This window comes from Nelumbo lutea, chromosome 1, assembly GCF_056320005.1.
Source record: "Nelumbo lutea isolate HS-2025 chromosome 1, American lotus-T2T, whole genome shotgun sequence".
Classification (NCBI taxonomy): Eukaryota; Viridiplantae; Streptophyta; class Magnoliopsida; order Proteales; family Nelumbonaceae; genus Nelumbo; species Nelumbo lutea.
The window spans coordinates 152,914,697-153,041,677 of record NC_142684.1 but is presented as its reverse complement, the minus strand read 5'-3'; the positions used below and the strand labels follow the sequence as shown (position 1 = coordinate 153,041,677).

At 42.6% G+C, this 126,981-nt stretch overlaps 5 protein-coding genes and 1 pseudogene across 11 annotated transcripts; 1 reads left to right on the top strand and 5 right to left on the bottom strand.

Annotated features, from left to right (window-relative positions):
- Positions 1 to 5,973: 5,973 nt before the first annotated feature.
- LOC148878463 (uncharacterized) lies at positions 5,974 to 7,041 on the bottom strand. The gene has a single exon (XM_088972559.1). It carries the CDS (start codon positions 7,039 to 7,041, stop codon positions 5,974 to 5,976), a length of 1,068 nt encoding a protein of 355 aa, XP_088828685.1.
- A 39,091-nt stretch (positions 7,042 to 46,132) lies between these two features.
- Positions 46,133 to 50,182, top strand: LOC148878462 (pentatricopeptide repeat-containing protein At1g74630 pseudogene; annotated as a pseudogene). Its single transcript, XR_016102242.1, has one exon. The product of XR_016102242.1 is annotated as a pentatricopeptide repeat-containing protein At1g74630 pseudogene (transcript).
- A 618-nt stretch (positions 50,183 to 50,800) lies between these two features.
- Positions 50,801 to 52,033, bottom strand: LOC148878461 (chlorophyll a-b binding protein 151, chloroplastic). Its single transcript, XM_088955038.1, has 2 exons — positions 51,802 to 52,033; positions 50,801 to 51,597 (listed from the first exon to the last, which is right to left on the bottom strand). The coding sequence occupies exons 1-2, from the start codon at positions 51,942 to 51,944 to the stop codon at positions 50,946 to 50,948; spliced, it is 795 nt and encodes a 264-aa protein (XP_088811164.1). The 5' UTR covers positions 51,945 to 52,033; the 3' UTR covers positions 50,801 to 50,945.
- An 11,416-nt stretch (positions 52,034 to 63,449) lies between these two features.
- LOC148878459 (uncharacterized) lies at positions 63,450 to 87,955 on the bottom strand. 5 transcript variants are annotated; one of them, XR_016102225.1, is made up of 6 exons: positions 87,573 to 87,955; positions 87,381 to 87,457; positions 81,554 to 81,746; positions 81,040 to 81,188; positions 74,178 to 76,018; positions 73,038 to 74,014 (listed from the first exon to the last, which is right to left on the bottom strand). XR_016102225.1 is itself a non-coding variant. In XM_088955004.1 (5 exons), the coding sequence occupies exons 2-4, from the start codon at positions 87,432 to 87,434 to the stop codon at positions 81,058 to 81,060; spliced, it is 378 nt and encodes a 125-aa protein (XP_088811130.1). In that variant the 5' UTR covers positions 87,435 to 87,457; positions 87,573 to 87,955; the 3' UTR covers positions 63,450 to 63,900; positions 81,040 to 81,057. The 5 variants fall into 5 exon arrangements, 4 of the variants coding, with proteins under 4 accessions (XP_088811130.1, XP_088811132.1, XP_088811124.1 ...); XM_088955004.1 differs by lacking the exons at positions 73,038 to 74,014; positions 74,178 to 76,018 and adding an exon at positions 63,450 to 63,900; XM_088955006.1 differs by lacking the exons at positions 73,038 to 74,014; positions 74,178 to 76,018 and adding an exon at positions 68,643 to 68,929.
- On the bottom strand, positions 69,413 to 70,180 carry LOC148878460 (uncharacterized). The gene has a single exon (XM_088972540.1). It carries the CDS (start codon positions 70,178 to 70,180, stop codon positions 69,413 to 69,415), a length of 768 nt encoding a protein of 255 aa, XP_088828666.1.
- A 21,286-nt stretch (positions 87,956 to 109,241) lies between the features above and the next one.
- LOC148878458 (uncharacterized) lies at positions 109,242 to 111,307 on the bottom strand. Of its 2 annotated transcripts, none has more exons than XM_088954975.1 (2): positions 111,186 to 111,307; positions 109,242 to 110,803 (listed from the first exon to the last, which is right to left on the bottom strand). In XM_088954975.1, exon 2 carries the CDS (start codon positions 110,628 to 110,630, stop codon positions 109,830 to 109,832), a length of 801 nt encoding a protein of 266 aa, XP_088811101.1. In that variant the 5' UTR covers positions 110,631 to 110,803; positions 111,186 to 111,307; the 3' UTR covers positions 109,242 to 109,829. The 2 variants fall into 2 exon arrangements, with proteins under 2 accessions (XP_088811101.1, XP_088811092.1); XM_088954966.1 differs by having other exon boundaries at positions 109,242 to 111,101; positions 111,186 to 111,286.
- Positions 111,308 to 126,981: the final 15,674 nt, after the last annotated feature.

The following is a 126,981-nucleotide window of genomic DNA, read 5'->3' as shown; positions in this document are numbered from 1 at the left end:
AAGAATTATAATTTATAAATTATAGTTAAACATGGGGTTTTTAATGAAATTATAATTAACTACAATATATTTCTTCATAAAACCATTAGAATATATTAACTTAATGTGTATACACCTCGTTGAGGTGTTATTGATGCATTTTTATGATTTATTAAAGTATTTATAGTGTTTTCAAGCGCATCTATGCATATCTTAGTTTTTCTCCGATACACATGTGTATCCTGATACATCTCTTAAAATTGCCTTTTCCGATACTTTGAACCTTGCCCATGGTAAATTTGGTTTCTTTGAGAGTAAAATTTACAAAACATAATGGAACAAGTTTGTCATTTTAACATTGCTTTTTATGGGTAAAATTGTTATTATATAACTTACATTGGAATTAAAAGAACATGGATAAGTGAACTTACCCATTTAAGTGTTTCCCATGAAACAAGAAGCATTTACCTGGGTAAGTGCTAATCTCAGTAGTGGCCTTTTGAAAAATAAATGGACCTAAAAGATATTGCCCTCAAGCATTGCTAATGGGTTATTGAGTTAGGTAATGTTTCCTTTTTTTTTTTTTTTGGTTTGATAATTAGTTGGGTTTAACGCTATTGTAAATGAATCAAAAGATCAAAATATTCAAGACTTCAAGTTAAACCAAGTTCTTCAACCAAATGGTTAATGGAGATTTGAATTAGCTCTTTCAATTCTCGATCATGTCAAATAGATGGCAATATAACAGTGATTACATAAAATGGAGAGAGGGGCAGGTGGAAATTTTTCAATCTAATATGCTTGGGAGCCAATTAGTGATATTGGAGATTGGTCTAAGCATAAAAAATTTCATAATGTATCAGGCGATGTATATCGTGTGGGTCACTAATAAACAAGACCCTTGGTGTTTTAGGGCTTCCCCTATTTAAGGGGGTACACAATCCTTATACCAACCCCTTGAATAGGTTAATTTGAAAATACATGAAACCCTTGGTGTTGCAGGGTTTGCCCTATTTAAGCGAGTAGATAGTCCTTCTATTGATCCCTTGAGTATAGATATAGATATAAAGCCCGAGGGCCAATTCATTCAAAGAAACTATCAGTTCCATCTGAAATGCAAATATTTTTCAAAAAATTTGGAACTGAAGACCAAGTTTTGGGTGAAGAGCAAGACATCGCAAACATTGCCAGTTTGTGGGTTGCCCTGTTACCTGATCTGGGAGTGAATGTAACTGAACAGTTAGGAAGGTGGTTAAGCATATTCTTGTAGGAAGAGATGAACACAAGAAGGCTCCAAGGAGGTTTTGGGCTGACCTCCAACAAAGAATTAATTAGAATTTTTGCATCACCAAAAACAATAGAATGAAGATCTAGTTGCAAAGCTAGTTTGATGCCTTCAAAGAGTGCTAAGGCTTTAGTGGTTGATGTCGAATTGGCCACAATAGGAATAGCCCAAGCCACCACAACTTCTCCTTTATCATCCCGAACAATCAGACCAATACCCCGACTTAGAATTTGATTTGGCCCCATCAAAATTAAGTTTTAGGAATCCCTAACGTGGCTTTACCCAATGGTTTTGAACAGATCGGGAAGATGCAATTTGAGGATTTGCATCAGAATTCTGCAAAATAGGTAGACTCTGGCTTAGGAAGAGTGAGTTTTCTTTGTTGATAATCATTTCAGGGCTATCTCCAAATCATGTTATTTGCTGAATCTTCACTGACATTCAAGTGGCTCCAAACAGAAATCCAGTCTGAAAAGGTTTGTTGAGATAGTTAGATATATGGAGTCTCAGACTAGATCCAAACCACACCACTGACGCAAAAGGGCAGTACAGGAATATGTGATCCACTGTTTCATTACAAAAAGGACAAAGCGCTTCAATGTGTTTGAAAATTTTTCTCAGCCGAGTTCTAGTGGGGAGCATATTATGAATGGTGCGCCAAATGAATATATGAAATTTTGGTGGAATACCCTTCAGTTTGCAGAAGTCTCGCCATGTGAACTTATTAGAAATAATATGTGCTCGAGAACAAGAGGCCCAGGAAGATGCTAATAGAAGGTATCCAGAAGCCGTAGTATACCGACCATGGGGAGTGAATTTCCATATGAATTTGTCCTACAAATCTGAGGCTGAGATTGGAAGATGAATTGCACATATTTCCTGTGTTGTGTGGGTATCAAATAAATTATTAATTACCTCCCTTCGCCATGTCATAGTATCTTGGTTAATGAGTTCCGCAACTCTTATCTTACTCGTGGGAGATTCTGAGTTCTAGCATTGTGGTTTGAATGGTAACCATGGGTCATTCATTGCATCAACAGCCCAACCATCGTCAATAACCCATTGACAACCCTTTTCTAGGAATTCCTTGCATTTAAGAATGCCATCAAATATAGGAGTTATTGGATTTTTGCTTGGCACACCAAAAGGAAGTACTTCTTAGATATTTGACATGAAGGACTCGAGCACAAAGTGAATCAGTTGAAGTGAGGAATCTCCATCCTAGTTTAATAATCATAGCTTGATTTTTAAGCACAGCATCTCGGATTCCCAAACCCCCAAGATCCTTAGGTGAAAGAAAAATATCCCAGGATTTAGATGAAGACTGGATTTGTCAGAATCTGTTCACCAAAAATTCCTACACACATTGTTCAAGGCTGTACAAATGGTTTTTGGAAGGAGATAATTTCGCATTATTTACTGTGGCATGGATTGAAGGCCGGATTTGATAAGAACAGTTCTGCCCATGTGTGACAATGTTTGCTTCTTCCACCCGAATAGTCTTGATTTAAGTCTATCAACCAGATATTGCCATTCTTGAGTCTTCGACTGGCCTAAGAATAGAGGACCACCCATGTATCTCTCTATTGGATTCATGAATTTGACTCCAAAAAGGTGTGTTATTTTGATTTTGACTCAGCACTGGGTATTGGAGCTGAAAAAAATTGATGACTTTTGAAAATTAATTTCTTAACTTGACCAATTACAGAATAGATGCAAGACTGATATGCTCAAGTTATCTAACAAGAGGGAGAAGGATCTAGAATAAGGAGAAGAGAGAGAGAGAGAGAGTTTGTTTGTAGAAAAGCCAATCCCAACTCCATTCATTCAGGCTATATTTATAGCCTTATGGTGCTACAAACTGGGAGTAGAAATAGGAACTACTGCCCCTTAGTCTTAGGAGCTTATCAACAAAAAAACATAATGCACTTATCTAGGAAACAGAATGCACTTATCTAGGAACAGAAATTGAAGACTTATCTAATGCACTTATCTAGGAAACAGAATGCACTTATCTAGGAGCAGAATTGAAGACTTATCTATTCTAACAGAATTAAAACTGAATGGATAAGGCTTATCCCAACTAAGAGCTAACATGACCGGGTCTTCCGCTGCTATCCACTTTGACCGGGTCTTCGGCTACTGCATGCATGCACGTATCATTCTCCTCCCCCCCTGAAGGACCCTTGTCCGCAAGGAAGTCGGGATAAGCTTTTCTGAAGCGCCATTCATTCTCCCAGGTTGCATTCTCAGCTGGCGCCCCAATCCATTTGACCAAGACTTTGGATTTTGGGCGGTATTTGCCCTTGTGAATAATACGGCGATCCAGGATTGCTTCCGGTTGGGGTAGGATGGTCGAAGTATCCGAGATTGGAGGAAGCTGAGTGGAAGTAGGGGTGATGGGTCCCAAGTGCTTCCGCAGCAAACTGACATGAAACACATTGTGGATTTGAGAGCCGGGGGGCAAGGCTAAGCGGTAGGCTACTAGACCAATCTTCTCAATGATTGGGTACGGCCCAAAATAACGTGGGGCAAGCTTCATGGAACGCCGAAACGCCACCGAGGTCTGCCGGTAAGGCTGTAGCTTCACATACACGAAGTCACCTGCTACGAACGAGACTTCTCGTCGGTGCTGGTCCGCTTGACATTTCATCCGGTTCCGGGCTACCTGGAGGTTATGTTGTAGCTCGCGTAGGATGATGTCCCGGTCATGCAAGTATTCGTCAACTGCCCCTACTCGAGCTGTACCCGGTACATAGGTCAGGAGACTAGGGGTGGGATTCCGTAGACTGCTTCGAAGGGTGTCATTTTGGTGGAAGAGTGAGTGGAGGTGTTGTAGCTGTATTCTGCCCAAGGAACCCACTCTACCCATTTTCGCGGCTGGTCACCTACAAAGCACCGTAGATATTGCTCCAACGTCCGGTTAACAACTTCGGTTTGCCCATCGGTTTGGGGGTGGTAACTGGAGCTCATACACAATTTCGTCCCATGCATCTGAAAAAGTGTCTGCCAGAATGAGCTGATGAATACCTTGTCACGGTCGCTAACAATGGATGTTGGTACTCCGTGTAGGCGGACAACGTTGGCAACAAATGCCTTCGCGACTGTGGTGGCAGTGAATGGGTGTTTTAAGGGAATGAAGTGGGCATATTTTGTCAACCGATCCACAATTACCATGATAACCGTGTACCCATTGGAGGAAGGCAATCCTTCGATGAAGTCCATGGAGATGTCTGTCCACATTTGAGTAGGAATTGGTAATGGCTGAAGCAATCCCGTTGGTCTCATGCAATCTGTTTTGAAGCGCTGACATACGTCACATTGTTGCAAGAACTCCTTCACCGTCCGACGCATGTGGGGCCAAAGGAAGCTGTGCTTGATGCGAGAGAGGGTCTTATGAAACCCAAAGTGTCCCCCTACAGGGGATGAGTGGCAGTCCGCCACCACCTTTGAAATCAAGGTGGAGGTGGGGCTCAAATAAATCTTGTCCCCCTTGAACCATACCCCATCCCGTTGAAGCAACTTGTGGGAGGGTCGCTTTTTCATCAATTCCCCATAAAAGGTGTCTTGTTTGACCTCTTCTTGTAGCGTCGGCCACCGGTCTGCGTGTGGTATAGAGATGGAAAGAAACTGAAATTCAGCCATACGTGACAAGGAATCCGCACCTTGGTTCTCAGCCCCTTTTTTATACTCGATCTCATAGTCGTAGCCCAGTATCTTTGGCAGCCACCGCGTTTGTGCCGGTGTGGTTATCCTCTGCTCGAGTAAATATTTAAGACTTTTTTGGTCGGTGCGGACTGTGAATGGTTTCCCAAGCAGATATGGGCGCCATTTCTTAACGGCTTTGACAATAGCTAACATCTCCTTCTCATAGGTGGATAATGCCAAGGCTGAACCTTTCAATGCTTCACTGAAGTAGGCCACCGGTCGGTTTTGCTGGAAGAGGATGGCGCCAATCCCGATTCCACTCGCATCGCATTCAATCACAAACCGTTGGGAGAAATCTGGTAGACGTAGGATTGGCGGTGAAGTGAGTGCCTTCTTCAATTGCTGAAAGGCCAGCTCTGCTGCCTCGTTCCATTGAAATCCCCCTTTGGTCAACAGTTGGGTTAAGGGCGCTGCAATGCTTCCGAAGTCGCGGATGAACTTCCGGTAATATTCTGCTAACCCGAGGAAGCCACGGACCCCCTTTGCTGATGTCGGTGTAGGCCATGCGAGAACAACTTGTATTTTGGCTGGATCAACGGACACGCCTTGTTCTGAAATCACATGACCCAAGTACTCGATCTGCGAAACCCCAAATTGACATTTTGACATTTTTGCAAGTAATTTGTTAGAGGATAATACAGTTAGAACAACTCTCAAATGAGATAGGTGGTCTTCCCATGATTAATGTCGTCGAAGAAGATCAAAATAAATTTCCGGAGGTATGTGCGGAAGAGGTCGTTCATGAGGCTTTGAAAAATTGCAGGTGCATTCGTCAAGCCGAACGACATCACTAAGAACTCGTAATGCCCTTCATGTGTTCGGAAATCCGTTTTAGGAACGTCTTCTTCTTGCACTCGAATCTGATGGTATCCCGACCGTAGATCTAGTTTGGAGTAAAATTTGGTGCCATAGAGCTCATCTAATAATTCATCAATCACGGGAATGGGATACTTGTTTTTAATAGTGATTTCGTTCAGTGCTCGGTAATCCACGCAAAACCGCTAAGCTCCATCAGCCTTCTTCACTAGCAAAACCAGCGATGAGAATGGGCTATTGCTTGGTCTTATCAGCCCTGTCTGCAAAAGCTCCTTCACCATCTTCTCTATTTCGGTCTTTTGGTAATACGGGTATCGATATGGCCTCACACTCACCGGTCCTTTGTCGGGAAGCAGTGCAATCCGGTGGTCATGTGGTCGTTTAGGAGGCAGGCTTGTGGGCGGCTCAAACACATGGGAAAATTCGGTGAGAAGGTGGTCCATCTTGGGTGGAAGAAAACCTGGTTGGCCGCTGCTATGTGAAGGAACTATTTGAAAAAAAAATCCCGTACCTTGTAACCCATTGCATTCCTTGTTGGTTAAGGCTTCGATGCTGGCTCGTCCCAATCCTTGGAAGGTGCAAGAGAGTCCCTCCTTTTTGAACGTCAAGGTTAGTTGTTTGTAATCCATCTCGACGGGTCCAAGCGTCTCTAGCCACTGTACTCCCAACACCAACTGGCATGCTGCGACGGGAAGAACATAATAGTCAGCAGTAACGGGGTGTCCTTGAATGGCGAGGGTGAGAGATCGGCACTGCCCCATACACTCGATCTTTTCACGGTTGGCCACCATAACTTGAAATTTCTTGTCTCGATTCACTGGCAACCCGAGCTTGGAGACGATGGCTTGGTCAATGAAGTTGTGGGTGCTGCCGCCATCAATTAATACGGTCACGTTCTTGTTTTTTAGTTTTCCAAGAACACGTATGGTTTGCGGGTGCTCAGCTCCTGCAATAGCGTGGAAGGAGATTTCAGGGATGGCTTCTTGGTTTTCTTCCTCTGATTCGACAGTCTCCGCGTCCGCCGGTTCCGAATCCTCAATCATGAACAGTTGTGGACGTGCACAACGGTGGCCGGAGGTGAACTTCTCATCACAGTAGTAACACAGCCCCTTCTCACGACGTTCTCGCGCCTCCTGGTTGGTGAGTCGCCGGAATGTTGAGGAAGGAGCACTGGAAACCTGGTTCGCGCGCGAGCTTGGTGGAGGCCCAAGTACACCGACCATGGGGTTGGGCGACGCCTTCTGGGTTGTCATGGCTGGTGGGGATCGAATCGGTTGGCTAGCTCTCCGCTGTAAGTGATTTCATTCCTCAATTAACCGGGCCACTCCAATCGCCTCTATCAAAGTTCGAGGCTACTTGATCTTCACATCTAAACGAACGTCATCACGAAGTCCTGCAATGAAACAGCCAATGAGAAAGCTCTCGGGCAGGCCGTCAACTTGGTGAGAGAGCCTCTCGAAGGCTTCTTGATAAGCCGTCACAGTGGTGGTTTGCTTTAGGCGGGTTAATGCCTCTGATGGGTACTTGTAGTCGGTGGGGCCGAACCGTTGTAACACTGCTTTGGAGGGTTCTTCCCATGTGAGCGGTCCGCGATGCTTGGTCAACCACCTGTGCCACTGTAAGGTGATGCCTTCCAAATGGAAGGAAGCTAGCTGCACCTGTTGGTCCGGAACAATATTTTGAAATTCAAAATACTGCTCCGCCTTGTAAATCCAACCGCTCGGATCATCCCCATTAAATTTTGGGAATGACAGCTTGACGTGTTGATGAGGGTGGTCATGGGTGGAGGTTGAACGGGAAGTATGGGGCTGTGAGGATTCTTCATGGGCGAAGGGGTTGGTCTCGGGAGTGGTATTGGGAGTGGTTCGTGAGGCTCGAAGGGCTTGGAGTTCAGTTAACACTGCTTGCAAGACAGTGTTCATTTGGTTGAAGCTCGACTCATGTCGTGCTAAGGTTTCATTGACCTCATTGCGGAACTTCGCATTCGTCTTTCCACGGGTGTCCATGGTCGAACCGGCTCTGATACCAATGATACGCTCAAGTTATCTAACAAGAGGGAGAAGGATCTAGAATAAGGAGAAGAGAGAGAGAGAGAGTTTGTTTGTAGAAAAGCCAATGCCAACTCCATTCATTCAGGCTATATTTATAGCCTTATGGTGCTACAAACTGGGAGTAGAAATAGGAACTACTGCCCCTTAATCTTAGGAGCTTATCAACAAAAAAACAGAATGCACTTATCTAGGAAACATAATGCACTTATCTAGGAACAGAAATTGAAGACTTATCTAATGCACTTATCTAGGAAACATAATGCACTTATGTAGGAGCAGAATTGAAGACTTATCTATTCTAACAGAATTAAAACTGAATGGATAAGGCTTATCCCAACTAAGAGCTAACATGACCGGGTCTTCTGCTGCTATCCACTTTGACCGGGTCTTCGGCTGCTGCATGCATGCACGTATCAAAGACTTGTAGAATGTGAGATACTTTTTTGTTGTTACATCTGCCAAAAATAATTAAGTCATCTGCAAACATAAGGTGCGAGAGTCGAACACCAGAGTTTCCAAATTTGAAACCATGAATCAACCCTTGCTGCATCTTCTTTTCCAACAAGCAAGAAAGAATCTCAGTTCAAATTATGGATAAATAGGGTGATAAAGGACACCCCTATCTCAAACCTCTCGTAGAGGGGAATGAATCACCCGGCTTTCCATTATAAAGAACTAAAAAGTTTGCAGTAGATAAGCAATAGTGAATCAAATTGCAAAATTCATTAGAGAAACCATAGTGATGGAGAACATTCAACAAGAAAGACCATTCCATCTTGTCATAGGCCTTTGAGAGGTCGAGTTTAAGTAAGAAATATCCATTATGATCCTTTAGTTTCCTCATTGAGTGAATTACTTCTTGAGTGATAATAGTATTGCCTGCTATATTTCTTCCCGGTGTGAAAGCACTCTGAACTGAAGAAATCAGATTTGGGAGGATGGTCTTCAAACGATTGGTTAAGATTTTTGTAATGATTTTATAAAGAACGTTACTTAAACCAATTGATCGAAGATCCTTAGGAGTTTCAATTGAATCTGTCTTGGGAATCAAACATAAATAAGTAGAGTTACCTCAGCAATTGCTTCTGGGTTTCTGAACACTTGTTGAACCCAATGAGTGATATCAGCTCCAATGAAGTGTCAGCCCTTTTACAGAACAACCGCATGGATCCCATCTGGGCCTGGAGCCTTCCAGATGGGATCCATGTGGCTGTTACAAAGTCTGATAGATTGACACACCACATCAACATATCTTAATTATATTAATACTTTGAACTTGGATCGGTCAAAACTTATTTGAGAAAAACAAATCTTCCAACTAATATCTCAATCTTTATGTGGAGATTCATGCATGGGGCAATTTCCCTTATGATTTGTAGACAATATAGTTAGAAAGTTTACTCATCTTTTTGCTTACATTGCTATGAAGAATAAGATTTGGATGTACTTTACATATTTTTGGCATTCTTTTAATCATTCTCAACATATTATTTAGAATATCAAATCATGATGAAACTCAATTTCAAAAGACTCAATTGTATCATCTAATCGCAATCACTCTGGCCATTATTTTATGGGTTCCTTGGAATGAAATGTGTAAATGAATTCTTGAAGCTAAGGCTATGTTTGGAAATGATGCAAATAAGTGTGAATGTAAATATGTAGAATGTAAAACGGTTTATATAAACTGCAAAATTTGATTAGTTTTGCATTGACAAATTTACCTTCTTACCAAACAGATTTTTAGTTGTAATGGGCGCAAAACTAATTTATCCTAAACCGGGATTTACACTCCATTTGCATTGTTTCCAAACGCATTGTTGCATAATTAAGAGGTGGCTTTTGGATAATAGTGTATTGAAAAGAAACCCCACTCTTGGTGATGATACTACTTTGATCCTTCAAATCCTTAATATTCTTATAAAGCCAAAAAACAATAAGAGAGTTAGAGACTTCATACTTTTCTATTTAAATTAAAGGTGGATGATGCTTGTAGGGGTAGCCAAGGCCTTAATAGAGGTGGGGGTGTTGTCATGAATCATGTTAAACTTCAATAAGAGTTTAAATGTTGAAATTTTAGTTAGCAATAATTCTCCTCCTTAGAAGCTCATTTATAATTTTCAAGATATTAAGAAATTAATGAGGAATATTCAGGTGAACCTTTTATTCTGAATCCAGTAAGGCACAATCCATGCATCAATTGTTCATCTCATGCTCATGCAGTACAATGGATTCGATAGAGTCTGGTACAGAGGACCAAGCGCAAGCCTGTGGGCAGCTCTATCACAAAGACGTTAAACATTAAAGAAGGAGATCAAGGAGAAAGACAAAGAGAGGGCCTTACAATTCGAGATCATAGTGAAGGCTTTCCAGGGTGGATCACAGAGCAATAATTCAATGAGAGAATAATTTGCATATATATAGCATCACTCTCCAGGGTGATATTATCCATTGATAAGGAATTAACAAATTTTAGGGCTTCCAAAATAGCCATAGCCTCCGTCTCTTTAGGGGATGAGCAACGAATAATTATAACCCATCCAACAATGAGGCCACCCCAATGATCTCTAATAATCACACATATAGCCAGTTTTCCCAAGGTCCAAACTCCATTTGGATTGATCTTCATATGGTGCTTACAGAGGTACTATTAAGTTCAATGCAGAGATAGATTTATCAATCACCAAAAATTTTCCCACGTCTACAAGATGGGCTTTAATAGCAAGCAAGACAGATTGGTGCGAGAAGGTTGCATTCTCCATGTAGACTTTGTTTTGCATTTTCCATATATACTAATAAAGAGAAGAGTCACTAGTCCTTGCACAAGTAAGGGGATATTATTCGAGTTCTTGAACTCTCGATCCGAATTCCAAACAAACCCATTCCGACAAGAGAGCCAAATGGGGAACATGAGGGTCCAATTTCATGCCCACACAAGAGAGCCAAATGGGCTTAACCGTCGATCAGTTGAAGAAGAGATAATCCAAGGATTCAATATATCATTGAGGCATAACTTTTTGCAAGGTAATGACCACGAGGTTGGATTCTCAAGAAGTCTGTGGTTAAGCCATCATGGTTCATTGAAAATGTGAGTTTCCCACCCATTTAAAATGAATGAGCATTTGACCTACAATTCAGCAAACTCAACCGTACCACAGGGGAATCACTTGGTTTCACATACTTGGCCTTCAACAGCTGCGCCTATATTGCTTCATCTTCATGTAAGAATCTCCATGCCAGTTTTATAGTTAGAGATTTGTTTAGGCCTAAACCCCCTTTATCCAATGGTCCGTGGACGGAGCTCCAAGCTCTAAGATACAAGGGTTTTTTGTTTTGGGTTAGACCCCACCAAAAATCTCTATAGATAGAGCTCAGCTCCTATTGTGTCCAGCCATGTGGTAGAGAGGTATTGAGGAAAGTGTAGACTTTATAAAGAATACACACTAGATTTGTTAGACAGTTTTGTATGCCCTTAGTTTTAATCAAGATGATGTATTTTATGAGTTTATTGTAAATGAATAAAAGTGCATATTTGATTCATATTCCCTTGGTATGTTTTTGTGCAATACTCTTAAACTTGACACTTATTGAGACTCGTATTAGTTTAGAATGTTCACAGCCAGTGGGTCGGTTTGGGGAGACCTATTCTGACAAGGCTGGCATTGTGGTACCACCAAGTAGGTTGGCATGGCCTGTCTCAGTTGCCAGGGTGAGACCCTAGGCACATACAGTGTATGATTAATTGAATATTTGAATTTGACCAGATTTTCAGTATTTTCCTAGACCTTGGAGATTGATGGGCAAAACTGAAAAGTTATACCCAACCCCTAGACTCGATTATGATACTGCACTAGGTGTCAGATTGGGCTGTCTTTGATATACCATTCAGTGAGATCCTTAGCGGGGGTCAAAACCTGGGTATGTTGGGATAGTCTGAGAATTCATTTGAGTGGGTGATCATAGTGATAGGATCGGCCCCTTTGTCGGACAAAGGTAATGATCGAGGATGCACTCTTACTGATGGAAACCAAGACTGCCGACAACCGATTTCAATCGTTGAGATTTGTTTTGCAAAATATATTTTATATGAGATATAAAAGTATATATATTATGGTTTCTAAAATGTTTGCAAGAAGATTTTAATTCCCGGGATCCATACAAGCAGAGAGTGCAACACTGTTCCTTGCAGTCGAGGGAAAGGTCCTCTCTTGTCGGGCAGTGTATGATCGTTATGGGCTGAGAGGTTAAGTGTAAGACCATTGAAGATAATACATGATGGGCTAATCGTGCATCTGCCCACAGTCCTTGAGTGTTACAAGGTGGCTTGGCCTAGGGACCACTTAGGGTAAGCGTTGGGCCTATAGAGACCATGAGATGGTTTTCAGAGGGTGCATTGTCCATAACAGTGTATTCGGCCAGACCTTGTAACAAAGGCTGGGCCGAACCCATGTGACTGATGTGTAGATCAATGTTAGGGTCCCACGCCATACAAGGAAGCCCAGCTGGGTAGCAGTTTGAAAGGCTAAATGAATACATAACCTTAAATGGGCCTTAATCCCATTTCGAACAGGGCTAATTTGATTAGTCACTTAAAAGGGCGAATTCTAAGATGGATCAGCTGATAGGATTGGGCCCAGATCCTATCCACTTAGAGAGTCCAAGATCTAAATAAGATTTAGATCTGGAAGCCTCCTAATTAGATTAGGAGATGGCTGATCTGATTTGCAGATAGGATAAGGATTATCCCTTATCACTTAAAGGGACTTCTTATCCAAATATGATTTGGATTAACAACTCCTAATGGGATTTGGAGCTGATCCCTTTAAGCCTATAAAAGGAGGAGGGGGCGGCAGCCTTTAAAAATGCAATCCACATTCTTGTATTCAGAGCTGAAATCACAAGAAGAGAGAATCTACACCCTGCAAATACTCTCTTGCCGCCTCCTTCCTGCAGCCGCCGCCTCCAGCAGTTCGATTTCCAGTTCTTGGGAGAAATCAAGATTCGATCTTGATAAAAGATTGGTTGGAGCTGTATTCACAAGCCATCCAGTTGATTCTTGCGAATGGTCAAGTTCTTTTGGAAGAACACTGCTGATTATGCTCCACCTTGCACTGTGCCATCTTTAGTGGGAGCAGATTTTGGATCCTTCCTTGGACGTGAACACCTCCATTGGGAGATACTGCTTCTCCATATCAGGTATAATCCCTCCCTACTCCTTTTGGTTCAGATTTGGTTCAGTTTATGGTTCAAGAATGATCGAAAATATAATTTTCTAAATAGGGAATCCATATGATGGATATCCCATCCCTTCAAGATTTCCATCTCTTCAGTTCGGATCTCACTCCATCAACAATAAATCTCTAAGTGGGCCTCCCTTATAGATTTCATATTGATGCATTTCTGAAACTCCTAAGATCTAAAGAATTCAGCATCTCACTGTAGTAGGAGTGTGTTTAGTAAAGAAGATAGTTGATTTCTCATAATTAATAAGCTGGCCAGACCACAATCAAAGTCTTTCTAAAAGATCTTTCAAATGTTGTACTTCATCATTAAGGTATGCAACACCAAAAATAAGGAGATCATCCACGAATAAAAGATGATTGAGCTTGATACTTGGGTTTCTGATTTTAAAGCCTTGAATAGCACCAATAGAAAGAGATTCAGTGAGCAGTCTATATAGATGATAAATAGGTGTGGGGAAATAGGACACCCCTGTTGGATTCCTCTACAGGTACAAAGGGTTTACTTAGACAACTCTCATACTACTTGATGTCATGCAAGCCTGAATCAAAGAGCCAAAGTCCAATGAAAAGCCAAGGAGAGCCGCACAATGAAATAAGAAATTCCAATCAACTTGTTCGTAAACTTTTGATAAATCAATTTTTAGCACAAAGTGGCCCCAACCTTTCTTACAATTATTCTAGTAATCATAGTGTGTGAAGGCATTCTGATATGGTGATTGGTGAGATAATTTTTTTCCCAAAATGGGCCTTAGCTTATATGCAATTATTTTAGCAACTAATTTATAGGTAATACTTGAGAGCCCAATTGGCCGGAAGTATGAGGCACACTGCAACTTGTCCTTTTTTGGGAATGAGGACGATATGGGTAGCATTCACTATAGAGATGAGAGAGGGATTGATGAATAGGATCTGAATAAAATAACATGGATCTTTGTCCAAAATATCTCAACCATTTTGATAAAAGACGGCATGGAGACGTGGGACACCCATAGCTTCTAGTCAGTTTGGATGAGGTAGGCATAACAATGTAAGTATGTAAAATGATCACTTAGAAATTTTTTTGACACCTGTCCCTTAAAATACCTCCAACATATCATTAAAAAAGATTAATACCCACTTTTGATAGTTGTCAAAATATTTATCAAGTATTCATTTAACATGTTTACTTTATTGTGCCTACTAGGTCCGGACCTACTTCTAGTGGGGTCTGGATGTAGTAGGCACGTTAGGTAAGTACAATGAGTGAACACGTAATAGCTGTGTGACACATGTCCCAGTTAATGCGCATTTCATTCAAACGTTTTTGCTCTGTTAAATAGAAATTATTCATTATTTTAATATTTTTGTCAAAATAATTAAAAATAAAAACAATGAAAAAAGAAAACCTAAACGTGTTGAGAGTTGGAATTCATTTAGGTTTTTTTTATTGTTTTTTATTTTTAATTATTTTGACAAAAATAATAAAATAATAGACAATTTCTGTCTATCGGAGTAGAAACGTTTGGATGAAAAGCACATTAACTGGGACATGTGTCGCACTGTTATTACATACTCACTCATTGTGCTTATCTAACATGCCTAATACATCTGGACCCCTTCTAGTGGGGTTGTATTAAACAATGCATCCTTAATTTTAACATCACTTGGGGAGTACAAAGGTCCACATTCTGTTTAGTTGAGATAAAGGAAGTAAGCAAGTAATCCATACCAATACCAGATTAAGAAGAGCTTATAGTAGTGAAGAGATTAAATATAGTAAGAAATAATGGTATGTTCAGTTACCTCCAAGTATGAGTTCCAAACACTAGTGTGGTCTTTGAGCCAATAAATACCATTCTTCCTTCGACCATTAGTGGCTAACATGTGAAAGTGTTGGGTATTCTTGTTGCCATGTTGGAGCCAATTACATTTGAAGTGTTGCTTCCAATACAACTCTTCTTTGTCATACCATTGCTCCAGTTGCACTTGTAATTTACAGTCCTTTCTAATTTTTGAGTCAGTCATATCATTATTTTCAATTTCTGCAATATGGGTTTTAATCCTTGATTTTTGTTCTGAATTACAATTTTGATTGATATATACCATTTATCATGGTTTTCAAAACCAGACGGGACTGGATGGTCAGATCGGAAAAATTAGGAACTGGTCAGGTGACTGGTTCTGTTTTTCCCCAAAATCGGACTTTTGCCAAAAATATTGATTTTGGTGATTGAACTATTCAACGGTTTTGACCGTTTTTTATTTTTTTGTCAGAATGGGCCAATCATTCAATTCGAACAGTCGGATCGCTCGACCCAAGAACCAACCCCCTGATTGGTTCGTTGTCTGGATCCGTTTTAAAAACCTTGCCATTTATTGAGATGGAGCTTGCCACACCTACATTTGCCAAGAAAAAATCCATGGTCTGAGGCCCACAACTATTGGAGAGTGTTTGGATAATCATCACTCCCAATGCCTGGTAGGTGTTTAACAACTGCTTTAGGAAACCAACTAAACCAAAAAGGTTGAACCAGCATTCTGTCGAGTCTTTCCCTGACCAAGAGATGAGCATAGCGTCTGTTAGTCCAAGTATAAGCAGGCCCCTAGAAACCAATACCCATTAGGCCACAACCATTTATGAAATCAAGGAATCCTCTTGTCTGGCTAAGTGTAATAGTGGGACCACCATACTTTTCTTTGCCATAGATAATTGAATTAAGATCACCACTAAAGGGCCCAAGGTATGGTAGTTAGCAATTAGGTCCCACGAATGGCTTCTATCTTCTCTATTTGGAAAACCATAAGTACTTAATAAGTCCCAAACCCCTTGTTCTATAGCATCATAAATACGCACAATGATAATGTTTGCATTAGCAGTGAGGATGTTTAAATTTACATTTGAATGCCAAAGTAAAGCTAGCTAGGCCACCATAGAGTCCTCTTTGCTTCAACACAACAGTAATCATCCCAACCCATAGAAGAAATTAAAAATTCACCTTGCTTTAGATTCATCTGCTTTTGTCTCAAATAAGAAAACAATATCCGACTTCGTGCTGTAGAGGAGCTTTAAGAGATGTCGAACTGCTTTGGGGCTCCTCAGCCCTTAGCAGTTCCAAGCAAGGATTTTCATGGCATGGTGGGGGCCTGCTTAGGGACCCATGAATCATTTGAAGCACTAATGATGATACTATCAGGTTGAGACAAAGCTTTGGGGTTACACATATTCGACCAAATGTCTGAATGTTTGAGTTTTTTCACTATACCAGCCTTAATATTATCCTCTTCCAATGCTCTCTTCTTCTCATCAACTTGCATTGGGCAAGGCGTGAAACTTTTAGATTGTCCATGTAGTTTGTGAGATTCCTCCACCATCGGAGATAAAGGTGGTGATACAAGAGAGCCAGAGATAAATATTGCATTAGAGGATGAAGAACTAAGATTAAAAGTTAAGTTTATTGATGAGGGCGGATTTGGCCCTCTAATGATATTGTGACACATGGCACCTCGGAACAAATAGGTGACACTCAGAACCATTTAGGCAACAATTTGCCTTAGTCAAGTTGATGGTGTTCCACCTGGCGGCCTAACATAGGCACAGACTGGCGGTCTGGCCCAAGCACGAACTAACGGCATGGCCCAAGCACGACCTGATGGCCTGGCCTAGGAGCGACCTGGCGGCTTGGCCCAGGCGCGACCTGGCGGCCTGGCATAGGTGCCGACCTGGCAACTTGCGAGACGTGCTCGCCGACAAATTTGGCATGCATATCCTAACACTCCCACGATCATTGGAATTTGGCCCACGTGCCGAATGATTCGGAGGGTGGTCAACGTGCATGGCAGTTGCCTCAGGGAATCTCGGACCACTTAGATGACTTCTTGAAAATTTTGGATGCGGTGCGTGAAGCCCAAGCCAAACAATGCCTATATAAAGGCACCAACCCCAATGTCATGAGGGGGGCAAGTAAGTATATTCTAGCTCTAGACCTATTCATGGGCTGGGTGGCCCGACAGGCCGGCCCGGCCCCCGGAAGGGCTTGAACATGCATATGGGCCCACAGGCTTAACCTTGGGCCAAAAAGCCCGACCCACAATAAATTCGAGCCGGGCTCGGGATTTGCCAAAATAGCCCGGCCCGAGCCCGGCCTAGCCTGACCTATAACTAAACCTAAAAACCCTAGTTGAAGACCCCCTCTATTTTTTCACCTCTTTGCCTCTTTCCTTTCTTTTTCCAGCCGAACCATTCTTCTCCACATCCTCCACATTTCTCATCCTCACACTCTCAGGTAGCCACACAACCGACAAGGTGGCGAACGTTCACCGGCGCAACAACTCCGGCGGTGAGTCCTCTCTCCTCTCCTTCTCTCTCTCTCTCTCTATCTCTTTCTCTCTCTCTTTTTTTCTCTCTCTGACTCTCTCGTTCCTCTTCTCAAATCTCACTTCTCTTTCAAATCTTAGACACCAGCAACGATGAGGTTGTGAGTTCTCTCTTTCTCTCTTTCTTTCTCTCTTTCTTTCTCTCTTTCTTTCTCTCTCTCTCTCTCTCTCTCTCTCTCTCTCTCTTTCTTAGACGCGAATTGATCACTATTAAACTTAAAATCGCAAGTCAAAGCTCACAAACCACAGTTGCCGCGAACTCAGTTCCGGCAAACACAATTGAGCTTCGGGGTCGGGGTCGGGCTTTAGGCTTTTTATTAGGGCCGGGCTCGGGCCCAAGTTGTAGGCCCGTTGGTCGGGCCGCACTCGGGATCATGCCTAACAAATTTTCATTAATGAAGAGTAAAAGCCCAGTTAGGCCCGACCCATGAATAGGTCTATCTGGTTCTCATAGTTTGTGATTTTTAGCTCCCAGTCTACTATGAGAGTATTGACTTAAGCATCGGAGCGACTTCACCGAGTTAGCCACCCCGAGTCCTCGGGCATTGATTCCTTGTAGGTTTCTAAAGAACTACAAAGCTCAACAATCAATCCAGCTCGCCACCAGGCAGCTCGACCCTCTAGTCAGCTCAGTAGTCTGGTGAGCTCGGCACCTAATAGGCAACTTGACACTCTGGTAAGCTCGTCACCTAACCTGCCTAGCTCGACCCAGTCAGCTCGGCCCAGTCAGTTCGGCACCTAACCTGCCCAACTCGGCCCAGTTAACTCGGCACTTAATCTGCCCCCAACTCGGCTTGGTCAGCTCAACATCCAAGACCTCATCCAGCAAAAGTTCGCTTCGGCCTCTGAGTCATCGGCCACTTGGAAGCAGACCAAATGACGAGGTACTTAGCACAAAAAATTGATACAACACCAAAAATTGATCCATCAATTGGCACCGTCTGTCGGAAATGCTACAAAAAGCTAAGTTCTCATCCTCCGAAAGGCTAAGTCCTCTTCTTCCAGAAAGCTAAGTTCTCACCTTTTAGAAAATAAAAGCTCTCACTTTCTAGTTTTCATTTTTTATGAACTCAAAGACTACGCACGAAGTTGATGGCCAACAAACTAAGCAGCTCTACCAACTTTATTTCAACTCAGATAAAGTGTCATCAATCCTCTTCGCGATGTACCCTTTACAAAGATGAGCTCTTTGTGGCTTCCGTAGGAGTAGGCGGCCAACAGACTGCATGGACACCCCTGCCGGTCGAGCCTTCCAAGGCTCCCGCATGAGCTGGTGACCTAAAGTCAGTAGTGTTGTCCCCGTAGGTCGAGCTCCTAGTAGCTTCTTGTAGGATTGGGTAACCGATGTCACTAACGAGGCTGATGCAACGCAGCTATAGCTCCAAGGTTCCGAGCTGATAAAAGACCTCGGCACCACATAAGACCCAATCGCCTCTTCGGCATGGGCAAAATCAAAGATCAAAGAGAGTGGACTACGAGTCGCTCCTAGAGACTAAGGGCTAAAGTGTTGAACTGGAAAAGACTTCAGCACCACATAAGACCCAGTCGCCTCTTCGGCATGGGCAAAATCAAGGGTAAGGAGAGTGGACTGCGAGTCGCTCTAGAGCCTAAGGAATTGAATCGACGCTTATGAGCTCATCGAATTAGTCATTTTAGGCCAAAAGGAGTAATCTACTCCCTTCGCCGAGTTACTTTCAGCTCAGGAGTGGGGGGCAAATGATGAGGGAAGATTTGGCCCTCTAATGATATTGTGACACATTGTCACGGGGGTAATTCTACAGCAGAAGAAACCCGTGCGGCGTCCTGGCCAAGGCAGGCCAGGACAAGCCTTTGTGCGCTTAGAGGCTAGGAGTTGCCCGATGGGATGGCTCCACCAAAGTCAGTAGCACTGGATCATGACCTCAAGTCCAATGGCCGGGGCACTCTTCTGGCTTAGACCGGTCCATGGGAGGCGCCGCTTACATGCTAAAGGGGGACAACCATCATGGAAGGCGACCATGCGCCGATGAGGTGACTTGGCACCGATGTGTAGGGTCTCCTGTATGCCGATGATGACAGGCACCTGTGTGCCATGATGATAGGCAACCGCTTGGGCCGGAACCCACCCGTGCGCTAGGGGCAACGGGATAGCTCAATCAGCTTGGGCAAGGGGCTGGCGAGGTGTAGGGACGTGCTTGAGCCAGGCCCGCGTGCCAAGCCTCCCTTGAGTGTCGGCAGCGCAGTGCCGGTCCAACACTGTCCCCATGAGCTAGTGTGCGCCCATGAGGAACCCTGGTAGCCATGCTAGCCGTTAACCAGGGCCGCCCCGCAAGGGGATGATAGTCTAGGAGTGCCAAGGTTAGGCACCCAAGGAGGTCGTCCACCCTTCCTCAAAGAGTACGTTAAGCTTTCAGTGGTCTGCCTGAAGATGACATCAATTCTCCCAAAAGTCTTACAGGCGAAAATGACGGGCATGTCCCTAACGTAAGCCTGCCAAGCGTAGGCAAGGCTAAGCCTGCTTTGAACCGTAACAACATGGCACCTCGGAACAAATAGGTGACACCCAGAACCACTTGGTCAACAAATTGCCTTAGCCAAGTTGATGGTGTCCCACCTGGCAGCTTGACCTAGGTGCGACCTGGTGGGTTGGCATAGGCACCGACCTGGCGACCTGTGAGACGTGCTCGCCGACAATGCATATCCTAACACTCCCATGATCCTTGGAAGTTGGCCCAAGTGCCGAACGATCCGGAGGGTGGTTAACATGCATGGTGAGTGCCAAGGTTAGGCACCCAAGGAGGTCGTCCACCCTTCCTCAAAGAGTACGTTAAGCTTTCGGTGGTCTGCCTGAAGATGACATCAATTCTCCCAAAAGTCTTACAGGCGAAAATGACGGGCATGTCCCTAACGTAAGCCTGCCAAGCGTAGGCAAGGCTAAGCCTGCTTTGAACCGTAACAACATGGCACCTCGGAACAAATAGGTGACACCCAGAACCACTTGGTCAACAACTTGCCTTAGCCAAGTTGATGGTGTCCCACCTGGCAGCTTGGCCTAGGTGCGACCTGGTGGGTTGGCATAGGCACCGACCTGGCGACCTGTGAGACGTGCTCGCCGACAATGCATATCCTAACACTCCCATGATCCTTGGAAGTTGGCCCAAGTGCCGAACGATCCGGAGGGTGGTTAACATGCATGGTGGTTGCCTTAGGGAATCTCAAACCACTTAGATGACTTCTTAGAAATCTCAGATGTGGTGCGTGAAGCCCACGCCAAACAATGCGTATATAAAGGCACCAACCCCAATGACATGAGGGGGGCAAGTAAGCATATTCTAGCTCTCATACTTTGTAATTTTTAGCTCGCACCAACCCCTATGAGAGTACTGACTTAAGCATTGGAGTGACCTCACCGGGTTAGCCACCCCGAGTCCTCTAACATTGATTCATTGTAGGTCTCTAAAGAACTACGAAGCTCAACAATCAATCAAGCTCGCCACCAGGTAGCTCGGCCCTCTAGTCAGCTCGACACTCTGGTTAGCTCGTCGCCTAACCTGCCTAGCTCGGCCCAGCCAGCTCGTCACCTAACCTGCCCAGCTCGACCCAGTTAACTCGGCAACTAATTTGCCCCTAGCTCGGCCTAGTCAGATTGGCATCCAGGTCTTCATCCAGCGAAAGTTCACTCCAGCCTCTGAGTCATCGGCCACTTGGAAGTAGACCAAATGACAAGATACTTAACACAAAAAATTGATACATCACCAAAAATTTATTCATCATTTATGATAAAAGAGGGTTTGAACTTGCCTGATTTGATGGATTCACAACAGAGGGTATCAGACCTGCCGTCTCGTTGAGGGGAGTTGTTTGTCTCTGGTTCTAGCTCTCGAAAAGTCAGAACAACAACTATTTCCTTAGATAGGGTCACAAGATCCTTGCATATATAGCTCTTTGCAACTCTATTGTCACGTCAGAGTTGCGGGGTTCGAGCATGTTGATGTGATCCACGTCCGTTAGTGTAAAAGTTGTGCATGGAAAGTTTAGAGACATGTTAGCATTAAAAGCGCATTTAGGATTGGGAGTTACTAAAACTGTATCCAAGTTACACAACTGAGAAGAGGGTGGTAGCTTCACTCACACTCAGAGAAGAAAATCATTGTGCTGATCCCCTAGTTAATTTTAATTGTTTTGAATGAGAAGACCTTATTTCTCGAAATATCAGAAGACTTCTTTCAGCTACGTTGGCCCTCGTAGTGACTAAGAGTATTTTGACGTGGAGTTCCCCATTCCCATCTTTGACTTTGACCATCCTTGACTTTAAAACAAATCCCTACCCTCGATAACAGGTATTCTCAATCCTTGATCCTTGAATTTTTTTAATTAAAATAAGGGAGAATGATGATTCAGCCCAGGGCCAGAATTTTTAGGCCCAATTTGGGGTAGGTGTTAGTTCTAAATTGATGCAATTAATAGACATATAGAGTGAGGGTATTTGACATTTTGAATGCTTATAGTTCTGCAGTGGGATTCAGAAATCTGCAATGGGCCTGTCCGTATTTCTCCGTTAAAAAATAATTTTTGAAAAATAGATTTACTTAAAATAAAGAAAAATTTTAAAATATGAATAATATAATATATAATATAGGGTAAAAGACTTAAACCTCTCCTGAATTTTCTTGTAAATACTGAAACATCCCCTCTTTTTTTTTTTTTTAAATTTGGACTAAGACCTCCCCCGTGAGAGTTATATCTAACAGAACCATTAAAAAGTCTTTTTTATCCTTACTACTTCTTCATATTTTCAAAACAGGGGAATCCCTCTTGCAATATATTTTTTTGGTTGTCTTGTCTTGATCCACCCAAGAACTTTTTCCATCCAATATCTCAAAGAGTTTGGAATAAAAAGAAGATTAAAATAAAGGATTCATATAGAATAAAAAGAAGATTTATTGAGCTATAAAACCAATCAATATAATCAAGTATGGGATTTTCCCTGGGAAGGTTTGAAAATAGAACAAAATTTCTAGGGGCATTGCTTAGTGTTGATCGAGAAGAAACCATTTGCAACTGGAAATAGAGAGGAGTTAAAAAACAGAAATTTAAATTAGAAAGTTAACAGGGATATGACTTATTTAAGGAATTAATATACACATCTTTGCAGCGTTAGGGGGAGCTCTTTTTTTCTAGTGTTTAACACTTGCTCAAATAGCACAAATAATTATTCAAATCAAAACGGAAAACCTGAAGTGATTCAAAAACCTACCTATTCTCTCACCTAACACAACAAACTTTCCATATATTGGACACTCCTTTTCATGCTTTTAACTTAAAATCATTTGTTAAATCAAACCCCAATCCTAACAACTTTAAGGCCCTGACCTCACTCGTCTCCTCCATCACTATCCCTATTCAGAAAATAAACCCAGATGCAAGAATTGAATTCAATGTTGCAAAGAACAACTTTAAGCTTGATGCCCTTATTATTTGTGATGAAAGCTGATGGAGGGTGATTTGACCTAACCTCCTAATCAGGGAACACGTGGATGTGATTCGACGTAAATGATAGCTCACCATGACAGCTTGGTCACAACTCGGTGTAATGAGCTCGCTGAAAACCCAACATGAATAGCTTGCTACAAGACAGCTCATTGTAGAATGGATTGCTGCAAGGCAGCCGCTTTTGGAGCTCGCTACAAAGGGGCTCACTACAAAGGAGCTCACTACAAAGGAGCTCACTACGAAGGAGCTCGCTATTGAGTAACCCGGAGTCTTCGGCAAACTTCTTATCCGACAAGACCGTGCCTGTCAGACTGCTCCCACGTCTCTTGTCTGGCGGTGCAACACCTGCCAGTCCAGAGGACTACGCCCACATCTCACGTTAGGCGGGGTCGTGCATGCCAGCTCTACACAACATCTCTCAATTGACAGGACCGTACTCTACAATGGTTACCTACACCAATTGAATCGGCCTAGCGAATAATGGCTATAGTAGAGAACCAGAGGCGGTTACACCCAGTGTGACAGAGCATCAGTATATAAGGGCTCCGACCCCCAAGGAAAAGGGTAACTAAAAATCACACATCTTCACTCTTAGCATTTATTACTTTGCAATTCTCTTAGTTTTCCACCGAGTTCTAACTTAAGCACGGAGTGTTCCCACCAGGCGAGCTCCCCGGGAATCCTTCATCTTATTCTCCTTCTCAGGTGTTGTCCGTTGCCAGCTAGGAGCGAGGCCCCTGCCAGGTAGGAGTGACCAGATCGTGCTACATCATTTGGCACTGTCTGTGGGAATCACTTCAGAAAAGCCTCTCATCAAGCAACTTTAGTAAGACTTCAATGGCTTCCTCCAACAACGCCGGACGAAGTGCTGACCAAAACACCTCCGGGGAATGACCTCAGCTCCCTACCGTTTGCATTGGCCAATTCACTATACCCCTCTCCGCAGACGGAGTCCCTACCCTGAGCGCGCCTCAGGTCATGGCGCCAGTAAATGCTCCACTCCCTTCACCGGTAGAGGTGACCTTTGCAGAACCATCAGTTCTCCCGGTGGTCGGACAGAACTAGCTAGAAAACTTGGTACACTACGTGCGAGCTATGCAAGCTAAGATGCAGCAGGTCCATCAGTTTCAGTTGTAATAGCAGCAAATGCTCCACCACGTTTACCAACAGCAGTTCCCACCGCTGCCTCAGCATCAACAACAAGTTCCACCTCGACACCCCGCTGCACAGCAGACCCAGCCCCGCCATCGCAGCGAGTGTCTCCCCCGTCGAGGAGAGACCTCCCAAACTCAAAACCCTCTCAGAAGCCGAGTCTCATCCCATGGCAGGAGGGAAAGATGAGTTACTCCCCCCACCTCGCAGCCTGTAGTCAAGTCGGGGGCCTCTCAGCTAATCAGACCTGCATCGCCTCCGCCCTTGTAGTTCGAGATTCCGCTCGCCAAAAATCAGTTCGAGGTCCTTGTCGCGGACTGTAAACAAGGCCCTTCACAGCCATCAGCAGCAATCCGAGCCCCTTCCTGGGCCCATCAAGCTCGGCAACACAGAAGCAAGCAGTACTAATGCCGAGCCAACGAAGCAGCAGAGACACCGCCGAGCTCACTGAACTGCCACCCACAACTTGCCCGAGCTCAAGGGTAAGGAAGAGGTAAGCTTAGGCGAATTAAAATCCACTCCACTCCTCTCAGTGCCATCCCCCCTGTCTCCAGAACTTCTAGTTGTCCCTATGCCTAAGGACTTCAAGGTCCCCCCCTTGGACAAGTATGACGGATCGTTCGATCTAAATGACCACATCGACGCCTTTGAGTCGCAGATGCACTTGGCAAAGGCCAGTAAGTCTTGCATGTGCATGGCCTTCTCAACAACCTTCAAATGAGTAGCCCGCACGTGGTACAAGAACCTCGCACCCGGATCAATAAGAAGTTGGGTGCAGTTCGTGCAAGTCTTTACCTCCCATTTCGTCACCAGCAAGCGGTGCCTGAGAACCTAGGAGAGCCTCCTCGACATAGTTCAGAGGGAAAGAGAGTTCATCCGAAGTTACATCAAGTGGTTCAATGATGCTTGTTTGCAGATACCCGACTTGGACCCCGCAGTGCGGCTCACAACAGCCAAGAGAGGCATCACGCACAAAGAGTTCAAGTAGCACATCATGGTCAATTGGCCCAAGACTATAACCTAGTTCTTCAAACTCACAGACCAGTTCATAGGAATGGAGGAAGAGACCAACCAGAAAAGTGAAAGTGTGCCCGAGAAAAGAAAAAGGGAAGGTGAGTCCTCGATCCAAGGGGACAACAAGAAGAAAAAAGACTCAGCTCGGGGGGCAAGACCATGTCAGCCTTCCCGAGCTCCTCTAGCAGAAAGGACTGACTACACACCCCTGAACGCGAAGCGGTCTGAGATCCTCATGGCGATCAAAGATGCTCCGTATGTGAAGTGGCCACCCTAGCTGAAAGGGGACCCCAATGTAAGAAATAAGAATTTGTATTGTAGTTTTCATAAAAATCACGATCACAGTACCGAAAATTGTAAGAACCTCCGCAACGAGATAGAGGAGCTCATTCGTCACAGATACTTAAGAAATTTTTTACAAAATAATAATAATAATAAAGCAGCTCGGCAAGGGGAGCAGGGTAGAGATGCCCCCGAGCCCAACAACAGGCAAGTAGAGCAGTCGCAGCGGCAGCCCTCTGAAGAGAGGCCAGCTCGAGGAACCATTCATGTGATGTCGGAGGACCGATCGTCGCGGGCTGCACCTCAGCTGTAGCTCGGACATCAGCCCGTGAGGTCGGAAGGTTAGAGCAGAACCTCCCGAAGCGTCCAAGGACAAAAGACCCAATCTTCTTCACTGAGGACGGTGCGCGCAGGGTCCACTACCCTCACGATGATGCGCTCATCGTAAAGATAAGGATTAATGACTTTGAAGTCAAGCGTGTCCTCGTCAACTTTGGCAGTTCGGCAGACATTCTTTTCAAGGCAGCATTCGACAAGGTTCAGCTCCAAGAGAGCGACCTCAAGCCCACAAGTACTCCCTTGATAGGCTTCAGTGGAGAGGAAGTCAGGCCCCTAGGGAGAATCACGGTACCTGTGGAAGTCGGCACCTGGCCTAGCATAGTGAGGCTAAACCATGACTTCTTGGTGGTCGCAACTCCCTCCCTGTACAACGCCATAATAGGTCAGCCCATCACCTATGCTCTTCGTGCGGTGGTCTCCAACTATTATTTGGCAATGAAGTTCTCCATGGACTTTGGAGTTGGGGTAGCGTGAGGCGATCAACTCGAGTCTCGTAAATGCTACATCGCCGCCCTCAAAGGGAAAGCCAAGGTGGCCGATAACCTCGAGCTGGAGCGACCTACGGAGTAATGCGAAGAGCGAGTTGCACCTACAGAAGAAACTGTTCCCGTGCCCACCTCGGCAGAGGACCCAGACCGGCGCTTCAGTCCAGGAGCCCCTACGATCTCAACTGGTAAGTTTTTTACTTCAAAATTTAGATGTTTCTGCATGGTCCGTGGAAGATATGCTTGGCATAGACCCTAGCATCATAACTCACTGGCTAAATATTGATCCTGTAGTTAGGCCTGTTAGACAGAAGAAATGCAACTTAGCCCTGGAGCGCTGGAGAGCAGTTGACGAGGAAGTTAAGAAGCTCCTTGCGGCCGACTTCATCAGAGAGGTCCATTACCCGAGCTGGGTAATCAACCCAGTCTTGGTAAAGAAGGACAATGATAAATGGTGCATATGCGTCGATTACACCAACCTGAACCGAGCTTGCCCGAAGGATTGCTTCCCACTCCCCAAGATTGATCGCCTGGTGGACGCGACCTCAGGGCATGAGTTGCTTAGTTTCTTGGACACCTACTCAGGCTATAACCAGATAAGAATGGACCCATCTGACGAAGAAAAAATAGCTTTTATTACTGAGGTAGGCCTGTACTGTTACAAGGTCATGCCCTTCGGACTGAAGAATGCTGGGTCTACCTTCCAATAACTTGTACATAAGTTGTTTGAGCCGTTGATCGACAAGAAAGTAGAATGCTATGTAGACGACATGGTCATCAAAACTTAGTTTTCAAATGATTTAATAAAAGATTTGCATTTTGTTTTCAAAATTTTGCACAAGTTTAACATGAAACTAAACCCAAACAAGTGTGCCTTCGGTGTCACCTCGGGTAAATCCTTAGGGTACACTGTCAACCGACGTGGCATTGATGCCAACCCAGAAAAAATTAAGGCTATCATAGATATGAGACCACCCTGAAAATTGAAGGAGTTCAAAGGCTGAATGGCCATATAGCCGCTCTGAGCCGCTTCATGTCCAAATCGGTAGATCGCTGCCTGCCTTTCTTTAAGGCAATTAAAAGCAAAGGCTTTGAATGGACCAAAGAGTGTCAGCTCACGTTCAATGAACTCAAAAGGTACCTCTCCAGTATCCCAGTCTTAACCCGACCCGAGGAGGGTGATGTTTTGGAGTTGTACCTCTCTGCAAGTGACGAGGTGGTTAGCTCGGTACTAATAAGAGAAGTAGATCGGGTCCAATGACCTGTCTACTATGTTAGCAAAGTGTTGCAGGGTGCAGAGATGAGGTATTCAGAGATCGAAAAGTTGGTGTATGCTAGTCATCGCAGCTCAGAAGCTCCGTCCGTACTTCCAAGCTCATACTATCATCGTCCTCACCAACAAGCCTCTGAGGCAAGTCTTGCTCAAGCCCGAGGTCTCTGGTAGGCTGACAAAGTGGGCCATCGAGCTCAGCGAATATGACCTCTAGTACAAGTTGCGAATTGCTATCAAGCCCCAAGCCTTAGCTGACTTTGTCGCGGAATGCACTTTCAGCACCGAAGTCCCCAGGCCAGTCAAGCCCGAGGTAGCAACCTGTGTGGCTTCTCTCCTAGTTAGATCGAACCCGAGCTGGGATGAGGAGCCCTGGATCCTTCACATGGATGGCTCGTCCAACAAGCAGGGCAGCGGATCGATCCGATCCTGTCGGGGGGGCAAAGGAGGCCGCTCCTGTCGTACAAGCAGAGTCGATCTGGATCGATCCACTCGCAAGCTTCCTGCTGTGCGGGACCCTCCCTGTAGATTGTAGTGCTACTAGAAGGGTAGAGCGTCGGGCAGCCAAATACGTCATGATAGACGAACGGTTGTACCGAAGATCTTACATGCTTCCCTATCTATGCTACTTGCGACCCTTCGAGGCCGAGTTCGTGCTCCACGACACTCATGAGGGCCTGTGCGGCGGACACTTAGGGGGCAGGGCTCTCGTGCAAAAAGCGCTACGACATGAATATTGCTGGCCAACGATGAAGGCAGATGTGATTGATCTCGTCAGAAGATGTGACAAGTGCCAGAAGCACGCCAACATCCACCACCAGCCAACCGCTAACCTGAAGTATCTCACTAGTCCGTGGCCTTCCGCACAGTGGGGGATTGATATACTCAGACCATTTCCACCAGCAACAGGGCAGATAAGGTTCTTAGTGGTGGAAGTTGATTATTTCACTAAGTGGGTAGAAGCTGAACTTCTAACAACGATAAAATTCTAGAACTTCTTCTGGAAAAATATAGTGTGTTGTTTCGGACTACCCCGAGTACTAATCTCTTACAATGGTAAGTAGTTCGAGGATATAAAATTCTAGAATTGGTGCAAAGATATGGGAATTCAACAAAACTTCACCTCGGTGGCACACCCTCAAGCAAACTGTCAAGTGGAGGTCACGAACAGAGCCATTCTCCGTGGACTGAAGGCATGCCTCGACCGAGCTAAGGGGCTAGGGGTAGACGAGCTACCCAGTGTACTATGGGCTTATGGGACCACGGTGAAGACCGCAACAGGCGAGACCCCCTTCAACCTCACTTATGGCACGAAGGCAGTCATCCCAACCGAGATCGAGGTCTCACGCTACGTCTAGAAGTGTATGACGACAAAACAAATGAAGACGAGCTACGCACCAACCTCGACCTACTTGACAAGGTATGGGACCTCGCATACATTAGGACCGCGACCTACCAGCAGAGAGTAGCTCGGTACTATAACGCCAGGGTCAAGAAGCGGAACCTCCGTGTCGGAGACCTGGTTCTTCGTAAAGTCGTGGTACCTGAGCCCGGTGTTGGTAAGCTCAGGCCAAATTGGGAAGGACCCTACCGAGTAAAGCAGGTGCTCGGGGAAGGAACGTATGAGCTCGAAACCCTAGAAGGGAAACATGTACCTCGGGCATGGAATGTTGTCAACTTAAGGCAATACTACCTGTAATCACTGAGCGGAGTGGACCTTAGTCGCTCCCAAAGCTTAAGGGCCAAAGCGCTGAGCTAACAAAAGGCCTAGGCACTATAAGACCCAATCGCCTCTTCGGCATGGGCGGACTCTAGGAGAGTGGACTATAAGTCACTCCCCCAGCCTAAGGACTAAAATGCTGAGCTAACGAATACATCAACACCATATAAGACCTAACCGCTTCATCGGCATTGGCTAAGTATTAATACTAAAGGTGTAGGCAGCTTGGGTGTGAATCCTGTAATGCATAGCCCGCCCCGACATACAAGTTGGACCTGTTAGGGACAACCGACTTCAACTTCAGTAACCCCGACATACAAGTTGGACCTCTAGAAAGGCGCAGGCAGCTCAGTGTACATCATAAAATCATCCCTACTAAGTACGAGGAGACAGCTCGGGGTGACGATAGTCGAGAAACCCCACTTCGGGTACTTAGCTCTAACAGTTCGACTGAAATAGTCACTTCGACAAAAGAGTAAATCACACAACACTTAGCAAAAAAAGAGAGGAACATTTCATTACTAGTTCTTATATATAAAAAAAAAAGATTGGGCCTAACAACCCAGGAGAGTACATCAGGGCAAAGAAAAAGGAGAACCGGACTCAGCCGCTCGGAAACAACCACTTCAAAGATTCATTCACTCAGAAGAAAAAAGAGCAATAATCTTCAGGGTCCCACCACCTCTACGTCCTCGTCGCTCTCCTCCAAGGAGTCGGGCTCCTCCTCCTCCGCAACGTCCGCCATCTCCGGGGTCAGGTCCTTCATTGTCACGCCTTCAAGGTTATGGCCGGAGAACTTCTTCTGGGCCAACCATCGACAAAGCTTGAACCCCGAGTGGTATGACTTCGAGCCGTACTCGACCTGGAGGTCGTGGAACTGCTAGGACTCTTTAAAGTCCTCCACCGCCTTAGCCCGCTCTTCCTCCACCGCAGCGTCGAAGTTTCGGGTCCACTCGTGGAGCGTAGACTCCTAGCTCTGGACCTGCTAATGAAGAAGCTCCCGCTTTGCCACCACCCTCAAAGACTCCTCCCTGTGACGGGCGCTCTCCTCAAACAATCGGGAGATCTGCGCTTCCTGGCCCCTAACGAGCAGCTCCTGGGCCTCATTCCCCTTCTGGGCCTGGAGAACCTCATCCCGGGCCTGCTCGAGCTCGTGCTAGAGCCTTTGCACTATCAACCTCTGTTTCACGCTTGGTCGGGGCGTGACCTCTTCGCCCTATGCTTCTGGTTTCTCAACAACAAGCGATGTGCATCCACACCAGACAAGTTGGCTGCAAGAATCACAAGGCATTAGTCCAGCTTGCAAAAAAAAAAAAAAAGGAGAAGGCGACCTAAAGGTAACCTATCGAGGCTCAGACCGGCCTACGTGAGCTTGTCCTCAGCCAGGTAATCCGAACAGAGAAAGCTGACCCCCGCCTAGGACTGCAGCGTTTCCCAAACCTTCGGGTCCAAGTCAACACCAGGATCCTGAACAGTGGCCCTCTAGTGGGTCGGAAAGGGCCAACCCTCGGGGTTACGAACTACAAAATAACCCTGCTTCTAGGTTGGGATCCTGTTAGGAAGCCCGTGGAGGAGATTGAAACTAGGATGAGGAAAAAAGTAATAAGAGCGCCTTTCTCGAGGGGCCCCGGGGGAGGCATTCTTGATTGACAGTATAGTGGCAAAGATATCAAGAGAAAGAGGAAGACAGTACTCAAAGAATAGAGAAATTGTCCCGACCAAATTTTGGATTGAGTTCAGGGGGAGTTGGTTTATGGTGACATTGAAATGGGTAAGAACCTCCATAAAGGGTGTAGAGGTAGTCGGTGACCAGCCATGAGCTGCTCCTCAAAAATCACAACCTCGTCGTGATCGTGTTCCCAGGGATAGTTGTCGGATGGGAGGCTGTAAATAAGATCCCTGGGGAGGTTGTAATGAAAGACTAGGGCCCGAAGTCTCTCCATAGACATGGAGGAAGGGCCGAAGCTATCCGGCTCCTAACCCCAGGAAGTGGAAGCCAAGTTACTGGAGGCTTCACAAGCCTCCAAAGACCGCCCTTCAGGCAAACCCCAAGCTCCCCCCTGAGCTTGAGGGGACCTCGCCTTGGTTATTGTCCCACGGGTACCCAGACATTGTTGGACAAGATAGAGGACTCACTAGGAAAAGTGAACTGAAAAAGCAACACGAACGAGGAGAGCTCAAGCAAACGAGACGAAGGCACAACCTCAAAACCGAAAGCATGGCAAGTTGGCATAAAAAAATGAGGCTTGGGGGCCCTCCTATTTATAGCCGTTGGGCCCGAAAACAAATGGTCTCAATGAAAGCGAATCCAATAGCTCATAATCAAACTAGTTGCACATCCTCCGAGACTGAAATAAAGCCGGCTGCACGACTTCCGAAACTGAAGGCAGCTTGGTGCATTTTAGGGCATTTGAAAAATCTAGAAACTGCCTAATGTCTGCACATATACTTCATACGGTTGGTCAACCTAGTTTGAATTACGGGTCAAATCCACCTGTCATTTCGTGAACTCCCCATGCTAGAGCAAGACCCTTAGCTCGAGGTGTGGGGGGCAATTGATGGAGGGTGATTTGACCCGACCTCCTAACCAGGGGACATGTGGATGTGACTCGACATAAATGATAGCTCAGCATGACAGCTTGGCCACAACTCGGCGTAATGAGCTCGCTGAAAACCCAGCATGAACAACTCGCTACAAGACAACTCGCTGCAAAATGGCTTGTCGCAAGGCAGCCGCTATTGGAGCTCGCTACGAAGGAGCTCGCTATTGAGTAACCTAGAATCTTCGGGAAACTTCTTATCCGGCAAGACTGTGCCTGTTAGACTGCTCCCACGTCTATTGTCCGGTGGTGCAACACCTGCCAGTCCAGAGGACTGCGCCCATGTCTCACGTCAGGCGGCACCGTGCATGCCAGCACTGCACAACGTCTCTCAATTGACAGGACCGTACTCTGTGGCCGTTACCTGAACTAATCAAATCAGCCTGGTGAATAATGGCTATAGTAGAGAATTAGAGGCAGTTACACCCGATGTGACAGAGCATCGGTATATAAGGGCTCCAACCCTTGAGGAAAAGGGTAACTGAAAATCACGCATCTTCATTCTTAGAATTTATTACTTCGCAATTCTCTCAATTTTCCGTCGAGTTCTAACTTAAGTGCCGGAGTGTTCCCATCAGGCAAGCTCCTCGGGAATCGTTCGTCTTCTTCTCCTTCTCAGGTGTTGTCCGTTGCTAGGTAGGAGTGACCAGATCGCGCTACATCAAAAGCAGAGAAAAGACCCAATTCATTGTAGAAGTCTTGGAGATAAACATGTGCTTGCTTTGGTGTTAAACATCATAGAAAATCAAGAGAGAGAGAAGAATGATTTGAATTGCTAAAAGGGATCGTAAAGGGAAAAATTGGGTTTTTCAAAAAATTAACCCACATATGCGGTCACATTTTTACAGAGTTGGATGAAATTACAAAGACCCCCCTTGTTCTATAGGGTCAATGATAAAGTCTCCCTTGTACTTTTTCTTGCGAGAAAGACCCCTGAATTTTAACCATTAGGCAAAGACCCCCTTACGTTAACATTCTGTCAGTTAACTTCAAAAAAACTTTTGAGTTTTGGGCTTGGAGATTCGCGATCTTCGAAAATTCTTTCGTTTCTTCTTTGGCTTCTTCTCGTCCATCGTGTTCATCTCTATTTACTTCCCCGCCGGAAAAGCTACCGACAAATTCCCGACTTCCTTGGGATCGCATTCACCTTCGGAACTCTTATCAACTGTTGAAACATCATCGGAAGCAGCCGAAGAATTACAGTTGACGAGAAGCAGAAGGTGAGGACGAAGAAGATAGGAGGTTGTCATGGAAGAGATAATACAAAAGCGAGGGTTATCTAAGTAGCAAGGATGATTTCCAGCAACTTCGAAGACCACAGGCCGGAGCTGGAGAAAACAAGCCAAGATTGTAAGCTCAGGTGCAAAGCCGCAACTGAGATTCAGAGGAAAATGGAAGCCGAAATATAGATGAAAGAATCAATAGGATGCAGATCAAAATGGAATGGAGAATGGATGTTGGATTTCTACGAAGGGATAGAGGACATCTCACCGGTGGTGAGGTCAAAATGGGGGAGGAACCAATTATTACCATACAAATACAGAGGCTCTGTTCTCGAGCCATGGAAACGTCTCTACCGACAGAGATCAGTGAGGGTTTCTGCAAGACCAAAGACGAAGTGAAGAATATAGAAACAAATATAAAAATTATTGTTTCATTCTCGAGATCCTGATTGTCATGCAACAAAGAGAAGTCGGCCATTAAAGTAGTTGATGCAACGCGATCCGGGTACTCCTAGCTGGCAGACTTCTGGCTCCTAACTGGCGATGGACGGTACCTAAGAAGAGGAAGGTGAAGGATTCCCGGGGAGCGCGCCCGATGTACTCTGATGCTTAAGTTAGAACTCTGAGAGCCATAGGAAATGCAAAGAGAGCTGAGAGTGCAGATAGCGCAAGATCAGTTCAATTACCTTCACCCTTTGGAAATCGGGGTCCTTAAATACTGGTTGTTCTATCAGATCGGGCATAACCACCACTGGCCCTCTGTCATAGCCGTTATTCGCCAGGGCTGTGCAGGTAACCGTTGCAGGGTACTGGCCCAATCGGATGAGAGACGTGACTTGGGAAGGACAGACACGTCGCTGCTTGTCGAGAGACGTGGGCGTAGCCCGCTGGGCTAGCAGGTACTACACCGTCAGTCGGAGACGTGGGTGTAGTCTGACGGGTACGGTCTTGTCAGATAAGAAGCTTCCTAAGGACGCCGCATCGCTTGATAGCGAGCTACCTTGTAGTGAGCTGCTAGGGCATCCCAAGGTGATTCCGCCTGAGGCCTTCGAGGCGGCCTTACCAAAGGGTTGGAGCGAGCTAATTGTCCAAGCTCGCGAGCTAAAATAGCTTGGAGTGTTCCTTGTCTAGCACACTAGTAAGCTCGAGCTCGCTTTGTAGCGAGCTATTCTACAGTGAGCCGTTTATGTAGCAAGCTGACCCGTGAGGGTTTCAGTGAGCTCGTTACATCGGGTTATAACCAGGTTGTCATGCTGAGCTGTTGCTTATGCTGAGTCATGCCCATGTGTCACCTGCTTAGGAGGTCGGGTCAATTCACCCTCCATCAATTGCCCCCCACTCCTCGGGTTAAGGGTCTCACTCTTTGCACAGGGAGTTCATGAAGTGAGAGGAGGATTTAACCCGTGGTTCAAACTGGGTTGACTGACCGCATTAAATACACTCGCAAATGTCAGGTGATTTTTGGGCACCAAAAGGCGCACCAAGCGGCTGCCAATTTCGGAAGATGTGCAGTTGGCACCACTTCAGCCCTAGTAGACGTGTAGCCGGCATTACTTTAGCCCTGGAAGACGTGCAGCCAAATCGATTGCGAGTCATCGGATTTTCCTTAATCTGAACCGTGGGCTCTCGGGCACTATGGCTATAAATAGGAGGGTCCTAGGCCTTGTTTCCCTTATGCCAACTTGCTTTGCCTTCGGATTTGAGGTCGCGCCCTTGCCTAGTTGCTCGAGCTCCCCTCCGTTCACACCGTTCTTCCAGTTGTTTTTTCTTGGTGAGTCCTCTGCCTTGTCGGAAATGTCTGGGTACCCACATAACAATGCCTTTCACCAGGGTAGTGACCAAGATGAATTCCCTTCAAACTCGAGGGGAGCTTGGGGGCTCCCTAAGGGTCAACTTATGGAAGCTCGGGATGCTCTTGGGAATCAGGCTTCGACTTCTCAAGGGCGGGAACCAGACAATTTCGGCCCATCCTCTATGACGATGGAAAGGCTTCAAGCCTTAGTTTCATACTAACCTCCCCCAGGATCTCATCTTTAGTATTCCTTCTGGCAACTATCCCTGGGAGCATGGTCATGACGAGATCGTGATCTTTGAGGAGTAGCTGGTGGCTGGCCTCTGGCTCTCTCTTCACCCTCTAATAGTGGAGGTTCTTTCCCACTTTAATGTTACTATAGACCATCTTCACCCCAACTCAATCCGAAACATGGTTGGAATTATCTCTTTGTTTTTTGAGCATTGTCTTCCCCTTTCTTTAGACGTTTTTTCTAGCATTTTGTCCATTAAGAATGCCTCTCCCGGAGCTCCTCCAAACAGGCGCTCCTATTACTTCTCCCACCACCCTGGCTTTAAGCTCCTCCACGACCTACCTAATAGGATTCCAGCTTGGAAGCCGGGCTACTTCGTAGTTCGCAACCCCAAGGGGTGGCCCTTCCCGACCCACTGGAGGGCAGCTATTCAGGACCCAGGTGTTAACTTGGACCTGAACATTCGGGAAATGGTGCAGTCCTGGGAGGGGGTCGGTTTTCTCTGTTTGGACTACTTGGCCGAAGGCAAGCTCGCGCAGGCCAGCCTAAGCCCTGGTAGGTCACCTTTAGGTTCCCCTACTTTCTCTTCAGTGTTATTTATTTTTTTTTTTTGCGAGCTGGACTAACACCTTATGACTTTTGGAGTTAACATGTCTGGCGTAGATGCACAAAGCCTGTTGTCCAGTAACCAAAAGCGTAGGGCAAAGAGGTCGTGCCCTAACTGAGCATCCACTTCTAGGAGCGCCGAGTTTGAGGCTGCAGACCCAACCTTTGTTCCACCACCACTAGAGGTATCTCCTGTACCGGTCAAGGGAGTAGCCACCGAAGGTGGCACAGAAGAATGCGAGGTCCCGCCCCAAGGGCAGTACCCTCCGTTTGTGCAGTCCCGCCCCATCGTCTTCCCGTTCCCTACCGAGGGTAAGGAGAAAAGCATCACCAACTTCATCGTGGCCATGCGAAGGAGCCGACAGGCAGTCACCCACGAGGAGGCCGCTGACTGGGGAGGGATGGACCCTAGGTAGCTCGCCAGGGTGACCTCGGCTCATTGCATGGTGGTATGTGGTTGCTTCCCCCTTTTTTCTTTTCTTTTCCTTCCATTTTTTTTACCTTGGCCTTTTGCTGGCAGGTGAACTCTGCCATCCACGCCATGGCCCTCCAGACTAACATTCACTCCAAGGATGCCCTCACTCAGAGGTCGAATGTGCAAAAGCTCTGGGGCGAGCTCGACCAGGCCTGAGATGAAATCGTCTAGACTCAGAAGGGGAGCGAGGTTTAGGAGCTGCTCGACTGGGACCAGGAAGCACAGATCGCCCAACTGTCTGAGGAGAGCGCTCGCTACCAGGAGGAGTCATCGAGGGTGATAGCGGAGAGGGAGCTCCTTCGCCAACAGGTCTAGAACTTGGAGTCCACACTCCGGGATCGAACTCGGAACTTTGATGCGGCAGTGGAGGTAGAGCGAGCTAAGGTGATGTGGGTCTTCAAAGACTCCCAGGAGTACCACGACCTCCAGGTGGAGTACAGCTCGAGCTACTACCATTCGGGATTCAAACTCTACCGATGGCTGGTCCGCAAGAAATTCTCTGGACTCAATCTTGAAGGCATAACGATGAAGGGTCTGGCCCCAGAGACGACGGACATGGCGGAGGAGGTGGAGCCTGACTCTCCGGAGGACGACGGGGATGTGGAGGTGGCGAAACCTTGAGGTCGGTTGCTGCTCTTTTTTCTTCTGATTCTGGAATGGTTATTCCCGGGTGTCTGGACCCAGTTCTATGTATTTCTTTATTTTTTGATGCACTGTCTCGGGTTGTTAGGCCCTGCTTTTGTTTTTTGTTTGTTTGTTTTTGTTGTGTTTTTTAGAATTGAAAATGAAGTATTCCCATTTGTATTTCTAAGTGCTATGCTCTTTGCTTTCTGCCGAAGTGACTTTATCACTCGAGTTGTTAGAGCTACATACCCGAAGTAGGGTCTTTTGGTAATTGTTACCCCAAACTGTTCCCCAGTACTTGGGGTAGTTTTATAATGTTAGAGTTAAATCCCCTTAATGGGTTCAACTTGTATACCAAAGCGAGCCACGCATCAGAGGGTTCACTCGAGCTGCCCGCGCCTTCGGTATTAATACTTAGCCTATGTTGATGAAGTGATTAGGTCTTATACGGTGCCATGGACTTCTTTAGCTCGGCGTTTTAGCCCTTAGGCTAGGGGAGTAACTTATAGTCCACTCTCTCCTAGAGTTCGCCCATGCCATAGAGGCGATTGGGTCTTATGGTGCCGAGATCGTTGTTAGCTTGGCATTTTGGCCCTTAGGCTCTAGGAGTGACTCATGGTCTACTCAGTAATTTAAGGTAATATTGCCTTAAGTTGAAAATATTCCATGCCCGAGGTACTTGTTTCCCTTCTAGGGTTTCGAGCTTGTATGTTCCTTCCCCGAGCTCCCACTTTACTCGGTAGGGTCGTTCCCAATTTGGCCCGAGCTTACCAACACTAGCTCAGGCACCATAACTTTACAAAGAAACAGGTGGCCGACGTGGAGGTTCCGCTTCTTAACCCTATCGTTATAGTACCGAGCTACTCTCTTGTGGTAGGCCGCGGTTCTAATATATGCGAGGTCCCGAACTTCGTCAAGTAGGTCGAGGTTGGTGCATCGCTCGTCTTCATTTGCCTTGTCATCATACACTTCTAAACGTAGCGAGGGAACCTCGACCTCGGTTGTAGGTAGGGTTGAAGGGGGTCTCACCTATAGCGGTCTTCATTGTGGTATGTAAGCCCATAGAATACTGGGTAGCTCATCTGCCCATAGTCCTTTAGCTCAGTTTAGGCGTGCCTTCAGTCCGCGGAGGATAGCTCTGTTCGTGACTTCTGCTTGGCCGTTTGCTTGAGGGTGTGCCACTGAGGTAAAGTTCTATTGAATTCTCATGTCTTGGCACTAGTTCTAGAATTTAATGTCCTCGAACTGCTTACCATTGTCAGAGATCAGTACACGAGGTAACCCTAAGCAGCACACTATATTTTTCTAGAAGAAGTTCTACATGTTCCGAGCTGTGATTGTTATGAGGGGTTCAGCTTCTACCCACTTAGTGAAATAATCAACTATCACCACTAAGAACTTTCTCTGTCTTGTCGCTGGCGGGAATGGTCCGAGTATATCAATCCCCCATTGTGCAAAAGGCCACGGGCTGGTGATGTACTTCAAGTCGGTGGCAGGTTGGTGGTGGATATTGGCATGCTTCTGGCACTTGTCATACTTTCTAACAAGCTCGATCGCATCTGCTTTCATTGTTGGCCAGTAGTATCCCTGTCGTAGCGCTTTCTGAGCGAGAGCCCTACCCCCCAAGTGTCCACTGCACAAGCCCTCATGAGTTTCGTGGAGAATGAGCTCGGCCTCAGAAGGTCGCAAGCAGCGCAGGTAGGGGAGCGTGTACGACCTCCAGTACAACCGTCAGTCTATTATGACATATTTGGCCGCCTGACGCTTCACCCTTCTGGTAGCATTATGGTCTGTAGAGAGGGTCCCATGCAGTAGGAAGCTCGCGAGTGGATTGATCCAGCTCGACTCTGCTTGCATGACAGGAGCGGCCTCCTCTTCCCCCTCGAGAATGCTGGGCCGAGGCAGGTTCTCTATGTACATGATGTGAATAAAAATTATCATATTCTTATCTAGAAATATTCAATCTTTGTACACTTAATTAACACATAATTGGACTCATTACGCTGGTATTTTGATTCAGGGCAAGGAAAGAAGTCGTTAGAAGGAAGACAAGGCTAATCGGGTGGTTTTTCACAGTTTCGGCACCGCTCAGTAATCTAGGCCTAACTCTATATCCTGGCTCCAATTGGGCTGATTCAAGATGCAACGGAAAGATAAGAGCGAAATCTACAACTTTCTTATTTTGGGTTTTGACAGATTCAGCCTGTAACTAAGTCAAAATCAGGCCCAAAGTCAAAGTAGATTCATAGTAAAGTCCAACTCACAGCTGAAGCCCAATTCACAGAAAAACCTTGTAGCAACCCAACTTATTAAAGCAGCCCACTCGAATTCAAGAATCTAGAGTCCTCTTAGATTTGAATTCTAAATGCAATTTTAGAAAGTTAAAGAAGATAGAGATCATTAGATAAGAGATAAGATAAGATAGGATAGGATCAGTGAAAAACTAACCTGGATTATCCATTCTTGAGGTAACTCCAAGTAGTTCTAACAGCCCTCCCCAAAAACTATGTAAAGGGTGGGCGTACCAGCACCTAGCATGAATGGATTACTAAAGTTCCCTCTGAAGTAATCAAGAAGACCATCAAGAAAGCTCCAAGAAGGAGATCAGCATCAAGAAAGCTTCAAGAAGGAGGTGGCGGCAAGAAGAAGAGAAGATCTCAGCTCCAAGGGTGACATTATGAGTTCTTTCTTTCCTCTTGTTTGTTTTGTTTCTTTTATCATGAATTGATTTATTTATAGCTAGGGCTGTGGAAAGCCTAACCATGACAATGAATGTTGTTTTATTATGATTTATCCAAGATTGTGATTTCCATATAGTCTATGAGTTATTATGCTTAATGTGATTAGGAGTGGCCATCTCTTAATTGATTGGGTTTATGTGAATGAATCAGGAGAGGAATTCATATGATGGACTGAATAATTCATGGTGTGAATTGAATGATATATAGGGATATATACACATGATTCATCTGAATGTATACGTTTTTCTTTGAACTTAATGCATTTCTAACTTGAGAACTCTAGTCGAGGGATCAAAGGGTTAATTGATAGAAGTAGATTTGATATATCTTGGGAAAGAATATTAAATAAAATTGGAAAAACTTCAGCTTATGGAAATGACAAATTATCTTGGTTAATCTCATCCATTAATATCCACTGGAATGGTTAGGTGGACCAATGGTCCTAGCGATTTCAATTAATCATTGCATATTCAGTTATTGGTTACCCTTGCTTTTATTTTCTTTTTCTATTTTTAATTTTTAGTAGTTCTTATTGTTGGATCTGAATTTCGGTTGTCCAAATAATTAAGGAAGGCTGTAGTTCTACTACTTATTTTGTTAAATCCTCGTGGGAACAATATTTTTTATACTAATTGATAACTAGTGCACTTGCAAGGGTTATAATTTTAGCTATCAATACACGGTTCTCATGGTATTATCAATGGTGTTGGCTAACCAGGACAGGGCATCGGTGTTGACCTCAACGTTCTCTGATCTCGGAATTTGCTTGATGAAGTGTGACTGAAAGTTGAGCAGAGCCTCTCTTACTTTGGCTAAGTAGGCGATAATGGTTGGTTCATGAGCTTCGTATTCGCCTGTGACTTGATTGACCACGAGCTGGGAATCACTGTAGATGACGATATGCTTGGCTTTCACTTCCTTGGCTAAAGCTAGCCCAGCTATTAACGCCTCATACTCCACTTCATTGTTGGATGCCGCGAATGCATACTCTAGTTTTGTACCGCTTGGGCCGTATAGAACGATTCCGGCTCCGCTGACCTACTGGTTTGACGAGCCATCTACATGAAGGATCCAGGGCTCCTCATCCCAGTTCGTGCTCGGCCTAACTAGGAGAGATGCCACACTGGTTGCTACTTCACGGTGCTCAAGCTCAACCGGCCTGGGAACTTCAGGCTCGCTTGAGCTGGGGTCCTCGTGTTCGACTGGCCGGGGGACTTCGAAGCTAAAAGTGCATTCCACGACGAAGTCTGCTAAGGCTTGGGCCTTGATAGCAGTTCGCGGCTTGTATTGGAGGTCGTACTCGCTGAGCTCAATGGCTCACTTCGTCATCCTACCGGAGACCTCGAGCTTGAGCAGAACTTGCCTTAGAGGTTTGTTGGTAAGGACGATAACAGTGTGAGCTTGGAAGTACAGACGAAGCTTCCAGGCTGCAATAACTAGTGTATAGGCCAACTTTTCTATCTTTGGATACCTCGTCTCTGCTCCCTGCAACACTTTACTAACATTGTAGATAGGTCGTTGGACCTAATCTACCTCTTTTATCAGTACTGAGCTGACCACCTCGTCACTTGCCGAGAGGTACAACTCTAAAACATCGCCCTCCTCGAGCCGGGTTAAGACCAGTATACTAGCGAGGTACTTTTTGAGCTCGTCGAACGTGAGTTGGCACTCTTTGATCCATTCAAAACCTTTACTTTTAATTGCCTTAAAGAAAGGCAGGCAGCGATCTGCCGACTTGGACATGAAGCGGCTCAGAGCAGCTATTCGGCCATTCAACCTCTGAACTTCCTTCAGTTTCCGGGGTGGTCCCATATCTGGGATGACCTTAATTTTATCTAGGTTGGCCTCAATGCCACGCCGGTTGACAACATACCCTAGGAACTTACCCGAGGTGACACCAAAGACACACTTGCTCGGATTTAACTTCATATTAAACTTATACAAAATTTCAAAAACAGAATGCAAATCTTGTATTAATTCATGCGAAAATTGGGTTTTGACGACCATGTCGTCAACATAACATTCTATTTTCTACCAATAAATGGCTTAAACAATTTATTTACAAGTCTCTGAAAGGTTGCCCCAACATTTTTTAATCCAAAGGGCATGACCTTGTAACAGTACAGGCCAAGCTTGGTTATGAAGGCGATCTTTTCTTCGTCAGTTGGGACCATCTTGATCTGGTTGTAGCCCGAATAGGCGTCTAGGAAACTCAGCAACTCATGCCCTGAGGTCGCGTCCACCAGACGGTCGATCTTGGGGAATGGGAGGCAGTCATTTGGGCAAACTCGGTTCAGGTCGGTATAATTGACGCACATGCGCTATTTACCATTGGCCTTTTTTAACAGAACGGGGTTGGCCACCCAGCTCAGGTAATGGACTTCTCTTATAAAGTCGGCTGCAAAGAGCTTCCCGACCTCCTCGCCGACTGCCCTCCATCACTTTGGGGCTAAGTTGCATTTCTTCTGTCTAACAGGACTAATAGTTGGGATCGCAGAGGCTCCTCAATGGAAGCACTGATCTGAAGTGTCCAAGCTAGGTCCTCTGTTGATGCCGAGATGGAGAGAATCTCTTTCGTAGGTGCAGCTCTCTCCTCGCGTTGCTCCATAGGTCGCTCCAGCTCGAGGTCATCGGCCACCTTGGCTTTCCCTTTGAGGGCGGCGACATAGCATTTACGAGACTCAAGCTAGTTACCTCGCGCTATCCCAATTCCGAAGTCCGTGAGGAACTTCGTTGCCAAATAGTAAGTGGAGACCACCGCACGTAGGGCATGGGTGATTGGCCGTCCTACTATGGTGTTGTATGGGGAGGGGGTTGTGACCACTAAGAAGTTGTGGTTGAGCCTCACTATGCTAGGCCAGGTGCTGACTTCCACAGGTACTGTAATCCTTCTTAGGGGTCTAACAGCCTCACTATGCTAGGCCAGGTGTCGACTTCCACAGGTACTGTAATCCTTCCTAGGGGTTTGACTTCCTCTCCATTGAAGCCTACCAGGGGAGTTTTTGTGGGCTTCAGGTCACTTTCTTGGAGCTGGAGTTTGTCAAATGTTGCTTTGAAAAGGATATCTGCCGAGCTGCCTGAGTCGACGAGGACACGCCTGACTTCAAAGTCGTTAATCTTTACCTTTATAACGAGCGCATCATCATGGGGATAGTGGACCCTGCATGCATCATCCTCTATGAAGAAGATCAAGTCCTCCGTCCTTGGCCGCTTCGGGGGATTCTGCTCTTCCTTGGTGGCCTCGCGAGTTGATGCCCAAGCTACAGCTGAGGTACAACCCGCAATGACCGAACCTCCGACAATCATGTGGATAGTCCCCCAAATTGGTCTCTCTTCAGGGGGCTACCTCTGCGGTTGTTTTGCTTGCCTGCTAGATTCGAGAGCATCTCTACTCTGCTCCCCTTGCCGACCTGCTTTATTATTATTATTATTTTGTACAAAATTTCTTAAGTATCCGCGACGGATGAGCTCCTCTATCTCGTCGCGGAGATTTTTACAATTTTCGGTACTATGACCGTGGTCTTTATGGAAATTACAATACAAATTCTTATTTCTTACACTAGGATCTGCCTTCAGCCGAGGTGGCCACTTCACATACGGGGCGTCCTTGATTGCCATAAGGATCTCGGTCTGCTTCACGTTCAGGGGGTGTAGTCCGTTCTTTCAGCTGGCGGAGCTCGGAAAGGCTGACTCAGCCTTGCCCCCCGAGCTGGGTCTTTCTTCTTCTTACCATCCCCTTGAATCAAGGATTCACCTTCCCTTTTTCTATTCTCGGGTGCACTTACGTTTTTTTTTTTCTGGTTGATCTCGTCCTCCATCCCCATAAACTGATCCGCGAGCTTGAGGAACTTGGTCACAGTCTTGGGCTGATTAACAACCACGTGCCACTTGAATTCTTTGTGGGTAATGCCTCGCTTGGCCGCGGTGAGCCAAACTACGGGGTCCAGGTCAGGTATTTGCAAATAAGCGTCATTGAACCACTTGATATAACTCCGAATGGACTCCCCTTCCTTCTAGACTATGCCAAGGAGGCTCTCCTGAGTTCTCGGGCACCTCTTGCTAGTGACGAAATGAGAAGTGAAGACTTGCAAGAACTGCGCCCAACTTTTTATTGATCCGGGCGTGAATTCTGGTACCATGTGCGGGCCACTCCTTTGAAGGTGGTGGAGAAAGCCACGCACATGCAGGATTCACTGGCCCTTGCCAGATGCATTTGGGACTGGAAGGCATCAACATGGTCATTCGGATCGAATGATCCGTCATACTTATCCAGGGGAGGAAGCTTGAAGTCTTTTGGCATAGGAACATCAAGAAGTTCTGAAGACAGGGGGGGGGGAACTGAAAGGAGAGGAGTAGCTTTTACTTCACCTGAGCTTACCTCCTCCTTACCCTTGAGCTCGGGCAAGTCGCGAGTGTTAGTTCGGTGAGCTCGTTGGCGACTCTGCTGTTGCTTCGCCGGCTCGAAGTTGGTGCTGCTTGCTTCAGTGTTACTAAGCTCGATGAGCCCAAAGAGGGGCTGGGACTACTGATGATAGCTATGAACCGAAGGGCCTTGCTTGTAATCCGCGGCTAGGACCTCAAATTGATTTTCGGCGAGCGAGAGCTCGAATTGAGAGTGCTGAGGCGATGCGGGCCTGATTGGCTGGGAGGCCCCCAACCTGCCTATAGGCTGCAAAGTGAGGGTGACTGGTCTCTCCTTCCTACGTGGGACGGGGCTTGGCTCTTGGAAGGATTCTGGTTTTGAGAGGTCTCTCCCCGGCGAGGACGTTCGCTCCGACGGGGGGCTTTGCTTGCTGCGTGACCGGATGCTGAGGGGGAAGCGGCTGCTAGGCCTGAGGCAGTGGAAGAAACTGCTGTTGATACTGGTACTGAGAAACTTGATGTAGCACTTGCTGCTGATAGAGTTGAAATTGCTGGAACTGTTGCATTTGAGCTTATATAGCTCACATGCACTGCACCAGGTCTTCAAGCTGGTTTTGGTTGGTCACTGGGGGAACAATAGAAGGTTCAATGAAGGTTGTTTCAATTGTGGAAGGGAGCAGAACGTTCACAGGTGCCATTGCCTGAGGCACATTTAGGCTGGGAACTCCGTCCACAGAGAGGGGGATGGTGAACTGTCCAATGCAGACAGTGGGGAGCTGAGGTCGCTCCCTAGAAGCGTTCTAGTCGGCACCTCGTCTAGCATTGCTAGAGGAATTCATGAATGTTGAGTTCTTAGAGAAAGTTGCAGAGATTAGAGGATGGTTTTTTGAAGCGTTCCCACATACGACACCAGATGATGTAGCGCGATCCGGGCACTCCTAGTTGACAGACGCCTGGCTCCTACCTGGCGACGGATGGTACCTGAGAAGAGGAAGGTGAAGGAGTCCCGGGGAGCTCGCCCGGTGGGAATACTCCGATGCTTAAGTTAGAACTCTGAGAGCTGTAGGAAATGCAAAGAGAGCTGAGAGTGCAGATAGCGCTAGATCAGTTCAATTACCTTCGCCCCTTGGAAATTGTGGTCCTTAAATACTAGTTGTTCTGTCAAATCGGGTGTAACCGCCACTGGCCCTCTGTCACAACTGTTATTCGCCAGGGTTGTGCTTGTAACCGTTGTAGGATACTGGCCCAATCGGATGAGAGACGTGACCTGGGAAGGATAGACACGTTGTTGCCTGTCGAGAGACGTGGGCGCAGCCCGCTGTGTTGGCAGGTAATGCGTCGTCAATCAGGAGACGTGGTTGTAGTTTGACGGGTATGGTCTTGTCAGATAAGAAGCTTCCTGAGGACGCCGCATCGCTTGATAGCGAGCTACCTTGTAACGAGCTGCTGGGGTGTCTCGAGGTGACCGCCTGATGCCTTCGAGGCAGCCTTACCAAAGGGTTGTAGCGAGCTAATTGTCCAAGCTCGCAAGCTGAAATAGCTTGGAGTGTTCCTCGTCTAGCACACTAGTGAGCTCGAGTTCGCTTTGTAACGAGCTGACTCGCGAGGGTTTCAGTGATCTCGTTACATCGGGTTGTAATCAGGCTGTCATGCTGAGCTGTTGCTTGTGTTAAGTCATGTCCATATGTCGCCTGCTTAGGAGGTCAGGTCAATTAGTAAACGGAGGAAAGCACGATGATCGTCTTCTTCGTCTATTAAGAGTGGGCGTTAGAAATAAGGAAATGCGGAAGGTGACATAAAAGGGAGTTATGCGGAGATTTGGTGCACAGGCAGCCAAAACCCGGATTGGCTAGACTGTGTGTTTCAAAACCGTTGTTTTTAAATGATTCTACAAGCCTTGCGCCATCACCAATAGCTTCCCCGACAGCGCTACATGCACTAAAGCCTTTGTTGTCCGTCAGAGTCTCGGATTCTATACCCTCCGGAGGAGGACCTAATCTGAGGTTTAAATCGATATAAAACCCTTGCTTGGTTGAGAACAAAGCCTTAGTCATTCCCGTGGAACTATTGGCCTCGTGCTCTAATCCATCGTAGAATTGAGGGTTCAATTACAGGGGAGTTACGTTGAGATTTTATAGATTAAATAGGTTTTAAGAGAAAAAGGAAAAAAAAAAAAGAATATAAAAAAAGTTTAGTGGAGTACTTTGATAATTTAACGTTTTTTATCATCTGATTTAAGGGTTAAGGGGGGGTTTTGTCTAACGGCTAAAGTTTAAAAATGTCTTTGTCGCAAAAAATGTACAAAGGGGACTTTATCACTGGGGTTTTTGTAATTTACCCTTATTTTTTTTAAGAAGAGTTTTGATGAATTATGGGAGGTTTTTATCTCATGATGCCATGATATCACTTAGGACGGGAGGTTTTAGTCTAATTTGAAGAAAAAGGAATATTTTTAATATTTATGAAAAAATTCAGGGGAGGCTTAAGTCATCAATGAAGATTCATCAACCCATACACTGATAGTTGAGATCTGTAGCTTCTCTTTCCGTCTTTCGTAATATGAGTATCACTGTGGTCTGTCCCGTCTTTCGCCAACTCCTTATTCGTTAAAATTCCAAGCTTTTGAATTGAACGCTTCGCAGCGCAGCACTCGACTCTTTTGGTCTTGTCTTGGTTACTCGAATTGGATTTTAAAATGCAGATGCGTTGCCATGCGATTCTCAACGATGCTGCTTTCAACTTGCAACTCCTGCTCCCGCCCGGCCAAAACCGTAGAGCAGAAGGCCATGTCTTTTCTCCAACACTGTAACAAACTCCACCATCTCTACCAACTTCATGCTTTCATCATCAAAACCTCTCTGGATTGTAACAAGTTCATCATCGCCAAGTTCTTGCGTCGGTTCTTTTCGTCTTCTTCCACCTCCTCTGAAGCCTTACCTTACACCCGTTTGCTTTTTGACAGTATCCCTTACCCTGATACCTTCATTTGGAATACCATGATCCGAGCTTACTTAGATGCCCACAACCCCAGGGAATCCATCTCCCTTTTCTTCCAAATGCAACTTCAACTGCGCATACCAGTAGACAGTTTCAGCCTTTCTCTTGTTGTCCAGGCATGTGGTAGATCCCATGATACTTGGAATGGTTTCAGGGTCCATACCCAAATTCTGAAACTTGGCTTCTCTTCTGATTTGTTTGTTCAAACGGCTCTTATCGAAATGTATTCGAAATTTGGTGATATGGTTATTGCACGGAAGATATTGGATGAAATGAACGAACCAGATTTAGTTTCTTATAATGTTCTGTTGTCAGAGTATGTGAAGGCTGGGGAAATTGAATTAGCACGTGAGTTGTTTGATAATATGCCGAATAAAGACTTGGTTTCTTGGAATACCATGATTCATGGGTATGCAGCACATGGTAGTGTGGCATCGGCAAGAAAGTTGTTCGATGCATGTATCCAACGGGATTTGGTTTCTTGGAGTTCAATGATTTCGGCCTATGCTAAAAGCAGGCAATCCAATGAGGCATTGAGGCTATTTCACGACATGCAACTGGCAAAGGTAATGCCTGATGGAATCACCATGGTTAGTGTCTTGTCTGCCTGTGGTGACATAGGAGCCTTGGGCATGGGCAAGATGGTTCATGAGTACATAGAGAGAAGTGGTATTAAGATTGACGTCAAACTTGGAACTTCTTTAGTGGACATGTATGCAAAGTGTGGGGACATTGACAACTCACTCAAAGTCTTTAGTAAGATGGATGTTAAGGATGTTCTCACTTGGAGTTCCATGATCATGGGACTTGCGAACCATGGGCTCGGAGAGGTTGCATTGGATTATTTCTTGAAGATGACAGAGGAAGGAATTAATCCAAATGACATTACATTTGTTGGTGTGTTAACTGCATGCAGTCATGTTGGGCTCATCAGCAAGGGATGGGCATTCTTCACATCCATGAATGATGTTTACGGTGTCACTCCAAAGCTTGAACACTATGGATGCATGGTGGATATTTTGGGTAGGGCAGGGCATCTTCAAGATGCGAGGGAGCTCATTAAGAGCATGCCCTTTGCACCAGACGCCATTGTTTGGAGGACTCTACTCAGTGCTTGTTGGGTCCACAAAAATGTGGAACTAGCGGAAGAAGCTATACTTAATCTTATGGAATTGGAATCTGATGATGATGGGAACTATGTTCTCCTATCAAATATATATGCCCAAGCCAAGATGTGGAGCAATGTGGTGAATGTCAGGAGGATGATGAGAAGCAGGAGTATCATTAAGGTTCCAGGGAGTAGTTCGATTGAAGTCGACAATACAGTTCATGAATTCATTGCAGGCGACAAATCACACCCTAAGTCAAAGGAGATTTATGAAATGTTGGCTGAGATGCATGATCAATTAGTTCACGTTGGATACAAACCGTTGATATCAACAGTTTTACAAGATTTGAATGACCAAGCAAAAGAGGAGGTATTATCTCATCATAGTGAGAAGCTAGCAATTGCTTTTGGGCTTCTCAACATTGTTCCAGGGTCCCCTATTCGTATTGTAAAGAACCTATGAGTATGTGAGGATTGCCATCTTGGAATTAAGCTTGCCTCTGCAATCTATGACCGAAAGATAATTGTTAGGGACAGAAACCGATTTCACCATTTTGTTGAAGGTTCATGCTCTTGTGGTGACTTTTGGTGAAAGAATTACTAGGATTCACTCATTCAGTGATTGGAGACAAGGGTCTATGCCCTGCTCAGCACCATCATCTGATGGTGGTTGGTTAGTGAAGATAAAGATAGGTACTAGTTATTGCTTCTATACAGCACCAAATTGTTATTCCTTACAGCCTAAAAGGAGAATATGCCAAGTACCTAGAACCTATCTTTCCACAAGATACATTTCATCAATCAAAGCAGGCACCTTCAAGCCCTCGTGTCATCTTGAATTTGGTTCTGTGTCAGATTCAAACATCAGAATTTCTACTTTTTAAGATAGTTTTCAATCAAATCAAAGAAGACCAAATGCAAAAGGGAGAACAACCACCATGATTGATGGTGCATAATCCTTTTTTCTTCAATTGCTTCATGATTGAGAAGTTGCATAGTAATTTCATATTACACTGAGTTAGCAATGGTGGCTGCAGAACTGGGTCATGTGGAAATGAGGAAGGAGATAGAATCTATATATGAAGAGCTTTTGGTACCTTGTATTTTAAGTACTGAAAACCACGGGTGGTAGTTACTTGATTTCATGGTGTTTTTTATTGATGGTTATGCAAAATACATGGATTGAGCTCATAGAAGTATTCTTCAATAAAGTGACAGTATTGGATTACCTCATCTTGGATTGTTTTGATTAATGGGATTGGAATGTAAGACAGCAATCTTCTGAAGTGTATGCCACATAGAAATTTGATCCCCTGAAATGGTATGGTTGACCAGGAGTCTGCATTTACTGCTAACATGGTCAAAGCAAAACCTTGTGACCCAACCAAAAAAAAAAAACTTTCAGTACCATAGTGTTTTGAAAATTGAGCAGATTTGAGCTCATTGATAAGGACATGAAATATGGGGGTCTAAAAACTCCAATTGGTTGATAAGTACAAGACAAAAATATTGTCATGTTGAATTTAAGGATCTCAAGGTTTGAACAGGGTGCTTGTGAGGCCACTGGCCATGCCACGGAGAGCCTGCAGTTCTACTGCTTTGGTCCTGCGCCTTTTTCTGGAAGGACACCAAGTGAACATCTCAACTACTGAGTATCTAGGCATAATGCCTGCATCTCATGTGCCCCATTTGGATGATGTAGATAGAGGAAATGGTTACTTCCTTGTCTCTTCTGATGCAAGTGTTTCCTTTAGCCACAAACATCTAACATTTTCAGATATTTGAATTCTGCTTCTATCAGGCAGTGCATGATGCTATCAATTTCTACAAGGAGAACAACTTTGTAGTGGAGACATTTAAGACTCTTGATTTTTGTGTATTAAAGGGAAAATGCACCTTATATGTGGGTTCACTTCATTGCTTGAACTCCAAGGGATGTACATGGTGAGATTATAATGGAGATCCATGTAACTTGAACTCCAGGCAGCGGGTTTGTAGTTGGTGCTTTGGTGGCAAAGTGTTCATCAGAGTTAGAATATCTTTCACAGGTCCAATGTTTTAGTTGCCTCAATCTATATTGGAGTCTGGGACTTGTCGTCACGTGTTTTGCATTTGATGTTTGGATAATTGGCCGGTGGAGAATATAACCACACAAGCCATCTAATCATGTAAAGTTTAAGATTCTTTCAAACATGGGTGACGACCATGTTTGGAACAGTGCTGCATTGTATGCCGTTTTCTCAGATAATGTTTTGAGATAGTTGTCGATTGCTGCCACATAGGCATTTTACAATGCCACATCAGCATACTGTTGCTAGCGACAGTAAAATAAACGAGAAAACACCTTTCCTGATTTCCAAGGCATGGTCTGAGAAAACGTAAACATAAAACCAAACATCAGGTGTGGTCTGAAAAAGACAGATTTCAGATGTAGCACTGATGTAGCATCGTTTTTGAAGAAAATAGCATTGTTCCAAACACTGGCATGGTATGGCCATATGAGTGGTTTTTCTTTGCATTAGTTACTCCTCCCTAGGGCTTTGGATCTATTATCCACAAATTGTTTCCACATCGATACCCACATAACATGCCGTGTGTATCGGGAATATCTTCCTATAAATGAATGATGAGGGAGATATTCCCAATGTACAGCTATAACTTCTCATGGGTAGGGATGTGGGAACAACAAATGTATTGTCACGTTTAACAAGATGTACCGCCCGATTGCCACCACGTTAACAAATTACGTTTTTTGCCGCACCGTGCAGGGTATACAACATAATTTTGCCTTCTTGTTTTAGGAAACCACATTTTTAACTTTTGTTTGAGAACCAGTTGCAAGTAGTAAATGTCTAAATATAACATTGGGCGTTTCTACCGGTAAAGCTCGTACATTTATTGATAAAAATAAAAAAGTAGACAATATATATCAATACAAGAAGCTCACTGATTCCGAATTCCTGATTTTAATTTCACAACTTACAATTTCGAATAAGGCCGTGATCTCCGTGAAGTTTCACTTTCCGGGGACGAAGTTTGTAGCATAAGCCCATGCATTGTTGGCTGCCGGATCTGCAAGGTGATCGAAGAGGTTTTCAATTGGGCCCTTTCCGGTGACAATAGCCTGTACGAAGAAGCCGAACATAGAGAACATCGCCAGTCGCCCATTCTTGATCTCCTTCACCTTCAACTCCGCGAAGGCCTCAGGGTCATCAGCCAACCCAAGTGGGTCGAAGGCCCCACCTGGGTAAATTTTGTCCAGGCCTTCCCCAAGTGGGCCCCCACCAACTCTGTATCCTTCGACAAAGCCCATGAGGACAACCTGGACAGCCCATATTGCGAGGATGCTCTGGGCGTGGATGAGGTTGGGATTGCCAAGGTAGTCAAGCCCGCCCTCAGAGAAGATCTGTGCCCCGGCTTTGAACCAGACTGCCTCACCGAACTTGACTCCATTCTTTGCCAGGATTTCAGGGAAGACGCATCCGAGTGCGCCCAGCATGGCCCATCGGGCGTGGATGACCTCCAGCTCACGGTTCTTGGCGAATGTCTCTGGGTCAGCTGACAAGCCCGCAGTATCCCACCCGTAGTCGCCGGGGAACTCACCAGTCAGGTACGATGGAGTCTGCTCCGAGAATGGACCCAAGTACTTTGGACGGTCCGGGCCGTACCTATATGGTTCAGTGCCAGTTTGATGTGTGTCAGAATCCGGTAAAGAATCAATTAACTAAACATGTATGAATGAAAGAAGAGGTTATATATAATATTAATATGTTTGTTATTACCAAACAAGGATCTCAGCGACAAAAGTTTACCGATGTGTTGAATTAGGAAGGGAAATTACAAAGATTAAAGGACATCAGTAATATATATACCAGATGCTTTGAGGAGCACTCTTTACTGTGCGACGCATAGAGATGCGACCACCGGAGACACCGACCTTCCGGACAAGCTCATTCTGCTGCTTCAAAGCTGTTTGTCCGGCGAAGGCTGACTGTTGAATCGCAGAGGTTGCCATGACTAGCCGAAGATTCTCGGTTCTTGTTGCTTCCCTGCTGCTTCTCCTTCTCTGTGTTCAGTTTGGTTTGGTGTTCTGAAACTGAGCCTGAGGTAGCGAGAGAGGAAGTGAGTGGGGAGTCTTAAAACAATAGAGAGGGAGATGTTATGGATGAGGATATATACACGTCAGCGCCATTCTATTGGTTCCCGTCTTGGAATTCTAGATATCCATCTTGATTCTTCACGGCAAGACCAATTAAAAGGCCATCGTTAAGCCATGTGGACATTGGAGATCTTGATTGGGACCCACAGTGTTTGGCATCTTTGTCCTTGATCTTCGGTTTTATTTACTCAAATATCCCATACCCATTGGATTATTTGGATGAGGGTCCAACCCAATCAATAACCACCACATACATCCCATTCTTGATAAACCCTTCATTAGACTACCATTCTAAAATCGGGTCCGGATGAGCACCTAATAACTGTGTGACACATGTTTTAGTTAATGTGTCTTTCATTCAAACGTTTTTGTTCTCTTAGATAGAGATTATCTATTATTTTATTATTTTTATTAAAATAATTAAAAATAAAAATAATAAAAAATGAAAACTTAAATGTATTGGGAGTTGGGACTCATTTTTATTTTCTTTTTTCGTTGTTTTTTATTTTTAATTATTTTGACAAAGATAATAAAATAATGGATAATTTCAGTCTAACAGAGCAAAAACATTTGGATGAAAGGCACATTAACTGGGACATGTGTCACACAACTATTATGTGCTCACTCATTGTACTTATCTAACGTGCCTACTACATCTGGACCCTTTAAAATCACCTTTCAGATTTCACATTGGCACCCCACAACACATCAACTGTGTATTATGTATTAGGAATATCTCCCAATGACTAGCAACAAAGATATTCTTAATGCACGTTGAGATGTGCATGTGAGGTGCCTGTGGAAGATGAGAGGCAATAGCTGTTCAGTGGGTTGTGATTTGTGGAACCAATGAAAACATTATTACACACTAGCTTTGTCATGAGAAGATAGATGGAGCTCACAACCATTCAACAATTCACCCATTTTATTCAACAGGTTATATATGGTTTGAAAACCCATTGGGTCAATTTTATGGGTTGGACGATGTATGCCCAATTACATTTACGAGGTCTCAAATCTTGATCTCCCCTTTGGCCAACACCTGTAGAATCACAAAAGTTCCAACCATCCCCAGGAATTAATGATTATGATCGATGATGGATTCCTCCATACACATTCCTCCTCTCTAGCTTTCTTGTGTTGAATAAATTCGAAACCTGACAAAGAACGTAATTGTTGAAGATCATGGAGGTCTTCTTAACCTTCTGATTTATGTCAAAGATGGCATGTCCCTTGAACTGTACTAAAAGAAAAACTGCAATCTAGTACAGAGCTTGTGTTGGGTAATGGGGTCACTGAAACTTGGAGGAGAAGCTTTGAGGCATGTCTGGAGATATTGTCTTTAGAACGTTATTTGCCCCCACTCAATTTTCATTGAGTTTGTTGTTGAGTTATAGGCAAATCCGTTCCCAGGATACAATAGAGCCTTGGGCGAGAATCTACAACTAGTAAAGTTGAAGAGTCTTCGAAGAAACCTTCTGTGAGAATGTAGCAGACTAGAGAGAGAGAGAGAGAGAGAGAGAGAGAGAAATTGAATTTTGTTGTGTGTGAAATGCTCAAGTGATGCTCCTTAAATAGTTTCTGAAGAGTTATGAAAAAAAGGAAGGTGTTAGTTCAGAGAAAAGCACCTTGAATAGTCACAATTTCAAACATTGTAACTGTTTAAAAGGTAGTTACTGTTAACTTTGAATTGTGCCTCTTGATCACACCCGGTCGAATCATGATCGTTGATGAGCATCACACCAAAAAGCCAAAGCCACCCTTCGTGAGCCACACGGGTGCGCACGAAGTGCGAGCAAAGTGCACCTCTAAAGTGCCTCATTGCGCCGCACACACGTGCGCACATGGTAACAAGCCTCCATACTCTCTTCTTCTATTTTTAAGGAGTAAATCAGCTCCTCTTAAAAAAAAAACCCAAAACAAAACTTGTAATTTTCAAATGTGGGACAAGTTCAAAACTGGATTTTGTAAGAGAAAAGCTATTTTCCAAAACAAGTGTGCAGGTGCAATTTCTCATGTAATTGACTAATCAAACCCATTGGATTTTAATCTCTAATCCAACAGCTTGAACCATGCATGATCTTTCTCCACATGACCTTGGTAATCAACGGATTGGTCCCACCATTAACTAGTGGCCTCCATGATAGATTTCGTGTCACCTATTCTATGGCTAGACTCAAGGCACTCGGAGTGTCCACAATTAGGTTCACCCATAATAGTTGAATTGGGGTAATGGGTGCTTCGCCGGAGGCGACTGCAGTGATGAAGTTCATTGCCAATGCAGCGATGTTCTGTGTTAGGTATAGCTGGACAAATTTTTGAACACTGTTGTAACCACTCCTCCCCACCTTACAGTGGTAGAAATGGACGTGAGATTTCTATCCATATGGTAATATCAGAGCTTTCCTTCATCATTTCTGAACACATTTTCCCCATTGAGAGCCCAATATTTGCTCCCATTGAGCAATGGAAGTGTGGTGGGAAAAATCAAAAGGACCAAAAACTATATATACAAGAGAAAAGGAATATAGAATGAAGAGAAGAGAAGAAGATGAAAATTCAACGTACAATAGTTCTTAGCTTCTTGAGCTTGTTACAAAATGTTTCATATTACAAGATATAAAAATGAGTTTTACTTTTATGGTCTAGAACTTTTAGCTCTCAACTCACAAGGCATCCCACTTAATACAGAATACAAAATATAAAAAAAATTACAAAATTATCATTCTTACTTTTCAACACCTCCTTTTAATTTGTAATTTTCATTAGAGATCTAAAATGCTGAATTTTTTAGAAGCTAGGGGCTTGGTGAAGACATCAACAAGTTGATCTTTAGTCTTGATGAACTTCAATTCAATCTCTCCTTTATTAGTTGACTCTGATAAAGTGGTGTCTCAACTCAATATGCTTTGTTCTTTCATGAAAAAACTAGATATTTGGTCATTGCAATAACTAAAGTATTGTCACAATTGAATGTAGTTGGGGACATCTTGCACAAATTGAAGGTCTTTCAAAAGCCTTCTAAGCCAAATTGCTTCACAAGTAGGGATGGCCACAAACCGAGCTTCTCACGAGCTATTCGAGCTCGACTCATGAAAAGCTCAGCTTGGTTTGGTTTAAACAAAGCTTCAAGCCAAGCTCGAGCCTGATATATAGGCTCATTTGCTAATCAATCTGAGCTCGAGTCTAATGAAGCTTGGCTTGTGAGGCTCACGAGCCTAGTATAATAAATAAATGATTTTTTATTATATACATACATACATACATATAAATTTATAATTATTATTTTTGTATGTAAAATAAAAACATTATTTATATGTATAATAATAATAATTGTTTTTTATAATTTTTATTTTTTTTCTATGTAAAATAAAAAATATTTTCATATGTATACTTTTTATTTTTTAGAAAAAAAACTTGGCTTGTAGTTGAGCTCGAGCCGAGCCAAGTTCGAACTTGAGAACTTTGAATTGAGCCGAGCATGGAATCAAATTTCTAGCTCGAATCGAGCTCAAGCCTAACACAGTTTCAGCAAGCCAAGTTCGAATAGCCAAGTATTCAGCTAGGCTCGAATCCACCCCTATTCACAAGATGCACTAGTGGCTGAAATGCATTATGCTTCAACTAGAGAAAGTGTCACAATATTTTTTTTTTTGGATGACCAAGAGATCATTTTACTTTCCAAAGAGAAAACATATCTAGTTGTGCTTTTTCAGTCATCTATAGAACTAGCTCAATCACTATATGAAAATCCAACTAGCTTGTAGTCATTTTCACTTTCATATTTCAGCCCAAAGTTCTTAATTCTTTTCACATATCTAAGTATTCTCTTTGTTGCCCCATTTACTTGGCTTTCACCCTTCTTCTTTTGAAGCTTCTTCAAACTTTTGTGATTCTAATGCAAGAAATGCAATATCACAAGAATCAAAGATTTCTTGAAGTGAATGTACATTTCTTGGTGGAGTATCCGAATCTACACCACTTGGACTTACTTTCCATGGAACTTGGTTACTTGAACTTTAGGGAATCATTCTTGGATTGAAACTTGTTGAGCTTGATCTTCTTGAGTTTGTTGGTCGTGCATTTGATGTAGTTGTATCATGATCATGGTCATTGGGCATCACTTCTTTTTCATCTTCTATAACATATTTTGTTGTTTGTAGGGAATTTTCTCCAAAGTTCCATGCCCCCTCTTCATCAAATATTACATCACTTGAAATTACCAACTCATTTGTAGTTGGATTCATTAATTTTTAACCTTTGGATTCATCACTATAACAAAGGAAGATACATTTCTCACCTTTGCCATCAAACTTTTCTCTCTTCTTTGAAGAAATGTGGGCATAAGCAATGAAACCAAACACTTTAAATGAGCTAACAACAGGCTTCTTTTTGTGCCATGCTTCCAAAGGTGTTTTATTTTGCACCACTTTGGTGGGAGAGCAATTTAATATGTGGACAATAGTATGAACTATTTCAGCTCAGAAATTTTTGGGAAGATTTTTATCTTGCATCATGCTTCATGCCATTTCTACATTGGTTCTATTTCTTCTTTCAACTACCCCATTTTGTTGTGGGGTATGTCTTATTGTCAACTCTCTTTGATGCCTTGTTCTTCACAAAATTTCCCAAATTCTCCCCATGAAAACTCTTTTCCTCTATTAGTCCTCAAAACTTTTAATTTGTGATCAATTTGCTTCTAAATTAAAGCTTTGAATTGAATAAAAGTAGGCAATGCTTGTGATTTTGCATTTAAGAAGTATACCCCGCATCATTCTAGTAAAACCGTCGACAAAGAGAAGATAGTACCTCTTGTTGTTGAATGAAGGTGTCCTCATGGGATCACAAATATCAGCATGAACCAACTCCAATGGTGCCTTTGAATGCTATGATCTCTCTGAAAATGGTACCCTATGATGAGGTGGTAAATTTAAAATATGGATCTCAGTCTAGTCGGCGAGACCTTGGTGGGAGGCCTCCCTTTGTGTCGAGGTCTCAATCTTGGTCCTAAGGTGGCCGTCTCGATCCTGATGAGGTGTGTACGGGTCGGCCATGGCGAGGTGGTGATGAAGAACCCTCAGGGCATGTGAGGTGTATCTGACGTGGTTCCGAGTAGGTCTCTGTCATTTTGGCTAAGGCAAGTCATTGCCTATGTGGTGTTGGGGTGTCATGTGATGATTTTGGGATCACCACATTGCACATTGTCACTAGAGGACCAAATCTACCATCATTAATTGCCCCCACTCCCAAGTTGAGCTTAGCTTGGTGAAGGGAGTAGTTCGCTGCACGTCTTTGGCCTAAAGTGACAGTTTAGCTTTTTTTTTTCTTTTTTTTTGTGCCGACCTAATTTTCTCACCTGAGCTAGAAGAGTCTAAGGGTTAAATGTGGCATTAGGCAGAACATTGCCATCTTGACCATTGGGTGCAGGAGAAAACTCATCAACACGAGGAGAGGCATAACGAGCACTAGCGAGCACTCCGAGGACATCCACCGAGCTAGGGATGTAGGCCTCGAGGAGTTCCATCATTTTCCCGAGTACCTCAAGAGCAGAGTTCATCGTGTTTGCCCTCAAGTGGGCTTCAAACTGTGCCATGCTTCCTTAGGTCGCTCCACTCATAAACTTCTATGTAGGGTCCCTCATGCCAGTCCTCGAGTGGGAGGCTGACAAGGTCGATGCGGAACCCAAAACTGAAGTGGAGGATAGCGGAGAGGGCAATGAGAATGATGCCAATGAGGGTGGTATCGACAAGGACGAGGACGATAGTGCATGTTTGATTGAGATGAGGTGTACTTAGCGTGGGTCAATCATCTGTTGCCATCGTGTTTTGAATAGGTCAGCTTAAAGGAGCCTTAATGCTAAGCACGGTTTGGCTTCCCATTTATAGATTTTTTTTTCGAAGTGTGTGTATCACAAGTCAGTTCATCTAGGTCACCAAAGTAAGTCTCAATCAGATCACCAAAATTTTAACAGGCAAGTTTTCTCTTAGCACCTTGACCTACAGACATCTTGCAACCTCTACAGGGTTGACCAGTGTATTGGTCGTCAACTCCTACAAGAACCATTGAGGGCTCAACTTGCGGGGGCAGCCTTACAGTTTGTTGGTTGTCAACTCTCATAGGAAGTATGGAGGGTTCGACATGCGGGGGGCGCTACACAGTCAGGGTTGGGAGATTTTGTTCGGGTGAGATCTCTAGTGTAGGCTGGGGTAAAGAGCGATCTCTTTGAAAGACAGAGAAGGGTCTTGTGAAAGGGGAAGCGAGGATCTTCTTGGGTTGAGGATGCAGGGAAGATGGGGAGAACTTGAAGTGTGTTCTGGGGTGCTGGGTGACAGGTTGCTCAGGATTGGATGACCTCTGATACAAGGAGGATCCTTATTTATGGAGGGGATCCCAAGATCCTAAAAGGTAGGAGATAAAGATATTCGCTCCATACCGAGGAAGGGAATATTTGATTTACTGCCAATTATTGGATGCACTACTAGGGTATCGCCACGTGTTTCATGAGGATCTTCTCATGGATTGGCTTTCCTTATCCTCGAGATCCCTCATTACTCACATGTGCTACTACCTTTTCGCGTGTCATAACTAATCTTATGTGGCAACGGTGACATCACCGTTTGGCAGTTGGTAATTTGCTGATTCCACGTGGCGGCCCACAGGGTTCTTTGCTATCATGGGTTTGTGTGTGTCCGGCCACACACGATCCTCACCATGGGCTCGGCCTGTTGTCTCTTTTAACCCATCGTCAAGGGTGGGCTCGCAGGCTATGAATTCATCGTGGATTGTAATGGGTGTAGCTTCATTGCACATTGTAGTGGGTATAACTTTATCGCAAGCTCAGGTGAGCTTGGGTCCTTTGAACGGGTCCCTGTGGGGTTTCTTTAGGTTTGGGCACTGACTGGGCTCGGTGGACCGCGATTATCGTGGTTTTGCTTCGTGTATTGCTAGTCCATCATAGAGGTGACAATGTGTCGCAAGTTCATTGCGACATGGGGGTCGATTGCAAGCTGCTTGCATATGTTTTTGTGGTGTTATTCTTGATGTCTGAGTGTTCTTTGAGGATCTGAATGAGCGACATATACCTACAGCTAGAACTTGTTCAGGCTGGATCATTCTGATTCTAGCCCTCTAAAGGGGTTCCTTTGATCCAAGCGTTGTCGTTGTTGCTTGACGGTGCCATTAGGTTTAGATGGTTGAGAACTTAGATTTTGTATAGTGTGTTCCCACAGACGACACCAATTGATGGTGCATGATCTGACACTCATTGCTGGTGGATGGCTCGGATGCTGGACTAAGTAGGTTGCCTAGTTAAGCTGCAAGAAAAGAGAGATCAGTGTTTGAGTTACTTTACTCAGGGTGGGCACTCTGATGCTTAAGTCAACAATAAGTTCTTGGAGAGCTATAAAGAGAGAGCTATAAAGAGAGAGCTAGTATGCTGGAGAGATAAATCATGTGTACCTTTTTTAGGAAGGGAACGCCTTTATATAGGCAATCTATCGTGAGACTTACGAAGCATGCCCGAGATCTCTGGCCCATCTGGTTCAGAGGTGGTTTCACGCTTGGAAGTGGACCCCGCATAAGTGGGTAGTGCTTATCCAGTTGCACCCGTAGCGGGCGGGGTGATAACTGGCTCTTCCAACGTGGCATCGTGATCCCTAGGAAGTTAGAGACAATAGCTTGCTTAAGGAGGAGGTCACCTGATGCGTTAGGCAGGTTGCCAATTGGGTCCCAGTTAGGTCAGAAGGGTCTTGGGGGAGGTCGCCCCTAATTCAGAGGTCCCTAGCTCAATCATGATGAGGTCGCCACCTGGGTCTTCATTAGGTTCGTAGAGATAGGTTGCCTCTTTTGCTGACCTAGTCCTATCAAGATGTTACGCTATCAGGTTGGTGGAGGTAGGTTGCCAGCTAAGTCTCCGTCAGGTCAACGGAGGTAGGTTGCTAGTTGGGTATCTGCCAGGTTGGTGGAGGTAGGTTGCAACCTGGGTCTCTATCAGGTTAACGGAGGTAGGTCACCACTTGAGTCTCTGTTAGGTTGGTGGAGATAGGTTACCTCTTTTGCCATCCTATTCCTGTCGAGATCTTACGTTGTCAGGTCAGCGGTGGTAGGTTGCTAATTGGGTCTCTGTCAAGTTGGTGGAAGTGTAGGTTGGTTGACCACCACGTCATGCAAGTTGCTTCTTGGACCTTAGTCTGCTCAGTGAGACCTCGATGGGAGGTCTCCCTTCGTGCCGAGGTCTCAAGCTTGGTCCTAAGGTGGTCGTCTTGATCCTGATGAGGTGTCTACAGGTCGACCATGGCAAGGTGGTGACAAAGCGCCCTCAAAGGCATGTGAGGCACATCTGATGTGGTTCCGAGTAGGTCTCTGTCATTTTGGCTAAGTTAAGTCATCACCAAGTCAAATCTAATCCAAATGGATCGAATTGGGTCCAATCCAATCCAAATTGAATCAAACACCAAAGTAATATGAGAAATCTAGAAAACATATAAAAAAACTACAACACCTATTGCAATTCAATCTAGTCCAATTAAAATGCAAACGAATTGGATTGAGTCCAATCAAATCCAAACTGAATGAATAAAAGTGCTTTTTTAAAGTGCTTTTATAAAAGTACTTTTAATAAAAGTGCTCTCATAAAAGTGCTTTTTTGAAAGTACTTTCACAAAAGTTCTTTCATAAAAGTGCTTTTATAAAGGTACTTCAATAAAAGTACTTCCATAAGTTTTTTTTGTAAAAGTATTTTTTATAGAAGTACTTCAGTAAAAGTGCTTTTATAAAAGTACTTTCTTAAAAGTTCTTTTATGTCATTTCGTAAAAGTACTTTTATAAAAATGCTTTCATAAAAGTGCTTTTGTAAAAATACTTCACTTTCACAAAAGTACTTTTCATAAAATTATTTGTATGAAGTGCTTTTGTAATAGTTGTTTTATAAAAGTGCCTTCATAAAAGTGTTTTCAGTTTTGATCGGTTTCAAATTGAACAAGGTTTGGCAGAGTTTCCTCAAATAATGAAAATGAGCAAGATGGGGCATGATAATTTTTCATGCTACAGGCTACTCAATTTTTGTACTATGGGAATGATTTTTCATTCTAAAAAGATTGTGACCCTTGGCAAGAATTTTATAACCAAACACTCTAATGTTATTCATTCTTGCCTAGAATGAGCAAGAATTGAAAGAATGAGGCCTAGAGTAGTGAACCAAACATGGCCAAAATGAAGTAAAAGAGAGATAAAAAGAAGTCAAGTCAGAAATAACACACATGGATTATGTGATTCAGCTTTTAACCTATTTCCATGAATAAAGGAGGATCAAGAATCCATTATAGAAAATGATGGAGATTATAGAGTTGAGCAAACCCTCTCTTTAAAAAACTAGGGGTGGATTCAAACCGAGTTGAGATGAATATCTAGAGGTTTAAATAGGTCAGATCATTATCCAATCCAAATCTGATCCTATTTTTGTTGGATTTAGATAACTCTCAGTCGTACTTTTGGATTGGATTGGATCATCAGATCACCCCTTATCCAGTCCAATCTAACCTATATATATATATATATATATATATATATATATATATATATATATATATATATATATTATGTATATAGTTATAAATATATTTACTTATAAAAAAGACATGTATATATCAATAGATTTATTTATAAATATGTTTATATTGTATTTTTGTAATTTTTTTAAATAATTCATTAGTTTTTTCATAATTCGAATAAGATTGGATCATATTCGGATATTCAACATCCTTAATGGGTTCAAATTTGAATCACTATTTGTATGATCTGATTAAATCTTTAGATTGGATCAAATATCGGATTCGAATATACTTTGATTTGAACCTGATCTGATCTGTTTGCATCCTATGAATAGCTATTCGAGCTCGGCTCGCCAATAAACCATCAAGCACAAGCTTAAGATAGAGGCTTGAGCTCGAATTCGACTTGAGTCAAAAGCTTGTAAGTTCAAGCTCCGCTATAAGCCAACCATTATATAAAAATAAAAAATATACATATAAAAAAGTTTTTTATTTGACATATAAAAAATAAGAATTATAAAAATTAGTTATTATATATATAAATAAAAATATCATATACATAATATTTTTTAGTATGTATAATATTTTGATATTTATTGTGTATGTATGTATGTATGTATGTATGTATGTATACATATATACATATATATATATGTAAAAGCTCGATTAGGCTCGAGCTTGGCTTGAATCGTAATTGAACCTATATATTAAGCTTGAGCTTAGCTCGAAGCTCGGTTTAGATCGAGCCAAATCGAGCTTTTCATGAGCCGAGCTCAAAGAGCTCATAAAAAGCTCGTCATTCTCAAAAACAATCTCTACTTCTCTTCAAAGGCAAAGACTAAAGAGAAAACACCCAATCAACATAGCATATCGTAATTGGGCTGGACCCATAAACCGAAAATGGGTTGGTCCAAGCTCTGTGATTTTTTTTTTCAATTTGATTCAAAAACACGCCATGAAACAGATTACAATAAAAAATTCAAGGCACAAACACAATAAATAATTTATTATCTACAACAAGAGAAAATGTGTGTTTAAAAAAGTAAAAGTCATACAAGGGAGATTAGCATAATATAGGGCAAGAAAATTTGTGTTTTACTGTTTTCGTAAAAAAATGGGTAAATTACAAAGACCTCCATGTACTATAGGGTTTGTGACAATGACCCCCCTGTACATTGTTTTGCGACAAAGACCCCCTGTACTATGACCATGAGACAAAGACCCCCCATTGACCATCAAGTCAGATGACGGAATGCATTAAATTATCAAAATACCCCACTAAACTTTTTCTATTTTCTTTTTTTGCCCTTTTTCTCTTAAAACCTATTTAACCTATTGTTTTCCCTTTCTTCTCATTCTTTCTCTGTCCCAACTCTCCAAAATGAAAGGACGGAGGAATTGATCTCCATATCTTGCTTGATCTCCACTATCTTCAACTCTCATTCATAAACAATTTTGCTTTGCCAATTAGAGAATTGATCTTCACTATCTTCAACTCTGCTCTTTGACTCAAAACGTAACGAGCAGGACAATATCCAATAAAACATTCACTATTTTCTCTCTCTGCATTTTCAAGGTTAGGAAGCCAACTATGAACTTGTGTTAATATGGCATCCGCTCTTTCTTCCTAGGTTTGCATTACCAGCTAGTTGGCTTCCTCTCCTCTCGTTTGAGCTGCACTCAATAGTTGTTGTGTATGATCTCTCCTCGAAATTAAGATTTTTGTGAGTTCATTAAGGTTCTTGATGTTCCTTCTATAATGAGAAATATAACCAATCTGCAGCCCGACAGACATTAGTATGCACTTTACCACTTCCGTAAGGGGAGTTACCAAGATTTCCAACAAACTCATTTTGGGTTTTGGATTTCGAATAGCAGAAACAATATAATTTAAAAAAAAAAAAAAAAAGCAAGAATACAAAGAGTTGATTTTTTTTTTTTGCCTTTTCATGAACCAAATAACAACAAAAATTTATCTCAAACTAAAGCACCAAAGCTTGTCTATGTATTGGAAATGATGGTCACAGGGTACTTATCTTAATGAATTCGCTCTCTAGTTGCAGAACGATGTATTTATCGGTAGGAAGTAATGTTCCACTTTCACCACCTGCAGATCCTTTGGTCTGACCAAACTGTTGATCTGTATTCAACAATGGGTGTGTTGAAGCTTTGAAGTTTGAAGGATGGATGTGTTAACCCATTAACCGCCACCAACTTTGCTACAGTCGTACCATACATCACTCCGATGCTGCTTAAGCTCTCCCCTGCGTGCACAAAGGGTAGTATTAAAAGGTCAGGGAAGATGAATAGTGTTTTTCTCGTTTAGTTGTTACAAGGGTAGTACGGGAATTAAAAAATATTGTAACGGCTTTTTTGGATGAAAGACTAACGGAAGAGGATCTTTGTCTCATTGTCATAATATAAGAGGATCTTTGTCACAAAACAAAGTACAGGGGTCTTTATAATTTATCCTAAAAGAAATATCGATGAGATCCTAATTAATTGAGTTATCACTGCCGGAATCTGTTACATGACGAGTCAATCTGCAACGCAACATTAGCTTCCCTGAAGGCATGGGAATATTGCCTATTCAGAAGATCTTTATTTCTGCTATCTTCAACCTTTCTTTGTTAATTGAAATCGACTAAATGAGCTTTGTCGTGTGTTTTCTTGTCCTCCTTTACTATTAACCTTCTGAAATCTGATTAAGGCGTTTGGTAAAAGTCAGCCAGATCTCTTTGAAGTTCCTCCTCTCCTAGTATCTGTTTTTTTTCCACGGGGAAGTCTTAGAAGTTGTTTTAGCACCAATTGTTACAACTGATAAATCCATTATTTGCTCTCTGTGTGATGTTTGCAACAATCTTTACATCATTTATTGCAATACTGTCCATTTTCAAAAGGAAACAAGGGTTTTAATGGTTCGATGCCTGGGTCAATGAATTATTGATCAATTCAACGGTTTTTGGACAGAGACCGGATTGAGAGTAAAATGTAACTAATTGCCTGGATGGTTCCTAAGACAAACAGTACGACCATTTGGATCAATAATGGTTTTAAAACATTACTTGGTACTAACTTCACTAGCTTTGCATTATTGTTCAATTTTACCAAATTGGTGCTTGTGTTATATATACACCAAAGCAGAAATTAACAGCATAAAAAAAGGGAGAATGACAGTTCAGCCTAGGGTGAGAAGCTCAAAATACAATTGGGGTAGGTGCCAGATCGAAACAGGCGGATATTTGTGTCAAAATACAATTGGGTGAGAAGCTCAAAATACAATTGGGGTAGGTGACCCATATTTGTGTCAAAATTGCATTGGCCCACTTAACTCGAAAATAACCTATTTTTTACCTGAAATTTCAAGTATTAAATCATGTATACATATTTGAACCAACCAATAAAAAATGTATCCATATTTGAATGAATACTATCATTATTATAATATCTAATAATGACATTAAATAGTTTTTATGAATTTATTTAAATAATAAGTGATTGAATTTTTATTTTACTATTTAGATCTATTTATTGTATAATTTTAAATAGAATAAAAATGTTTATTTTACTATTTAGATCTATTTATTGTATTATTATTTAAATAATAATAGATCTATTTAGATCTATTGTATATTTTTTATGTATGTTGATGAACTGACCACCCATTTAAGGACAATTTTGTAATTTGCTCAATTTTAATGAGATTAATAAAAGATAAGAGGGATAGAAGAGATCGCCGAACTCTCTTCTCCATCTTTCTTGTTGTCTTCTTCTTCCCTTTTCTTTTCTTTTTACTATAATCTGAGATTATTTTATAATTTTTTATTCAACTGAATCACATCTAAGTTAATCATATTAACTAGCGAAGTAATCCATGCTAAGCACGAGAGTGAACAGAAAATCCACACCAATCCCAGATGCTCGATTTTCTTCACTTCCAAAGAAAATCCATAGGACACGATTGGCAAAAATCAAAACAATCAAACATATTGGTAATATATAACCAAAAAGATAAAAAAAAAAAAAAGACAACTGCACATATTCTGCACATTTATTTCTATACATTTTCCTGCACAACCTATTAAAGTGAGATAGTGTCATACGGTTAAAGGATTGAACAATTTAACCAGCATAGAACTACTTGTATTTCTTTGTTTATGAGAAACTCGAGTTTGAAGGGAAAGATTTTCTTTCTATATCTTCTGTCAGTCGATCATTACAAGATATATATATATATACAGAGGTAGAGTTAGCTCCCTCTTGCGATTAGGATACAAACTCCTAAATGAATAATGAAAACCAAAGCAAGAACAACTAAGATACATACAACAGATAGGAGTCATACAGCAAGAGATAAGGCAAAGAGATAAGACTACGCTAAGAATGCACGGGCTTAATACCCTCCTCAAGTTGGAGCATGTAAACGGGAAATGCCCAACTTGGCAAGAAGATGCTCGAATGGTTGCCTGCCCAGGGCCTTTGTAAACATATCAGCAAGTTGCTCGGAAGTCCTGACGTAGAAAGGCCGTATATTCCCATTCTGAATTTCATTGCAGACAAAGTGACAATCTACTTCAATGTGTTTAGTCCTCTCATGGAAGACTGGATTCACAGCGATATGCAAGGCTGCTTGACTATCACAGTGTAATCGCATAGGATTAGGATGACCAACTCCTAACAAATGCAACAACCCTTTTAACCATTTAAATTCACATGTAGCTGTTGCCATAGACCTGTATTCCACCTCAGCTGATGATCTGGATACTGTAAGTTGCTTCTTTGTCTTCCATGAGATAGGTGCTTGTCCCAATAATACAAAGTATCCTGTAAGAGAGTGTCGTGTCAGTGGACACCCAACCCAGTCAGAATCACGGTAAGCATACAATCGAAGATCACTATCAGCCGAAAGAAAAATTCCCTGTCCCAGGTTACCTTTCAAATATCGCACCACACGTAAAGCCGCCTCCCAGTGTTCTTCACGGGGGTTCTGCATAAATTGAGCAAGCACATGTACATAGTAGGACAATTCAGGACGGGTAATGGTTAAGTAAATTAAATGACCCACAAGCCTCCTGTAACTCTTTGGTTTCATCATCAGAGGACCATCTGCTAGAGCTAGTTTATGATTTTGTTCCAGGGGAAGTCCAACTGGCTTAGATCCTAGCAATCTAGTTTCTGATATGATATTCAAAGCATACTTCCGCTGACAAAGGATAATACCTTTTTGGCTTCTGGCGACCTCCACTCCTAAAAAAGTACTTCAAAGCTCCCAAGTCTTTCATGTGGAAGCATTAGCTCAGATACTTCTTGAATCTCCATATGGCATTGCCATTATTTCCAGAGATGACAAGATCGTCCACACACCAAGATATTCAATTGTTCATGCTTTCATCGAAGTGTAAACAAGGAGTAATCAGATTGTGACTGGGTAAAGCCATACTGTTTCAAAGCTGTTGTTAGTTTAGCAAACCAGCAACGAGGGGCCTGCTTCAAACCATAAAGCGACTTGTGCAGCTTGCACACCTTCCGAGGTAGTCTCGAAGCAAATCCAGAGGGCATCTTCATATACACTTCTTGCAGATCTCCGTGAAGGAACGTGTTCTGCACATTCATCTGATGAATGTACGGACTGTAACCATCTTTGCCAGAGGCGCACATGTTTCATTGTAGTCTATCCCTTCAACCTATTTGTTTCCGAATATCACCAAACACGCTTTGTACCGCTCTATTGTGCCATCTGAGTGATACTTTATCTTGTAGACCCATTTATTTCTGAGAGCCTTTTTCCCTGGGGGCAAGTCCACCACTGTCCAGGTTCTGTTGTTTTCTAAGGCTCCAATTTCATTTTTCATTGCCTCTCTCCAACGAGAGTCCTTGACAGTCTATGAATAGCTCTGGGGCTCATGATTTGCTGTGATAGCTGCTAAGAAAGAGCCGTGTCGCAAAGAGAATTTATCACAACTCACATAATGTGTTATAGGATAGGGAGTACCTGAGGAGTGAGATTGGCGAGATGAACTGGCAAAAGGGCTCTGACTGTGGTTGGAACACCATGTGGTGTGTATGACATAATCCTTGAGACGGGTGGAAGGATGCTTCACTCTATGGCCTCGTCCAAGTTGCTCATTCCTTGCATTCGTTTCTTCCATAGAACCCCCCTTTACTTCATTCTCCCCTTCATTATTTTCACACCTGTCGCCTTGGTCTGACTCTCTTATGATCTCACGAGTACCATTTTCCCTTCCTCTCTTCGCCATACTCTTCAGTCTCCTCCTGGTTATAAGCAAGATTACCATCATCGGGTTTGCGTTCAACTTTTTTTCTTCAATAACATAAGGAAACTCAGTTTCTGAAAACACCACATCCCTAGAAACAAAGTATTCATTATTTTCTAAGTCATAAACTCTCCATCCCTTCTTGCCAAAGGGGTATCCCACAAAGACAGTGTCTGGCTCTACTGGCAAACTTGTCCCTGGTCCGATTCAGGCTTTGTGCATAACACAAACACCCAAATGTACGTATATGTTTGTAGCTTGGTTTCTGCCCATACAACATCTCATACGGTGATTTACCCAAAAGGAGAGTGGAGGGGGTCCTGTTGATCAGATAACCAGTTGTCATAATACATTCTCCCCAAAACTCAATAGGGAGATTGGCCTAAAATCTAAGAGCTCTGGCAACATTTAGTATATGTCTATGCTTTCTCTCGACACATCCATTCTGTTGCGGTGTTTCAACACATGAGGTCTGATGTATTACACGTTGCTCAGAGAAATATTCCTTCAAGCAAGTAAATTCAGTACCATTGTCACTTCTAACTATCTTCACCAATTTTTCATATTGGCGTTTAACCATAGTGAAGAAGTTCCGTAGTGTTTTGCCTACTTCACTTTTGTCATTAAGTAAGAATATCCAAACGGTTCTTGAAAAGTCATCAACAACGGTCAAAAAATACGTGGCACCACAAGACGCCGGTACCGAGTACAGACCCCATAAATCACAATGAATCAAATCAAAAGTCCCTTTAGCATTGTTTTCACTAGAATCAAACGTACATCTTGTCTGTTTGGCTTTTAAACAAACACCACATATCATATTTTCACTATCACATCTAATGTTCAAATCAGGAAGAGGTTTAATTACTTTCTCAGAAGGATGACCCATTCTCTTGTGCCATAACTCGTATGAAGCTTCAACCTTTGCTTTGTGAACCTTGCTTGAGCACGCACTTTTGAAGCAGTAGAGCCCTCCGCGTAGTTCACCCGCACCAATCACCATCCTCGAAGTGCGGTCCTGTATAACACAAAACTTATTAGTGAATTGGATATTACAATTTGACTCTTCTAATCATTGCGACACAGATATCAGGTTATAATTCAAACAAGGAATATAAAGCACATCAGTAAGCTTCATGTGCTCATTCAAAATGACGATCCCTTTCTTTATATCCATGACATGCTTTCCATCGGACAGTCCAACCTGACAACTGGTCACGGTCTCGGTATTACACAAGTGGTTCAGGTTTCCTGTCATATGGTGCGAAGCTCCTGTATCAATTATCCAATTCATACCTGTCAACTTCTCGTTTGTGCTGGGTTTGCAAGAATTCAACAGATTAAGAAAAGTGGACCATTGTTCATTAGTCAATCCACCAAATGCAGTGTGATCTCCCTCTGTCGCGTGGGTCGGTTCAGAAGTTTGCCCTACCGCTTGTGCAGCATTTGCTCTCTGTCCACCTCCACGTCCATGACTAGATTTACCTTGTGTTCCTCGGCCTCAAGCTTTCCCACTCCCAGTAGATCTCGGCCGGTCTCCCCACCAGTCCAGGTAGCCGATAAGTTGGAAGCAACTCTCAGCCTCATGTCTTGTTTGTCTGCAGTTTGTGCACACTCCAGATTTCTCTTTTGTATCATGTCCCTTTCTTTTTGTGCCACCTTGTGCTTGCACAGCAAAGCTCATCGCCTCTTTTCTTTCTTCTTTGTCGCGGGTCATGGTTCTCAACTGCTCCTCTTGTATCACAATGGCATAGGCTTTGTTCAAGTTCGGCAGCGAATCGATGCCCAGAATATTGGAACATACTGTTTCATATACTAAGTCATCCAAGCCCATCAGAAACTGATGGACTCTTTCTTCTTCTCGTCTCTTGTCCAGTTTTGCAGCGATGTTGCAGTTGCAGCCCGCACAGTCACATGTCGGAATTTGCTCATAATTAGCAAGTTCTTCCCAGATTTGCTTCAGTTTGCCATAATATGTCACGATTGGGAGACCGGCCGGTTTGCTAGTCGCAAGATCTGCCTTGAGTTGCTGAATTCTTGGCCCATTGCCCATTGAAAACCGTTCTTTGATGTCATCCCACAGGTCCTTCACAGCCTCCATGTACGTGATTGTAGAGCGTAGGCTTGGTTCTATCGTGTTGAGGATCCATGAAACCAGCATTGAGTTTACAGTCCACCAGTCTTCCAACTCCGATGAATCGTCCACAGGCTGAAATATAGTTCCATCGAGAAATCCGGTTTTCTTCTTGGCTCGGAGTGCCATTCGCATTGCTTGAGCCCATTCCTCGTAGTTATCTCCTTTCAATTGGACGGGTAATTATATTACCCAGATTGTCGTTGGCAGCCAGGTAGTACGGTGAGACTACCTTTCTGCTTCCACCCTCACCTTCATTCTGCTTCTCTCTTCCATCCGCCATGATCGATCGGCCAAAGCAAGATGTCTCCATTTCCTTCTTGATTTCAGCGAAGAACAACTACCGACTTTGACTGACTGTCGTAAAGAGAACCCTACAGAATCCTCAGAGATCTGCTTCATGAGCATGATCCGAAAAAAAAACCAAATATCGCAGCCACCAGCTTTGACAATCGAAAGCAAATAGAGTTCTGCAAACTCTTCAATGATCTGCTCCACAAACAGAGGTCAAAGAAGATCAAACAAGCAATGATCCGAAATAATCAAATATTGCAGCCACCAGCTTTGACAATCGAAAGCAAATAGAGTTCTGCAAACTCTTCAGCAATCTGCTCCACGAACAGAGGTCAGAGAAGATCGAATATTGCAGGCTCAGAATGCAGTGTGAAAGTCAAACGAACCGGGATCTGATACCATGAGAAACTCGTGTTTGAAGGGAACGATTTTTTTTCTATATCTTTTGTCAGCCGATCATTACAAGATATATATATACAAAGGTAGAGTTAGCTCCCTCTTGTGATTAGGATACAAACTCCTAAATGAATAATGAAAACCAAAGCAAGAACAACTAAGATACATACACCAAATAGGACTCATACATCAAGAGATAAGGCAAAGAGATAAGACTACGCTAAGAATGCACGGGCTTAATAGTTTCCCAAAATTCTTAAAATTTAAAATTCATTCAAACAAAAACAAAAAAAGAGGGAGTCATTGACAAGTTCCAAGCGACGCTTTATGGAATGTGAGTGTGTAGAAAATTATCACTGACAACAGAATAAAAATGGTAATCTGAAACCTGGGTGCTAGAGTTTTTGTTGAAAGACCACGAAAGCTTAATGCCATTGAACTCATCCGTAACTTCTTTGTAATCTTTTTTATTGCAAGGATGACATGATTTATATCACACGAATGGAATAATTATAGAAATGTAAGAATGGACGGATAAAAGAGAGAAAAACAGGGGCAGAGTGGTGTTGGGAGAGAGAGAGAGAGAGAGATGGGTCTCCTCTCTTTCTTCATTGTTGATGATCAAACCAGAGAGAAAGGAAGGGATGAGAAGTTTCCTTTTCAATCACCACCATCACCGTAGCTAGCAAACAATCTTCTCTCTCTGTTTCAATGCTCTTTTCTCCTGCTTTGCTTTCCATTTTTTCTTTCTTCTCCCCTTTATTAGCTTGATCATGCTTTCAAGATCAAAATTATAGTTATTTATCATAAGCTCCTGAATTATTAGGGGAAACCTTCTAAGAAAACACAAATTTATCTTCATTTCTCTTTTTATTTTATAACTTTTATTTTAATGTGTTTTGAAGAGAACCTTTAAACATGCATCTTTTTAGTGTTAAACTATTAATCGTGTGGTAGTATTTCATGCTTCGCACCTATAAATCTTTCAATCTGTATGATGTTGACGTATCTCACTTTGATACGTCATGCAGGGAAATGTGTAGGATGACATGTGCAGGATATTAACACAAAAAGAGCAAAAACTGATTAAGGGAAATGCTTTTATTGAAGCATTGTCAAAAATACATTAGACTGCTAAAATTTATAGATTTAAACATAACAACTTTTCCTAAAAACAATCAACTACTTAGCATAAAAATCTATCCCGCAGAGTAACTACTCTTTTATTTGACAGCTCATATTGGCTTAGTTTATGCCAAAGAAATAGCAACAAAAATTTAACTAAGTAAGATGCACTAATTTGTAACACTCCCCCTTAGTGCATGCTTACGATCAACAACTCTAAGTGCAACTCTAAGTTTTTAAATTTTACTTGTGCTAAAGCCTTTGTAAATATATCTGCTACTTGATTGTAAGTAGGAATTCATTGCAACTCAATTTCTTGATTCAACACTTTTTTCACGAACAAAGTGATGATGGACTTCAATATGCTTTATTCACCCATGAAAAATGGATTTGAAGCAAGTCTAATAGCACTCTCATTGTCACAATAAATCTGCACAGCATAATGAACCTTAGAAAAAATATCTTCCATCAAACACTTCAACCAAATGCATTCTTGTGCAGCCATTGTTGTAGCCATATATTCATCTTCAGTACTAGATAAAGAAACAATTGGTTGTTTCTTACTACACCATGAAACAACAGCTGAACCAAGACTAAAACAGTACCCTGAAGTTGAACGACGATCGACTACATCACCTACCCAATCTGCATCAGTGAATCCTCTTAAGACAAAATCACTTCCTTTCTTGTACATAAGACCATAAGCAGGCGAGCCCTTTACATATCGCAAAATCCTTTTGGCAACATCTAAATGATGAGTTCTTGGATTTTGCATAAATTGAGAAATAACACCTACAAAATATGCAATTTCTGGTCTTGTGATAGTTAAGTAAATTAAACTACCAACAAGTTGTCGAAACCGTCTAGCATCCTTCAATAGTTCTCCTTCCTCTTTCTTGAGCTTAAGATATGGCTCCATGGGAGTAGTCATTTCTCTTGACTCCCCCATTCCAAAACGCTCCAAGAGACTCTTTGCATATCGTCTTTGAGATATAAAATATCCCTAATCTGATTTCTCCACTTCTAGCCCAAGAAAACATCTAATCTCACCCAAAATTTTCATTTCAAATTGAGTTGACAAATTGTTCATCAATTGAGAAATTTCAGCTTCATCATCTTCGATGATTATCATGTCATCCACGTATAGTAAAACCAGCAAATGCATCTTTGATTCTAATTTTACAAATAAACTAGAATCTGAATTAGCAACTTTAAATCCACAAAAGATGAAGTATTGAGCAATTTTACCATACCAAGCACGTGGTGTTTGTTTAAGGTCATACAATGCCTTTTTCAACTGGCAAACATGTTGAAAAAATTGCTTGGAGACAAATCCTTTGGGTTGTTCCATGAACACCTCACGGTCTAATTCATCGTAAAGAAATGTGCTCTTTACATCAAGTTGCCATAACCTCCAGTTTCTAAAAGCAGCAAGTGAAACAATTGACCTCACGGTCACCATTTTTGCCACGGGACTGAAAGTCTCCTCATAATCCAACCCATACCTTTGAGAAAAGCCACGAGCAACTAGACAAGCTTTGAATTTGTCAATTGTGCCATCTGATTTCTTCTTCAACTGATAAACCCATTTGTACTAGACAAGCTTTGAATTTGTCAATTGTGCCATCTGATTTCTTCTTCAACTGATAAACCCATTTGTAGGTGACCGGAGTGCAATTTTCTGGCTTAGGCACAAGTTCCCATGTCTCATTTTTCTTTAAGGCTTCAATTTCTTCTTGCATTGCCGCTTCCCATGCTGGACAACCATTTGCTTCTTCATAACATGCTGGTTCTTCTTCTATTAATGCTCTTGTAAACAAGCAAGTTGTCACAGTACAATTATTGAACTGCACATAATCTTTGAGGTAGACTGGTTGTCTTTTCTCACTTGTTGATCTTCTAGTTGCTTGCTCACCATTGTTTGAACTTGAAGAAGCTGGAGACTCATCACTTCTTTGTTGACCAGGATCACCGTTATCAGATGTTTGTGTGTTAGTTTCAGGAAACAGTTCCATATTATCTTGATCATGATCAGAATCTATATTTTGAACAATTAATTTTTGAGCTAGATACCAAGATGACACCTCATCAAATACGACATCTCTAGATGTGACAGATTTCTTCGTCTTTGGATCCATGCACCTCCATCCTTTCCTGCATGAGTCATAGCAAAAAAAAATACAGTTCTTTGCTTTTGGATCAAGTTTGGTTTGGTTAGTTTTAGGAATATGAACATAACAAATAGAACCAAACACCAAAAAGTAGTTCACATTTGGTTTCACATTATACATTATCTCAAATGGAGCCTTTTCTTTACCTGGCCAAGGAGGTAGCCTATTCATCACATGGCATGCACATTGAACTGCTTCTTCCCAAAGCTCTATAGGAAGATTTTTCTCATGTAGCCATGAAAGACTAATTGAATTAGACCGTGAGGCGTGTTCGGACACGTCATCCGTCGTTGAGTACCATTGCTATCACAATATTGAAAGAAATCAGCTGACATGAATTCACCTCCATTATCGCTCCTCAAACATTTGATTTTCTGTCCAAATTCCTTTTCTACAACCTTATTGAATTCAATGAACTTAGATAATGCTTCACTATTCTCTTTTAAGAAATATATCCAGGTATACCTGGAATGATCATCTACCAACACCATGACGAAATGATAACCGTTGTAACTTGGTGTTCTTGTTGGCTCCATCAGATCAATATGAACTAATTCGAACAAAGTGGATCTACGATTTGATGAGCTTTTGAAAGGAAGTCGATGTGATTTGCCATATTAGCAGCCTTGACAAATCACATTTTCTTGTATATTTTGAAGATCTGGTATGCCATAAATTTGTAACATTTGATAGCCTACATGTCCCAACCAAGCATGCCAGATTGCTGCACTGTTAGCTTGGCTTGTCTTCTTCACATATGCCTCCCCCACCGACATGACAAATAAAGAGCCTTTCTTTTCACCAGAGAGAACAACATTAGCCCCAATATTTTTCACATTATCAAGTACTTTCACATCGTTTGGGCCAAACAAAACATATTTTCCAGAATCAGTTATTTGAGAAACTGAAACTAAGTTCTTCCTCAAACCTAATACATGATAGACATCATTCAACTGAATACTTGCGTTATTGGCACCAATCTTCACAACACCTTCTTGTACCACCGGATAGATTGAATTGTCAACTGTAACAATGACTCGTTCTCCATTATGTTGATGCAACTCTGAGAATAGTGAATCATTTCCGGCCACATGATGTGGGCAACCAGAATCAATGATCCATTCATCTTTGATGTAGCTGACTGTAGTTTGATTTGGTGATGATTTGTGAGCAATGTTATTTCTTCCTTCAATCACCTCAGTAGTGAAGCATTACTCCCAGTTGAGTTGGTCATCTTCATCTTCCTCACAAGTAATATTTGCTTTGGAGAGCTTCACACAATAATTTCTCTTAATATGCCCAAGTTTCCCACACTTGTAACACTTAAAAGATTTATTACCTTGTGGGCTATTTCCATTACCATTCTTCTCATTCGTGCTGCCTTTAGAAAACTTTTCTTTGGAAAAGAGAACATCATCACGTTATGAATTGAGATTCTTAACCATTTGCTTAGCTAAGGCCTCCTAGTTAGAGAGCAAGCTCTCTAATTCTTCAACTGATGGCTGTTTTTTCCATCCCTGAATGGATGTAATGAAGGGTATGTATTCCGTCTTCAAGCCACGAATGAGAAACCGTCGTAGATGAGCATCACTAATTTTTTCTTTGGGATCTAGCTCAGAAATTTTAGCAGAAATATTCTTGACGCGAAGGAAATATTCTGAGATTGACATACCTTCTTGCTTCAACATTGGCAACTCATTTTCTAAGAACTGTAGTCTTGTTGTATTCTTCTTAGAGAACAGTCTCTCAAGAGTATCCCAAACTTCCTTTGGTGAACTAACATTACGAACATGATCAATGAACTCCTTGCTGATTGATGTTCTCAGAGCAAATAATGCCTTTCCACATTTGATCTTCCATTTCCTTCATGACTTAGCATTTTCAGGAGTGTCAGCTGGAATTTCATCAACACCAGAAACTAGTTCCCAAAGATCTTGACCTTGAAGAAAAGCCTCCATGCACATTCTCCAATACTTGTAGTTTGTGCCTACAAGTTTCTCCACACCATATTGTGTGTTAGAACTACTTCTCTCATTGATTTCCATTTTGAGTTTCAATCTTCTCCAACAAGATGAACTTGATAGACAATAAGAGTGAAATAAACAAGAACCTCAACCTTGCTATGATACCATAACACAAAAAGAGCATAAATTGATTAAGGGAAATACTTTTATTGAAACACTGTCAAAAATACATTAGACTGCTGAAATTTATAGATTTAAACATAACAACTTTTCCTAAAAACAATAAACAAATTAGCATAAAAACCTATCACCGCAGAGTAACTACTCTTTTATTTGACAGCTCATACTGATTTAGTCTATGCCGAAGAAATAGCAACAAAAATTTAACTAAGTAAGATGCACTAATTTGTAACAGATATCCAGACTATAAATTCTAACCCTGGGTTGAACCATCATCTTTTTTATGCATTACATGGACACCTCCTCTTAGACCTGTTCATGGGTTGGGCTGGGCTGGGCTTGGGCCAGGCTTTTACTCTTTATTAACATGATTTTTTCAAGTCCGAGCTTGAGAAATGCATGACTTATATAGATATAGACTACAAAGTAAAAGAGGCTGAAATGCATGATTTGTACAAAGTTGAGAAATGCAGGACTCACCGTTGGAGAGAGGGGCGACTGAGTTCATTGGTGGTGCGGCTGGCGCCGGTGCCTGAGTTCACCGGTGCTTGAGTTCGTTGGTTCTTGAGAATATGCGACAGTGCAAGTGAGAATGAGAATTGTGCGCGCGCGCGCGCGCGGAGAGAGAGAGAGGACCGGTGCTTGAGCTCGCCTGTCACCTTTGAAACTGAGAACGGTGGTTGCCTGTCTGGGTTTGTGCCGATTCTTGAGAGTGAGAGTAAGGAGAGAAGATAGAAGATGAAAATAGGGAATAGGAAAGGGTTAGTTGGCTAGGGTTTAGAATAAATTACAAAATGTCGAGCCAAGATTTTGTGACAAATCCCGAGCCTGGCCTGTAAAATAATCGAGCTCGGGCTTTTAGGCCTGAGGTCAAGCCTATGGGCTAAAATCCATGCGTAAGCCCGTCCGGGGGTCAGGCTGGTCCGTCGGGCTACCTGGCCCATGAACAGATATCTCCTCTCCCCAAAGATCTCCAAAATATGTCATATCCATGGTTTTCAAAACCAGACTAGACCGGATGGTCGAACCAAAAAAATCAAGAACCGGTCACCTGACCAATTCTGTTTTCCCTAAAAACCAGATTTTCCCCCAAAACCGTTGGTTTTGATCAGCGAACTGCTGAACCAGGTGGTTAACCGTTCGAACAATTTTGATCGCTTTTATTTTTTTGAAATTTTAAATTTTTTTTGTTAGAACAGGCCGAGCATTCAGTTCGAACGATCAAACCGTTCAACCCGATAACTATAACCCTGACCGATTCAGTCACCAGATCGGTTTTAATAACCATGGTCATATCAATGGTTGGCACAGCCGGCCCAACTCTGGTACAGAAAACATCATTTGATGCGCTAAAAGGCTTTCTGATCAATGGCCAAAAGTCCTGTTTTATTTTAGGGCCTTTCCGTTAACTTTGGTGGATGTGACTCATATGAAGTACTCATCGGACGGATGTCCTGCGTAGGTAACGACGGTGTTTCCCACCGGATCAAGGAGAGGATTGTAAATAAAAGGAACTTTGAGAGGTCAATTTTGGGTAGGAACACTACACCAGGAGCTGATGTAGAACTGGACAAACAGAGAGCAAACAAGTAAGGCGAAGAGAATGCATTGCTAATCTACGCCGGGAGGGAAAAGTTCGACCGGCCCAATGCGGCTAACCCGGTGAGCGGTGACGCCCTCTGCGAGACCTTTGAGCAGAGATGTTGGAGAGCAGGAAAAACACAAAATCCCCTATCAGTGCGAGTCGGCCGGGGTTGTGTCCGTCCGTAGTAGGCAACGCGAACGAGTTGATGAGAGCTTCGACTATGGTGGTTTTCCGAGTAACTGGGGTTTCAGGTAAGAGTGAACAAGAGTTGTTAGCGCAGCCGGGCCCCAGTGCATGGAAGCAATTGGAGCAATCGAGGGAGTTACAAGGGATGGGTTGATAAGTTTGGGACTTGTGGTTCTTCTCGCAATCTATCCAACTGAAAGAGGCACTGAGGTCGAGGAGCAATTTAACGGGTTTGAGGGGGGTGTCAATCAGGGTAGCGGAGAAGAATTCTAGTGAAGTTATTCTCTCAAAGGACAGAATTTCAAGCAGAACCGTAGGGAAGTTTGCGGGAGATTTTTGATGATCAAGAGAAACGAAAACATAGTCCGTGGACATAGTTTGGGAGTAGGAATGGCAACCGGGTGGGGCGGGGACAGGGATTCTCTCTCCATCTCCGTCCCCGCGAGAATCTAGATTTCCTCTTATTCCGGTGATTTTTTATAACGTTAATTATTTTGTTTTTGTTTTTTATTTTATTTAAAAAATAAAAATAAAAATAAAATAATTAAAATTTATAATCTTATTAAAAAAGATTTAAACATATTCAATCATATTTTTAAAAATATTAATATATAGATATATGTATACATATATACATATATAATATATATATATATATATATATATATATATATATATATATATATATATATATATACATATGTATTAGTGGAGATCCCACCGGCAGGGATTGGGGTCCCGTGAGACGGGGAGTGCTTTCTCTGTCTCCACCCCATCTCCGCTAAAGGAGTTTAAAATTTCTCCATCTCCGTCCCCATGGGGGAAATCATTTCTATCCCCACCCCATTCAAGGAGGATACTCACATGAATTGGGGAAACGTGGAAAATTTCCATTCCTATTTAGAAGATTTTTGCAAGAAAGCTTGGGAGTCGTGGTCCAAAATGGTAATGCTGTTGATAAATTTCTGTATTTCATTTGTTCTGAATGTTAGAAGCAAACTTAAAGTGATCAGTGGAGAGTTCAACTTCTATCAGGGCAACGCATGTTCTTACAAATCTATAGCCTTGCATTGGAAATATCTCCCTATTCATGTACTTTATTACATGGGGGAGATATTCTCGATGCAAGGTTGCAATAAGCTGTTGGGACTGGTGCAAGTACAGGCTTGCCCTGATTGAAGCCGAAATCAGATTGTCGTTTGTGATATATTCACATGACTGGTGAACAATGAAAAAGGACATCATACCTTCACAGGATTGAGAGGTAAATGAAAGATACAGAAAAAAAAAGTAAACATGTGAATATAAAATCAGACCCTTGTTCGTAATATATTCACACGACTCAGAGAAATTTACATGCAGATGCCATTTTCTGGACACAAAGCAAGCCACGTTGCCCAAAACGAACACCCATCCCGCCGCTTTAATATATAGATAGATTCGGATCATGCAAGCTGTGTTGTATTACTCAAGGTTTTAAAAACTGACATGGAAATGAAACCGTTCTAGCTATCGATTTACGGGTCAACGGTTCAACCGTCCAGGTCGAACAATTCAGACGGTTTGCATATTAAGGCAAATATTTATATGAGATTTTCTCTAATATGCAAACCTCATATAAGAAAGAAGAGATGTCGGTTGAGAAAGCCAGAAAGCAGGAGAAAGGAGAATTGTTGTCGACTGAGAAAGAATAAAAGAAAGAAGGAAAAAAGGAGGGAAGGAGAGGAGGAAGATGATTGGATGCTCACCGGCGACGGCAAAGCGGCGGCAATAGATGCAGATCTGAGATCTAAGTTGTTGGATCTCAAATGTAAGATCGATTTCTCTAAAACACCTATAGAAGAAAGTCTTCTTCTTCTTCTTCTCTTTATGCTATATCCCAGATCTGAGTTCGTGTCTCAGCTAAAGTTTTACCTTTGGAACAGCTCAAGTTGTTTTTTAACAGGGAGGTGAGTGGAAGCCATATGTGAATTTGATGATGCAGTATCTTTCTCTAAATACGCTTCGATCAAAAAATCTCAACAAGTCCACACCATATGCTGACACGTCAAACATGTTGGGCTTAATTACCGGCTTGAGCAGTTCAATTTTTTGGGCAAGCAACCAGTTCATCTCTCTCTCTATCTCCATTCTTGCCACTGTGAAATCCTAGGTTTCCATCGATGACTCCCCATCAACCCCATCAGCCTATATTTCTCCACCACCATCATCAACGTAGGCAGATGATCCGAAGTGCTGCTTCACAGATGGCGAGACATCTCTGCTACTAAATTAAAACGACTAGCTGCTTCTCAATCAGAGGAAGAAAAATCTTCTACAATACAAAACACACCTTCAAAGATGGTGGCTCCTAGGCAATCTTCACTCCATGCGGCAAACACAATCAGCATATAGCAAAAATCCCGTTTCGGTGCAAAATTTCCTTCTTAATCAGATGCCATTCTCTATGTCAGAGGAGTCATGGTGGTCCCACCATTCATATGGTCTCTCTGGTTTTCTGTCCTGCATACTAATCCTGCTCCTTGTGTTTCTTTGTTGTCACCTGGAAAAACACGGAGGTCATGACCATACAGAATTGCGCCCAAGCTGTTGCATCATTGGATGGTTAACCTACGTCATGATCCTCCTCCCAAGACAACCCGAACCTCAGCTACTCTGTCGACAAAGGCAAACCCATCAAGAAATAGGAGAGAAATGACACGAGTAGCTGAAGCACCACCAATCTTTTTACCACCATAATATGTGAGCAGAATCTCAGGTCGGGTGATCATCTCCTGAGATTCTTCAAGAACAAGGCGAACTATTCAAACCGGTAACTACCAATGTGAGCAACTTTTGATGTGTCAGATCATGGTACGGAGTATGGACTCACCAGGATTTTCAAGCCAATTTCTCTTTTCATTACTTTTCTTTCCCTAAGCAAGAGAGATTAGCAAAAGCAAATAACTACAATACCAATATATCTTGAATAAACAAAGGCTTGAAACATAGAAAGAGGCTTTAGCTAACAGCAACACTATTTCAATCTTTTAAAAGATAAAAACGAGTTTTCTTTTCTTTATACTCCAATAGAAAAAGAAGAAAAGCACGTACATACAAGCCATATCCACATCATGGTTCCAGCTTCAAGGAAACAACTCTAGACTGTCTATTTCGCTTTGCCACCTTAACGAAAACTGCTGAGAGGCAGGATGGAGCCCACCATGGCCGGCGGACTTCTTGCTCCCCTTTCAAGCAAGCCACTGCAGATTTCATTTGATGCATCCAATGCAATCACAACTTTAGTAGTCTGCATTACATAATCATAATGGCACCATGGCATTTGTATCTAAAATTGAAGAGAAGTCCAACGTATTAAGTCATTTAAAGGGCCGTTACACAATGATTGTCCTCGAAATCTGGGGTCTTGGGAGGGCTGCACTGGATATGGTCCTAACTTTTGGCTTTTTTTTTCACAAAATGGCTACTTTCAGCTCAAGGGTAGCCATGGGCCCATTCAGATTTTAACAAATTCTAACCTGAGCCCACCCAAGTTGCACCCCGTTCAATAGACTATTTAAATGGTTACTACACTACAAAGGGCTTCTACACAGAGAGAGAGAGAGACCCTTAATGCGTCTGAGCTCCTTGCACAGGGTGATGAAGTCTCCCCATTTCATGTGGCACCTCCTTATAAACCGTAGAATTTGTTCAGAGGTGAACATGGACAAACTCTCCAAGTACTCTCCATTGACACCATTATCTTCAAAAATCTGGCGATAGCTACCAAGATTTATCTCTTCCAACCACAAACCAACATCCTGAAAAAACACATACATGTTTCTCAGGCCATTGTAAATATCTTTCTCTTGCCATGATTCAATTTCAAACATATCAGTATACTCATAGTAAAATAAATATAGCATCATAATCTATATCTATTTTCAGATAGTACGGTTTGCCAGTTTTTATTCATCCAGTTATAAAAGCCTCTATAAGCCCTAATGCCACTTTCCTGTTTTCATTTAAGAGGATGAATGGCTGCTCCATATACAGTCTTATACGTTTATGTAATAGCATTTTAGATTTATGTGCTTTTGACCACAATACAAGCAAATCATGATTCTCTCCCTCTCAGACACACACACGGGTGAGCAATCGGTTTATTCGGTTAAAAACCAAACTTAATAAACCAAAATAACAAAAACCAAAATTTTCGGTTATTTCGACTAAAACTAAAATTCTTTAATATATTGATATGCATTAACATATTAATATATATATATATATTATACAATATAATATTATATTATAATATGATATTATATTATATTAAATTTATTATATTATAGATATTCTATATAATAAATAACACATATATAGATATTAATATATGTATACATATCATATAAATAATAATTTTGGTTAATTCAGTTTTTCGGTTAAGTGATTTTCCCAACCTAAAAACTGAAACCAAAACCGAAATTTTGTAAAACCAAATTAACCGAATCAAACTAACTGAAAACCAAAGTAACCAAACCAAAAAAACCAAAACCAAAATTTTCAGTTTGGCTTTTCCATTTTAACCGTATACATATGATATAAATAATAATTTTGGTTAATTCAGTTTTTCGGTTAAGTGAATTTCCCAAACTGAAACCAAAACCGATATTTTGTAAAACCAAATTAACCGAATCAAACTAACTGAAAACCAAAGTAACCAAACCAAAAAAAACCAAAACCAAAATTTTCAGTTTGGCTTTTCCATTTTAACCTACAATGATCACCCCTACACACACTGGGTACGGTCAAACTGTGGTTAAGAATTGTGCATCTAACAATCCTCATATGTTCTCACGTACGAGACTAATGATGTCTCCACATTGATCTCCACATTGATCTCCACAGTAATATTTTATATTACTAATAAAATGAACAAGATATGACTTTGATATTATATATCGTGAATAAGATGGCTTAAAAATAACATCTATGAGACTAGAGAAGTTAAGCAAATGACTCTTTACTCTTTAGTAAAAACAGACAATTGAATGAAAGGTGCATGGACATTACACATGGGAGCCAGATGTGTGTCCAACACGAACACTTCATTTAAGAGAGTCCATGAAACACTGACTTGAACCAACGTATATTGTAATATTGTTAGATTGGATTCTGTTTCATCAGATTGGGCCAGATCCGAATTTGACCTGATCATAGATAGATCAAATTTGGATTGACTTAATAGAGATATATTTATCTTGTTTTAAATTGTTGGATTCTGATTCTCAGGGATAAGATTGGGATGGATCCATATTTGATCCAATTATAAATGGATCAAATCTGGAATTCCAGATTGACTTAATCAGATTGGATTTCAGATTTGAACTAGGACAAACAGATAAAAGACCACTCCTTTATGAAGACTCAGCAAGTTCCTTGGCCATATCCTTGCTCCCCTCCTCTAAATCTTCACCATTGACCATATTACTTCCCCCAAATCTCAAACCCTGTATCAATCTCTCTAAGCTCCTAGATGTGATTCAGACCAATAAAATTAGTAGAAATATTTAGATTAGAGCAGAAAGAAGGAAGGAATAAGAGGAAGACAGCAAGAAGAAGAAGGAAAAATGGAGAAGAAAGGAGAAAGAAAGGAGGAGTTCAATAATCTCCTCTTTCCCCTACTCTAATCTTTTTATTAAACTTACTTAAGTTACATAATTTACAAGGAGGCCCTTAAGTAGGCATCCACATCAGCAATACACTTAAAAACAAAACAGAAGCTAAAGGGCCAATAAGAAAACATAACAAGAAGGAACTAATAAGAATGACACTAAAGGACTAGGGCCCATTCGGCTCAGTTTCTCTACACTCCTCAAACATCAACTAGATCAGTCTCGCACTTAGCTCCTCTGTTCTTTCTGGTGATAACCTTCAACCTACTTCAGCACTGTGAAATATGTTGTTGTCTCACAATGAAGGATAATGTAACATGTCTTGACAACCCTTTTGAAGGTCTGCTTAAGTTCAAAGCTTGCATATGGGCTCAATATCCAAATAGAAAAACTCCTCTGCCCATCATTCTTCTTCAGTTATGGAATTAAAAAGGCAGTGGAACTACACGACCCCTTCCATCTTCCTGTTAACTAGGTTGCATATCTTGCCAAATAGACTTTAGTCTTTAACCATTTAGCTATTTTCACACCTTATATTTGTCTGATTATCTCCACATCGTCCAACACTCACCATGTTAACTAATAATATTGTTTCTATTACAAATTTTCATTATTTGGGTCAAGCCATTGCACTTCCTATTGTTTGTTTCTTTTCACTTCAAACTTAGCAGCAAAAAATTACTGGTTTGCAATTTAAACAGTTACCTGGCTTCAAATGATCCTTGTCACTCAAACTCCACCCTATCCCCACCCTAAACAACCCCCTCAAGAAAATTAAAAAAAAAAGGAAAGGAAAAAGAAAATGATCAAATCTTCTCTCCATCACAGTAGAAGTAAGCCATTCCATTTAGCTTTTCTTTTTCTTTCTTTTGTTTCTGGTATCTGATAATTCAACTGAAACCACTCCTCACTTGAACCTTCTTCAAATATTTCTCATAAGGTGGACTCTATTCTGCTCTGCAACCAAAGCCTGTCTTTCCTGATGGTCATAGCATCAAATTATTTTGTTTCGCGCAAGTATTCCACTACCTCCCCTCCTCAACATTCTTGCCATTATTTAACCTATTCTGGTAGCACAGTCACATGAGGATGTTTTCTAAAAACAACATACATTTTTATAAATTTTCTATACTAGAACAATTTTTCCAATGCTTTGCTGAACAGTTGACTAGTTTGATAATATACATATAAGTTAGAGAATAGTTAGTTGTATACTTAGGTAAGATATTGTTTAAGGAATCATGTCATTGTCACTTATTGATTTTACATTTTAAAAATATGCTATGTTTCATATATTCAGATGCTAAAACAGTGGAGCTTAGGAGTTTTTTAATCTCTAACGGTAAAAGATGTATAATGATATAAGGATATGAAATGAGTAAGATCCCTAGGGTGTCAAAGAAACTAGCAAGGGCATCGCTAGCCTAACAATGGGCTTCCCTGCACAACATGCAAAATAGGTTCAAAAAAGATAAAGAATCTAATCAGCTTGACAAAATTGGCCCCTAGCAGTGACCCTCAATATCAACATCTCTCCAAGACTACCATCAACTTAATAGTAAGAAAAATTAATAAAATGTGAACATGCAAGACAACTGATCTATTTTCAAAAACGACAACCACACCAAGATATCCAATTACACTCCAATGTAAAGAATATATAATTGAATGAAAATTTTCATAAAGAAAATTACAAAATTACAAGTTATGTTTATAGAAGAAAGACCAGGTGTGGCATTGAATCAGTAATTCAGTGTGAAAACATATGGCATCAACTAGGATAGAAGAGATACTGACATAAGCTTTATGATGTAAAAAGCAAGATCAGGCTTGAAGATGAAACTGTTACTCCTTCCACTCTTACATATATAGTACATAACTGCTCCTTTCAAAATACAAAGTAATACTCATATTATTCTCACAAGTCATGCTGGTTTTCAGTAACTGGAACAAAGAGGATATGTGACAGATAGGAGCCAGTGTCTTGTGGCAATCAATCTAATAAACTAGATGAAGAAAGACTCTAAAAATGCACTCATTTTATCCATGAAAATGCATGAGTTTCCTATTTCCGCTATTCTGAGTGCTTCAAAGAGAACGAAATCAGATGGCTTGAAAACATAAGCAGGACCATCTTGTGCACCATATAGCATCTTCTCAGCATGGTGTTGTCTTATTACCTATCACGTTATGGCTTGCTCAAAGCTTCAAATTTACAGCTATTCACATGTACATTGTGGATTTTGTTGGTCTTTTGTAAACAATATAACAACTTATTGGTACAGATACAGGATTAAAATAAATAAATCAAATAATATTCTTTTCAATTTTTTATGGAAAGAGAAAAAAAAAAGGAAAAACTTGAAATTTCAAGTTATGAAGTGAAGATTAGGTAACACCAAATGGATTATGGAACTGCATGAATTGGAGATTATGGTTAGAATTTTCTTCTCTTCATGTCAGGGCAAAGTAGATGCTTGTTCTTTATCAGAAACAGTAAATAGTACTTTTATGAAGAGTAATAAGGTGGTAAAAGCCCAGAACTCAAAGAGATTGGAATGGAGGGGCTCAGTGCAACAGACAAAGGCTGATAAGCAACAGATAAATGATCCATCCCAGATTCACACATTAGTCCATGGTCCAGGCTATCCAGCACCAGCTCATCTCTGTTGACCCTGTTCCTACCTAAACAATATGTCATATCCGATTGGTGGATAATTCCTTTTGCATCTCTAATCAGGAATCTAAAGGAACATGGGCCTTCCGCATTAGCTTTGTACCATCCAACTACCGAATTCAGATTAGCTGAACGGGATGGCTGTTCAGCGGGCTGTAGAACCAATGATAATGTCCCACACCAGCGAGAAAATACATGGGGCCCACAGTGAGAAGTTAAATGGTTGTTCGTCCCATATATTTTATTATTGGTGTGGAGTGTTATCATTGGCTCCACAGCCCGCTGAACAGCTATTTCCTGCAGCTAATCCTTTCTCCCTCCTACCACCAGAAAAAGTACAACAAATTAGATAGCTTTGAAAAATACAGGAGTGCAGTGTAGCACACCTAAAGTGTTCTTTAATCGTTACACTATTGGTTGGTTGAAATTGTAAAGTTGAGAGTGCACAGAGATCGTTGCAATGCTAACTTGCAAATATGGAGAGGGAATGATTATGTCAAATAAAAAGGAAGGGAGACACAACAATACGGGAAGAACATAAGAGACAATATAGTAATTAGTAATTGTAAAGCATAAGGATCAACACATGTGCATCTTTCCACTGCTACACTGATACAGCACAACGCCAACACATCTCAATTGTCAATAACAAGTGAAGTAGGGATGCAAATTGAATCAAGTTTCCATTTTTAGTTGGTTAGGTTAATTATTAATACTGAATTTTATGGTTCATAGCCATTCCAAGAAATAATTATAGAATAGTTGAAACCCCTGGTCTGTAAATTAGAAAGTTTAAATGCGGCAAACAACCTAAAATTGAACAATCAAATCCAATTAAAAATGAAAGCCAGGTTTTATAATCTGAGACTTCATTTTGGGACGTAGTTCATGATGAATTCAGTAGAATAGGAAAATCATGTCTAACCAGACATTTTACCAGGGTAGGTGACAGATTCAGATCTCTAATTCTCAATAACTATAAAGAGCTAATCTAATGCCCTGATAAAATTTCGTGTGTATTGCAGAAACTGCATAAAGAGATCTGCTTGACAAAAACCAAAAGATCCACACCAGGCTCAACTCAAAGAAAAGACTGAATATACCTCAACGGTCCAAATGAAGAAGTCCAGAGGCTCCGGTTGCCGTTCTTTGTTCATCTCCAACGTTGGCAGTCAAAAACCTTAAATTTTCATAAGAAATATCCACTCATCACCCGAGTTGCATAAACTGTTCCAATAATTCAGAAAATTGGACAAAACTATGGGAATCCTATTGCTGAGTTCGAAAGTATTTACCGTGTAAAATGGCGTGAATCGGGGATAGTTTCTACATTTGAGAAATGATCCTGCGGAGAGAATTCGTAGGTGAGAGGAGCAGGTGCAGGAGAGAAAAATAAAAGGGAGGACAGTCTCTCTCTCTCTCTCCCTCTCTCTCTCTCCCTCTCTCTCTCTCTCTTTCTCTCACTCTCTCTCTCTTCTTTTAATGGACCGATGGGCCCGACCGCCCACAACGACCCACCACTTAGTTTAACTTTTAGCCCAGATGACTATCCCTCTCCGTTCCACGGTCCATGTAATTGCTCGCCGGTGACGGGTTATTGCGGTTCCGCTAAAATTAACTAAATTGATCCTCCTCTTGACTCTTAATGCCAAAACCACGATTCTCTCACGTTAGCAATGCTAATGGCACACTGTTTTTCACTATATATGTCTCCTCTCAGGTCGGATTAGCTGGTTAGGTCGAATTGAGGTTAATTCTGGTTGGGTTTAGAGTAACCTGGCCCAAGTTACAGCCATAATCCTACAGTTTGGATTTGATCTTTACATAACCGTCCTCACAGCCTTTTGCAACCCTGAATTAGGAACATCTCAGTCATTTTATGCTTCTATTTACGGAGAGAGATATTTCGAGGGTCTGTTAGAAGTTAGAAAACCCTAGCACTGTTTAAGTGAAAATAAATATCAAGTGGCCATAAATGCATAAATGCCTGTTGTCTGCCATACTTGTACAGTTGCTATACGTGGCATGTTCTCATAGTCTGATAGTTGAATTCTAGAACACGTGGAGTAGTTTATTTTGAGTACTTGGATAGTTGCTAGACAAGCTAGTTATGTCTACGTCAGTTTTTGGCTTTTTGGAATGGTAGCCGAGAAGTCTCCCGACCTACAGCGCCTTGGTGCTCGGGCCGGTCTAATCTGATTGGATCGGTTGGTACGAGTGGGTCGGGTTACAACGGAAAATAATTTAGGAGTGGCAAATGGATGAATTGGGTAGGGTGTGGGTTGATTATCAACATACTCATAATTAACTCATTAATCCATTTGCCACCCATGTTAGTGCGTCATAATAGGCCTTTGACCCTGATCTACTCTAACATGTGACTCTCTAATTCAAATTAAACTTTTTTACCATAACCCTGGATTTTTAAAAATATTGCAAAACTGTTGTATAAAAAATAGAAAAAATTGCATAAAAATACAAAACCACAAAAAAATGTAAAAATTGATAGATATTGCTAAAAAGTGAAAATACATAAAATGATACAGATTTTCAAAAAGTATGTTTTTAGCCAAAAATTCAGATATTTCATAATAATAAATAAAATAATAAAATAATTCAAAAAATTATATATTTCAACTAAAAATAATAATTATAAAAAAATAAAGGAAATGATGATAAACATTTCCAAAACTATATCTTTGAGGTAAAAAATAAAAAGGAAAAAAAAATAAAGAAAACACAAAACTATAAAAATTTTCAAAAAAAAATTCAGCCAAAAATTAGAAATTATATTTTTCTACTATAAAAGAAAAAATGCAGAAAATTATAAAAATAATAATCATCTATTCCTTGTTATATATATTTCAACTAATAACAGATTATAAAACAAACTAAAAAATAATAATCACATAAAACATACAAAAAATGATAAAATTCTCAAAAAGAAATTGGTTGTGGCAGTGTCTCCTAAGTCCTATTTGACTTCACTTCTTTAAGTATTTAAAATAAGTGATGGGACCATACAATAAGCACTTATTCCTCTTTGGCAAATAAATTAGGTATAAGTGCTTATTTCGAAAATAAGCACTTAAAGAATAAATAGGTTCAAGGTGACTTTTTTAAGCACTCGTTCAATAAATGCATATTCGAAAATTTTGAGACAATCCAGTCCCTAAATATTTTTTATAATACCCAAACTATCCATATATATGGAGAAAACCCCTGCCTTCTCCATTTGCACGGTCTGAACAGGGTAGTGGCGGCAAGAGATTGGAGGGATGACCGGTGACGACTTTAATGACCAGAAACCGACTAGTAGGCAGTCGTTTTTTGTTTTCTAGTGTTCCTATTGCTTCCAAAACCAGTTTGCATTGTTTTTTTTTTATGCTTTTTAACCGACCGGACTGCATGTGGCGTTTTTGTTCAGATCTGAAATTTAGGAATGAAAACTCACCAGAATCTCACTGGTAATTTCAAGTAGGTACTCCTATGCCTTATACTTATGTCCAATGTTTTTAACCGTTGCTGACTCGGATGGTCAAACCGTTTGAATCGTTGTTTGACCACATTTCCAGTTCAGTTTCATTAAAACCCATCTTTTAAGCTTAGTTTGGAAGGAGTGAGTTCAAATATAAATATGTAGAGTGCAAAATCTTGTATTTTGTATTGTTTTGAATGTATTTACTCTCTATATATTTGTATTTGTACTCTTTCCAAATTGAGTTTTAATGAAAAATTGTTGACCAAGTCAACAAACTGTCAACTTAGATGACCTAGTTAGCGGGTGATAATTAGGTTTACAATTTTTGAAAATGCCAAACATGTCCTAAGCCTTTGCCCGATCCCAACCTTCTTTTATTTTCATTATCCTTTTACTTTCTTTTTTTTTTTCATTTTAGTGTTTTGCTGAGAAGAAACAAAAGAGGAATTTTTGTCTTTCAAAAAAAGAGAATGGAGATCCCACCATCTTTGAATGAGAAATTTAGCGCTTGCAAATACAGTGGTTATCTCCAATGACTTGCAATTGGATCGAGAGTTTTTGAGGGTTTTTCTAAGAAGAAATGGGAGAGAAGTTTCTGTCTTTTAAAAGAAGAAAACCCCACCATTGTTAAATAAGAGATTTAGGCTCCATTTGAAAGGAGTACAAATACAAATATATAGAGCACAAAACTTTATATTTTGGTTATTTTGTATGAATTTATACATATTTATATTTATATTCTTTCCAAACTGAGCATTAGCGTTAGAAACTGCAATGATTATCTCTAGTGACTTGCAAATGCATTTGGAGTTTCGCACGATTTATAATTGTATTTTCGTTTTTTTTTTTTTTTAATACTCAGAACTCTCAGATTCTAATGCTAATCTACGGCGATTTACATTCAAACAACAGCCTTTTCATTCTAATATATATATATATATATATATATATATATATATATATATATATATATATATATTTTCTTTTTTCTGATTTAATCATTAAACGTCTACAAGCCTACAAGTGGGCAATCCTTTTGGTTTGGATGATTGGAGTTCAAGTTTGAAGTTTAAAAAGGGAAAACTTTTATTTTTCAGATATTCTGTAATCTCTTATTTTCTCGTCTGAAATTTTCTTATGGTTTTTTTGAAATTTATATTCCTGAATTGATTTCATATTCTGAAAATGACATTTTTCAAGAATGATTACCGATAATTTTCTGTAATTTTTTTGCTTTCCTCATGCATTTTTTTGGCTATTTATACATACTCTTTTTGTAAATCTTAGGCATTTTTTTGATATTCCAATTGGTTCGGCCTCCAAGTCTGTTTTAAAACATTGCTTATGTTGTTTCATCTCCTTTTCATTGGTTGTATATATTTTAGTGCAAAACTGATTTTCTTATTTTTCATTAATATAAATCAAAATTTAGTGCAATTTTGTATGTGTTTTTGTTGTACATTTGTTTGTTTGAATAACTAGATTTTTTTGTGTTCATTTTAGTTGAGTATTACACCATTAATAGGCAATTACTGTTTTTTTTTGTTATTTTTTGCATATTCTGAATTCTGATTTGATTTTTTGGAATACTAATGTGAATATTTGTTTTTTTTTTGAAAATTCTCATTGCAAACTTGTGGTGTTCCTCCATATTTTTTGCTTCTTGCATAATGCATATTTTTATTTTGGAATAATATGCAATTTATGATTTTATTTTGCATAATATATTATTATTATTATTAAGATAAAATCTCTTAAACTATCTCTACTGTTCACGAAATTGACACGCGGTACCCTAATTGTTTAGCTATTATCATATCGTTTCTTTATGTTTGACAATTGATTAACTCTACCCCTGCTGCCGTTAATATCCGTTAACGTTCCATCCAAATCTATACACACGACACCAAGTGATGTATAATTTTTTTTCAAAATTCAATTTTGCCCTTCGTTCCTCTCCCTGGCAGCAGTTACAACGAACCGCGCTGCAACTGTTCCACTCCTTGTCAGTTCAACTATGCTCTCCAATTTTCAGAGACTGAAAGCTTCGGAACAAGTACGAAGGAACCGGGGGAGAGGGAGAGGGAGAGAGAGAACAGGAGTTGTGCCCATACAACTTCATTCTCAGACCTCCATGCTCAGAGGTGGTGGTGGAGGCTATGGCGGTGGCGGTGCTGGTGGAGGCTATGGATCTGACAATGGCGAAAACTATGGAACTGGCGGTGGTAGTGGCTATGCAGGTGCTGCTAGCGGGGGCTATGGAGGTAGTGGTGGCGGCGTGGCGGTGGTGGAGATTATGGAAGAAGTGGTGTTGGAGGTTATGGGAGTGGTGGTGGCGGTGGCGATGGTGGAAATGGCCGCTGTCGGTGGGGGTTACGTCTCTGGAGAGAACATCGGCAATCTCTTCGGTGAGTGCCATATTCTTTGTTGTGTTGCCAGAAGTTGGAGCACATAGAGGAGCTCACTGTGGAGAGCGTGAACGACAGAGACCGGTAACCTCGAGAACCCAGATTGAAACATCACGTCTCTGCAAAACCTCGATAACCCATGCCTCCACTTCCCCAAGTAATCCAACACAGAGGCTGGAAACAGAGGTATACATCCCAACCATGCCTCCACTTCCCCAGGTAGATTCTCCAACGGATAAATTTGGAGGGAGTTCCATAGAAGTCAGACGCAGAAGTTGAGAGTGGGCTGAGATCACAGTGAGCTGGCAATTCTTGTTTCTTGCAATAGCAGCAGCCAAGCTCAAACTTAACACAGAATCACCCACATCACCAAATAACAAGTTAACACAGAACCACCCACAAGCACCAACACACAAAGCAAAATAAAGAAAAAAAAAAGAAAAAAAAAGCAGTCGGAAGAACGAGGAGGAAATTCATCTTGTTCTCCGATCGAACACTCGACGCCTTTTAGAACAATCGCTAGAGTTGGATCGTTCCACCAAGGTTTTCAAGGCATCCCGTAAGAAGCCGATAGATTCGTCGCTATTGTCTCCTTCTCCGGCGATGACTAGAACGTTCCGGACTCTACCTCCCAAAATCGCCATTTCTGCTCGGATGGTCTTCAGGCGGGGGGATTTTAGTGTCTCGATCAGATTGGGCAATAAATCAGATCAGTCTTCGTGCTTTCAGAATCAATCTCCTAGTACCGGAAAAATCACCTGGGAATACAGTGACCGAGTTGTTCTGCTCGGCAACTCCAACCTTCAAGTACAAGACGGTTCAGGCGTTGTTCTCTGGCAGAGTTTTGATTTCCCATCCGACACACTTGTGGAGAACCAGAACTTCACGGCCAACATTAAGCCGACTTTCTCGAATGGGCTTTACTCCATGAAACTAGGGGACAACCATATTGGCTTGTATATGAACTTCGATGGAGTCTCAAATCAGATTTACTAGGAGCGCAAAGCTTTGGAAGCGAAAGCAGAAATCGTCCCTGGAAATGGAACGATATATGCTCGAGTCAGCTCGGATGGTTTCCTGGGTATGTACCAGACAGAAAAGGCTCCGACAGACGTGCAAAAATTTGACAGTTTTCAGATTCAAGTTTCCGGAATCCGGCAGTTCCGGCACACGCTGCAGTTACTTCCTCCCCTTCGTTCTCTCTCTCTCCTTCGTCGCCTTTGTTCTCTCCCTCCCCTTTCCCTCTCGTCCCCTTCCTTTTTCTCTCTCAACGGCAGTGATGAAACAGGGGCGAGAGGGAATGGGGCATTTAATTCACAATAATTTCCCAAATGCGCAGGTGGATTCAAGCTTATGTCTTATTGTCTGTACCCAAAGCATCTGATGTCGGCTAAAGAGTATCTAAACCTCTTCTCTCTCTTCCTCTCTTTCTCTCCTTCCACTTCTTTTTCTTCATCCAGAGAACAGAAGTACAAGTTCGTACTGTTCATCTCTATAATCTTGTCACAAGAACAGGGGCGGCGACTGCAAGCTCTCACTCCAATTTCTTCTCTCTCTTCTTTTCTTTCTCTCCTTCTACTTCTTTTTCTTCTTCTGCAATGGCCGCCGTCATTTTCGGCTACGATGACGCTAATGGTAGTTTTCTGTTCACCGTCGAGAAGACTATGAACAGAAATGAAGATGGATGAAAGATAAGGAAGAAGGAGAAAGAGGACAAATTTATCATTTTATTTCCTTCCGTTAGCACAAGCAATGACAATCGTCAAAAAAAACTTAAAAGGAAGACAACAATATCTAAACAGTTAAGTAGGGCATGTCAATTTTGTAAACAAGATAGTTTAGAGATTTACCCTACTTATTATTATTACAATTCTTGCTATCATTTATTATTATTTTTGCATTAATATCATATGTGGGCCCATGTGACACTCCACATGATTTACATGTGAATCCTTATATGTCTTAGAATAGTGATGTGACAGGCCAATCCCAAATGCATCTCGCCAGGGCTAGTGAATCATGCATGTGCGTGGCCTTCACCACCATCTTCAGGGGGTGGCCCGCACCTGGTATAGGAACCTAGCCCCCGAGTCAATAAGAAGTTGGACCTAGTTCATACAGGTCTTCACTGCATGTTTCGTTACTAACAAGCGGTGCCTTAGAACCGAGGAAAGTATCTTCGAAGTAGTCTAGAGGGAAGGAGAATCCATCCGGGGCTACATCAAGCGATTCAATGAAGCATGCTTGCAAATACCGCGATTAGACCCCACAGTACAGCTCGTTACGACCAAGAGAGGAGTAACGCACAAGGAGTTCAAATGGCACACGGTAGATAGCCAACCCGCGATCGTGGCCGAGTTCCTCAAGCTCGCAGACAAGTTCATGAGAATAGAGGAAGAAATCAACCAAAGAACCGAAGGCGGGGTCGAGAAAAGAAAAAGAGAATGTGAGCCCTCCAACCCAGGCGACAAAAGAAACCAAGCCCAGGAGGCGAAGCCAAGCCAGCCGTCCCGAGCTCCCTTAGCAGTTCGGACGGATTACACACCGTTAAACACAAGGCAGACCGAGATCTTGATGACGATCAAAGACGCCCCATACGTAAAGTGGCCACCTCGCCTAAAGAGTAATCCAAACGAGAGAAATAAAAATATGTACTGTAGTTTCCATAGAGATCACGGTCATAGTACCGAACAGTGTAATAATCTCGGGGACGAGATAGAGGGACTCATCCGTCGCGGATACTTGAGAAATTTTGTACAGTATAATGATAATAATAATAAGGCAAGTCGGCAAGGGGAGCACGGAAAGGATGCCCCCGAATCCAGCAACAGACCGGCCGAAGCGTTGCAGCGATAGCCTCCAGAAGAGAGGCCAATTCGGGGAACCATCCATGTGATAGTGGGAGGTTTGGTGGTAGTAGGATGTACTTCGGCAGTAGCCTGAACGTCAGTTCGCGAGGCAGCCCGAGAAGAACAGAACCCTCCAAAGAGGCCGAAAACAGAAGAACTGATCTTTTTCACGGAAGACGACGCGCAAGGTGTCCACTACCCCCATGATGATGCGCTTGTCGTAAAACTAAGGATCAGTGACTTCGAAGTCAGGCGCGTACTTGTGGATTCAGGTAGTTTGGCGGACATCCTCTTCAAGTCGGCATTTGACCAGCTGCAGTTGTAGAGAAGTGATCTGAAGCCCGCAAACACTCCTCTGGTGGGCTTCAGCGGAGAGGAAGTTAGGCCCCTCGGGAAGGTAACAGTACCTATGGAAGTCGGCACATGGCCTTGCGCGGTCAGACTCAACCACAATTTCCTGGTGGTCGCAACCCCCTCCCCATACAATGCCATAATAGGGCAGCCAATTACGCATATTCTGCGGGCAGTGGTCTCCACCTACTATCTGGCAATGAAGTTCCCCACAGACTTCGGTGTGGGGGTAGCGCGGGGCGACCAGCTTGAGTCCCGCAAGTGTTATGTTGCCGCTTTGAAGGGAAAAACAAAGGCAGCCGACGATCTCGAACTGGAGCGGCCTATAGAGCAGAGTGAGGAACAAGCTTCGCCCATAGAGGAAACGGTTGCGATCCCAACCTCGGCTACGGATCTGGCTCAAATGCTACAGATCGGTGCTTCCGTCAAGGAGTCTCTACGAATCGAACTGGTGAGTTTCTTACTTCAAAATTTAGATATTTTTGCATGGTCTGCGCCTGATATGCTCGGTATTGACCCTGGCCTTATAACTCACAAACTTAATACTGACCCTGTAGTCAGACCCATTAGACATAAGAAACGCAAGTTAGCCCTAGAACGCTGGAGGGCAGTCGACAAGGAGGTCGGAAAGCTCCTCGCAGCAGACTTCATAAGGGAAGTCCATTACCCGAGCTGGGTAGCCAACCCGGTACTAGTGAAAAAGGCAAATGGCAAGTGGCACATGTGCGTCGACTACACCGACCTGAACCGAGCTTGCCTAAAAGATTGCTTCCCCCTCCCTAGAATTGACCGCCTAGTGGACGCAACCTCGGGACATGAGTTGCTAAGCTTCTTGGACGCCTACTCAAGCTACAACCAAATCAGGATGGACCAGTCCGATGAGGAAAAAACCAGCTTCATAACCGAGTTTGGCCTGTACTACTACAAGGTCATGCCCTTCGGATTGAAGAATGCTGGGGCGACCTTCCAAAGACTTGTAAATAAGCTGTTTTGGCCCTTAATTGGAGCAAAAATAGAATGTTATGTAGACGACATGGTCGCCAAGACGCAGTTATCATAGGAATTAATACAAGACTTAGATTCTGTCTTCCAAATTCTACGTCAATTTAGCATGAAACTGAACCCCAACATGTGTGTCTTCGGTGTCACCTCGGTTAAGTTCCTAGGGTACATTGTCAACCGGTGTGGTATTGAGGCCAACCCGGACAAGATAAAGGCCATCCTAGATATGAGACCACCCCGAAAAGTAAAAGAAGTTCAGAGGCTAAACGGCCACAAAGCCACTCTGAGCCGCTTCATGTCCAAATCAGCAGACCGTTGCCTGCCTTTCTTTAAGGCAATCATAGGCAAAGGGTTCGAATGGACCCGAGACTGCTAGCTCGCGTTCGACGGGCTAAAAAACTATCTCGCTAGTGTGTCGGTCTTAACCAAGCCCGAGGAGGGCGAGGTCTTAGAACTATACCTCTCGGCAAGCGACGAGGTGGTCAGTTCGGTACTAATAAAAGAAGTAGATCGGGTCCAGCGGCCCATCTATTATGTTAGTAAAATTCTGCAGGGAGCAGAGACGAGATACCCGCAAATAGAAAAGTAAGCATACGCACTAGTAATTGCAGCTCGGAAACTCCATCCATATTTCTAGACTCACACCATCATCGTCTTGATTGACAAACCCCTGAGGCAAGTCTAACTCAAGCCCGAGGTTTCCGGTCAGCTAACGAAGTGAGTCATCGAGCTCAGCGAGTACAACCTCCAGTATAAGCCACGAACTGCCATTAAGGCCCATGCCTTAGCAGATTTTATCGTCGAGTGCACATTCAACCTCGAAGCCCCTAGGCCGGTTGAGCCTGAGACCCCTAGTTCGGGTGAACCCGGAGTTCCCAAGCCAACAGAGTCAGAACCCCGTGAAGTAGTAGCTAGTGTGGCATCCCTCCTAGTTAGGCCAAGCATGAACTGGGATGAGGAGCCTTGGATCATTCACGAAGATGGCTCATCGAATCAACAGGGCAGTGGGGCTAGAATAGTCCTACGCGGCCCGGGTGGCACGAAATTGGAATACGCACTACGCTTTGAGTTCGCAGCATCCAACAACGAGGCAGAGTACGAGGCACTGATAGCCGGGCTGAACCTAGAGCAAAAGGTAAGAGCAAAGCACATAGTTATCTGCAGTGATTCCCAGCTCGTGGTCAACCAGTTTACAGGTGAATACGAAGCACGCGAGCTCTCTATGATCGCATACTTGGCAAAAGTAAAGGAGGCTCTGCTCAACCTCCAGTCGCACTTCATCAGGCAAATCCCGAGGTCAGAGAACACTGAGGCCGATGCCATATCCCAGTTAGCCAGCACGAGTCACAACACCATGAGAACCGTGTACATAGATGACTTACCTCGGCCTAGCATTCTCGGTGGGGCAGAGGAGGTCACTCCCGTCCTTGAAGCAGAGCCGAGCTGGATCGACCCACTCGCGAGCTTCTTGCTAGATGGAACCCTCCCTGCAGACCGCAATGCAGCCAAGAGGGTGTAGCGCTAGGCAACCAAATATGTCATAATAGATGAACGGTTGTACCGACGGTCCTACACGCTCCCCTACCTGCGTTGCTTGTGACCTGTCGAAGCCAAGCTTGTACTCCGCGACACTCATGAAGGTCTTGCGGCGGACACCTAGGGGGCAGAGCCCTCGCCCAAAAGGCACTTCGACAAGGATACTACTAGCCAACAATGAAGGCAGAAGCTGTCGAGCTCGTAAGAAAATGTGACAAGTGTCAGAAGCACGCCAACATCCACCATCAGCCTGCTTCCGACCTCAAATACCTCACCAGCCCATGGCCCTTTGCGTAATGGGGCATCGACATCCTGGGTCCATTCCCGCCAGCAACAGGTGGGAGAAAGTTCCTAGTGGTGGCAGTAGATTACTTCACAAAATAAATAGAAGTTGAACCTCTGGCAACAGTTACAGCCCGAAACATACAGAACTTCTTTTGGAAGAACATAGTATGTCACTTCGGGCTACCTCAGGTGCTGATCTCCGACAACGGCAAGCAGTTCGAGGATATCAAGTTCCAAGAATGGTGCCAAAATATGGGAATTCGACAAAACTTCACATTGGTTGCACACCCGCAGGAAAACGGTCAGATAGAAGTAATGAATAGAGCCATCCTCCGCGGACTGAAAGCACGACTAGACCGAGCTAAAGGGTTGTGGGCGGATGAGTTACCAAGTGTTCTATGGGCTCACCGAACTACGGAAAAAACCACCACAGGAGAGACCCCCTTTAACCTCACCTACATCATTGAAAAGGTAATCCCAACAGAAATCGAAATACCTACACTGCGACTAGAAGCATATGACGATTAGACAAACAGAGATGAGTTACGCACTAACCTTGACCTACTGGATAACATAAGAGACCTCGCGCACATCCAGACAGCGGTCTACCAGCAAAAAGTAGCTCAGTACTACAATGCTAGAGTAAAGAAGCGGAGCTTCCGCGTCGGCGACCTGGTTCTCCGTAAGATCATGGTGCCCGAACCTGGCGTGGGCAAATTTTGACCAAACTGAGAAGGGCCCTATAGAGTAAAGAGAGCTCTCGAGGGGGCATACGAGCTCAAAACTTTAGAGGGCAAACAAGTACCCCGAGCGTGGAACATCGTCAACTTAAGGCGATACTACCTATAGACCGCCAAGCGAAGTGGACGAAATCGCTACCAGAGCCCAAGGGCTAGGATGCCGAGCTAACGAAGGAACCTCGGCATAGGCAAGCAAAGAAAAGTGTCAGCCAAAGGCTCAGGCGAAGCGGAGACTTGAAGTATTAAACATCAAAACAGGTCGTGCGAGTGCAGTAACCCGGGCAAGAAACAGATCAGGCATATGATCAGTTCGACAAATACGGTCAGTTCGGGAGAAAGAACGACCAACACTTAACCAAAAGAAAAGTAATTCCATTTCAAAATAAGGGAGTGTACATTTCGAAAAAAAAATACATTTCACAGGCCCGGAGCTACTTCTTCATTATCAGAAGCCACTTCAACAATACCCGAAGGTCTTGCCTCGCCCTCAGAATCTGGCTCACCATTAGCAGCGTTGGCCATCTTTGGAGTTATGCACGAAGTGGATATGGTACTGATATCGAGCTCAGGGTACGTGTTCTGGATCATCCACCGGCTCAGTTTAAAACCCCTTATGTAGTAGTCCGCCATCAGGTCATTAAAGCTGACCTTCTTCTTGGCATCTTTGATACCTTGAGAAAAGATCTGCATCCTATGTCCTCTTGAATGTATTCAACCTGATGCTGCAGATCTAGCCTCAGGTCCGCCATGTGCTTCACAACAACCCCCATGGCCTCGGCATCTCTCTGAGACCTCGCCTGCCTGGCAATAGCAGCGCGAGCAGCCTCCTCAATAGCACTAGCAGCTGCCTCAGCAACTCGAGAAGTCACCTCGGCAGCACGGGAAGCCTCTTCGGCAGCTCGCACCTACCTCGAGCTCCTCTCCACTTGGGCCGCCAAGGCATGGATAGAAGAGTTCACCTACCAAAATGAAAGAACAATTGATTAAGAGAACGACAGCAAGAGGGATAAAAGCAAAGAAGCCCGACAAGAAATCTGACTCACCACCATAGCATGAGTAGCAGCACGACAGGCGACCTGGTTCAAAGGAAGATCGGTCCATGCCGCGATCTCCTCGGGGAAGGTGGCCTCCCTACTCTTCTGAAGAGCGTAGTTCGGCGATAGCACGCTCCTGAATTCCCCTTGGGCTCCCAAGCCTGAGGGCCCAGCTCGCGTATAAGCAGACCCAGAGTAAGAGGGAGCACTAGAGTAGGCAGGAGCTCCTGTGTGAGTAGTCTCGGCATAAGGGGCCCCTGCCGCTTCTTTCATTGGAAGAGCCACCTCGGGCTCCCTGGGCGGATCCTCTGATAGGTAGTCTGGTACTTGAGGCTCCGCATCCTGGGGCAGCTCGGCATGAGTTCACTTGGCGACTCGCTTCCTTCTCTTCATGCCTTGAAACAGGTGCCCACTACGAGTCCTTTCTGAGTCCATCACACCTGCAAAAAAAAAAAAAGAGTTCGGCATCAGAAAAAATGAAAGAACAAAGCAAAACAAGAAACCTCTGAGCAAGGAACCTACCCGAACTCAGGCCGGCCACAATGAGCCTGGCCTCCTTCAGATACTGATTGCATTTTAGCCCTAACCGTGCCCATTGCCGGAGGCCCTTCACCGTCTCTTTATCAAGCATAACACCCTAGTACACTTCGCACCCCAAAGTAGTCCTGCTTCCACGCCAGGACCTTGTTGGGAAGTTCGTGCAAGAGCTTAAAACCCGGGTGAGGAGACAGGTAATACGCCCGCCTACGCCCGGGAAGGGGACCTGCTTGTTTCTTAAGCATTAAAATAGAAGAAAATATCTCCAAGTCTAGAGGAAAGCCATGCTTGCAAAATAGGGAGATTGTCCCCACCAAGTTACGAATGGAGTTCGGGTGAAGCTGGTCGACAGTAACGCCGAAGTGGTTCATGACCTCGACAAGAAGGGGGTGGAAAGGTAGTCGCAGCCCCGTAGCGAGCTGCTCCCAGAATATCACGATCTCTTCAGGACCGTGTTCCCAAGGAAACTACCCAAAGGTATGAAGTAGGCATACTCCCCAGGCAAGTTGTAATAGGTAATAAGGGATTGGAGCCTCTCAGGCGTCATGGTCGAGGGACCAAACTTGTCTAACATCCGACCTCGACGAGAGGTGGACGCTAAACTGCCCGAGGCGGCTCAGCCTACGGGCTCAAACTCTTCCTCAAGTTCTACCTCAGGTTCGCTAAGGACATCAGGGGATGCAACTCGGTTCGTAGAACCTGCATCAGACCTACTTGAAGAACTGTCTGAGCTATCCGAGCTAGACATCAAGGAGAAAAGGTGGATTCCAGGAAGGTACTCACCCAGAAAAAGGTTTGAACAGACTACGGAAACTGGAATGCGAGCAAAAAACCTTGAAGGTGAACTAAATGCCTGGACGCGAGCTGAAACTTGGACGCGAGCTCAAGAAGCAAAGCGCAGAAGTAACAAAGCGACTAGGGTCCCCCACTATTTATACCCACAGTAACCGAGAACCAACGGTGCAGATCAAAGCCAATCCGATGGCCCACAGTCGCGTTGACCGCATGTCCCCTGAGACCGAGACGTAATTGGTGCACGTCTTTCTGAAACTAACAAAATGCCGGCGCACGTCTTTCTGAGATTGACAGGACGCCAGCGCACATCTTTCTGAGACTGACAGGACGCCAGCGCACGTCTCCTCGCATTACAAACGGCAGCGACGCATTTTTTCAAATTCGAAAAGACCTGCTGTCACCTCTCCCAGTGGGGCGCTTTTTTGAAAATTGAAATAAGCACGTGCTGCCACGCCTGTCAGCATTCGTAGGTAGGTCGGCGTGTTTCCCTTCTTTTGGGCACTCGAGAAACCCAAAGAACCCTGACAACGCACCTCGCGCTATCGAAATTCGAAGTATGGGACAAATCCACCTGCCACCTCGCAAACTCCCCGCACCAGGGCAAGACCCTTAGCACGAGGAGTGGGGGGCAATTGATGAAGGAAGATTTGGCCCGATCTCGTAATTACGCAACACGTGGCAAAGGCAACAGCTTGGCACAATAGCGCACCCAAGGCGCGAGCGCCAAAGGGAGGAACCAGCGGTCCGAACTCCCCACCAACGGTCTGAACTCCCTACTAGGAGCCCGAACTTCCTACAAGGAGCCCGAACTCTCCCTTCGGCCCCAAGCCAAACACAAAGGGCAATAACCCAAACTGGCCTGCCCCATGGCAGTTCGGGACACACCTCTATCCGAACTCAAGACTTCACCTCGCTCACCACTCTAGCACTTCGCCTCCAGAACGCCAAACTGAACAACCATACCATGCCTGAACCGAGGAAGTTCGTATCTAGGGGCGGCGCACCTAACTGACTTGGGATCTGACGCTTGACAGTTGCACTTCAAAACGGCCACCTGCCACCGCCATCCCCAGTTACAGAGATGGCTCCAACAAGGAGCAGTGGCAGTTCTGTCCCAACAGAGGGGATGACACCCGAACTGGCAGAGAACAGAAGTAATCGTACCCGACCTGATAGAAGCCTTGGAGTGAGTGCGCGAAGTGGTTATAAAAGGATCCCTACCCCCAAGAACAAGGTATGTGAACTTTCGCCATCTGGTTTTATCTTGCCTTTGAAAGAATACTAACTTGAGCTTCAGAGCAATCTCACCGAGTTCCCCCCGGAGTTCCCTCAACTTCTCCGTTTCAGGTTCCCTGTAGCTCCATTCAGAAGCAAGACCGTTGACAGTTAGGACCGGCCGGATTATGCACCATCACCATCCATATCTTTTCTGTGTCATAGTTGAACTCATTAGTTTTTTTTTAGCCCATCCCCAAACCTGGTAAAGGCATGATTTGGCCCCAAGCCTAGTACAACCAATAAGAGGCCTTACCAATCAGCCAATTTGTACCTTGCAATTTTTTCGTTTTTTTTTTTATACAAGGCATCTTGGAGTTGAACCCATTAGTTAAAATTCTTTGTATCATTCCTTTTAACATCAAAATTCAACAGGAGAGGAAGATTTTTCTTCTTTTTTTCTAACCCATTTTGTTGCAATTGCTAATAAGGCCTTAAATGCAAAAATTTTGGGGGTATTCGGTACTGTGGTAAATGCTCAATTCATTCCATATTGGAACACACCATGTGAAAATGCTTTCTTTTAAGCCCGTGCAATGTTCATTTTGGAACATATCAAAATCTCATGTTCCAAAACATACCATTACTTGGGGCACTCAATAAACATAGACTTATTATATTTTGACCATTCATATTTTAAACTCCAATGATTTAGAATATATAGGCCACAGCACTTGATTTTCAAAACATACCATCTCAAATACAGCACAATGGGATCTAATAGCTTAGACCACACCACAATGGGCCCACCATCATTCAACCTCTCTGTGTAGGTCCCATGTATAATTACTGACTCGTAGCATTATCATTTGTTTCACAGCCTGCTATACAGCTAAAGCATTCAGTTAAATTGAATTAACATGGTTCACCCTTGCTCAAAAGGAATGGCTGTCCCTGCTTTGTTTGTGGTAGATGTTTGCTCATAGAAAAAATAATTGTATGACAATATGCAAATGACAATTGCACGTGACATTGCATCTGTAAATTGAAAACATCTAGTCATGGATGACAATATGCAAATGACAATAACAAATAATTGTACATCAGATGAACCAGATAGCATCACTTCAATAAAAGCACCATCAATCTAATCGAATCACATTGAAAATCTTAATATGACCGTACTCATCTCAAGTAAAATTCAAATATAAATTATTACCTTTTTATTTTAAAATAATCAATGTAGCTAAGAAATAATCTTCATATTGCAAATATTTTATATAATATTGAAGAGTTCTATTTTCTATCATGTGTATGGTGGTAAGTGGTAACTGGTAAGGGGAGACTTCAGCTTCTCCTCATAGTCATAGGGCTGAGGTCATAAAAGTGGAAATATGTGAAGAGCTTTGGATCTACTGTCTACAAAAACATTGGTCACATCAAATGCACAAGACATTACAGTTGTACATTGGAAATATTTTCCCATAAATGACAACAAATAGAATATACAATTGGACAATAGATATAAAGGATTAATATGGAACTTGGTGTATAGCACTGTTGCCTTTTCAAACCCTAAGGTGGTTCAAATTTAGATTTGATAACAGCTAAAGTGGCTAAGTTGAATGACTACTTGCTTTATATTTTAATAGACAACTCATTAAGTAGATGACATGTTTGATTAGTTACGTACTATACTCTAAATATTTTATCATATGACTATTTTATCCATTAATTTTATGTTTGGATTGATGTATAAACTAGGGAAAGTTGGAAAGGTAGGAAAACCTATAAAGATTTGTAAATATTTTTTCACCTTTTCTTTCATTTCCCTATTTTTTTTTCTTCAAACCAAACGCAGCCTAAAGGTCAATACAACAAATCATTCAGTTAAGCTACTTCATCTGTTGTCAAATACTATAAGCTGAACTTTCGACTGGGATAATCTGCTAGCATTCCTTGTGGTTCATGGTTTGGTTGAATCAACAATTTACTCTAAAGCAAAATTTTGTGTTTTAAACTATTTTGTATGTATTTGCACTGCACATATTTGCATTTCTACTCTTTCCAAACTGAGCCTAAATGAATTTCTCATGACATAGAGGATGAGTGCAAATTGGGTAGGCCAGGTTGGGGTTATGGTCCCCAGGCCCAAATATAAGATTTGTGCCTGAGACCTGAATTGAACCGAGTCCGAGGTCAAATCGGTCTTGAATGACCAAATATGTATGCATTTATGTATGTAATCATGCATACAAGTAAATATGTATGAAGACTCGGACTACCCAAGGGCTAGGCCTGGATTTAATCAAAAGAATAAAAAAAAAAAACAAAATCTTGGCCCAGGTCCAACCCAAAGACAAAAAAACTAACCCATATATAGAAGTAAGGATTAAGGGTCTGTTTGGTTCACATTCAGAATTGGAAACAAAATCTTTCAAAATTAGAGTTGGAATGGCCTTTTCCCATAATTTGTTTGGTTCAGAAAAAATGAAAATGATAATTGAAATCAATAGGAATGAGATTTCATTCTCAAGGGAGGAGACAAAAATAGCCATTTCTTCAAATGGAGGAACATCATTCCATCAAGAATGGAAATGGAATTCGGATTTCAATTCTATTACAGACCCTTATTCCTGCAAACCAAACGGGGCCTAAGAAGTGTTGAATGGTGATTTCTTTTAGTTATGGGATAAATCGCAGGCTTCGGATATTTGAGTGGGTTCCATGGAGGATTATGGGGCATTATATTTGAGGGAGAGAGAGAAGGCCATACAAGATGAGGAGTTAAAGCAGATACGATAGAAGGAAAAGACAACACTCAACAGGTTATAGTTTAGATGTGACTGTTCAGCTAGCTTCAGCATTCGTGCATTTTGATAGGCGGGGAAAGGGATAAACACCATGGAAACATAGATGGTGCTGAGGTGTTGGTGTTTTTCCTTTATGTCGTACCCGACGGAACATGGGATGCTGGTAATTAGAGATATGGCTTTTTATTTATTTATTTATTTAAGTGCAAAGTACAAAATCATTCAAATTCTGTACACACCAACGAAGTACACATTTTAATCAATGAGTGGTGGCTCGGTTAGCATGTAAATTAGGTACTCTCAGGATGCGATTTACAGGCTTATTATTAACTTTCACTACCTTTGAAAGTGAGGAACTGAGACAAAAGGAAGTTATGTTAATAAGCTTCTGCAATCGGCAATAAAAGAACTAATTATGGTTATGTCCACGAGCAATATTAGGGTTCTTGTTGTGAGTTTCAAAAATAAATGAAAACAATTGGATTTGATGGTTTCTAAAATAAAATAATGCAAAATATGTTCTTAAGTGTATACTCGTTTTATTTTTAAAATTGAAACTAAAAACATGTTTTTTGAATTTATGGTAACAAAACTTAATTGTACATTGTTTAAAGCAAAAAGATAGTTCTATAAATCATCTCTAATATCTGTACTATGAAATTTGTTTTTGATTTCAGGAACACAAATTATTTTTGAAAATAAAACAACTTGCTTTTGCCTTTCAAAACAAAAATACAGTTCAAGAACTTGTATTTATTTATTTATTTATTTAAAGCAAAGTTGTTCAAATTACATAGTTGATGTCTAGATGGGTAGGGATATCAACCGGTTGGGTTTGGTATGTGTTTGTCTCAACTAATCTGAGTTCCCATCTAAACTCACCTTCTTTGGTGAAAGAAAAAACAAAATAAACATGAATAGAAATCATAAATTTTAATGTTAGGGAATTAGAAGTCAGAAAATTACAAGAATATCCATATATGTAGGGTATCATAACCCTAGGGCTGTCACCCAAACCTGAATCCAATCCGAACCCAACCTTACATTTGAATAATCCTGACCTTAACATGATCCGATAGTGTCAGGTGAACTGGCCCGTTGACATCCCTATAGATGGGCATGACATAGTAATTTGGTTAATGGAACAGAATCGGGTTAAGCTGGGTTTACAAAACCCGACCCATTGACATCTGGGTAGATGGGTATGACTTATGCACTTGGCTATTTGGGAAGGATTCAGTTTTTGGAGGATGTGTTGTGTGAAATCTAGGTGGTGTGATGTTTCCCTTGGAATAATATAAATTAAATGTGAAATAAAGAGGTCCTTTTGGTACTCAAACAAAAAGGTTATTGGAGTGTTGTTGACTTGTGAATCTTGTATTCTGGGGAAACCATTTGGAGCCTACATTGTTTAAGAACCTCAAAGATCTTAAGATGGATGCACTATTTGACTCACTGGATATCATCTCAAACTGAAGTTCCATTCCTGCGTTGTATCTCAATTTGGAAAGAGTATAAATACAAATATGTACAGTACAAATGCATACAAAATAATATAAAATACAAGGTTTTGTACTCTACATATTTGTATTTCTACTCCTTCCAAACTGAGCATTAGCAGTAGTGAAATACATCCTTAAAAAACTCTTTAGCCTTGAATAACTGTTCCCTTTCAAAATGGAATAGACTAATTATGAGCTCATCAAATCAAGCATTTTAATTGGAAGTAGATCAGGTAAAGGCTCTGCCTCTCTGGCTAGTTGTAATGGAGACATGGGACTGAGTCCTGCCTTCACTAGGATTGGGAGCGCTGGGGGAAGGCTGTCCCAATTGTTTAGTCCATTGGCCATGGAAAACAATGGTGCTTTGGGGACATCACTTTGAATGACTAAGCACACTTTCCAAGATTTTATAACTGTCATTGATGGTAAAAGTTAAACAATATATTCTCTGAAACTAAAACTAAATAAATTCCACTAAGGCCCCGTTCACTTTTCGGGAAGTTACTTACTCGTGTAAATGAAGTTATTTGGGTGAATTTTTTCTGGGAAACACTTACCCAGGTAAATGCATTTACTCATGTTCTTTTATTCCTCATGTAAATAAGGTAATGTCCTTTTTCACCATAAAAATCTATTATTAAAAGGGGCATTTTTGTCCCATTCAAGTGCTAGCAACTTTCCCCCTAGGTGGGAAAGTTATTTACCTACCTAGGATACGGGTACCACTTACCCGTGTAAGTAGTACCTAGAAAAATAAACTTTCCCTGTTCCCCACATAAATCTGAAAAAAGAACATAGGATTCTTGGTCAATGGAAACCAAAATCCCATTGACCAACTTTCCCCCCTCTCAAAATCCGAAAAAAGAACGCCCCCTAAATATGAGTGTGACACCTTTTGTTAGGTAAAGATAGATTTTGGCAGGGTGTAACTTGGGTGGACCCCAATATGCACCTGGGCCAACCCAACCTGATTTTTTTTTTCTCTTGGGTAGACTAAAGCTTAGAGTCAGATCCCTTGAATGTGCATATTGCCAATATACATCTTCATACAGAAAAAAAAAAAACAAAAAAAAAAAAAATTGATAGAGTTTCCCATATAGGCTGATACCCATTGATTGCCTCTCCTACTCATTTATCTCTTCCTTCAAAAAGAGTGTTGACACTTGACAGGAGAGGGAAGAGGCTGCTTGCTGCAAGAATACAATGATACAGTAACTTTGTTGTTGTAATGTTGCAGACGACCTTACCAAATGGAAACCTTCTACTAACAACTAACCTCTGGATCCTCTCTCTAAAGCTTCAAAAAACCCATACCTCCCCCTCTCTATACACAACTGGGTCGGGGGGGGGGGATCCAATCTCAACAAACTCTACCAGGTGAGTCTCATTCATTATGTAAACCGTGCAAACAGTCACTCATTCACTTGTTTCCAGGGATATCAAAGGTGACCCATGGATATATCCCTATGGAGAAGTTGTCTTGGATGTCCAGATTAATCTCTGTGGATACGCCCCATCGTAATTTGGCCTCTTTATAATATACTTCAGTAGATCCAATTAAAAAAAAAATGAAGGTTGTATATAGCCCTCAATGCTCTTACAGAGAGCTCGTTAGAAGCTGGAAATCCTGTGCTCAGAAGTGACTTGCCCACCGGGAAGGATCTTCAATGGAGGATTCAAAGTACTGTGTTGAAACATAGGGGTTAGGGGATGCTCAAGTAAATTTGCTAGAAACGAAACAAATGGTGAAGGTCGTTGTAATGGTGATAGAGATTGGTTTTGAATCACTTTGCATTAAGGGGTTTGGTTATCTTTTATTTCCCTATTGTTGCTGTCCGTAGGATAGAGGTCAGGAAGTTTGATGATGGGGTTTGGAGGTTTGGTTAGGTGAAGCTTACTCCAAATTTCCAATTGATAGTGACCTCTGCATATATTTTGAATGGATCCATTGGCCTCAACCATCAATTTTACTCTCCAATTATGAGCTTGAGTATGCCAAAAAGCTTGATCCAGCTAAGGATCCTGTCTTCTTCAATCAAGCAATGGCTTTAGGTCTGTGTCTTGTTAAGATTGACCAAATGGACAATAGAGAACTCCTGAGCATGGATAGGAATTGAATGAGCTTGAGGTTGTAAGCATTAAGATGATGAAGTTGATAGCAGCAGAGAAGGGAATTTTTCATCTCGTTGTAAAGCAGAACAGGAAGAGGATTTCCAGTATGATACAAACTGTGACCAAGCAGGGAAGAATTCCATGCTCAAAATAGCATATGATTTTAAAGCTAAAACCCCATTCCATTTTGTGTTTCAAATCTAGGAAATGGGATTGGTCGAACTCTACTCTCCAAAAGTCCAGACTGGATGGAAGAGTTGAGGAAGACAGCATGGGAAATAGGAGTGGGAGCTAACAAGAGTTGGGTAATTTGCAAGTTTGTGTCTCATAAACTCAAGCATAATGGATCATATATATAAAAAACAAAGGAATATACGAATATAAGTTAAAAAAGATCTGGATCCCATATGAACTGTTCAGTGCTCATTTGTCTCAAAGATCTAACCATATGCTCATCAGTTGCACGAATTCGAATAAGTCTGTTTTGTATATTCTGAAAGGATGGATTATTCAATGCTTCAGATACGGTATGGTGTTGTAATGGGTCTTCCGAGAAATTCATCAAAGCTTCAGCTGCATTATCCTTAAGTTCCTCGGATTCACCATGCAACAAACTAATGAGAAGTGAAATGACACCTGCATCAGCCAGAGCTGCTCGATCTCCCTCATTATAACTCAATTGGGCAATAGCCCCAGAAACCCTCTCCTTTAAATCAGTATTTCCATCTCGCAAAAGTTCAACTAGAACAGGAATTATGCCAGAGTATCTAAATACAGATACAGAATACTTGTAACTCGACAGGTCCCACAGTACATCTGCAGCTGCAGCCTTGGCTTCATCATCATCTCCACTAAGAATCCTCACCAAGTGTTGGGCTATTGATACTGCATTTTATTCTACAACAGCTAAGATACAAAATACGTCCTCTGCAATTTCTTTCCCAAGGGGTTCAGTTCCTTGGAGAAGATCTACATATAAGGGAATTGCCCCAGCTTGAGCAACCAATCTAATATAATCAACATGGGATGCGATTATACCAAGTGCATTACCAGCTACCAACTTGATAGAGATATCTCCAACCCGCAGCAATTCGATTAGCAAAGGTATCACACCAAAACCAACAAGCATGGGTCGAACTCTTCTTGTGATCCCTAGTAATCCAATTGCCTGAGCAGCTCTGGCTCTAGAAACCATGCTGCCACTCCCAGCAGATTCAACAAGCAAAGGAAGGCCACCTACATTGATAATAACCCTCTTCACCTCTCTCAGCAATCCCAATGCACTCACAATCTTCAACAAGTAACGCCTTGTACTATCTCTGAATGATGCCGACATATTGAGAAGGATTTCCAATCCACCAGTTCTAGCTACAGTTATGCGATTATTAACACCACCGAACGTGACGAGACTCCAAAGACATTTTATCAAGATTCTCCGGAAGATGGCTTCAGACCGTGGCAATAACCCTAGAAGGCAGGGGATGGCACCCGACTGACCAATGGCCACAGCCATTGAACCATCATATCGACGGGCAAGACAGTTCAAGCAATAAGCAGCAGCATGTTGAATTGAAGGGCTCAAACTCGAATCATTCAGAGGCCTACGCAGAAGATCTACGAGGAATGGAAGAGTGCGTGATAACACATTCTCAGGTGCACAACTTGTGAGACGACCGAGCTTGACGGTAGCCATTATTTGTAAGGACTCATTTTCAGAAGCTATTGTTCTTCATAAAGGTGGAGTGCTTGATCCCAATCAATAGCCTTCTTCACTTGGCTTCTCTCTAGTTGCTCCATGGAAGAGAATTTGTATAATGGCAGGACGCTACGCACCTACCTAGACCATAAATTTAGGACCCCCTCCCTCTGCAGAATTACAAGATCACCACTCAAATTCCATGTTTACAGGTTTCCGGAAAAAAACTTCAGGTTTCCAAAACAACACAGAGACACACTTCGCCTCTCGAGCTGTATGGGCCAAATTCCATACAATGGGTAGGTTCGAAAATCCTCAAGCACTCGAAACTCGAAAGGAATCACAAACAAATAACATTAAACCCAGAAAAGTTAAAACACCAATCGTTTGTTCTGCACTGCACTGCAGAGAATTGTCGCGAGTTTTGCTTAATCAGCGGTTGACAAAACCAAAATGGCAGAGGGAGATCTGAGAAGCTTTCACTGATCAACAAATGGTGATTGAAATTAAGAAAATTAAATCGGTGAAGAAGTAAAAGAATCTGGCAACTACCTGTTTGATGGAGGGAGATCTGAAAATTCCTCGTAGACTAAATTGCGAAGGCAGGAAATTTTCGATTACGGAGTGCCAATGGAAAATGAGAGAGAAGCCCCACCAAGTACCTAACATGAAAATGACATTAACTTTACTCTGTACCGAAAAAAGAGGGGAAAGTACTGGAGATCAAATGCAAACATGTAGTTTTGGCTCAGTTTGGAAAGAGTATAAATACAAATATATACAGTATAAATATATACAAAATATAAAGTTTTTCACTTTATATTTGTATAAATACAAATATATAGAGTGCAAAATTATCTATTTTGTACTGTACATATATTACAAACATTCTCTCTGATTTATTTATAAATATAAATTGGTTTAATTTTGCATCGATAAATTTTATATTACAATTAAATGGTTTTTAATTGAAAAGAATATAAACATGAATTTTAAGATTGAAATCCACATTTTTTACATCGATCAACAAGTGTAAAGTTTGTATCCAAAAAGTGTAAAATGTACAATTTGTATCTATAAATGTATGATTATCAAAGGTTTTCAAAACTGAACGAGAATACATTTATGTATCAAACCAACATTTGCACCACAAAGCTGGGGATTAAAGGTTGGGGACAGAGGAGCCCAGATCTCCTAACCACAGGACAAGATCCTAATTGGCGACAGAGCAAGTAAGGCTGTGAACGGTATCCGATTCTTCAAATTCAATCCCACAAAGGGTGATTTGAATTTGATCCTATTATAATTGGATGGAATATGGATCCATCCCTACTCGATCCAATAATACCTATTTGATTTGACTTGAATATTTGTTCATAAATACTTAAAATTTATATTATATGTATCATTAAAGTTGGTTTAAATGTTGTAGTTTTGTTAAATTATCATAAGTTTAAGTTTTCATACAAGTTATTTTTTATTCATTTTGTTAAAAAAATATAATATCAATGTTAATTTTAATTCATTTGATAAATAATATACAATATTTTATTCTTTTTATTTTTATTCATTAATACTATTCAATATTCAATTGCAATCTATATTCAATTTGAATCCAATACAAATTCAAAAGATAAGATTTGATTCAGATTCAAATATAATTGAATCAAATCTACATATGCTTGTATTCAATTCAAACTAATCTATTTGTAATCTAAGAGTAGGGTGAAGGTGAAGTCCACTCACCTTATCATAGAGAGTCTGCAATTTTGTGAGTTTGATCTCACAAATCATGCCACACCTCCTTGTTTCAAAAATGTTTATGATAGGAGCAAAAGTTTTTTCGACATGAGACAAGGTTATAGTCAAAAGACTCAAAACAATCTCATGAGTCTCGTTACTCTCAACCCCAATCCCCATAGGGGTGTAAACGGATCGAATTCGAATTGGATTAGGTAATATCTAAATCTGAATATGAATAGAAAATTTATATTCGAATTCGATTTGATATTCGACGGATATTAAAAATTAATATCCGAATTTGAATCCGATTAAATATTCGAATATTCAATTCGATTAATTAATTATTTGAGATAATTAATAAATATATAATATAAATATTTTATTGATATAAAGTATATAAATTATTTATATAACTTAATTATTATATAAAATATTTTATATATTATATATAAGAATTAAATAATTGGTCGAATTCGGATATTTATCGAATCGAATTAGGTCATATCTGAATTCGAATCCAATTAACTATTCGGTAAGAATAGGATATTCGAATTCAACTGATTAGATATTCAAATTATTCGAATTCGATTCAATTATGTCGAATATCGAATTTGAAATCGGATTTTCAAATACTGTTGACACTCCTAATCCCCAGCACAAGAAAGAAACAAGCAAAAACTAAAGGTTGTGGTTGGTTGCAATGCAAATAAATTTGTACTGATGCAAAACCATGACAGTGCAAATGGTCCCAGTGTAAATTCGGACTTATTTTTGTTCAAAATTTTAATTTATTTTGTTTGATTGCAGTATAGATGAAGTAAATTAAGACATAAAGCAGAATAAAATAAACACCAAAACAAAATTAAACAAGAATTTGCATTTTTTACATTTGTACTAATGCAAATAAAATTGAACTGCAACCAAACACAGTGAAAAGGGTAAATTTTACATACCCCCATGGCTGGGAGAATCTATCACATTAACTCCTTAAACCATTTTTTTTCATCATAGCTAGCTAGAGAGATACTATTAGTTAGGGGTAGATCTGTAACAAGCTTTGCATGTTATTTGAGATCAGCAAGGTTCAAGCTATTAGTTAGTGAGATACTATCGTTACGTATCAGCGAATATTGGCCGATACGTATCATATCAGGGCCTTTCCTATATGCCTATACAGGAAGTGTATCGGGTCAGACCATGATTTAGAGGGTAGTCGAGACTTAAACCGACCCTCTAAACTGATTTTGAAAAATAAATAAATAAAACATAAGAAAATCACCCCTCTTGCTTGCTATCCACTAATGCATACACTACCAAAAGTTATAGCATGAATTATCGTAGTCTTTAGAAAAGTTTAAGATGTGTCCTCAAAGCCATCATAAGCCTGATGAGGAGAATTTTGCATCGCTTTCACAAAGAAGTAAGCCATCATAAGTCTCTTGTACTCTTAATTGTGAGTAACATTAAAGTAGAGCAGGTACCACGAAGAACAACAACACATCCACCACATTGATACACCGGATAATCAGGGAGATCTGTTACAAGATTCTCATACTTGGGCAATACACAACTTTGAACTTTGGTCCATCCGCCATTAACAAAAACAGAGCCAAAGATCAGAAGAATTTAGAACTCGGGAGCTTAAAAAATGCATTAGTTTAGTTCGAAGTTGGAATTGGAATCGAAATGATCTATTTTTATAATCTGTTTGATTCAGTTAAGAATGGAAATAAAAATTGATTTCATTCCCCAAAAAAGAACAGGAAATAAATGAGAATAGAATTCCCATCAAACAGTTGGAATTGGAATAGTCTTCATATATTGAAAGGAGAAAGAGAAATTCTAAATGCTGTAGATATATATATAAACCCAGTTTTGAATTCTCTAATTTCACTTTCATAATTTGGCTATGTTATCTAATTTGTTAGTTCCATCTTGATATAAAATTTGGCTATCAAAGTTTGATTGTGGGTAAGACTATCATATGTCCGTATTTCCTGATGAAGGAAGATTTGACCCGACCTTGTAACCACTCAACACGTGGCAAAGGCAACAGCTCGGCACAACAGCACGTCCAAGGCGCGAGTTCTAAAAGGAGGAACCAGCGGTCCGAACTCCCCACAAGGAGCCCGAACTCCCCACAAGGAGCCCGAGCTCTCCCTTACACCCCGAGCCTTGCGAACACAAAGGGCAACAACCCGAACTGGCCCACCCCATGGCAATTCGGGCCACACCTCCATCCGAACTCAAAACTTCACATCGCACACCACTCCTCACTTCGCCTCCAGGACGCCAAACTGAATAACCGTACCGTACCTGACACCGAAGGAGTATGTATCCTAAGGCGGTGCACCTGACTGACTTGGGATCTAACGTTTGACAGCCGCACTTCAACGGCCACCTACCACCGCCACCTGCCACCGTCATCTCCAGTTACAGAGATGGTTCCGACAAAGAGAGCAGTGGCGGTTCTGCCCCAACAGAGGTGATGACACCCGAACTGGCAGAAGCGCAGGGGTGATCATACCCGACCTGACAGAAGCTTAGGAGTGAGTGTGCAAAGTGGTTATAAAAGGCCCCCTTCCCCCCAAGAAGAGAGGTATGTGATAATTTTGCGCCATTTGGTTTTTATCTTGCCTTTGAGGAAATACTAACTTGAGCTTCAGACCATTCTCACCGGGTTCTCCCTCGGAGATTACTCGCTTTCTCCTTCATTTCATGCACCTTTTGCTCCAGCCCGAGGCAAGATCTTTGATAGCTAGGACCGGTCGGATTGCGCACCATCAATTATCATCGTCTGTGGGAAACACTTCTAAAAGCCTCTCTCTAAAACTCTCATAACCCCCTTTTTTCCAAAAAACCCCAACACTCATGGCCTCTTCCAGCAATGCCGGACGTAGCACGGAGATGAATGCCCCCGGGGAACAACTTCAAGTCCCCGTAGTGTGCATCAGATAGTTCATCATCCCCCGTCCGGTGGATGGGATCCCCAGCCTGAATGCACCACGAAGAGTGGCGCCAGTGAACCTTCCCACCGTGAACGTCCCCCTTCCTCTCCCTGTCGAGAGAACCTTTACCGAAACAACTGTTGTCCCCCTGCCGACTAGCCAAAGCTAGTTTGATAACTTGATGCAATGCATTTGGGCAATGCAAGCCCAAATGTAGCAGTTCCAGCAGCATCAGCTCCAACAGCACCAAGTACTGCACCACCTCTCCCAGTATCACTATCAGCAGCAGTTCCCCCAACTGCCTCCTCTGAACCAACCACAACTTCCACCTTAGCACCCTGCTCCAAAGCCGGTTAAGCCCTCCCCTTAGGGTGGATGCCATCACCGAGGAGAAGCCTCCCAACTTCAGAACCCCCCTAACAGTTAGGCCTCATCCCCAGGCCGAAGGGAAAGAAAAATCACCCCCGCCTCGCAACTCATCGGCGGGTCGGGAACCTCGCCCGCCAAGTCAGCACCTCAGCGCTCCAAGCTTGAGCTCCCGCTCATAGAGAACCGATTCAGCATCCTAGCAGCGGACTACCAACAGTCCAGGCCCATCGAGCTCAGCAACACAGAGGCCAGCAGCGCTAGTACCAGGCCCACCCAGCAACAAAGACACTAGTGAAGTCGTCGAACTACCACCCATGTCTTGCCCGAGCTCAGAGGTAAAGAAGAGACAAGCTCGGACGAGGTAAAATCTGTCCCTATTCTCTCAGTTCCTTCTCCCCTCTCATCAGAACTCCTTGCAATCCCCATGCCCAGAGACTTCAAACTCCCCCCTTTACACAAGTATGATGGGTCCTTCGACCCCAACGACCACGTCGATGCCTTCCAGTTCCAAATGCACCTAGCAAGGGCCAGTGAATCATGCATATGCGTGGCCTTCACCACCACCTTCAGAGGGGTGGCCTACACCTGATACAGGAACTTGACCCCTGGGTCAATAAGAAGCTGGACCCAGTTCATGCAAGTCTTCACCGCACACTTCGTTACCAGCAAACGGTGCCCCAGAACTAAGGAAAATATCTTCGGAGTAGTCTAGAGGGAAGAAGAGTCCATCCGGGGCTACATCAAGCGGTTCAATGAAGTGTGCTTGCAGACACCGCGATTAGACCCCACGGTGCAGCTCGCGGCGGCCAAGAGAGGAGTAACACACAAGGAGTTCAAATGGCACATAGTAGCTAGCCAGCCCGCGACCGTGGCCGAATTCCTCAAGCTCGCGGATAAGTTCATGAGAACAGAGGAAGAGATCAACCAAAGGACTGAAGGCGGGATTGAGAAAATGAAGAGGGAAGGTGAGCCCTCCAACCCATATGACAGAAGAAAAAACCCAGCCCGGGAGGCGAAGCCGAGCTAGCTGTTCTGAGCTCCCTTAGCAGCTCGGACGGACTACACACCCTTAAACACGAGGCGGGCCGAGATCTTGATGACGATCAAAGACGCCCATTCGTAAAATGGCCACATCGCCTAAAAGGGAACCCAAACGAGAGAAACAAAAGCTTGTACTGTAGTTTCCATAGAGATCATGATCATAGTACCGAACAGTGTAAAAATCTCCGAGACGAGATAGAGGGACTCATCCGTCGCGGGTACTTGAGAAATTTTGTACAACACAATAATAACAATAGTAATAATAATAATAATAATAAGACATGTCGGCAAGGGGAGCACAGTAGGGATGCCCCTGAATCTAGCAGCAGGCCGACCGAACCATCGCAAAAACAGCCTTCGAAAGAGAGGCCAGTTCGGGGAACCATCCACGTGATAGTGGGAGGTTCGGTGGTAGCAGGTTGTACTTCGGCGGCAGCCCGGGCGTCAGTTCGTGAAGCTGCCCGAGAAGAACAGAACCCTCCGAAGAGGCCGAAGACGGAGGAACTGATTTTCTTCATGGAAGACGATGCACGAGGGGTCCACTACCCTCACGATGATGCACTTGTCATAAAACTAAGGATCAGCGACTTTAAAGTCAGGTGCATACTTGTCGATTCAGGCAACTCGGCGGACATTCTCTTCAAGTCGACATTTGACCAGCTTCAGTTGTAGAGAAGCGAGTTGAAGCCCACAAACACTCCTCTGGTGGGCTTCAGTAGAGAGGAAGTCAGGCCCCTCGGGAAAATAACAGTACCTGTGGAAGTCGGCACATGGTCTTGTGCGGTGAGACTCAACCATGATTTCCTGGTGGCCGCGACCCCCTCCCCGTACAATGCCATAATAGGGCGGCCAATCACGCATGTCCTACGGGTAGTGGTCTCCACCTACTATTTGACAATGAAGTTCCCTATAGACTTCGATGTGGGGGTAGCGCGGGGCAACCAGCTTGAGTCCGGCAAGTGTTATGTTGCCGCCCTGAAGGGAAAAACCAAGGTGACCGACGATCTCAAACTGGAGTGGCCTACGGAACAAGGCGAAGAACGAGCTGCGCCCACAAAAGAAACGGTCACGATCCCAACTTCGGCTGCGGACCCAGCTCAGACGCTACAGATCAGTGCTTCCGTCCAAGAACCTCTACGATCCGAACTGGTGAGTTTCTTACTTCAAAATTTAGATATTTTTGCATGGTTCGCCCCTCACCAGAATTGACCGCCTAGTGGACGCGACCTCGGGACATGAGTTGCTAAGCTTCTTGGGTGCCTACTCGGGCTACAACCAAATCAGAGTGGACTAGTCCGATGAGGAAAAAACCACCTTCATAACCGAGTTCGGCCTGTACTGCTACAAGGTCATGCCCTTTGGACTTTGGACTGAAGAATGCTGGGGCGACCTTCCAAAGACTTGTGAATAAGCTGTTTCAACCCTTAATTGGCACGAAAATAGAGTGTTATGTAGACGACATGGTCGTCAAAACAAAATTTTCACAGGAATTAATACAAGACTTAGATTCTGTATTCCAAATTCTGTGTCAATTTAGCATGAAACTAAACCCAAACAAGTGTCTTCGGTGTCACCTCGGGAAAGTTCCTAGGGTACATCGTCAACCGGCGTGGTATTGAGGCCAACCTGGACAAGATAAAGGCCATCTTAGATATGAGACCACCCCGAAAAGTAAAAGAGGTTCAGAGGCTAAACGGCCACATAGCCGCTTTGAGCCGCTTCATGTCCAAGTCGGAAGACCGCTGCCTGCCTTTCTTTAAAGCAATCAAAGGCAAAGGGTTCGAACGGACCCGAGACTGCTAGTTCGTGTTCGATAAGCTAAAAAACTACATCGCTAGTGTGTCGTTCTTAACCAAGCCCGAGGAGGGCGAGGTCTTAGAACTGTACCTCTCGGCAAGCGACGAGGTGGTCAGTTCGGTACTAATAAAAGAAGTAGATCGGGTCCAATGACCCATCTATTATGTTAGTAAAATTCTACAGGGAGCAGAGACGAGATACCTGCAGATAGAAAAGCTGGCATACGCACTGATAATAGCAGCTCAGAAACTCCGCCCTTATTTCCAGGCTCACATTGTCATCATCTTGATTGACAAACCTTTGAGGCAAGTCCTACTCAAGCCCGAGGTTTTCAGTCGGCTAACGAAGTGGGCCATCGAGCTCAACGAGTACGACCTCCAATATAAGCCGCTAACTGCTATTAAGGCTTAAGCCTTAGCAGATTTCATCGTTGAGTGCACATTCAGCTCCGAAGTCCCTAGGCCGGTAGAGCTCGAGATCCCCAGTTTGGGTGAGCCAGAGCTCCCAAGCCAATAGAGTCCGAACCCCGTGAAGTAGCAGCCAGGGTGGCATCTCTCCTAGTTAGGCCAAACACGAACTAGGATGAGGAGCCATGGATCCTTCACGTAGATGGCTCCTCGAACCAATAGGGCAGTGGGAATGGAATAGTGCTACGCGGCCCGGGTGGCACAAAATTGGAATACACACTACACTTTGAGTTCGTGGCATCCAACAACGAGGAAGAGTACGAGGAATTGATAGTCGAGCTGAACCTAGTGCAAAAGTTAAGAGCAAAACACATAGTTATCTACAACGATTCCCAGCTTGTGGTAAACCAGGTTACGAGTGAATACGAAGCACGCGAGCTAACTATGATCGCCTACTTAGCAAAAGTAAAGGAGGCTCTGCTCAACTTCCAGCCACACTTCATCAGGCAAATCCCGAGGTCAGAGAATACTGAGGCCAACGCCCTGTCCCGGTTAGCCAGCATCAGTCTCAATGCCATGAGAACCGTGTACATAGAGGACTTACTTTGGCCTAGCATTCTCGGTGGGTTAGAGTAGGTCACTCCCGTCCTTGAAGCAGAGCCGAGCTGGATCGACCCACTCGCGAACTTCTTGCTAGATGGAACCCTCCCTACGGACCGCAATGTAGCCAGGAGGGTGCAGCGCCAGGCAGCCAAATATGTCATAATAGACGAACGACTGTACTGATGGTCCTACACGCTCCCCTACCTACATTACTTGCGACCTGCCAAAGTCGAGCTCGTACTCCGCGACACTCATTAAGGTCTGTGCGGTGGACACTTGGGGGGTAGAGCCCTCACCCAAAAGGCACTTCAACAAGGGTACTACCAGCCAACGATGAAGCCAGAGGTTATTGAGCTCATCAGAAAATGCGACAAATGTCAGAAGCATGCCAATATCCACCATCAGCCTACCGCCGACCTCAAGTATCTCACCAGCCCATGGCTCTTTGCGCAATGGGGCATCGACCTCCTGGGTCCATTCCCACCAGCAACAGGTGGGAGGAAGTTTCTAGTGGTGGTGGTAGATAACTTCACAAAGTGGATATAAGTTGAACCTCTTGCAACAGTTACAGCCCAAAATGTATAGAACTTCTTTTGGAAGAACATAGTATGCTGCTTCGGGTTACCTCAGGTACTGATCTTCGACAATGGCAAGTAGTTCGAGTATATCAAGTTTCAGGAATGGTGCCAAGATATGGGGATTCGACAGAACTTCACATCGGTCACGCACCCACAAGCAAACGGTCATATAGTAGTGATGAACAGAGCTATCCTCTGGGGACTGAAAGCGCGACTAGACCGAGCTAAAGGGTTGTGGGCGGATGAGCTACCAAGCGTCCTATGATCTCACCAAACTATGGAAAAAACCGCAACAGGAGAGACCCCCTTTAACCTCACCTACCGTATGAAGCGGTAATCCTGGCGGAGATCGAAGTACCTACACTGCGACTAGAAGCATATGACGATCAGACAAACGGAGATGAGTTACGTACCAACCTCGACCTACTGGACGAGGTAAAAGACCTCGCGTACATCCGGACCGCAGCTTACCAGCAAAGAGTAGCTCGCTACTACAATGCCAAAGTAAGAAAGTGGAACTTCCACATCGGTGATCTGGTTCTTTGTAAGATCATGACACCCGAGCCCGACGTAGGCAAACTTGGACTAAATTGGAAAGGGCCCTACAGAGTAAAGAGAGTGCTCGGGGGGGGGGGGCATACAAGCTCGAAACCTTAGAGGGCAAACAAGTACCCCGAGCATGGAACGTCATTAACTTGAGGCAATACTACCTATAGACTACCAAGCGAAGTGGACTAAGTCACAAAAAATACCAACCAAAAGCTTATGCAAAGTGTTGACAATGAACTAATAGGGGCATCGGCATCTCAGAGGCCAAGTGTTAACACCAAAACAGACCGCACGAGTGCAGTAACTCGGGCAAAAAATGGATTGGGCATATGGACAGATCGGCAATACGGTTAGTTCGGAAGAAAAAGTGACCCACACTTTACCAAAAGAAAATCATTCCATTGCAAAATACTTTGTTTGCATTCCAAAAAAAAAAAACAACAGAAGCGAACTCACAGGCTCGGAGGTACTTCTTCGCCATTAGAAGGCACTTCAACGATACCCAAAGGCCCTGCCTCGTCCTCAGAATCCGACTCACCGTCAACAGCATTGGTCATCTCTTGAGTAATGCGCGAAGTGGTTATGGCGCTAATATCGAGCTGGGGTACATAATCTGGATCATCCACTAGCTCAATTTAAAGCTCCTTCTGTACGAGCCCACCATCAGGTCGTCAAAGCATGACGAGGTGATGTATTCATCAACGACCTTCTTCTTGGCATCCTCAATGCCCTGAGAAAAGATCCTTGTCCTCTCCCTAATATCCTCTTGAAGATATTCAACTTGATGCTGCAAATTCAACCTCAGGTCCGCCATATGCTTCACCACAACTCCCATGGCCTTGGTATCTCTCTGAGACCTCACCAACCGGGCCTGCGCAGCACGAGAAGCCGCCTCAGCAGCTCGAGAAGCCACCTCGGCAGTGCGAGAAGCCTCTTCGGCAGCTTACGCCTGCCTTGAGCTCCTACCAAAAGGAAAAATAACAAATGATCAAAAGAACGATAACAAGAAAGATAATAGCAAAGAGCTTGACAAGAAATCGCTGATTTACCACCATGGCATGAGTGCCAGCACGACAAGCCACCTGGTTCAAAGAAAGCTCGGTCCATGCCACGACCTCCTTAGGGTAAATGGCCCCCTACCCTTTTGGAGAGCGTGGTTCGGTGACAACACGCTTCTGAACTCGCCTTGGGCTCCCGGGTCTGAAGGCCCAACTCGCATATAAGCAGACTCAGAGTTAGCGGGAGCCCCCATGTAAGTAGCCTTGGCGTAAGGGGCCCCTGCCACTTCTTGTACTGGAGGGGCCATCTCGAGCTCCCTGGGCGGATCCATTGACGGGTAGTCCGGTACCTCAGGCTCCGCATCCCGGGGCAGCTCGACACGAGTTCGTTTGGTAACTCGCTTTCTCCTCTTCATGTCGTGAAACAGATTCCCACCATAAGTCTTCTCTGCGTCTACCACACCTGCAAAAGAGCTCGGCATCAGGAAAACGAAAGAACAGAGCAAAACAAAAGGCAAGCCTCTGAGTAAGGAACCTACCCGAACTCAGACTGGCCTCAATGAGCTTGGCCTCCGTCAGATAATGGTGGCATTTTAGCCCAAGCCGTGCCCATTCCCGGAGGCCCTTCGCCGTCTCCCTATCAAGTGTAACACCAGCATTAGGGGCAGCCATCCCCAACCCGGTTTGGAACGGCCACCCCATTGCACTTTGCACCCCGAAGTAGTCTCGTTTCCATGCCGAAACATTGTTGGAAAGATCGTGTAAAAGCTTAAACCCCGGGCAAGGAGACAAGTAATACGCCCGCCTACGCTCAGGAAGGGGATCCGCTTGCTTCTTAAGCATTAGAATGGAAGAAAAAATCTCCAGGTCTAAAGGCAAGATCTGTTCACAAAATAGGGAGATTGTCCCCACCAAGTTATGAATAGAATTCGGGTGAAGCTGGCCGATAGTAACGCCGAAGTGGTTCATAACCTCGACAATGAGGGGGTGGAAAGGCAGGCGCATCCCAACAATGAGCTGCTCCCGGAATATCACGATCTCATCAGGACCGTGTTCCCAAGGAAAACTGCCCGAGGGTATAAAATAGGTGTACTCCCTAGGCAAGTTGAATTGGGTAATAAGGGAGTGAAGCCCCTCGGGCGTCATGGTCAAGGGACCAAACTTGTCTAACGTTCGACCTCGACAGGAGGAGGACGCCAAACTACCCGAGGCGACTCGGCCTATGGGTTCAAATTCTTCAAGCTCTACCTTGGGTTCACTAGGGCTGTCGGGAGATGCAGCTCGGTTCATAGAACCTGCATCTGACCCCCTCAAAGAACTGTCTGAGCTATCCGAGCTAGACATCGGGAGGAGAAGGATTCTAGGAAAGTACTCACCCGGAAAAAGCAAATGGACTACAGAAACTTGAACGTGAGCTGAAACTTGGGCACGAGCTCAAGAAGCAAAACGCAGGAGAATGACAGCGACTGGGGACCCCCACTATTTATACCCACAGTAACAAAAAATCAATGGTTCTGATCAAAGCAAATCCAATGGCTCGTAGTCGCACTGACCGCATGTCTCCTTAGACTGAGACGTGACTGGCCGCAATTCTTTTGAAACTGAAAGAGCGCCAGCACACATCTCCTCGCATTAAAGGTGACACCGATGCGTTTTTTCAAAATTGAAAAGATGTCCGCTGTCACGTTTCCTAGCGGCACATTTTTTGAACTTTGAAATAAATGCGCGTTGTCACATTTGTCAGCATTTATAGACGGATTGGCACGTTTCCTGACTTTTTGGTGCTCGAGAAACCCAGAAAAATCCTAACGAACGCACACTTCGCGCTAAACCAGCTCGAAGTACGGGTCAAATCCACCCACCACCTCGCGAACTCCCCGTGCCAGGGCAAGTCCCTTTGCGCGAGGAGTGGGGGGCAATTGATGAAGGAAGATTTTGCCCGACCTCGTAACCACTCAACACGTGGTCCGAACTCCCTACAAGGAGCCCGAGCTCTCCCTTAGACCCCAAGCCTTAAGAACACAAAGGGCAACAACCCGAACTGGCCCGCCCCATGGCAATTCGGGCCACACCTCCATCCGAACTCAAGACTTCACATTGCACACCACTCTAGCACTTCGCCTCCAGGACGCCAAACTGAACAACCGTACCGTACCTGACACCGAAGGAGTCCGTATCCTGAGGCAGTGCACCTAACTGACTTGGGATTTGACGCTTGACAGCCGCACTTCAACGGCCACCTGCCACCACCACTTGCCACCACCATTTCCAGTTACAAAGATGGCTCCGACAAAGAGAGTAGTGGTGCTTCTGCCCCAGCAGAGGTGATGACACCCAAACTGGCAGAAGCGCAGGGGTGATCATACCCGACCTGTCAGAAGCTTAGGAGTGAGTGCGCGAAGTGGTTATAAAAGGCCCCCTTCCCCCCAAGAAGAGAGGTATGTGATAACTTTGCGCCATCTGGTTTTTATCTTGCCTTTGAGAAAATACTAACTTGAGCTTCAGAGCATTCTCACGGGGTTCTCCCCCGGAGATTACTCGCTTTTTCCTTCATTTCAGGCACATTTTGCTCCAGCCCGAGGCAAGATCTTTGACAGCTAGAACCAGCTGGATTGCGCACCATCAATTCCTATGTAATGTTATTGTTAGAAATTGGATTTAAGACTTCTTCTTGAAATCCATGCATTATGTTTACTTGAGCTTGATCATTTACATATTTCGGTATCCATGGTTCCATATCCTTAACAATAACTTTCACTTCTTTACCAGAAAAAAAAAATCACAACAATTTTCACTTCATCATTCTTGAAAGATGACTCTGATTTTCTAAAACATTCTCCCAAGAACTCTGACTTCTCCACCCTCAATTAAACGACTACCGGAGCCAACCAAATTACCAAAATGATCCATATTGTTAACAGAAGCTTCAACGACATTTTTTGCAGGCGATATGGATAAGCTGATAGATTGGATGACCTCTAGATGTCTCCCTAATTGATCAGCTTCAATGTGATTCAAGTTGATTTTTTTCAATCAATTAATTTCATCAATTTATCAGCAGTATCCTTGCAATTCTCCTTTTTACTTGTTTTCCTACTTCCATTTGCATATCTATCTCTCATCAATAGATGGACACCACCCCAACGGACAAACCTCGAGGAAAATCCCATAACCAAAGTGAGATTGTCTTCTTCATACAGAGTCGTTCAAAAATAGATCTACTATGACTCAACTGAATCATTTTCTTTGCCCATGTTTAGATTTCTAGTTTTGTTAATCCAAAATCTTCAAAATTGACATAGGGGGCATTCTTTTTTTGGATTTTGAGAGGGGGGAAAGTTGGTCAATGGGATTTTGGTTTCCATTTACCAAGAATCCCATGTTCATTTTTCAGATTAATGTGGGGACCAGAGAAAGTTTATTTTCTTAGGTATATACCCATCTCCTAGGTGGGTAAATAACTTTCCCACCTAGGAAGAAAGTTGCTAACACTTGAATGGGACAAAACAGCCCCTTTTAATAATATATTTTTATGACTAAAATGGTCATTACCTTATTTACCTGAGAAATAAAAGAACATGGGTAAATGCACTTACCCAGGTAAGTGTTTCCCGGGAAAAACTTACCCAAGTAATTGCGTTTACCCGGGTAAGTAACTTATCGAAAAACAAACAGGGCCTTAATATCAGCTTGGATAATTTAAGGGGTAAAACTAGTATTTAAAAAAATAAATGCTTTGCATTAGCACTTTTCCCTATGAAAAGTTAATGGAAGGGAGGTGATTGTACATTTTTTTTAAACTAGAGGGGAGGTTTGTATTATTGTTGGAAAACCCAGAGGAGGTTTTTACATTTTACCCTTTCTTTTAATTAAATTCCAATTTCCAAACAAATATTACGTTTAAAAATATCATTTAACATGCACAAATTTCCAGGGGTGTCTTAGTAATGCACAAACTATATAGGAGGTATTTTAGTTGATACAGAAAAATACAACTGGTGGTCTATGTTAAAGAGGTCATAGTTAGGGGTTAACCGAATCCTGAGTCTATTTTTGAAACTGAACTAGGATTAACCGAAACTCAATCGAAGTCGACCGGTTAAATTGACCAATTCAGTTAACCGTCGATTTGATTCATTGGTTTTTCAGTTTTTATATTTAAAATATATATTATAAAAATATATAAATTTATAATAAAAACTAAAAATATATATAAAATATTATATTTTAAATAATATGTTATATATTATAAATATATATATATATATATATATATTTATATAATACATATTTATTAATTTATAATATATAGAAAATATAAAATATATATGATATACATAAATATATGTAAAATATATAGAAATATAGATATGCCGGTTAGTTCGATTAACCACCATTTCTCTATATTGATTAACCAAAATCAAACCGATCATTTCAATTAATTGGATTTTTGGTTCAATTTCGGTCAATTTTTTTGTTTTCTTCGATTTTTCTTGCTCACCCCTAGTCATAGTCATAGAGATTGCTTGTACCTTCTAACTACCATTTTGCTTCAACGGTAAGAAAAATTAAGAAATACCTCGTGGATTCCATCCTTCTCTACTAATAGAGAAATTTCTAGAGTCATGAATGTCCTGCCTCCTAAAAATTAATGGCACTATTATTGTGTTGGGTGTGGGTCCAACCCATATGGAGGGGACCACTCCACCTTTATTTGCTCCCAAAAAAGGAGCCGTATAGTGGAAAAAAATGCTTCCACCTTTCAGTTTTTTTTTTTGCTTCAATTTTGTAACCACCTGACAGAGAAAAACGAAGGAAAAAAAAAAAAACACAGAACCGAAAGGTTTTTTTCTGGTTCTTTGAGTTTTGTGAAGAAGAGGAAAAAGTTGGCTCTTATTCCATTCAAGATCAAGTTCAGAGGTGCCTTTCAAGCCTATTCTTGATGATATTAAGTGATGGAGTTAAGAATCCCACTCCAGTTCAGATTTGGTGATTCTTCTTCCTTTCTCTACTTTTTAGTTTAGATTTACAGCAACTTGGTGAAATCTAAACTTTTGTTTGTGTTGTATTCACTTTGCATTTGGTGATGTTAATGTTGTTCTTGTGAGTCAAGGATTATTTCCTTGATGTTTGTAAGCCTCTAGTTGCAACTAGAGAAGATTATTGTACCCATTAATTTCTGAATTAGTGGAAGATTTTTACGAACCATAAGTTTCGTGGTTTTTCCCCGATTTTGTGGTTTTCCACGTAAAAATTTAGGTGTGCTATTGTGTGGTGATTGTAATCTGTTTTTCTGTTACTTGGCTGAATTGTTT

Excerpts from the sequence above, each read along its gene's own strand:
- LOC148878463 (XM_088972559.1), bottom strand. The coding sequence starts at position 7,041 with ATGACAACCCAGAAGGCGTCGCCCAACCCCATGGTCGGTGTACTTGGG.
- LOC148878461 (XM_088955038.1), bottom strand. The coding sequence starts at position 51,944 with ATGGCAACCTCTGCGATTCAACAGTCAGCCTTCGCCGGACAAACAGCT. Across the intron at positions 51,598-51,801 it reads AGTGCTCCTCAAAGCATCTG|GTACGGCCCGGACCGTCCAA; the intron begins GTATATATATTA and ends TGAACCATATAG.
- LOC148878460 (XM_088972540.1), bottom strand. The coding sequence starts at position 70,180 with ATGCGAATGGCACTCCGAGCCAAGAAGAAAACCGGATTTCTCGATGGA.
- LOC148878459 (XM_088955004.1), bottom strand. The coding sequence starts at position 87,434 with ATGAACAAAGAACGGCAACCGGAGCCTCTGGACTTCTTCATTTGGACC. Across the intron at positions 81,747-87,380 it reads TCTTCATTTGGACCGTTGAG|GATGTTGGTTTGTGGTTGGA; the intron begins GTATATTCAGTC and ends GTGTTTTTTCAG. Across the intron at positions 81,189-81,553 it reads GGAGCTCAGACGCATTAAGG|TGGCTTGCTTGAAAGGGGAG; the intron begins GTCTCTCTCTCT and ends TGAAATCTGCAG.
- LOC148878458 (XM_088954975.1), bottom strand. The coding sequence starts at position 110,630 with ATGGCTACCGTCAAGCTCGGTCGTCTCACAAGTTGTGCACCTGAGAAT.